This window comes from Eublepharis macularius, chromosome 11, assembly GCF_028583425.1.
Source record: "Eublepharis macularius isolate TG4126 chromosome 11, MPM_Emac_v1.0, whole genome shotgun sequence".
Classification (NCBI taxonomy): domain Eukaryota; kingdom Metazoa; phylum Chordata; class Lepidosauria; order Squamata; family Eublepharidae; genus Eublepharis; species Eublepharis macularius.
The window spans coordinates 64,852,964-64,972,528 of record NC_072800.1 but is presented as its reverse complement, the minus strand read 5'-3'; the positions used below and the strand labels follow the sequence as shown (position 1 = coordinate 64,972,528).

Sequence of the window (119,565 nt, the reverse complement as noted above, 5' to 3'; positions counted from 1 at the left end):
CATTATCCAGTTAACTGCCACAGCCCAGTTGTAGAGAAGACTCTGAAATAAGTGTCTTTGTTTCATTGTGCATTACTATGTATACCAAGCACTTGCAGATGGAAAGGATTGCCAAGCAGAGTGTTTTAATTGGGCACAGTGATAGTTTAGCACAGACTCTAGACAGAAATAATGCAAAGCCTTTTTTAAAACTGAGATTTACTGCAATAACAATGCAACTTTCCTTGAATAAGTTCGCAACAGCAATGCAAAACTTGACAACCTTACATTAGAAACTATGCAACTTTAATTAAGCCTCAACAATGCAAACATTATTCTATCTGTGGAAGCTTAGAAAACAGTTTAGACTTAACGTGTTTTTAGAACCTTCCTAGCGATAAAGTGTACAAGATGGTAATATTCAAATTATGCTAGTTTATATTGATGCATGTACACTGGATCTTACGTAGCCATTCCAGAGAGAATGAGTCATAGTGCCTTTCTATATGGGATGTTGATCATGTACTTTTATAACTTCTAGCTTCTGAAGTAATCAAGAAAAATATTGGAATCCTTGGGATTTTTGTTTTATGTACATTGTAGCTACTATGTTCCCATTTTATGCAGCGAGATTGTTTCCCCCCAAGAACTTCTGTACAAATATAAAAGGAGAAAATTCTGTGACTTGAAAAACATTGTTTTATATTTTATTTTTCCAAACAAATAGTAGAAAGTAAAACAGTACTTGAAAGTTTACAAATATAAATGTACGAACTATATATGCCACTGCTGCTCTCTCTCTCTCTCTCTCTCTCTGTAGCTTGATAAGTTTCTCAGGATTTAAGTCTTCCTTGGTATCTTGAGGGGAGAAGTGGGAGGCTGTTGTATCGACTATGTCATTTCCTCTCTTTGAAATAAAGCCACCTCAAAAGACCAATGACGTGTGTTGACTTAATTAATCTACAAGCATATTCGTACATTTACCTTTTTTAAAATATGGGTGCACACTTTGTTAAACCAGAGAGACCCACCTTCTTCCCCCTGCTAACTTCCTTTAGTACTTTTCAGAAAGTGCTTTTTCTATAATCACAAATTGTCCAAGGTAGCTAACCTGTAGTTTGAAACCAAAAAACCCTCCATGCCCCCCAGAAACAACAGTGTTCCATTCGAAGTAAAAAAAATAAAATTAACTCAAACTTAATTTAATTTGCTCCTAGACAGTTGTGTGAGAATAGTATTAAATACCTCAGGAATTTTCTTTTGTTGCTTGCAATGTTTCACTGAATATTCCTGACTTTCTTAATCTGAACACTATATAGCACACCTATTGCGGTATTACCGGTTCCAGAGAGGTAGTTGCGTTAGTCAGCTGCAGCCAAAATAACACAGTAACTTTGTGGCACCTATTTTGCATAAGCTTTCATGAGTTAGTGTTCACTTTGTCAGGTGTATAAAGTGTTGGCAGAGATACCTAAAGCTACTAACAACAGAATGAGGCAGAGGGGAGGGGAGATGGGGTTTTTTTTAATTCCATGCCTTTAAAACTGGGAACATTCAAACCAGAAGAAGAAGGTTTCAGCAGCCCTGAACATTTAACAATATACAATACAGTACTTCAGAAAAACTTCAGAAGGAGACTCCATTGAAAAGCTGCTGAGTTGGAAGTCATATGCAGACTTCCTACTCCTGGACTTAGGCTCAGCTGGGGCTTGGGAGGGGTAAACTGGCCACAAAAGTAATTGTTTCTCTTCATAAAGTACACTCATCCTACTTTGCCGTTTTTTCAACACTTGGGAGTGGTCCATAACATTCTGAATGAATCATTTAATCTGACCATATCTTGCTTTCATCTGTGTTCTGCAGTGTAATTATCATACCTGCATCCTTGGAAACTGGGCTTTCTAGTATCCGTTTGTAACTCCCTCCCCTCCCCCCCCCACTACTCTGTACAACTTTGGATATAAATGTCTACCAGTTAAAATCATAACTTCAGGCATCTGACAAAAAACCCTTTGTCTAATAAAAGTTTGTTCCAATAAACGTGCTTTAATTATTAGTGTTATTCATAACTCATTAGTTAATATCAGTATTTTATATACTAATAGCCAAGTGACCCTGATCTGAGGGTGCTTAAATCTGAAGATTGGAGCCATGAATGGACAAGACAGTCTATTCTACACATCTGAAAAATGCCCCAGGTTTGCAGAAAATTCTGAAAAAAAATACATTAGTGGGTTAAAACAAAATGGCAAAAGGAATGTCTGTAGCTTTAGCCAGATACCCTCAGTGGCTATTGCTAGGCTACCATAACAGTTTAGCCAGTATCTCAAACTTGGTTTCTGTTAGAAAAAGGCAGGGGGAGGGGGCAGGGCCCTTTCCAGGTTTTTTTTGGCTTTTGAGGGAGGACTAATTGGGGCCAGGCCCAGAAACAATGAGTGGGTGACTTAAGACCACATGACTTGCATGCCTCATCTAGGCCTGGCTGCTTGCTACTGTTCAACAGCAACCCACCCTAAAGACAATGTAATATAGTAGTTAAGAGTTTCAGAGCAGGATGTGGGAGACCCAGATTCAAACCACCACTCTGTGGTGGAAGCTCACTGGGTGACTTTAATCCAGTCACACTCTCAATCTAACCTACCTCTCAGAGTTGTTGTAAGGATCATATGGAGGTGAGGAGAATGATGTAAGCTGCTTTGGGTCCCCATTGTGAAGAAAAGGCAGTATATAAATGAAGTAAATTAATATAGATGAAGATGGGGGGCAGAAAAAAGTACTTTAGTGGGTTTGAAGGCTAGAAAGACATAGGAAATGAGCATATGGAGGCTGCCAGGAGGAAGGAAAGAGGAAATAGCGTGGGGAAGGAGATACAAAGAAAAGTGAAGGACCCTCAGCAATCCTTGCAGGTTCCTCAGCATGCCACTGAGCCATAGGGGAGAGGCTGCTGAGGTGAAGATGGAGGGGGGGGGAGACAAAGGTGGGTGGGAAGGAAGCAGGAGAAGGGGGGAGAGGTTTGGGGGAAAGGAAGGGAAAGGACATGGTGGGGGAGGGGAAATGAGATGCCCCCTGCAAGCCATTGCAGATCCCCACTTGTCAGTAATAGTGGATATTTTTGCTAACTTGTATTTGCAGAGCTTTTGATCTTTTGTTAACTAAATGTCATGGTTGTGGGTTTTCCGGGCTGTATTGCCGTGGTCTTGGCATTGTAGTTCCTGACGTTTCGCCAGCAGCTGTGGCTGGCATCTTCAGAGGTGTAGCACCAAAAGACAGAGATCTCTCAGTGTCACGGTGTGGAAAAGATGTTGGCAGGTCATTTGTATCTACTCGGGAGGGGTGGGGTTGAGCTGAGTCATCCTGTAAGAGTTTCCCAGGGTGTGGAATGCTAATGGCGGGAGGCTTCACTGTATCCTAAGGAGGCTCTTTTGCATATGGAGTCTTTTGGTGCTACACCTCTGAAGATGCCAGCCGCAGCTGCTGGCGAAACGTCAGGAACTACAATGCCAAGACCACGGCAATACAGCCCGGAAAACCCACAACAACCATCGTTCTCCGGCCGTGAAAGCCTTCGACAATACATCGAACTAAATGTCAATTTCACATCTTCTACTAAATGGCAGAGTGTTTGCCTTCTGAGACCCACACAAATATTCTGAGGATTACAAGAGGAGAGGTGGAGTGGAGTGAGGTCGCTGGGTATAATCCTTGAACCATCAAGCTTCTTGAAACAAATGGTCATTAGTGTAGGAATTGTGTAAGCTTGCTGGTGTGTAGAAGCTGACTTGATGCACCTTCTTAAGTTGGGGGACCAAGAAGATTGTGCAAGCCCAGTATAGTTACATAATCTTTAAAACACACTGTTAGCTCCAGATCTTGGAGCTAATCTACCCCATTTGTGTTACTATTGAATGCTACTTAGATTATTTATAGCAGGTAAAAATACTGAAATTGAAACCACCTACTTAAAGAGAATTCAGTTTACTAAAACATCTTAACATTTGTAATGTGCTATTATTGTACAGCAGTCTTAGGAAACAAAAATAAAATACATGAAAATAATTTAATTATAGGTACTTACACATCTTTGTTTTATACATAATAACAAAGGCAAGCTACTTAGGTCTGTCATTCTAAACACACTTCTACATTAGGAAGTTACGTTTGAAGTAAAATTAGTGGAAATGATTGCTAAGTTCCAAGATTTTTTTTCTGGGAGTTTGATGGTGGACACTGATAACCAAAACTTTTAAACAATTTGTACTAGGAATCCATAATACTTTTAACAGTTTCACTCAGAAGTGCAAGTAATTCAAATTTTGGCCATCAGGGATCTTCTGCATGGATATTTTCTATCCGTTTTGGTTCCATGAGTTCTCCATGCATTTTTATTTTTTTGCTTTCAATTTTTGCTTTGAGTTTTTTTGTGTTTTCCTCAAGTTTTCTCAGGTTGTTTTGAGATCACTTTTCCTTTGGTATTTTTCTGGAAGCTAATTTTGAGTCAATTTTTTTCCTTGTGCATAAAATTTCAGTTTTGTTTTACCCATTCCCACCCACCTCCAACCTACTTCTTGTTGATTGGACATTCATCATTATCAAACCACTCCTCTCCCCACCTTCCTTTCCCCCTTTCCTGGTTTTGTTTTGATCTTTTTTAATTATCCGTTTAACAGTGATAAATTGACCTAACATAATGTTGTCTACATTGGACAAACTGGCCAGTCCCTTTAACAGAGAATTAATGGACGTAAGTTTGACATCATAAACCACGACATTCAAAAACCAGGACATTCAGTTGCTAACCTAAAAGTAGCAGTTATTCTGCAGAGGAATTTCAAAGCAAGATTAGAAAGAGAGACTGCTGAATTACAACGGATAACAAAGCTCAAGACAATGCATTCACCTGGATTGAATCAAGACCTAGGCCTCCTGTCTCATTACTGCTCGGTTTAACTATGGATTACTTTATCAAACCAGAATTTGGCTCTCAGATGAACACTAAATTTCTGGTTTGCCTTGACAAATGCTGGTTTCATTGCCTTTGTTCTGACCAGGCCCTACTATAAGCCAGGGAGTGTTTGAGTGCATTGCTGGAAACCAAGCCAGAATGTACATATTCCTTCCTCTCAAAACATTATAGTCAAGACTATCTGTGATTAATAAACCAACTTGAAATCATGGTTTCAGATCCTGGTTTGATATTTCAATGTTAGGGGAATGTTCCTTGTTTAGACGATTACATGGTTTTGTACCACATCTGAACTAAGAATCCTTAGAAGAACCCAACCTATTATTAGTACAAGTTTGTTACTTTAATATGGGGTTGTAGAAGCAGTACCTTTTGTGTTTAGAGATGGCAATTACAAATGCATTGCTAGCAATATATATATATTGTCATTTAATTTACGCATTGGAGGTCCCTGCTTGAACATTAACTAGTGAGTAATAGACTCCTTTCTCGGCCAGTAGTTGCTGATGTGTTCCTTTTTCTATGACTTTTCCATTTTGGATTACTGCTATACTGTCAGCATTTTGAACAGTAGATAACCGATGAGCTATTATAATGCAGGTACGTCCTTGTCTGGCTTTATCCAGGGCCTCTTGGACTACCTATTGGAAAGAGAAGATACTTTGAATTAATGAAAAACTTTATGCCAAGGAACCCCTTTTATTTGCCATATTGAGGTTTTTTTTTTCAGGGAAATGTCCCTACAAGGTGAAAAATCCCTATATGTTATTCTATAGTTGCTCATTCTTATAAATGCCCTACTTCATGATTAAAGCTCTCCACAGAAGATACAAGATACACTCAGTTCAAAGACTGAGTGAAAGATAAGTGTGTGTAAATCCTCCCTAGAAGTTGTTCTCACATGTATTGATATAATATGATCATGGCAGATTTATACAATGGACCTTAATGGATTTATTTACGAAGACATACCTCTGAAACTCCTGGCTGGCTACAGCTATTTCCCAATGAAGCAAATTATGCCAATAATGCCCTGATGATGGGCATCCTGTGCTTTTGATACCCCTCCCGGCAGATAAACCCCAAAGAGTTACCTTTTCACTTTCAGTATCAAGTGCAGAAGTTGCTTCATCTAGTAGAAGTAGTTTAGGATAGCGGATTAGGGCTCGAGCAATGGCGATGCGTTGTTTTTGGCCACCAGAGAGCTGAGTTCCTTTGTCACCCACAGAAGTGTTATATTTCTATGTTCAATAAATATTACTTTAATCAAACCTGATATGTAACAATCCCATTTTATATATTTGACACACATCAAATGGATTTGGTTTTATTAAATATTAATGATTTGCTCATCAGTATTTCTAAAGTATACACATAACTTTTAAAAACCCCTCTCAGCCTTGTCGTTCCCTGAAGCCTCCCTGTACTGTTCAAGGAAAGATGTTATGTGAATACTCCAACTGCTACAACAGCCATCTGTATTCTGCTGGCCATTGCCCAAAATGGGGCAAAATTATAGTTTGCCACTTAATGTATTAAGGTGCCATATCCACTGTACAGTACCCAAAGTACAAAGTTACTACAACTCTTTATCCATGATCACCAGTAGAAGACACCTGTCTAGCACAAGGTAAGGGAAAGTTTTGCAAGAAACTGTGGCAAATGTCATTCAACAGAAAACTTAATAACCCATGAAGAAAAAATGTTACTGACAGATGGAATGTATCCAAAGGAAAGACCTAATGATAGAAGGCATGTTACATAAGGAATGGTTCTGAGAGAGACTGTTAAATCACATTTGCTTAGATAGCTAGAATTTGATCAGAAGCTGGAAAAAACAGGTTGACAAAGGGAAAACAGTTCCCGCATAATGAAAAGTTCCTCAACACTTTCTGTGGGATGCCTAACTATTTAAAATTGCAGTATTATCTCAGGTATACTGAAGTAATGGAATCCACAAATTAAGGCAAGTCCAATATAACCCATGATAGGGAACGACACTATATGGCTAACACAGCCTGGGTTTGTGAGGAATATCAACATAATTACAAAACAGTATTCTGAGAAATAATTTTGGAAATCCACGTCTCAGTAAACTAGCCCAGGGAAGAGAAAAGAATGTTGGGTAAGCATCACTGTCAGAATAATGTCTGAGGTAGTGAATAATGATCTAATGGCTTAACGAGATCAGAGTGGGGAAATCAAACCACACATTTGGGGGGGGGTCTTTTTTTATCCAGCATTTTGTACTGCTAAATTCCTCATTGCAATCAAATACCGAGATATCAAGTATGTTGCCAGTCTGTATAAACAGTGAGCCAACCATCCTCACTGCAATTATGGCTGCTAGGAGAAAAGATTACAGATAGCTACCATCTCTTGACTGTTCAGAATAACTTATCTTCATGCAACTGTGTTCCTGAATACAGTCATGACGAGGGATTTATTGGCACAAAGCAGCTTCTATAAGCTGAGAGCCAGTTTGATGTAGTGGTTAAGAGTGGTGAGACTCTAATCTGGAGAACCAGGTTTGATTCCCCACTCCTCCACTTGAAGCCAGCTAGGTGACCTTGGGTCATTCACAGCTCTCTGGAACTCTCTCAGCCCCACCCACCTCACAGGGTGTTTGTTGTGGGGATAATAACATACTTTGTAAACTGCTCTGATTGGGCGTTAAGTTGTCCTGAAGGGCGGTATATAAATTGAATGTTACTAATATTACTACTGTTATTTTACATCTAATATTACGAAGCAGAAATGTAAGTTATAATAACATGCACAATTTCCATTGCTGTAATTATTAAGGCAAATCACTGAGAAGTATACCTTGTGAAGTATAGTTTTTTTTAAAAGGCATTCATGGTATTTCCATTTCCTGGGTTCTTTTTTAATAGCTCAATGTTACCTTGAGGCACTGTTAGCAGTCCTTCAGAATAACATTTTTGTTTCATTTGTCATGCCGAACATCTCTCCCCCATCCCAAATCCTAACACACACCTAACTGGAACACTGATTTTGGTTAAATTTACTTTCAAGGAACAGAATACAAAGTCCTAAAAGGCTATGTGTGGAGAACACAGAGAAGTCACTTACATCTGGTAGAGATTCAATGAAGGAATGTATATTGGCTGCTTTAGCTACATTTACAATCTCATCAAACGGCACCACTCGGCTGTTATCACCATAGGCAATATTCTCAGCAATGCTGCAGTCAAAAAGGACCGGTTCTTGAGAGACTATTCCAATCTGAGATCTCAGCCACTGAATATTTAACTGTTTTGTATTTTGGTCCCCCAACCGCTAGAAAAGATGAAAGCTAGTTAACATTTCTTGAGCAGGAAAACTTCAAAAATACAGGATCAGCATTTCTATTCTGTACAATGGCCACTGGCAAGACTTTTATTTATTTTATTCATTTACTTTGGATTTCTATTCCGCCCTCCCCATGGAGGGCTCAGAGGGGGGGGATTACAACAGTTTAAAAACATATTAGAATTAATTTATACAGTTAAAACCATAAATAGATTTAAAAGAAAATTTCAAAGAGAAAATCATTCATAAAAAAATTACTAATTACAGTCAGATGGCAGCAATTGATAGGCAGCAAGCACAGCTCTACAAGATAAGGTGCTGGACAGCCGTAGTAGGGAGGGATTCAGATTTTATATTCTTCTCTTTTTTCAGCTGGCAAAGGCCAAGCCCTACCTCAACCATTTGCCTGGTGGAACATCTGTCTTACAGGCCCAGCGAAATAACAAATCCTGCCAAGCCCAGGTCTCAGTAGACAGAGTGTTCCACCAGTATGGAGCCAGGACTGAAAATGCCCTGGCTCTGGTTGAGGTCAGGCGGGCCTCCTTGGGGCCAGGGACCATCAATAGATCTTTCTCTTCTGATTGGAGTGTCCTCTGGGGCACATATGGGGAGAGGCGGTCTCACAGATACGCTGGTCCCAGTTTGCAAAGGGCTTTGTAGGTTAATACCAAAACTTTGACCCTGATCCAGTACTCCACTGGCAGCCAATGCAGTTGGTGCAATATCGGTGTTATATGTGCTATAGTCGGCGCTCCTACAATAACACACGCTGCTGCATTTTGAACCAGCTGCAGTCTCCAGATCAGGCTCAAGGGAAGCCCTGCGTAGAGCGAGTTACAGTAGTCCAACCTAGAGATGACCATTGCCTGGATCACTGTAGTTAAGTCGCTGGTTGAAAGTTACGGGACAAGGCTGCCTGGTCTGCTGTAGATGGAAAAAAGAGGACCTGGCAACTACTGCAACCTGTGCCTCCATTTTCAAGGAGGCATCCAGAATCACCCCCAGACTCCTAACCGACGACACTGGCGTAAGTGGCACCCCATTGAGGGTCAGGAGCCAGAGTCTGGCACAGTCTGCATAACTCAGTAGTCCAGCCCAGACATGAATTCTCCTCCTTAATGAAAATTATCATTGCATGTTAAATGTTTTGAATTTTCTAAACATTTATTTAGGCATTTTTTATACTAGAAAGGATACCCAAGGTACCATAGAAAAACAAAATGCAACAATAAAAATATACTATAAAAGTACAAGACATATTCCAAACACTGATTTCTTCAGTTAATTTGAAAAGCACTGTGTGATAGAAACGGCAATTCTTTGAATGGATTGTAAACAACAGAACATATAAATATGGTCATCAACTCCTGGTTGGGAAATTCCTGGAGATTTGGGGATGGAAACTGGGCAGGGACCTCAGCAGAGCATAATGCAATAAAGTCACCCTCAAAGCAGCCATTTTCTCCATGGGAACTAATCTCTGCGGTCTGGAGATCAGCTGTAATTCTGGGAGCTCGCCTCAGCCCACCTGGGGGTTGGCAACCCTACACATAAGCTTTAAAAATAATATGAAGAAAGAATTCTTAAGTGTACTTTGCTCTTTGGAATGCTGCAGTGCTGGTCATTAACTTAAAGCTGAATAATGCAACTGAATCAACATGAAAAATGCTTCATTACCAAATCTAGTGTGCTTGTTTCCATTCTGTTCAAAGAATTCTCCAGTACTGAAAGGCACTTCAGAGCAAGGTTGCTCAGAGCACTGTGACAAAGTGTTGGATCCTGGGGGGTGGGGCAGATTTCTGTTTTTTATTGTTGCTCCCACTGCCGAACTCTAACTCCAGCATGTTGTTCCTAGTGGCCCTAGTGTTCCCAATTTAATAAAATCACAAGTCTAAAAAAAAACCCCAATTGCTCATCAGTAACTAGTAATCAAGTTGGGAGAATTGCTACAGACATTATACAGTACAATGTTCCATCATTCTTGTTAAAAAAAAATACAAACGTACCACTTCTCCACTGAGAGGGTCATAGAACCTTTCAAGCAATTGGACCAGGGTGCTCTTCCCACAGCCACTGCTTCCCACAAGAGCCAACGTCTGTCCCTTTTTGACGGCAACACTCAGTCCTTGGAGCACTGAGACGTCTGGCCGTGTTGGATAATTAAAGGCCACCTCCTTGAAGACGATATTGCTGCTAAATGTTTCCTAAAATTAAAGCAACGGCCATGAATTTTGGAAAGTGGTTGAGCAACTGCAAACAAACATGTAGCACACGTTTACTATTAAAATTCAGAATGGTATGGCACTGAATGATGTTAACTTGCTTGGTATCTGCAATTTTTCTGGGTTAAATTAGATAGTGCAATTCTAATTCTGCATCTGTACTAGGAATCTGGACTACAAATATGACCAATGGAGATGGAGGGCTGGTTCGAGTGGGATCTTCTCCCATGTTGAATAGTCTGTACTGATTTCTCCTAATTTCTTAAGGATGCATCCAAACAGCACATCCTTGATGTTAAGTCAGAAACAAGAGAAGCTGGACAAACCAGACACTTTTATTTCTGCAGACTCAAAGGGCTGCAAATTGCATACCCCATACTGGTACTGCAGCACCACCACTGGCACTAGGAAGGACTAGGATTCAGATGGTACAAAGTCACAGGCATATGCAGACTGTATAGACTGACTCTGCATCTGTCCTCAAAACTGTGCTTCAGATCACAGGATGTGTAGCCCATTAAGGTCAAGGTCCTCAACAGGACCACAGATAAAGTTCAAGATTCTAGTCCTCACTCAGCAATGAATTTTCCTGGGTGGCGGTGGACCAATCATTCTTGTGCAACTTAGCCTACCTCACAGGGTTGCTGAAAGGATAAAATGGAGGAGTCAATAATGTAGACCAGTCAGAGATCGCTGGAGAAAAGGAGGCCTCAGTGCAACATCAAAAAAGTGGAATATTTTAATAGGTTAGGAAATAACTTCCAGTAATCAACTTACAGGTTTTAATCCTTCCTCGCTGTAATTGTCTATTGAAGGTACTCTTTCAAACAACATGAACATGTGAGCTGCTGATACTTTGGCTTTGGCATAATCCGGTGTAAATGAAGCAGTCTGTCCTAGTGCCATGGCACCAAAGACAATGCAGGAGAATACCCTGGAAATGCAAACAGAGGTACTTTTCACAGTGAGACTTTAAAGCGTTTCATCAGCACCTTTTCTGCTTCCCATTGTTTGCAGGACTTTCACACTTGCAAGGTAGTCATGGGATACAGAACTGATGTTTGTCCACAGCATCTGCAATCCCCCCCCCCCGCGGACATACCGTGATGTTATTTTGAAGCCACTGCCAAGTCATGTCTGGCTCGATTAATGTCAGTGTGAACTCTCTACTCCCCTTTGGCTTCTCTACTTCCCCCTCTTATTTTCCCCGGTAGCTGATTGGTCTGTGCAGAATGACCACTCCCACCCTCCTCAGCTCTCTGAACTCCTTGTCCACTATTTTTTTAGCAAAGCGAGGTAAGGGTCATAAGGCTGCTTCTCCGTTGGTTTCCTTCCTCCTGGGTATGCACACACTCTCTTATTTTTTTTCTCAAAGCCAGGAACAATTCCTAAGCTTGCTGCTAATTCCCTGCTGGCATTAAAAGCCAGGAACGGGTTAAATGGCTGCTTTCCCCTTCCTCCCTTGGGATATGCACACACACTCTTTTTTTTTCCAACGGAAAGAATGGGTTGTAAAGTTGTAACATTGTAAAGTTACTGCACATTCCTCCTGGCTTTAAAAGCCAGGAAAGAATTAAATGGCTGCTTTGCGAAAAAGAAAAAAACCCAAACATTTTGTACAGTCCTTTGGAAACAAAGCCATAGGGGATGAAGCAGCATTTTAACCCTTTCCTGGCTTGGCTTTTTAAAAAAATAAATGAGAGTGGTATATGTTTCCCCCCTGGAACTCTGTCACCAATTGCCTCTCCAGTAGGAGGGGACAGCCCAATCAGCAAAAGGGGGGAGGGAATGGGTTCCAGCATTGCAACATTACTACGTATGCTCAAAGTTAAAAAAAAAAAAGTGTGGTATGAATTGCAAAGCTCCAAAAGCCCGAAACTGTACCGAGGCTTCAAAGTGGGTCTGAAATGAAGCACAGATGCCAAATCAAAACTGCAGAGGACAGTGTGAAATAAACAGGTGCAATGCCGAAGCCACTGCTATCAGGGCGAATGCTCATAAATGGCAGTTTAAACTGTAAGTGCAAAAAGGGCCAAAAGTAAATAGTTTCTACATCATTTAGTAGGTCATGTCAAATTACATATGCTTTGTTTCAGCAATGTTCCATCTCTTTATTCCTGTACTTGAATTTTTGCTTCTTTTCAAATTTCTGTTATTCATACTCTGTTGTATGTTTATTGAATGCCCAGCTGTTGATCGCATTACACACAGTGTAATTTGCCTTGAGTCTCAGTGGAAAAAGCAGACTATAAATAAATAAATAACATACATAGACTGCTGAAAGCAGGATATTTAGATTCTAATTGCCAGGCTGTCATTGACTTAGTATATGGGTTTGCAAAGCCCATGCAACTTTCTCTAAGGCTCAGTAGTATTTACTGTACAATGGCAATAAAAAATCTGATTAATGCTTGTGTATCTAATTCCATTACAGATATGTTACAGGCTGCAGAATCATGATGACAGTTTACTATTGGCTACTTCAAAAGACATGATACAGGCTACATGAGGCGAGGGAGCCTCTGGACCCAGCAGATGTCCCCGAACGGAAGTGATATTTGTATAGGGCCTATTCATGCTAAATTGAATGCACATGGATACAGACTGTGGCTGATTCCTGGATTGTTTGTAGGATGCTGGTCCCATACATATAGGAGCTTAAGTGGGCAGGTTCTTTGCAAGTGCTCCATTCATATGTGGATGTCAGCTGAACCCAGAAGGGAGACAATTGCATCTTGCAGTGGAAGGCGTGTGACCTCACCCTGACACCATGGGTAGTTTCCGTTCAGAGGAAAGTCATCCAAACCAGCCCAGACATGAACTGATAAAACAACTTCATATGATCTGAATGGTGGATGGACTATTGCTGAATGTTGCATCTTAATACATGCACAAAATGACTTGAATTGTTTTAAAGACAACAGTGGTACTTACAAGAAAACATTTTTAAAATCCATGTACTCATTTCTCACAAGGAAGGCACTGAATCGAAAACACCCTGCATAGGTAAAGTACATCATTGCTTGGGAAAGGCCAAATGTCAGCCCGTGTATGTGGGCTTTCTTCATAGAATTTCTGAAACAAAAATTAAGGAGGGGGGTTTTTTTGCACATAAATATACACATTACTATTGTATTGATTAAAATTCTGGTTCCCAGATAAAACTCTGCTGCAATGAAACCACCCATCCATTACTTGCCCCTCCACAGATCATATGACTGGTACGTCTGAGAGGTGGATAGGTATGGCAGGCTCCTATAAACCAGTCAAGGTACACTCACAGTATCTAATTTTGGGGAACTGAACTCTTTTAAAATCAAACTTCCCCTCAGTTATAAGGTGCAGATGGGGTAGTGAAAGGCTTTGGGTTTGCTGTCGTGAAGTAAGTTTTGTCATGAGAGAAAATGGCTGCTTTGGAGAGTGGAGGCTATCTCCAGGTATTTTCCAACTCACAGCTGGCAACCCTTGGCAGACCTAAACTGACTGCTGCTGCTGCATGTGCTTCTCTCCAACATGCCATCCCCACTTTGAAAGGTGACTGGCTGGTGGAGCAGCACTCCTACAGGCTCAGGTGGAAAACAGCGGGTTGGATATTTTACCTTTCAGAGGCAGGATGGCCTCCTACCTGTCAGGCAAATTCATAACATTGTCACTTTGGCATATGGATAAAATGTCCTAGACATAACGGAATGGGAGCATGGAATTAAACACATGGTTGCCATTTTTTGGTGGCAGCCAGGAGTTTAAGGTAGTATCATGTATTTCCAGTCCAAGATTTTGAGAGTAGCTCTCCTGGTTGGGTCAGACTGAGAACTAAATTAGCATTCTGACTATTTCTTTAAACTATGGTAAAGGAAATGCAATATTGAAGCTGCTTTATGATTTTGGAGACCATTTCTGAAATCCTTACCTCATGCAAAATGGCCCGCTAGATTTCACAAGACTAGTGCCTGAGAATCCAAGGCAATGCTGCTTGGGAAAAGGGCACATTGTGTAGTGGCTAGTAGGGATGTGCGCTTTGGGTTTCCGATTTGGGTTAAATACCCAAATCAGGCCCAATTTGGGTAGATTCGGTATTCCCGAATCGGGGCCAGCATGCTTTGGCTTAACTGGGAGCACTTTGATGGCTGTTTGCATTTGCAAGAAAAGTGCTGCTTGCAGAGATTCCCTCCAATTTCACAGGATGGGAGGGGGAAGAAAGGAGTACAAGGGGGAGGAGGAAGGGGGATCAGGGAAGGGAGGGAGAGTTAGGATTGTCCAATCGTGCAGCAGCATTTTCTTTCCAGCCAATGGGATTCTCTGGAAGGAGAGTGCCTTTTTTGAAATGCTGCAGGGAATTAAATTGGACACCTGCCTTAAGCCAGCCTCCATTCATTTTTGGCCTAGAGAGAGAGACATTGAGTGAGAGAGAGTTCCTGTGCTGGATCCTCTGAGCTCTGTATCCGTGATGGCTTAGGAGTCCCTTGGCTGGCCTTCTGGACTGCGACTGACTGACATCGCTGGACTTCAGGAGACTAGTAGGAGAGTCAGTTTACTGACTCACTGGGTTTTCTCTTTGGGGGAAGAGGGTTGGTTATTTCTCTTGGTGGGTGGTTGGGGGGAAGGGAAGGGTTTTTTATTTTAATTTTTCTTTAATTTGTTTTTCGTGATTGAGCGAGTTCTTGCTGCCTTGAGTGATTGAGTGAGTGAGTGATTGTGTGCGTGAAGGGTGAGTGGCTGCAGTTGCATTTGGGTTTTGGGAGGTGGGCTTGGCTTGCTGGCGTTGACTGCTTTTTCTTTTGTTTGTGAATTTGGTTTAAAATTTTGTTGAGAAAACTGTTACTGAAAATTGATGTTTTTTGTTATCTGTGCTTTGGTTTTCTGTGTCTTTTGAGGGGGCTGCTGTTAAAGTTTCACGTTTACTATTGTGGCCTTTTTTTCTAGTTCTTGTGGGGGGCGCTGTTGAAGGTTTAAAATTATTTGGGGCCTTTTTTCCAGTTCCTAGGGGTGGGGGGGCTGTTAAGGTTTAAAAGTTATATTGTTAAAGTTTAACATTTATTGTTGTGACCTTTTTTTCTAGTTCTTGTGCAGGGGGAAGTTAAAGGTTTAAAGTTATCTTGGGCCTTTTTTCCAGTTCTTGTGGGGCGGGGGGCTGCTAAAGTTTAAAAGTTATTGTTAAAGTTTTACATTCATTGTTGTGTGGCCTTTTTTTAGTTCTTGTGGGGGGGCTGCTGTGTGTGTGGATGGAGGTGTAGGTGGGCTTCATTGGGGGTGCTTGATTGTTGGGGGTTGTGTGGCTGTTTTCTTTGCTTTGCAGTTAGTGTTTGGAGTTGTTGGTTTTTAGACTGGTTGGTGTTTTACAGTTTGGGGTTGTTGTTAACTGTAATTGCTGTTTTGTTGGTTGGTTGGGGGGTTGTGGTATTATAGCAGTGTTTGGGTAGCATACTTCGGGTTTCTGAGAGTACTTAGTTTTAAATAGTGGTTTTGTAAGGTAGGCTAGTGGTCTGTTCAAGTTATATTCATATAAATAGGCTGCCCCTTAACTAGGGTTTCCCTGCCCACCTCTGGCACCCTTGGAGCCAGGTTGGGCATTTTGTTTTTGTAATGGGCTTCCATTTATATCGGGGGTTTAGGGCCAGCTTGATTCCTGAAGAGGGATTTAGCTGTTTGGTGGTGTAGGTTTAGGTTCACAAAAATAAATAGGGCTATTTCAAAAGAGATTTCTGACCATCTCCAGGAACAGGGCCACAAAGAAGATCTAGAACAGGTAGATAGGTTTTGAAACTAAAGCTTTTGGCTAGTTGCTTGGGGGGGGTTAAAAACTTAAGAGCTAGTTAGTGTAGGTTCAAGGAGGGGGACAAAATGAGTGACAGGAAAGCTGAGAGGGGCCCCGGGGGAAATGCTAGGGCTAAGACTAGAGGGGTGGAGGGGAGGGGGAGGGGGAGGAGGAGTGCTGCGGCTATCCCCCCATATGAGCGGAGGAGGCCCTTCCCTGCACTGCTGCTGTTCACCAGCCTGGCTTCTGGTGACAGCAAGAGGGCTCGCAAGGCCCTCTTTCCTGAGGCAGCAGCTGGAGGCCCACCCCCAACCCAGGTGTTTGAGGCAGGAGTTGGGTCTGGGCAGGGGCCTGCTGCTGAGGCTCCCCTTTCTCCAGCTGTTGAGACCCAGCAGCTGGAGGAGGGGCAGCATATGGTGTCTTCTGGGATGGACATGGGGCATGTGACTTTTCCATCCTTCATGCTCACCCCAAGGACACAGGATGTTGGAGAAACTGCAGGAGGAACCTCCCGCTTGGCGGTCCTCTCCTGTTTTCTGAGGCTAGCAGCAGGCCTCTCACGGCTGTGCAGAAGGAGAGGGTGCTGGAGGAAGAGGAAGAGAGTGTGGTGGAAGAGCCCACATCTCTGCACCTTCATCCTTGTCCATCTGTGACTGCCCAGCCGAGGCTTCAGGGTGAGGGTGGGTGCCCAGTGTTAGGCAGGAACAGATGGGAGAACACCAGGCCTGCTACTGCAAGGCTTTGCTCCATGCCGAGGTTCTCAATGTGTTCTCACAGGAGGTGTCTCCTGGGGGCCCCCGTAAGCACCTGCCCTGTGCAGTGTGGCCCCCTACTACCTCTGATATCTGAAATAACTTCCAGAGAATGGAGGACCCCCCCCCCCCGTTTGCCCAGTGCAAGCATTGTAGGCAACGGATCAGTCGCAGGAGGGATGTGAACCATCTCTCCACATCTGGCATGCGGAACCATCTGAAGAGGCAACACTAGGCGGTGCTTCTTTGGGGGGGGGGAGTTCAAGTGGCACCACATGGATGCCAGCAAGCCAGAATGAGGCAGGCTCCTCTGGTGCTTTCCCCCCATGGGTTCCTGTAGGGCAGGGATGCCAAGCCTCTCTGAGAGAGATGTTTGGTACACAGGGCAGTAGTGTGCCCGAAGGGGGGATCCAGAAGGTGAGCAGGTGCGTCATGCAACATATCTTCAATATGATTGCTGTAGATGGTCAGCCGTTCTCCAAAGTTGACGACTTGGGCTTCCAGGGGCTGCTCCATGATGCCTAACCCTGGTACACAATCTCTGCTTGCACAACATTGAGCAGGACCATGGTGCCCTTGTTTTACAGGGCTGCCGGGGACCACATGAAGGCACAGTTGTCCCGCGCTGCTGGGAGAACTGTGCACTTCATGTCCGACATCTAGACCTGCTCTAGTGTGCAGCATGCGTACCTGTCGCTTACTGCTCACTGGTGGCAACCTTCAGGGTGGGGGTGGGTGCCCAGTGTTAGGCAGGAACAGATGGGAGAACACCAGGCCTGCTACTGCAAGGCTTTGCTCCATGCCGAGGTTCTCAATGTGGCGCACATGGCAGAGAACATTGTGGCCACCTTGAAGAGGGAGTTGGACGGATGGTGGCCACATGAGGGCAGTGATGGCGCTGGTGGGCCAGAAGCACATTTACTGTGTGGCCCACAAACTTCACCTCATGGTGAAGTCTGCGCTTGGTTTGGGCTCCCCCAGAGTACCCCAGGACCACGCAATTCATGAGCTCCAGTGTCTCCTGCAGAAATGTTGGAGACTCACAACATTTCTCGCGCAGTGTGAAGTCCACTCACGATCTGCACCAGAAGCAGGCCAGGACAGGCATGCTGGAGCATTGACTGATCTCTGACATTGTCACTCACTGGAACTCCACCTGTGCCATGCTGGAGCGCTTGGTGGAGCAGCAGGCCGCCCTCAAGGCGTGGATCTCAGAGAGCGATGCTTGGAGGCAGGAGGATGAGTTCAGCCGAGAGGATTGGCTCACCATCTCCCAGACAATGGTGGTCCTGAAGCCCTTCAAGGACTTCACTGTGCTGGTCTCATCTGACATGGTGACCCTGGGTCTGGTCATTCCTCTTGTGCACACATTGCAGAGTTCAATGACCTCCTTTGTGGACCCAGACGCAGCACGTGCAGACTTGATTCCAGGAGCGCATGCACTCATGAAAAGGCTGCACTAGGGCATAGCTGTCAAGCTAAAGCCTTTCACAGAGAAGGAGTCGTACAGGTTGGTGACCATGTGCAACCCACTCATTAAGGGTACTTTCACCGAGCGGGATGGGAACCTCACAAGCACCAGAGATGTCCTCGTCTGTGGGTGATGTGTAGGCAGGCCAAGAGGAGCCACCTGTCATCAGAGGTGGGGGGGCCCCAGCCCTGCTGGTCCCTCTCATGCCCCTTCTGAGCAGGCTCCTCCCGTGGCCACCACCGAGATGTCCATGGAGATGGAAATGCTCTGGTGGGCCCTTAGCCCCTCTGGGATCATGAGTCGTGTGAGACAGGATTCAGCGAAGGCAATGGTCAGGGATTACCTTGTGGAGCCCTGCGAGTTGCTGTCCACTGATCCGCTGAGCTACTGGGCTAAGAAAGAGGTGGTCTAGCCAGACTTCTCCCTCGAGGCACAGCAGCTCCTCTCATGCCCTCCAATGAGTGTGGAGAGTGAGCGTGTCTTTTCTTATGCGGGCAACATTGTCAGCTCACATCGCACTCTCCCTCTCCCATGGAGAGTTGAGCAATTGGTCTTCCTGAAGGTCAAAATACGGCTCTTCAATTTCTCAGGAGTGGACTTCCAGAGCAAATGAGGTGAGCCTTCCTTGTGGCCTGCATCCTTTGCGAGTCTAGGACCTGGGGAATAGTGCTCTTCTCATAATTAAAATTGGTTAGAGCACCAGCATAAGGAGGGTGGAACTCAGTGGCAGACGGGATGCACCCTGCAATTTGGCCAGCCCCCCAAACACACACAGAATGCAGCAGCACTGGCCCAGTCCCTGTGGGTACAAATTTGTTCTGATAAATGTGAATAGAGGCCCCAGAAATGTTGACCTCCACTGGAATGGGAAGACAGGGAGAGACAGGTTAGGTTAGGTAAACTGTAAACTGTAGAAGGACATGGAAACCCAGAGAAGCAGCCCAAAACGAAGCTATTTACTGTTGTTAAATGTTGTTAAGCATTTTAAAACTGATGTTGTTAAATGTTGTATAATTCTCTTAAATGTTGTTAACTTCTGTCTTTGCTGTTAAATGTTGATATTGAAAACTGATGTTAAATGTTGTTGAAGGGGGTGGGGGGAGTGGGGAGGAATGGTGTGGGTGGGCACCAGCTGATGATGAAGGCTAGATACCAATGTTGCCTCATAGGCAGTGTTCAGCCTGAAGCTAGTGGAGGTGGGGTGGGGAATCCTTTGCAACTGTGGTCTGTGAATGCCATTGTGTTGTACTTGCGGCTTGGTACTGTCTGATTCTGCTCTGTGGTGTTTCCCCACTGGTTGAACTCAGAGCCTGGCCGCAGAAAATGACAATGGTTCTGCTGGACTAAGTTGCAAGAGTGTCCCCCGGTTGAATTTGGCTTGGGTGGAATGGATGATGTGATGGAAATCCAAGAAATAAATCAAAGAAATACTTTTTAAAAGAAATTTTTTTGGTGTGTGATTCTCGGGTATGATGTAATTTTTGGGGTTCAAACTGGACTGTATGTTGTGATTTGAATATGTAATGTTATGTGATGTACTGCTGTAATGTAATGTTAATAATGCTGTTATGTGGGGAGGGAGGGCAGGAAGTCCCAGAAATAAAATTTTAAAGAAATTATTTTTGTTGTGTGCATGTGATTTTCTGGTGTGAAGTTGGGGGTTATTTTAATCTAGGGCTATAAGTTGTGATTTAATAGTGATGATGCAAATTGTGATATTTACTGCTGTTATTGAGAAATACAATTTTTAACAATTTTGTGTGTGTGTGATTCTCTGGTGTGATGGTGGGGGCTGTTGTAATCTAGGACTGTAAGTTGTGATTTTATAGTGATGGTGTGGATTGTGATGGTTAATGCTGTTTTTTAAAAATTATTTTTGTTGTGTGTGTGATTCTCTGGTGCAAAGATAGGGAAGAATGGAGAGTGGCTGGCCAGCCAGCTCCAGAGGTGATGGAGGATTTGGGGTTATGTGTCTTAGCATCTGCCTTGCTTTCCCAGGGAGGAGCTTGCATCAGGGGTGCATGCCTGTGCTGTGTGGCACCCACCCTGTGCATAAGTGCCCCAGGGAAGAAAAATTTAAAAAGTTCTTGTCATAGGGAAGAATAGAGAATGGCTGGCCAGCCAGCTCTGGGGATGATGGAGGATTTGGGGGTGCATGTCTTTGCTTCTGCTTTGCTTTCCCAGGGATGAGCTTACATCAGGGGTGCATGTGTGTGCTGTGTGGCACCCACCCTGTGCATAAGTGCCCCTGGGAGCAAAGTCTGAAAAGATCTCGTCATAGGGAATAATGGAGAGTGGCTGGCCAGCCAGCTCTGGGGGTGATGGAGGATTTTGGGCTGTGTGTCTTTCTTGCTGTTGGGCTGTTGGGGGGTGGATTGTGAATGGGACCATGGCTGCAGCCATTGGCAGCCACAATCCATGTGTTTCTGCTGTGTGAGAGTTTACCCCACAGTAGAACTATAGTATGGTATGGAAACCACCTTGGGGGGGCATACAATGCCCCCCCCCAAAGAGCAATCTCCCTGAAACTTGGGGCGGTGGTAGTGGAAGGAGAGGTAGGAGCAGGTCCCCTGAAACTAGGGTGCATTTTTCCTGCAAAATGCCACCCCAAGCCACCTAGAAAGCCCCCTTGTTTTTTCTCATAGGGAATAATGGAGAGTGGAGAAGGATGGGGCACCTTCTTTGGGAGGCCATAAAATTGCCCCCATAGTGCAATCTCCATGAAACTTGGGGATGGGTGGGAGGAGAGGTAGGAGTAGGTCCCCTGAAAATTGGGTGCATTTTGCTTGCAAAATGCCACCCCAAGCCACCTAGAAAGCCTCCTTGTTTTTCACCATAGGGAATAATGGAGAGTGGAGGAAGATGGGGTACCTTCTTTGGGGGGCCATAACATGGCCCCCCTATGTTCAATCGTCCTGAAACTTGGAGGGCCATTACAGGAGAGTTAGAAGAAGGTCCCCACCAAGTTTGGTGTGATTCGGAAAGAAAATGCCCCCCCAAGGCTCCCAGAAAGCCGGGAGCATGTTCCCCATTGAAAATAATGGCCAAATCTTTCCAAAGCATACCTGAAGTGACCTGAATTATGATTTCCAACATGGCTTGCTGCTTCGGGAATCGCTTGATTCCAATTCTTTTTCCTGATTCGAGTAAACTGAATTAGGAAAACCAAATCACCCTGGCACTGCACACCCCTTGTGGCTAGAGTAATGGACTAGGAACTGGAAGACCCCGGTTCAATTTCCTGCTCTGCCATGGAAGCTTGCTGAGTAACCTTGAGCTAGACACAGACTCTCAGCCTAACCTACCTCACAGGGTTAATGTAAGAAAAAATGGAGCATGTAAAATGATGTAATGGATCCCCATTGGAGAGAAAGGGGTATAAATGTAATAAACTAAAATTTAAATAAAATAAATCTGAAGGCAAGCCATGAGAAAGAGCAGAGCATAAATCAATTGACTCTCAGGTCATGACTTTTCACTGAGGGCCCAAACTGATGTGTTGCTGGGAGTTCTGCATGCAGCACTACCAAATGTTTGTTCTTTTTCAGTGGCATACATGAGATCCCTATTTGGACAAGTCTGTGATGCGGAAGGGAAGGCTCAGACGTCCCCTCATCACATTGTTCTCCTCACATGAAACAAGCCCACAAACACTGTATGCAAGACTATGCATGCATGTGGAGCAGACCGCAGCCACGGGAGGTGGGGAATGAGCATTTCAACTTGGGAAAATGGCAAGGGAAGGCAGGCTTTAAATACACTCTCCCCAATCCCTGTCTAAATTGGGTTCCTTTTGGCCTGCAGTGTAAGAAGAACCACCACTTGGGAGTGCTACACTTGGAACGTCCAACATTGAGTAATTTGGCCTGAATTAGATGTTAGCTTTAAAAAATCAGTCTTTCTTACCTGTATGGCCCAAGCAAACTCTGTCCATACAGTCTTTCAAATTTTGGCTCCTGTGTGAGGGAAACAACCGTTCGGATATTCCCTATTGCTTCAGTTGCAATCTGTAAAAGGAGGAAATACACAAATAACTTTATAGGACCCCATTATGATTCTGACCTAGCAAACTGGACCTGGGGAGTAACTTATAAGCAACAATTAATTGGCTTTCGCTGTCTAGCACTCCAGTGGCTTAAAACTGTATTTCCAAATACTGGAACCAAAACATAAAGGTTTTCAGGTACGGTCCAGCAATCACACATCAGTTAGTGGCCCTGTTCTTCAAAAATGGTCCTGCAGTGTCGTAAGAGCAGCTGCTCTGTGCCACAGCGGGGAAGAGGAAAGACTTGTGGTAGGGAAAACACAAGCTTCTCCTGTCTTTGCCACCCCTTTCATGAAGTCTTAGTTGTTTCCAGCTCATTATAGTTAAGAGACCAGAAAAGATAGTAAGCAAGAATCCGTCAGATTCTCTTTTAAAATACTCTCCTAGATGTACCCATTACCAACTTTTCTTTGTTTGGAGTGGGCACACAAATGCATCTTTATTTATTTATTTATTTATTCAATTTATATACCGCCCATCCCAGGGGCTCTGGGCGGTGAACAGTTAAAATTGATAAAAACAAAACTAAAATCAATATACAAATAATAAAACAAATTAACAAGGTGCAGTGGTGGGGAGAACCTTCCCCACCCCAAAGGTGGGAGGCCGACATGGCACCGCCCCCTTCAATCACCAAACGCCTGGCGGAACAGCTCTGTCTTACAGGCCCGGCGGAACGATAATATGTCCCGCTGGGCCCGGGCTTCCATTGACAGAGCGTTCCACCAGGCTGGGGCCAGGACTGAAAAAGCCCTGGCCCTGGTTGAAGCGAGGCGGGCTTCCTTAGGGCCGGGGACCACAAGTAAATATTTATTCGCTGATCGGAGCGATCTCCGGGGAACGTACAGGGAGAGGCGGTCCCGAAGATATGCCGGTCCCAACCCACTCAGGGCTTTAAAGGTAAGAACCAACACTTTGAACCTGATTCGGAATTCAACTGGAAGCCAGTGCAGCTGGCGCAGGACAGGTGTGATGTGTGACTGGTAAGGTATACCAGTCAGGACCCGTGCCGCCGCATTCTGGACCAGTTGTAGTTTCCGGATCAGGCCCAGGGGTAGCCCAGCGTAGAGTGAGTTACAGTAATCTAGCCTGGAGGTGACCGTTGCATGGATCACTGTAGCCAGGTCCTGGGGCGTCAGGTAGGGGGCAGGTTGCCTGATCTGACGAAGATGGAAAAATGCAGACTTGGCAACCGCCGTGACCTGGGCCTCCATCGATAGGGAGGCATCCAGGAGCACACCCAGACTTGTCATGCTTGCACATCCCCCACCCCACCCTGCTTCATGCTCAGAGCATGATTAAAAATTCCTGATTTGGAAAGACTTCAAAATCCAATTTGTCATGATGTTCAAATACAGATGTCTGGAAAAACTGGAGTTTGCTACGTGTCTGCAAATTGGGAGTTCTAAATAATCCCAGTTTGTGGGGAAGAAACAAACTTCAATTTTCCGTGACATCTTCATTAAGGAGTAATGACAAACTGAAGACTTCCCACACCAGAAAGCTTTCAATCACACTCTGCACATGAGAGGAAAAGGGGAAAGTACAAGTGTGATGGAAAGCTGTGTTAACACCCATCTAGATAGAGAAGGTCAAGGAAGGCAGATGCCCAGCTAGAGCTGTGAGACAGCACAGCTAATTTGCCATAGTGGGAGAGATTTCCACCCAGCTATCTGCCTGGAAAAAAGGACAGATTGTGAGTTTATCCTATCTGCATTCCTAAAATTGCTTCTGGGGGGTCTTTATTGCTGACAGAGGTTTTGGCATTCAGGTCCCTACCTTAGCCATCAGAATCGGGGACAGTTATCTCTACTCTGAGCTGCGCTGGAGCCTATTAAAGGACACTAAGCTTTTCACTCCTCATTTCTTGATGTTAGAAGAGACTAATTAATTTAACAATGAAGAGAGATTTTCTCCAAAACAATGTTTCTCCTTTGGGGAGAGAGCCTTTTTTCAGGAGACTATAAAACATGCTTGAATAAATCTTTCTTTTTCCAACTTTTTGGAAGATTTATAGATCTGGAAAGTAAAAAGTCTAAATACTGAACTCTTTTTCAAGATGTATTAATGTGGATTTTGACATTTTTAGAGGAAAAATACACTTGGGATTAAAAGTACTGCTCATTAAAAGAAAAAGTGAAGCTGGGAAATTTATTGATTTGACTAACGAAGATAAGAGATGCTTGGACTTTGCGGATGTTTTCTTTGGTTTCTATGGCAACAGGACTAACAGGTCTAAATTAAGAGTGAAAGAAATAGGGTTGCCATAGTGAAAGGGAAAAAAAACTTCCTGGCTAGAGAATCTTAGACGCTTACTGACACTTTCTGGCAATTACAGAAGGACGTATAAGGATGCTAGAACGTATAAGGATGCTTCAAATGTATGTTGGAAATATGCTAAACAAGAAGGGACATTTTATCATATGTGGTGGACATGTAAGAAAGCAAAAAGTTTTAGTTTTGATTGTAACTTTACCTTTGAAGATTATGGAAAATAATAGAATTAGAGGGAATGATGTATGAATTATAGGGTATAAGCGCTGTTGGAGGTCTGACAGGGGGAAGGGAAATGGTGGGTTGGGGATAAATCTGTACTCAGTAGGAGAAAGAAATCGTGAAATGTATATCTTTTTTTATGTTTGTTCTCAACCTATTCAATAAAATGTTTTAAACCAAGAAAGCAAAAAGTTTCTGGTTGCAGATACAATAATTGATCCAGAAGATTTTAAAGTTTAAAATCCAGTTGAAACCAGAGACTTTTTTGTTGGGAATAATGGACAGCCAGTAGGAAAGAATCTTTGTTTTTATATTTGATTATGGCAGTAAGAGTACTCTATGCACAAAAGTGGAAAAATCCAACATTGCTTACAGTGGAGGAATGGTGGATAAAACTGTTGGAGTTTGCAGCAATGGCAAAACTTACTTCATTGATTAGGGAAAAGATGTTAGTTACATTTTTGATTGGATGGAAACGATTTATAGACTTTTTACATGAAATGGATAATAAGGACTCGATGACATCTGGATTTATGTATTAAGAACCATGAACAATAGAAAAAAGAGGGCACTTATGTTTAACTTAGAATAAGTGAGACTCTGAAAATGATCTATATTTGTGGCGGAGAAAATCGGAACTCAATCTGTAGTTTAGTTTAAGGGTTTCTTTTTGTTTTGTTTTGTTTTCCTTTTTTCACTTGTTTATATATTGTTAGTGTGTCTTCTTTTTAAAATGTTTTTATCCTCTATGTTTGTTATCTATAGCTTTTATGTTATTGTTTATAGTTTAAATAAAGAAAAATTCAATCAAAAAAACAAGATAGGGACAAAAGGCAGATATTTGTTGTGACATCTGAATGCAGCCATTGTCAGAGTAAGAGCTGTTGTAGTGAGGAGCCTTCCTTCACTACTCAAATCTGAAGGGTCTTGGATCACATGGGTCCCTTTCAGAGACTAGGACAACTTTGGCCTGGGCTGTCTTGGACCCTGCGGTGCCATAGTTCCTGCGCCATTTGAGAAGGAGTCACTACCAGAATAATGGAGGAAGTGGGTCTGAGTTGCAGCATATGGTTGTCAAGGGAAGAGCTGAAAGATGGAGTTGTGTTGGAAGAGTGGATTATGGGGAGGACTTTGAAAGGGTTTACCTGGGATGTAATTTGGATCACTGTCACCAACAAGAATGAGCAAGGGAACAGGAAAGCATACCTTCAGTGTAGCAGATACTTACCTTTCCTGCACTTTCAAGTTCCTTCTTATCTTTCTTTGCATTACCAGCCAATGTTCTCATTTCAATGAGCCCTGATACAGCAATGATTGGCACAACAGCCAACATCAGAAGTGTCAGCTGCCAGCCATATACCAATGAGATAATAATCCCTGTTCCAAGATTGGCAATGTTTTGGGCAATCAATCCCAGCCTGGCTCCTGTAGCCTGAGGAAAGAGAAAACAAATTAAAATTTCAGGTGTATAGCCATGTTGGTTGCTGTCAAAGAGCAAGATCTGGGTCCAGCAGCACCTTAAAGACCAACTAGATGTCCAGGGTAGAGAGCTTTGACCTTCCAAATCTCATACCTTGGAAATCTAGTTGGTCTTTAAGACGCTATTGGACCCAGATCTTTCTCTACAAATTAAAGTTGTTAATATTACTTGAAATCCTTGGAGAACACTCCTTTGTTAGGTGGGTGGTGAGATGAAGTAGAATGCAAGCTATCTATGGTATTATGCTCATATGATATTTCATGTCTCTTGACAAGGTTGTACACAGATTCTATAAAGCTTGGAAGTTGAGCTCTTGAAGAGAATCAAGTGGCCTTTGGGCAAGGTGAGGCAGAAATTGTTTGCATCCTATTCCATCTACACTTCCCTAGGCCAAAGAACTTTATGGAGCTGGGAGGCACTACAGACGGAGGCATCTGGCAAGACAGTTTGTTTTTCTCCCAATAACTGAAGTCTCCCCCTAAACTTGTCTTTCCAAGTGCCTGCCTCTGCAGTAACCTGTCTGCCTCTCCCATCTTCACAAACTGATCTGGCCTGGGAAAGGCAAGAGAAATAGGATCTTCTGACCTTGCCAACAAACCAACTCATTGTATTTCTTGCTCAGCCTCTGCAATGAAGAAGTGCACTCTGTTACACACGATTGGTGGAGTTGTTGCTTGCTTTAGGAGTATTAGTTGGATTCCAGTAAAGTCTGCTTGTACATTTGTAAACCAATCAAACAAGTGGGAACCTGTGAGGAACTTGTAGAGGAGAGAGAATCCCTTGTTAGTCCCTGCTTCCTCTTCCTGTTTTCTCCCCCTCTATCTCTCATGACTTCATTGGCACCTCCCCCACAACCCCGCCTCCCATGCAACTGCCTCCTCCTCCTTTCCCCATTTTCCTCCTGCTGCTACCAACTCCTCTTTGATCCTGTCTGGTGTCACCTCCTCCTCCTCTTCCTCCTCCTCGATGCTTCCCTTCACCCGGATGCCACTACCTCATTTGTTCCTCCTGCTTTGCTTCCTCTTTTTTGGGGGGGTGGCTGCTGCCCACCACTTACAGCACTTAAAATGGCAGGCAGGTTGTTGGTTTTTTAACTTCCTCAACTATTTTCCATTACTGGCTTTTTCTGCAAACCTGTAAGGTCCCCCAGATTTGTAGAATAATTCCCCCATCCATATATATACCCATTGTGTGGATTATTTTTCCAGATTTTTTGGATCCAAATTCTTATTTAAAAAAAAATTAGTTTTTTTTAATATTAAAAAAATTACCACATACAATATAGCAAATACAAAAATAGGCACATACAATAAAAGTTTAAAAATTCCCTATGTAACATTCTAATAAGTAACATCCTTACATCCTAATAACCAAATTCCCCTGAAGTTGTTCCCAACTTGAAGGTATAACTTCTCGGTCACTTAAATTGCCTATCACAGGAGCCCATGTATCTTCATACACTCGAGGGGAGAAATTTATCTTAGTATCAAAAAAAGAGTTATTTGTAATTCTACCCATAACATAGTTGTACCAAAGTTTCTCTTGCCACAGTGAGATGGGGGTGGGGGGTGGGGAAGGTGATTTCCATCTAGCAGCTATAGCGCTACCAATAAGGAGATCAGATTCTTCTGCTGTTTAAGAGACAGCAGAGAGGGCCAAAGATCTAACAACAAAAATTCTGGGGGAAACGGTACCGTAAAATTTGACACCCTTGCTCCGTCACCTCTTTCCAAAATGTTTGAATAACAGGACAAGACCACCAAGTGTGTAAATAAGAACCTGTTTGATTACAGTTTTTCTAACTGGATTATAGGTTTTTGTTGGATCCAAATTCTGAAGTCTTGTTCAAAATTAGATCTATTGACATTGCAGAGGCACCATACATTTCCAGGGTAGTCCCTCATCCAGAAACAATGAACTCCAAAGGGTTGTCCCTGCAATTTCTTATTGCTTGAGACTGCAGAAAAGCCATAAAAATATTACTGTTCAGAAATCTGGACCTGGATGCAAATTTAAATAGATTATGAAAATAAATTATTTTGCTAAAAGCTGTTTTGTCTAGACCATGCTTAATGTTTCAGAAGTACAACGAAAGATGCTGCAAAAACTAGATGTCAAATTGTTGAGGGTGGAACTACACATTACATTTAGTTTCATTATCGTTTTAAAAAATGTTATCCTTTTCCAAATGCAGCTTCTGGTTCTGTTTCCTTAAGGAGGAAACAGCATGGGAAGAGAGAGGCTTTTTATGCTTTCCCCACTGAAGAACACGACTCTTGAGATGATTTTACCCCTTCTGAAAGGGAGCGGGAAATATAGGTATCCATATATTTTTGCATCTTTTGTACTGGATAACAATCTACACCATAAGTCTAATTGCAAAGACCATGAGAATTTACATCACTTACATCTTTTACTTGTGAAGCATCGTTAGCAAGTCTTGTAGTCAATGCTCCAGTGCTGTTTTTAGGGTCATCAAACCAACTGATGTCCTAGAATGCATATATATTTTGTGATATGAAAAATTACTTTACTCAAAACAGGGGGTAAATTGAAACTAATACAAAAACAAATAACCACAGTAACAAAATGTATCCAACTAAGAAGTTCCTCTGATAAAAGTGCATTCTCATCAATTTCATATCTTCCTCCAGTGCCTCCCTGTGAGTGGTAAACTCCACGGCATGACAACATTTTAGGCAGCTCAGTGAACTATAGCAGGAGAAGAAATGGAAAAGTACCTTTCCATGAAGTCCATGGATGATTGGATACATACTGGTATTTCAAAGCCTCAAGATATGGGCACCCATGATATTAATTTGTGTAGCAGTTGTAGAGCTGTATTCCTGTATGTAACCATGTAATCAACAGAATTTGTTTGCATTAATAGGGAGAGCACACAAGCTCCCATTGTGCTTTTGTGGGTTCTGAAGCCTGAAATATGTAGGAGATGAATCATTCTACTTTAGGCCCACAAAAGAGCTTATAGGCGCTTAGTAGAATTTTCCTTTAAACAGCAAATCTCCAGATACTTTGACTACTACTTTTGAAATTCCTCTTATTTTGCCATATGGTATGATTGGGAGAGATAGATGCTATCTGAAAAACAGAAGTCTTCCTAGATACAAGAAATGAGTGACATGGCTTTAGGCTGTAGTATATTACTGTATTTTATTTATTACATGGTTGACTGAGCAGCTACAGTGGTATACTGGAATTCACCTGTACCACTGGGACAGATGGGGTAAAATCTGAAGAACAAAACAAATATACAAACTTCTTATTCATCAATCATCATCATAAATATATCCAGTTCTCAGCATGGCCCCATCAATGGAGACTATAATGCAGAAACTGGAGCCATGGACAATTAAGACATCTTTTTACAAACCTGAGAAAAGCCCAAGTTTGCAGAAAAATTTGAAATTAAAAACAAAGTAGAGGGACCTCCATAATAGAAGCAGTGCTTGTAGCTTTAAGGAATGAATGCCCTATGTGGCTGTTGATAGGCAACAACAACAATGTAGCCAGCATTCAAGCCTTGGTTTTCATCAGTAAAAAGCTGGGGGAAGGGACAGGTGTCAAGCTGACCAGTAACCATGGGCAATATGATATCATGTGACTTGCATGATTTACTCAGGCCCAGCTGCTTGCTACTGTTCAACAGCAGTCACCCCACGAAAACCAGTTTGTTGTATCAGTTAGAGTTTCAGATAAGGATCCTGGGAAACCCAGGGTCAAATTCCTACTCTGCCATGGAAGCTCATTGGGTGACTCTGGGCTAGGCACATAATCTTAGCTTAACCTACCTCACAGACCTGCTGTGAGGATAAAATGGAGAAGAGTGAGGTAAGCTGCTTTTGTTCCCCATTGGGGAGAATGGTGGGGTATATATGAAGTAAATAAATAATAAACGTAGCTGGAGATGGAGGGCAGATAAAACAATTGGTTGGTGTGAAGATGGAAAGGAGAGAAGAAACAGAGGAAGCTAAGGATATGGGGACTGCCAAGAAGAGAGAAAAATTAAATAATATTAAGAAGAAGGATATAAATTAAAGTGAGGTACCCCCTGCAGGTTCTTGCAGGTACCTCATGATGCAACTGGGCCTAGCCCTGCTGGCACAGTACAATTCAGCCCAGCCTACAGGCTGGCACCGTGCCGCTGGGCCAGACTTTTCCAGGACAGAGGCTGCCAGAGGTGGGAAAGAAGGAAAACTGAAGGAAAGGGGGCGGATAAAGGTAGGTTGGCTGGTGAGTGGGAAGGAGATAAGAAAGCAGGGAAAGGTGAAATATGTTGGTTGCTAGGAGAAGGGAAAAATAAATAATGTAGAGGAGGGCTACAGGGGAAAGTGTGGTGCCCACTGCAAGTTGCTGAAAATGAGATTCCCCACCATGCAACAGGGCATAATGGCCAGCACTACACAACTAGTCTGTAGTTTCCCCAGGTAGAGACTGCCAGGGTGAGGGAAGGAAAACAAGGGGGCAGATAAAAGTAGGATGATCGATGGATGGGAAGGAGAGAAAGAAAGCAGGAAAGGGGGAGAGTGTAAGGACTTTCAGGAAAGGGAAGAGGAAATAGTGGGGCAGGGAAAAATTAGACGCCCCCCCCCTCAAGTTCTTGCAGGTACGCTGTTTATACCTGTCTAAGCATTGCTTTGAATCCCATGTAGCGAATCTTCATTGTAAGGATCTCGCCAGCTCTGCCAAATGTAAAACCCTGAAAGAGAAAGATTTTCTTCACAATGGATGGCAGAAAGGGCTGAACCCTCCTCCCTCTTTCTTGTGCCCACATGAAAAAGCAACAAGGGGCTGAGAAAAGACTCAGAGTACAGCCCCCTTCCCCGTCTGACTAATCTCCATCCATCTGGAGCTGAGTCCTGAAGGAGATGCAGTTGGGCAGAGCTATTAGGCTATGGAATTGTCCAGACCAGTGGTATGTGCTATGTGACACATACTGCTATGTGATGAACGGCCGGTGGACACTGCTTCTTTAATCACTGGAAGGAAATCACAAAATTGTACCATATGGGTCAAGGAAGGCAAAACAACATTTCATACCAATATGACAACCAAACAAAATATTTCCAAGTAAAATAACTATTTTCCTGGAGGCACACAAGCATCACACCAATTTTCTGTGCTCTGTTTTTGTGCAAGGACATGTTCCTAATTATAAATTTGACCCTCAACTAAAACCAGTACTGGTTTCTGTCACAAAAGCTGAGTATCCCAAGACAAACATATGGGTGCTATTTTGGTGTTCTGAAAATGATAAATCTGAGAAAAATATTCTGCACCAAGGGTCCAAAGAACAATCATCTGTCTGTTCTGGATATGCAGCCAACTGTCAATGTCAGAGATCCTAAGTTTCCAGCATTTGTCCTCACGCAGTATATCTGATAGCACAGTAAGATGCTGTAGATAAGGACAATAAATAATTATTGCAGCACTGAATCTCTCTACACAAGATGTCTAACACGTGAAGAATACATGTTGGGAGATGCAATGTTAGCCAGAAAAGGTGGTTTAAAAAGACAGAGCCAGAGGCAGGGTAAAGGCTTTATTATACACTGGAGCTGTGTGAAGGGGCTGTGAAATGCCAGAAGGGAAACTTCAACCCATTATAACCTCTCCAGGTCCAAGCCTGGCTCTGGAAGGCAGCTCCAGCCCATTTCCATTCCTCACCGCCCTCTGGTTGAGATCCCACACAGTTTTGGGCTGGAGAGGTGAAATTGACAGAGCCTTTGGGGAGGCAAAGATGAAATTAACAAATCCTCTGAGGAGCAATCTTCACTGGCTCTGTCTTTTCAAATTACGCTTCCCAGCTAACATTACATCTTCCCAGGGCTTTTTTTCTGGGAAAAGAGGTGGCGGAACTCAGTGGGTTGCCCTCAGAGAAAATGATCCCATGGCTGGTGGCCCCGCCCTCTGATCTCCAGACAGAGGGGAGTTTAGATTGCCCTCCGCGCCTAAACTCCCCTCTGTCTGGCGATCAGGGGGCGGGGCCACCAGCCATGTGACCATTTTCAAGAGGTTCTAGAACTCCGTTCCACCGTGTTCCTGCTGAAAAAAAGCCCTGCATCTTCCTACACTTGACGAACATGCACTGAGGCATCTCGTGTAGCAAGAGTCGCTGAATACACCTAAATGAACACTGCATGCTCATAATTTGTCTATGTCCTATAGATTATAATTTCAACAACAAAGCAATTATAAATTGATGTATGCCAGTTTATAACTTACGTCCAAAGTGCCTGATGAAAATAAAACATGTCTAATATTATTCAGGTATAAAAACACAGCATCTATACAAGGTTAGATCCCAAGGTGCTGTTTAAGTGGGATAATGGCAATTATGTTCATATTTACTCTAAAATTATTGATAATAAAAGTGTTATTTTTTTCTCTTTATTTCCAAACCAAAAATGAAATAAGAGTGCTTTAACTCTTGACTCCAGCCAAGTATCATAAGAGCAAAACAATTAAACCTACCTGAAGAAAAAAAGTGACGAAGGAAATAATCCCAAGAGCTAAGAACAGCAAGGAGTATAGATTGGTCTTGTCTCGGACAATGTTTTCATCTTCTATTGCGAAAACCTATAAAACAGTGCTCTATTTTATTTAATGAAATAAATTGTATCTAAAGCCGTCATTTTCTTTATTATAGTGAAACCTACTCCTTTAAATATAAAGGGTTGGATCCCACTACTTTTTACATATGAAAAAAGAAGGAAGGATCCTCTTGGACCACCCAAAAAGGCTAGGCTAGGAATCATACAACCTGTGCTGACAAAAGCCATGCTGGACAGAAGCAGTACTAAGGAGACATTTGGAGTGAGATTGAGAGTAAAACCTGGCTGAATCGCACCTGAAATGCTAAATATTTTAGGTGATTAAATAACTGAATTACTGCTTTTCAGCTCTTAATAAGCTAAGTACCCAAGAGACTGTCGAAAGGCAAGTGATCAACCACCTTTGCTGAAGCTAAGCTGATATGGGTCTAGCCAGTACCTAGCTGGGAGATAACATGGCCACACTAGATTCCAGTAATCCCCTGGGAGATGTGGCAGTGCTCTGATGCCACTTTAAGGAAGAACTGGAAGTGATATATTTAGTTCTCACATTTACAAAAACTCAATGGTTTTACCATTGCTAGAAGAATACACTATGCCACCTCCAGTTTTTACTGGAAATGATGTCAGTGCACCAGCACAACATTAGTGCGTACTCCGTTTCCACCCCCATTTCCTCCTGTTGGAACCAACAAGAATGCCATGAGCCCTCCTGTTACAGTGGGAGGCCTGGCATTCTTAATGGGAGAACTGCCCTCAATAGGGGATTGGACTCTAACACTCTTAATTCCAAAATACATGTTACATTTACTACATGATCACCATAAGGACTTGCAACCCTACAACTGCAACTTTCCCATGGGAACTCAATTTAGAAGTGCCCTCTGGGGCCATGAATGTGCTATCCCCTGCAGGGTCACAGAAACAGCGTGGGAGGAAGACAGGAGCCATCACCTCCGTGCTACTTCTGAACTGAGTTCTCATAGGAAACTTGCTGCCGATGTCCTGCTGCAAGTCCTCCAGTGATCACATGGTCGATATAATGTTCGGCCTCAGGAATCTACATTTAACTAACATCATGCATCTGGGGTTGCTTGTACTTCTCAGCATTATGCTGTAATTCCTTCTACTGAGCAAAATGATATTTTGAAAGAATGTAACAAAAACTTTCTTCATGATTTCCGAAAAGATGTTTCTTGTTATTGGCCATGGTCCAGAGGGCCACATATAGGTTTAACCCTGCCTGCCAGCATAATTTCATACCTGGATCTGCTAAATCAGGGGAAATGGCATAGGAAAATGACAAAGAAAACCCTTTCCCAACATCCCCAACTGAATTAGCATCATAAAATGGCTGTTTTGAAGCAAGACAAACAAGCCATGAAGGATTTCACCAGTTTTTGATTTTGCACATGAGCATTTCTCTGTATTATGCCGAAGTTTCCTCTATTGAGATCATGAAATACAATAAAAAAGAGTATTAGTAAAAATTGTGGTTGTCATCAAATCTCCTACATCATGTTGAATTTGGCCTTGAACTTTTTAATGCAAAGTTTTTTTTTATTAAGGAACAACCACAGAGTTACTAACATTAGCGACCACTGACAGGTTGCCTGGCCACCAGCAGGAGCTGGGGGGTATGAACATGTGACATAATGAATATCATGACATCACTTCCAGAAAAATTTGGAAGTGATGTCTAGGAGCTCTGGGAATAGTCTGAAACTCTATAGTGAAACTCTTTTCGGTTTTCCCTGGAAGGGATATCATAGCCCACATGGCACTGACATTTAAAAAAATTCTTTCATCACTACTTGGAACAGTGGCAGGCAAGTAAGGTTGCTGGCAAGAGACCATAGCAGGAGGCCTGGAAACCCTAACTACATTATAAAAAGTAGTTTGGGAATAGATATTGAAAACAGCTTTCTATATACTCACCCCTATGATTTCAGAGAATATTACTGAAAACGCAGGCTGCAAACCTCCATTAATGATTGCAGAAAATGTTCCCACCAAAAAGTAAGGCCATTCAGATTTATTCAGATTCATAATCTTCAAAAATGAAACGGAGGGCAAGTTTTCTTCCTAGAATATATGACAGTATTTTTGAGATATGCAGTCAATAATACTTTTTTCTGCCTCCCGTTCATAAAAGCTCAATCTACAATTTTATAATATGAGGATAACCTGCAGTGCTGCTGAACCAGAAAACTCGTAGGTTTCTCTTGTTCTCAGCAAACTTTTAAAATATTCTATAATACACTGATGCAGAAGGAGTTTAAAGTGATTTTAAAGACATTGGATTGGATCCAGACTAAACTGGCAATTTTCACGGAGACCTTATGTGCAGACCTTCTCGCACTTCATGGAAATCAGACGGCTGTAGTGAGGGTTGGGGGAAAGCAAGAAAATTTCATTCAGCCATTGGAAAATTTAGTCTGGATCGAAACCATTGTATGGGGTGTGTGCAATCCAGGTTCAGGAATTGACAAAATAGCTTGATGTATGCCAATCTGGAATAATCTGGCTATTTTGCTGGTTCCCCAAGATGAACTCCGAATCGGATCCAGGCAGCCGGACTCTGCTGGGCTAAATTATCTGACCATGGACAGCCACCACAGGCAGCTGCAGCAGAGCCAAGTAGCTCAGAGATGGAGAGCACAGAGGCATGAATGGAGCCAAGCTCTGCACTGGTGCAAGAAAGCAGCGTGAGGCTGCAGGGGTGGGGGAGGAGGCAGCAGGCAGAGCAGATTCCCATCCCATTCTCCCCCACCCCTGGTTCCAAAAGAGCCCTTCAAGCCTCTGCCACTGCCCTTAGCCACCTTTTATTCTCCATGGCTAGACAACCCTCCCTGTTGTTTGGGAATCTAAGATTTAGTAATAGTAATAGTAACAAAATTTGATTTATATACCACCCTTCAGGACGATTTAACACCCACTCAGAGTGGTTTATAAAATATATTATTATCCCTACAACAAACAAACACCCTGTCTGGTGGGTGGGGCTGAGAGAGCTCTTAGAAGCTGTGACTGACCCAAGGTCACCCAGCTGGCTTCAAGTGGAGGAGTGAGGAATCAAACCCGGTTCTCCATATTAGAGTCCTGCGCTCTTAACCACTATACCAAACTGGCTCTCACACCAAACTGGCTCTCAAATGGGATTCTCAGGTTTGACATTGGTTCCCTTGCTGCAGTCTGATTCTGTTGGCATTTGTTGGTTAAGCTTGCAAAGAAGTTTTAATGTTAAACTAGAGAATCCCAAGCCAGGTTTTTTTTGGGGGGGGGGGACACAATCCATGGAGTTTAAAAGCCTTGGAAAATTTCCCTCATAAAAAACAATGGAGAGTGGCTGGGGCAGCTTGTTCATGGGATCGGGGTCCAATCCTGCAATTTGGGGTGTCTCTAATGGACAGTCTGAAGTAGGTTCCCTACAAATTTGGTGGCATTTGCTTAAAAATGGTCGTCATCCCCCCAGCTCCCTGGATATTTCTCCCCACAGGGAATAACGGCTAGATAAACCCAGTAGAAAAAAACAAGAGTCCAGTATGATACCCTCCCACAAATTTTGTTAGTCTTATAAGTGCTACTGGACTCTTGCTCTTTTCTACTGCTACAGACAGACTAACATCTTGATCTAAATAAATTCAGGTTTCTCAGAGAAGCCAGTCTGGATTTCAGGAATACTAAAATTTTTGGCATCCCTGGAACCCTGATCCAGATCACCCAGGGGTTTATTTTTTTGGTGTACATCCCTACCTTTGTAAAGGGACTGGGCTTTCAACAAGGAGGGACGTAAAGTAGAGAAGTGTTTGGTGGAGAGTGGCTCCACAGTTTACATAGCAGTAGTGTCTGCCAGGGCTTCATCAGTTTCCTACAGCAAGCTCATAAAACTTCAGCTGCAGATGCCCATCCCTAAACATGAGCTCATGAGTGAGTTTCTGCCCAATCCAGGTCCCCAGGCAAACTCAACTGGAGCCATTCTAAGGGACCGCAAGATAGAAAATGTGGCTGTAAAAGTGGAGTACAAAGAGGTCCACAGTTGAAGAGCTTGTGTTGAAGAAAGAATGCAAGAACACGAAAGGAAGAAAAGGGGACCAATCAAAGGCAGAGAGGTACAGAACACAAGCGCAATACCACAAAAATGAAATATGATTTGCAGCACTGCAATGAAAAAGCACATGTCTAGCATCAACAGTTCAATCCTATGGAATTTCACTCCAGCCTAAGTCAATTGACTCCAATGGGCTTAGACTGGAGTAACTCACCATAGGATTGCACTGCAAGACACTTACTGGCTGGACAGTTTGCACTTCCAAGTCTTCCTCCTCTGTTTCTGCCTTTTTGACGCTTCTGCGAGTCGACCGTCTTCTCATACCATTCGATAGGGTGACTTTTGATGAGTCTCCCGACAGGCTCCTGGCAATACTGTGCTTTTCATTTAGCTCTTCTGGCTCGACTTCAGTTCCAACTGACTGAACAAAGCACAGAATGTTGGAAAGAGATTTCAATTTTAAAATATTTTCAAAGGCCAGATGTTTGTGACTGTTGAGAATCACATCTAGATTTAAATGGAACTCAGATTGTACATTCATTTGTATCACTGCTGCCAGTATCATGCCTCTTCTACACAGGCAAAGTTGATAATAGAAAATGTGAATGACTAATCTTTCCTTCCAGCTTATTTTGTTTCGGTGGATAACAATATTTAGACATAGTGACAATAAATCTGCCATTTAAAACACACCTCTTCATTACAGCCTGTCCAGTTAAGAAGACTTTATTGTCAAATAAAATGATCTTAGCAGAGCTCAAAGTAAAATAAGGCCATGGGACATGCTGCAATCACGCAATGCTAGGCTTGCATCAGCAGGAGGTGTGACACCGGCAATTATTCCCTTCTCTTTCTAGAGTTGACTGAGTGGAGCGTGCTCAGTGTATGTAGCATTTCCAAAAGGGCTGGTTGTATCTCAGATCCTAGCAGTTCAGCCTAGCTGAGAAAGGGACCAGTAGCTCCCGAAGAATGAGAAAGGCCTGCAGTGACCTTGCTTTTTCAAATAATGGCAGGATTCAAAAACTTATGACAGAAGAGTTTGCAGTTTCTTAAGTACAGTGGGACATCTCATCTAGTATTCAAGTGCTTGTGAGGCTTTTTTTGCATCAGTAGGGCTGGCCCAGGCAAGCCTGATCTTGTCTGATCTCAGAAGCTAAGCAGGGTCTGGCTCGATTAGCAGTTGGATGGGAGACCTCCAACGAAGACAAGGGTTGCAGAGGCAAGCAATGGCAAACCACCTCTGCCAGTTTGTTGCCTTGAAAACCCCTACCAGGGGTCACCCTAAGTCAGCTCCACCACTACCTGGGCTGAAGCTGGTCTAGGGCTTTTCAGGCCCTAGACCAGCTTCTGGGTGCCTGCCCTCACTGTCCATCACACACTTTGGCCCAGGTGACTTGGGGGGTCACTTAGCTACCAATTCTGATTGTTGCAGCAGAAGAAAGTGGGTGGGAAATTGCGACTCAATCTAGAATGGACTTTCCTACAAATCCCCCCAATCTCTACAGTATAGGAAAGACCATGGGGGGAGGGGTTCCTGGAATACTATCTGCCATTTCCAGGTTCAGGCCAATTCCTCCCTGCCTTCTTCCACCAAACTGCCCAACATTAGCAGCAAAGGGAGTCCAGAGCAGCCAGCCCAGCCAGCTGGCTTGGGAACCAGGGCTATGGCCATGAATGCTGTTGGTGCCCTGTTCCCCCAACCCTCTGACACTCTAGGGCCACTCAGTGGATGGTCTGCCCCTGTTAGATACTAGTGAATTATGTACAAGATATATACAAAAATTCTTATATAGTAGTGATCCAGCCAGTTTTTTCACTCAATTTCACTTAATTCCCCTTCTTACTACAACTCATATCCCACATGGTTTTTGTACACGCAGGTATCTCTGGGCTAAGCCACAAGTGACGCTTGACACTAGTTGGACACTTGTCAGCTTCCCTCAAGTTTTGATGGGAAATGTAGGCATCCTAGTCTTGCAGCTTGGCTCTCCAACTGTTGTCCAATGGACTTTTCAACTGTCACTTGACCAACATTCCACCAAGCTGCCTACATTTCCCATCAAAACTTGAGGGAAGCTGACAAGTGTCTAGCTAGTGTCAAGCATCACTTGTGGCTTAGCTCAGTCTGTCTCCATTTTGTTGGTCAAAGGGGATTCCCCCTCTCCTTTTTTCAACAGTTAAAAAGCTGATTGGATCGAACATATAATTTTTTTTGCTGTTTTATACACTCTTTTGGGCCTCAAAGAAAATTGTAATTTTCTTTATGGTTTAAGGGACTTTGCTATGATTTAATGGCAAACAGAATTTTTAAATATTTTTAAATATATATTTTTAAATATTTTTTATGAATTTTCAAGATAACAATAACATATCAATAACAATAAAGTAACAGTAAGCAGATTCCAAACATTTGAGTTTAAGCATTTTTACTGCTTATACAAAAACATTATTTCTGTGCTAAGTACCATAAGAACATTGGGCATTATTTCTTTCCTCATTGGTGTACTGAAGTATGAAACGAATACAGTTAAAAGTACCTCTATCCATAACATATTTTTGGTAACCATGGATGGGAATTATGTTGTCAAAACAGACAGAACATGCCTACTCTTCCTGCAGATCCCAGAACCATTTTGGATTACACTAGCAACATCTGACTATGTTGATCATGCAACTATAGTTCCAACTAGGTATGCTAGATGGGAGGTAATTTTTTAAAAAATCTCTTAGAGATGAAATTCTGTGTTTTGAAAGCTGAGATACAACAGAAGTTTGTCCTTTAGGACTTCTCTACAACAGCTGAGTATTAGCTATTCATTTACAGCAAGAGTAAAGTTAAATAAGAAAAGTCTGCAACGCAGTGCTAAGCACCCTTAACCCCCTTCTAAATGCATTGAAGTCAATGGGCTTAGAAGGGTGCAACTCAGATGGAAATGCTAAAAAAAAGAATAACTGCATGTTACCTGTCCTGATTACTTTGGATTATTCTTGTTTCAGAGGGTACAATAAATCTTTGTCATTCTTCTGTATACATATTCATAATTTACATATGTATTCCAGTATGGGGAGGGACATAACAGTTGCATGATATAAGAAAAGGTCTGAATTCAAGAGAGGTTATACTTATAACATGATACAGAAAAGAGAACAGAAGGATACCTGCATGTTAACGAGTTTGAAATAAACTCCCTTCTTATTCATAAGTTCATTATGGGTCCCTTGCTCAGTGATGACACCATCTTCGAAAGCAGCAATGCGATCTGCGTTGCGAACTGTAGATAAACGATGGGCGATGATGATAGTGGTGCGACCTTCCCTGGCCTAAAAACACACACATAGATTCAGTGAAATTGTTAATGTTTCATAAACTCTTAGTTAAAGTTCTACGGGGTTAATTTAAAACCATATTTATATTTATAAAACGATCAGGGCTTTTTTTCAGGGGGAATGCGGGGGAACGGAGTTCCGGAACCTCTTGAAAATGGTCACATGGCTGGTGGCCCCGCCCCCTGATCTCCAGACAGAGGGGAGTTGAGGTTGCCTGCGGCGTGGAGGGCTATCTCAACTCCCCTCTGTCTGGAGATCAGGGGGCGGAGCCACCAGCCATGTGACCATTTTCTCCGAGGGCAACCCACTGAGTTCCACCACCTCTTTTCCCAGAAAAAAAGCCCTGAAAACTATCATATCTGTTTAAAACAAAGGGGCTGCATTTTCCAAAGAGGTAGGGAAAAGAGCTATAGCTCAATGGAAGAGCCTCTTCTCTACATGCAGAAGGCCAAAGGTTCAGTTCCCAGTCTTTCCTGTTAAAAGGACCAGGCAGTAAATAATGGGAAAGACCTCTGCCTGAGACCTTGGAGAGCTGCTGCCAATCTGAGTAGACAATACTGGCCTTACTTTATTTATTTAATCGTCCACCATTCTCACTGAAACTCGAGGCAGATTACACAGTATAAGTGAATATGATCAACAACTGAGACATTCAGAAAACAAATACAGGAATACAGAGATGGAGCTTGCTGAAACAAAACAAAACAACCATTGTTCTCCGGCCGTGAAAGCCTTCGACAATATATAAAACATAAGTAGTCTGACATGACATATTAAATGATGTTGAAATTACCCAATAGGAGCATACCTACAACAACTGACAGTACTTGGTAGTGTAGTCAGGACTCAGGAGTCCCCATCCCTTTACCAAAGCATCCCTCTGAACCTTTTCCATACAGTACCACCCTATTGCTTGAGTAAAAAAGCCCTCCTGAATAATCCAGTTTTGCCTAGTTTTCAGAAAGCCAACAGAGTGACAGCTTTCCTGGCTTCTTCAGGCAGGCCATTCCAGAAGGCAGGATCCTTGACAAAGAATGTGTGGGTGCAGGCTGCAGTTGATTTTGCCCATCTGCAGAATGGTATCTGCAGAAGGCCCTGTTCAGAATAGCTGAGGTGGTGGAACATAATCGGAGAGGCAGCCCTGCAGATATGGAGCCAAGGCCATGAAGGGCTTTGTATAAGATGGTCAAAACCTTGTACTGAGCCCAGTAACTGATGTGTAGCCAATGGAGTAGCTGCAGAATGAGAATAATATGCATGCCCCACCTAGCTCCTGACGATAATCAAGCAACAGTGTTCCATACCAGCTGGAATCTCTGGGTTGACTTTGAGGGGAGACCTATGTAGAGTGCATTACAGTAGTCTAGCCTCAATGACACCATAGCATGAATCCAGGTGGCCAGATCAGCCATGTCAAGGTACGGGACCATCTTCCAGGCTAATCTGAATTGTGGGAAGGCCTCTTTTGCAAATGTATTTACTCGCTTCTCTAGCAGCAGTGCTGGATCCAGAATAACTCCCAGGCTCTTAACTGAGTCTGCAAGGGTCATTTGAATCCCATCGAAAGCGGGAAGCACAATATTCTTCAAGATCTCTAGCTTCCCAAATAGCATCATTTCCATCTTGTCTGGATTCAATTTTAATTTGTTTCCTTCCTCAGCCATTTTACCCCAACGTTCAGGCAGTGACTCAGTACCTCTGCTGCATCATAAGAGATTTGAATAGAGAAATATAGAGCCACGTATCAACTGTATATTAATGGTATCTGATTCTATAGCTATGAATGATATCTTCTAAAGGCTCTGCATAGATTGAATGACATGGGGGATAGGATTGCGCCTTGTAGAATCCTGCAAGATAATTCCTGGACTCAACAGCAACTGTTCACCAACAGCAATTGTTTGAGTTATCCTATGAAGAACAATTTAATCCAGTCCAAGACACATTCCATAATACCCACTTCTGCCTCCAAATGCCTCAGAAGGATGGCATGATCCACTGTGTCAAAGGCTGCAGAAGATCCAGAAGGATCAACAAGGAAACATGGACGGATTTCTATATTCAGATGGAGGTCATCAACTAAAGCTAACAGAGCCATTTCTGCCCATAGCCAGGCCTGAAACCAGATTGAAAAAGGTCTAGACCAGAGCATCAGAGTTATCTAAAATGACCCGGAGGCAGTCAGCTATTGCTCTCTTAATTACTTTGCCCAGAACAGGCAGATAACTTGGAACTGTCAGTTGCTGGCAGGTAGATCCCTCAGCCCCTCTCCAGTGAACACACATTGATTCCAGTAGAAAAGCTTTTATTAGGATCTTTACAGTTCAGGTCTGAACTCCATCATGGAGCTTGGTAGAAGTGACAAGGCAAAGCAGATAAGCATTGTTATACTTGATTTTCCCGCTCTCAAACAACTGTCAGGATTTTGGCACGCAACTCCTGTGAGAACCCTTTTTAGGTATGACTAAACAGTGAGTACACAATAATAGGATTTTGGTATATTTTCCCTTAACTATTTCTGCCTTAACTTCTTTTCCCCATTTGGTGAGGTTAGGCATTGGCAGGGTTTTGCTTTGCGCTTGGCTGTGGGTAGTTGCTGTCCCCCCAGTTGAGTGGGCGAAAACATGGTGTCAATCACCTCCCTTTTGCTTTCACGTTGGGGCATGTGTGAGAGAACGTCTGCCAGGACATTTCTTTTGCCAGGGAGGTGTTTCAATGTAAAGTTGAACTTGGAGAAGAGCTCCGCCCACCACAGTTGCTTAGCACCTACTCTGCGGGGGTTGCACAAAGCTTCTAAGATTTTGTGATCAGTCCATACTTCAAATGGCACTTTTGCTCCTTCTAGCCAGTGCCTCCATGTAGACAGTGCTAATTTAATAGCTCCTGCCTCTTTATCCCAGACCGCCCAATGGCGTTCAGTTTCAGACAACTTTTTAGACACAAATGGACAGGGGTGGAGCTTTCCTGCGTTATCTGCTTGTAACAAGACTCCTCCCACGGCTACGTCACTAGTGTCCACTTGCACAATGAACTTACGATTTGCAACTGGGTGCTGCAGAGCTGGTGCAGAAGTGAACGCTTTTTTCAACTGATCAAATGCCTCCTGGAATTCTTGTGTCCAATTTAATTTTGCACTTGGTTTTGCCCCTTGTGGCCCTTTCCCTTTGGTTTTGAGTAAGTCAGTGAATGGTAGGGACATCTGGGTGAATTTTTTTTATAAAGGGGCAGTAGAACTTTGCGAATCCCAGGAAGGATTGCAACTGTCTCCTGGTTTTGGGGGAGGGGGGGTTTCCACCCCAGTACTACTTGGATTTTTTGTGGGTCCATTTTCAACCCTTGCCCTGAGACTCTGTAGCCTAAGAAATCCAGTTCCTCTTTATGGAACTCACATTTGGACAGTTTTACAGGCAAGTGATTGTCTTTTAGGGCTTTTCATACTTTTCTGACCAGTTCGACATGTGTTTTTTTATCCGGAGAATAAATCAATATGTCATCTAGGTAAACAACCACACCTTTATACAGGTGTTTATGCAGTACTTCATTAATCACATTCATAAAAACACCAGGAGCCCCTTGGAGACCGAACAGCATGACCCAGTACTCAAATTACCCCAAAGGGATGTTGAAAGCAGTTTTCCATTCATTCCCCTCCTGAATTCTTACCTGGAAGCAAGTGTCTTTTAAGTTCAGTTTGGAGATTTTCCCCTGGGTGACTACACTTAGCAAATCCTTGACGAGAGGGAGGGGGTAGGCGTTTGATATGGAAACAGCATTTATTCCTCTGTAATCGGTACAGAGTCTCAGCCCCCCATCCTTTTTCTTGCGGAACAAGACTGGAGCGGCATGGGGGGAGCTTGCTGGGCAGATGAATCCTCGCTCCAGGTTCTTGTTCATAAACTCTCTGAGCTCTTTCCACTCTTCTCTGTTCATTGACTACAATTTCCCTTTGGGGAGTTTTTTCCCTGGGATAAGTTTGAGGGTGCAATTCGTTGCATGGTGGGAGGGGGAGCATGTTGGCTTCTTCCTCCTTGAACACTTGTTTTAGATCCCGATATTCTGGGGGGATTTGTTCCATCTGCTCGTGGGTGAGCAGCACTGGTTCTAAAGGGGGGAGCATTTTGGCCCCATTCCGGAGCCCATCAGTGCGCTCGACATTCTCCTTTCTCGAACACTAGCAATCTCGTTTTCCAGTTGATTTAGGGATCGTGATCCAACGGACATCTGATCCCTAGTACTAAAGGGTAGGTAGTGGCTGGGCTTACTATAAAAGTCCTGGATTCCCAGTGATTTCACATGCCCATGGGAGTGGGTTTTGTTTGATAGTTAGTGGGTTCCACTTTCATTTGGGACCCGTCCCATTTGTTCAAACACAATCGGTTTCTCTAGTTCAGTTACATCCAGCCCCAGTCCCATCACTAGAGCAGGAGCTATTAGGTCTTGGCTGCAGCCTGAGTCTATTAACGTTTGCACGTGCATATGTGTCCCCTTCTTTGGGTTTACTAAAGTCACTGGCATAAAAAGTAGGGCCCCTTTGCGTCTCATCTTCAGTGTTGGTTGAGCTGGGACCTGCTGTTGGGACCTTTTTATGGCAGGCCATGAGCGTTTCCCCGTTGTGGGGTGGGTTGCTCTTTCCCCTCTCCAGGGGGTACTTCAGCGGTCTCTTCCACCACCTCTAGGCTGGGTGGTGGAAGTATGGGGAGCCTTTTCCAGTGTTGGTTTTGTGGATGACGTCGCCTCAGCTGGGGGTGTGGGTTCCCCCAGGGGACCTGTTCTGTTGATGCATTCTGCTGCATAATATCCAAGACCATCGCATTGAATACACTGACCCCCTTTCCAGCGCAACTTCCTCTCCCCCATTGGGGTTTGGGAGCTGAGTCCTGGTCGGTCTTTTCCCCCAGTGCTCAGACATGCCGGTTGGGAGCCTCCTCGTTGCTGTGCTTTTAAAAGTTTCACTATGTGGTCACAGTTTTCAACTTCACATACCAGTTGGATCCATCCCAGCAGGGTGCTGGGGTTATCTTGTACTAAGGCTTTTGTGACTAGTTCTGCACGTAGCCCATCCCAGAAGAGTTCTATCTTCATCTCTTCTATCCAGTCATGTATCTTGGTTGCATACCACCTGAACTCTGCTGCATATTCGCGTACAGATCGATGTCCTTGCCGGATCATTTTGAGTTTGGATCTGGCCCTCTCCTCTTCCAGAGGATCTTCAAATTGGTCTCTCAGTGCCTGTATAAATGTGTTTAGAGACCCCAATTTGGGTGCCTTGACCTTGTACCTTCTCTGGGGCCCCATCAAAATTTTCCTCCAGCCTCAGCCCCATTGGATGTACGCCTTGGGGGAGGGGTCCCCCTCCCTGGGGGGTTCCTGGTCCATCCGGCCTGAGGTCTGGGGGGAATCGGCCATCTGGTCAGAAGGAATGGAAATGCTGGAAGGTCCCCTTGGGGTCCCAGTCCTGGGTGATTGGGACTTGGGCCCCTAGGGAATTGTCAGGCCAGGAGAGCTTGTGGTGGTCAGGCCCTCAGTTGTCACATTGGAATTCAAACTGGTGCATAGCAAAGGGCTGGGGCCTCAAGTGTCCTTATGCTCAGATGTACTCCAGTGGTCCTCAGAAACAGTTGTTCCTGTGACGCGGATGCCCCAGGTGCGCCCCTCGAGGTTGTGAGGAGCTGATTCGGAACTGTTAGGGGTGCCATTGCAGCGATAGGTCTGAGGGTTGCCACCATCGGCAACCCTCGTTGAGTTGCCCTTTGGATTTCACGGTTCCATTGAAGAGACACAGGTCTTAACCTCCCAATTGGAGGCACTTGTAATCCAATCTGCTGTGTCGTAGCAGGACCCATTTGTAATTCAGATTGCGGCGTCCTGATCTTCCCAGGAGTGTTCGATAAGGGAACGTTCATGGATGACTCCCCTTGGCATGGGGCAGTGAATGGACTCCCACTGTTTCGAGTTACTGGTGGCTCGGCTTGAAACGGAGTTGTCAAGATTCCTTGTAACCCTCTCATTGGTGGGCCCGCCATCTCCAACTTCTCCTTCAAATGAGGTTGAGCAGTTGCCCCAGTCACCATCCTCATGGTAGGATTTGTTTGGGTCTTGGTAGTAGCTGCTTCGTACACCATCTGTTTCAGGTCATTTAGCAGTTGCCCCATGTCTTGGCGGAATTCATCAAGCTCTGTTCACATAATCCTCAGTTCTTGTGATTCAGGCTCAGCATCCCCCTCTTCTGAGGTCGAGGAGGACAGTGGCATGGATCCACTTTTTGAGTCAGGTTCCAGGGAGGCCTTCCTGCTGGGAACCTCTGGAAGTGAGCTCCCATCTCCATTTGAGCATCTCATCCAGCGAGGCTTCCCTTTTGGTGGATCCGTTAGGGGCCAACTGCTTCTACGTTTCTCCCTGCAACCTCCAACTGGGGAAGTTTCATCCATCCTCCCTACTTAGGGAGGCTTCTCAGGTTCCTTCCCCTCCTCTCAGAGGTCAGAAATCAGAGTATTTATAATGTCCTCATCCTCCAAATTCAGCAAGGAGGGTGATCCAAACAATATTAAAAGTCTCTCTAGCTCCTTTCCTTCCAGGTCTGGCTCAGATGACATGATGTCGATAGTTAGTCCCAGAAGCCGGGTTGTAAGAGAGAAAGAAGGAGGACTTCTACCAAAATGTCAGTTCCTGGCAGGTAGATCCCTCAGCCCCTCTCCAGTGAACACACATTGATTCCAGTAGAAAAGCTTTTATTACGATCTTTACAGTTCAGGTCTGAACTCCATCATGGAGCTTGGTAGAAGTGACAAGGCAAAGCAGATAAGCATTGTTATACTTGATTTTCCCGCTCTCAAACAACTGTCCTGTGAGAACCCTTTTTAGTTATGGCTAAACAGTGAGTACACAATAATAGGTTCCCAGCATCTGAGCAAAGTAGCAGGCGTCTGGAATCTCCAAGGTTGTCTCTAGCTTGGAGATGCATAGTTCTGAGAGATAACATGAGAGGCCCCCTCTCTAGAGGCCTGGAGAAATAACAGATATAATATGGAAAGAACATGGCTAAGGAGAGAATACATCATGTTAGCATCAAACATTCAATATACTGTGGCATCAGTGATATAACAACCAAACAATCATAGCATGGCTGAACACAGACATGACAGGAACATCATATTTGTCTAGGGATGTTTTTTAAGTTGTGGGCAGATGAATACCTCTTGAATTTTGATTAATTTATGATAGACATCAAGGGCTTATCAATGTAGTCTTTACAAGATTTTAGCAGTCAAGATAGGCAAGGATCCACTGCACGAGTAGGTGCGTTCACTGATGTCAGGATCCTGTCAATATCTGTCACTGTAACTGGTATCCAAATCAGAGCATATTCATACTATTTTATCTGCAATGAATTTTGCAAAGGTGTCACAGCTAATTGTCTGTTCTAGAGCCAGTAAAAGTTCAGATACAGGAGTTAGAAGATGTTGAGATACCTTAAACAACTTGATAGACGGATGGCCTGATTCAACATAAGTCAGCTTCATCTACAGTCATGCTTTCTGCTCTGTACATTCTTCAGTTGTAGTAAACTAGGGAAGGGTTCTCTGCACATTTTCAGATGTATTGTCTTCTGTATTATTATTTGATGTTTCACTAAAAACACTTGCACCAAGTTTGCCAGGATACAAAGTAATTCATAATTTTTATCCTATTTAATCTCAACAATACCTTTCATGCCTTATATTTGGTTAACAAGAGCTTATATTTGGTTAACAAGAGCTGTCAGAAAGTGCTATGGTTGCCAAGCTCCACGTGGGGCCTGAAGACCTCCCATAACTACAACTGATCTCCAGATGAAAAAGATCAGTTCCCCTGGGTGGACTCTGGCATCACACCCACTGAGGTCCACTCGTTCTCCAAACTGTGCCTTCCCCGGGCTCCACCCTCAAAATATCCACTTGGCAACCCTAGTAAGTGGCACAGCTGAGCCTGGATCTCCTACATAGTAATCCAGTCATTACACGCTCCCCTGAGCAGGGAGAAGTTTGAGGGGCAGCCCTTACTGGGGCTGGTTCCCTTTGGAGGAGAGAGCACTGGAAATGTATCACCTTTGTGCAGTATTTGCATTCTTTACAAATGTATAAGTACAGCACAGTTGGAGGCAAAGAGGCACTCCTGCAAAGCAGCAGATCCACTACCCCTCACCAAAACTCAGAGAGCGAGAGCGAGAGAGCACATCCTTAAGGTTTTCCAACCAGCTCCTTGCAGTTTGTATGCTTCTGCCTATTTCCACATGAGTTATTTGCCCTCAGTTTGATGCTGTTAGGAAATGGGTTCTTTTCCTGCTTCCCCATAGCACTATGGTGCATTTGTATATCACCCAGAGTTTCCCCATCTTTTCTCTAATCTTTCCCAAATCTGCCCTGATATGAAATTTTTGGAAAGATCCCAACACAACCTGGATGGCTGCTATTGTTTGGATTGGATACTTGAAACAGAGAACAACTCCACCATTATTAGAACAGAACATTTGAATCAAACCCTATTTCTGTTTTTGAAAGCTATTTACATATATTATTCCTATTGTTTTTAGTTATGAGCTTACAGGAGACAGACCTTGTCCAGGGCTGCCTGCACCACTGCTTCACTTTCAGTATCCAAAGCTGATGTCGCTTCATCCAGCAATAGGATCTTGGGATTACGTACAAGGGCTCGGGCAATGGCAATCCTCTGCTTCTGCCCTCCACTTAGCTGGGCCCCTCGTTCTCCAACCACAGTTTCAAATTTCTGCAAGACATAATACATTTTCTTTACTAATACATATTGTTGTTCCCGCAAGTAAACAGATTAGGTTGAGAGAGAATGGATGGTCCCAGGTCTCTCCGGGAGCTTCATGGCAGAGTATGGGTTTGAACCTTGTTCTTCTCGGTTGTAGTCTGACCCTTTGCTCTCTACACCACAATGACTTCTAGTGAAAATAAACTAGGCAATTGCAGCAGGAAAAAAACATTTGAACAAAGCTTCAGGCTTACAGGAAATGTATTTTCTTTGATGGAGGTAGCCTTAGTTTAGAAAAAAATGAGATACATGAAAAATGAGATGGGAAAAATCCTTGTGGCAAACTCACATATTCTCAATGTATGATATTCCCGTAAGTGCTGCCTCTTCTGACTCTACAGCACAAAGAGGTAAAACCAAATGTGAGGCCTTCACTAAATGTTACCAATATACTCCTGTGTTGAAGCCTTAACTGCTGCTTCAGGATGGATGTAGCTTTGAATACCGAAGCAGGGGAGGGAGGGAGAAGCTGTTCCACTTCCAATCTATCCTCTCTAAACCATTTCCCTGCCTCCTGTGGGTTCCAGATGCATATCTCTGAGACTGAACTTGAACCTGGAACCCCTTAAAGAAAGGGAAAAGGAGGGTGTTAAGCTGGAAAAATATCTGGCAGGAGAAGGAATTCTCCTCTACACTTCTCGCTCCCATTGCTTCTTTGCTCAGAACTACAGCTTTCCCCTGATCTGAGGTTAAATACACATTTAATGTATTGTTATTAAATCTTAAAAGGCAGGATTTAAAGAACCCAAATACGTATTATCTGTGGTAACCCATATTTTGTTTTCTGGCCATCTGTTATCACACTGAGCTTTCTCATATCTATGAAAAACACTGCTGCCAAAGCATCCATGCCTCTCATGGGTCAGAGAGTATAACATCATTCCTTTCAGAGCCAAGCTACAAGTGACGCCTTACCCAGGTTGGACACTTGTCAGCTTCCCTCAAGTTTTGATGGGAAATGTAGGCGTCCTGGTTTTACAGCTTGGCTCTCCATTACAGCTGCAAGACCAGGACGCTTACATTTCCCATCAAAACTTGAGGGAAGCTGACAAGTGTCCAACCTGGGTAAGGGGTCACTTGTAGCTTGGTTCTCAACCTGCTTAGTACAAATTCTTTCAAAGCCTTTCATGGCCTTGTCTGCCCCTTATTTCTCCATGTTTATATCCTAATACCTGCCCCATAGCTTTTTTCCTGGGGTTCCTGACTGTATCATTTTAGCATTTAGGCTTCAAAAATCCCTCACAAACATTGTTAATTCCCCCCCTAAACTATAGGAAATGGTCATTTTTTCTTGACATTCTCAAATGAAGCTTTAAAAAAATCAAGTAAAATATTGATATATTTCATTCAGGTCAGTTTTAATTTACCATTTGGAACATTAGAAAAAGAAAATTCAAGAAGATGATGAAAATTTGTTTTTCTTACATCAGGCAATTTCATGATGAAGTCATAGGCATTGGCTTCTTTGACTGCTTTTTCAATCTCTTCCATGGTGACATCTTCACGTCCGTATCGTATGTTTTCTGCAATTGTGGTAGCAAACAAAACAGGCTCCTGGTTCACTACACCTATAATCTCCCTGAGATACCTTAAATTCAGAGTCTTAATATCTTGCTCATCAATGGTAATCTAAAATGAAACAAAAACCAAACAGCAGAGTTTCAATTAATGTTTGAAAAACACAAAGGTAAAGTGGAATAGGGAACTGGTAACTAGACTTTGGCACAAACAGAAAAAAAACCCAAACATGGTGTTTGTTGTTTGTTGCCATCCACGAACAACGAACAACGACGAACATAATCCTGTCACAAACATGTTCGTTGTTCGTTGTTCGTGGGGGGCCAGCAGGCTCTCCTCCAGCCATCAAGATCCTTACCACACCACTCCCAGAAACCCTACCTGAGCAGGCAGCAAGAAATGTACCAATAATAAATAATAGCTTGGCCCCAGAGCCTGACAGCAGCCCTGGAACCTGAAGGGGTAGATCCCTACTGCACCACTCGCAGAAACCTTACCTGAGCAGGCAGCAGGAAAGGTACCAGTAATAAATCATAGCTTGGCCCAGAGCCTGGCAGCAGCCCTGGAACTTGGAGGTAGATCCCTATCCCACCACACACAAAGAAAATCCAAGCTCCAATGCACTCTCCCTGTCTCTCTCTCAAAATGCCAACAGCAACTGTCTCTCCCTCACTGTCTGCAAAACCAGAGCTGGGAGCCCCCCTCCCCCCTGCTCTTTGCTTCCTTGTAACAAATTTGGAGCTCCACACTTGAAAGGAAGACCTGCCTATCAAGCTAAATTGGGCTTAGACTGGGGTTTCCAGGGCAACAGCAGGAGTTCAAACAGAGTTCAGGCAGTCCCTGCCTCTGGTTGCCAAGGGAATTGATTGCAGGTGCCAGATTGTCTGGCTTGACAAACAGCAATGAACAACAATGAACGAGGCTTGCAACAACCACCTGTTCATTTAGAATGGGGCCTCACGAACAGCTTGTTCGCGAACAGCTGATTGGGCTGTTCATGGCTTTTTTTAGTTCGTATTGCTGTTCGTGCCCATCTCTACTGGTAACTAAAAGTTAAAGGGGGGTCATGAGCATATAACATAATTGATAAAAATGTTACCATAGCATGAATCCAGGTGGCCAGACTGGCCATGTCAAGGTAAGAAGCCATCTTCCAGGCTAGAGTGAGGTTATAAAAACATTTTTTTGTGGCTGCCTTTTGTATTTCTAGTAGTAGCATTGGATCCAGCATAACCCCTAGGCTCTTAACTGAATCTGCAAGGGTCAAACAAACTCCATCGAAAGTGGGGAGTACAATGTCCTTTAAGATCTCTGCCTTCCCAACAAGCATCACATCTGTCTTCTCTGGGTTCAATTTCAATTTGTTCGTTTTCAGCCATTTCACCACAGCTGTCAGACAGCGATCCAAGATTTCTACTACATCCTGTGGGGACTTGGATAGCGAGATATAGAGTTGGGGGTCATCTGAAAGTGCTGACATCCAGCTCCACAGCTGCGAATGAGTTCTCCTTGAGGCTTTACATTTAGATTGAATAAGCCTGCCTGAGGAGGTCAGATGAGCCCCCACTCTACTAGCTTTCCACAAATGATGCAAAACCGAATTACTCAAAAAGGCTTTTGTATTGTGAGGAGAGGTCTCAGATGCTCCACTAATGAGTTAGGGACCACAGACTTCACCCATAGGCTTCACTATTATGTTGCCTTATGTACTATCTGTTGCCTTAAATATGTGATCCTATGTTAGCCCTAGAATTGCTTATGTTCCATTTCAGCATTTCTTCAACTCTGTATTGGATTCTTGCTAATGTTATGTCTTCATAAACTTGCGTTTATTTACCCTACAGCATTGTTTATGAAATTGTCCTTGATACTGACTGTACTACTCTCACTCTATGTAATCTGCCTTGAGTCTCAATGAGAAAGGTGGACCATAAATGATATAAACAAACAAACAAATAAGAAAGGAGGAAAATCTAGGTAGAATTGGCAGGGAGAGACAGAAAGAGAGTTTAGAGAATAAAATCCTGGACAGATGTTGCTGTGATGGACTGGACATTGGTCCACTCATTCTGTTGAAATTAATATTTCACTCCACTTATATCTGCTTTCATTTGCACCAAGGATCTTTCCAAATCCACTATCCATTTCCAAATATAAATTTGATTTAGATTTGGAAAATAATTCAGCAGTTTAATTATACATTACAAAAAATGAGAGTTCTACCTTATCTTAGTAGCAGTGTGTCTGCTCCACCTGCCTTCTGTATTTATTATTTCTAGTATCTGCCTTCTCTAAACATGATTTTTCACAGGTATTTAATAGAATGATTAGATAACCTTTTGACAAATCTAAAGTGAAGAGATTCCTTGGCCATTTCCACACGTCCTTAAAGGGATGGCCCAATCTCCTTCACTCCACATGTTTCTGATTTCAAAGCAGTAGCAGGCTGTTTGGCTTCTGTGTTTTTTTTTTTTGGCACCTTATATGAGAATGCAATTTTCCACATTTTCCTGAATCCTCAAAAAGTTGCTGAAAAAAACAGAAGCCAAACAGCCTGCTACTGCTTTGAAATCAGCCGTGTGGAGTGAAGGAGATTGGGCCATCCCTTTAAGGACGTGTGGAAATGGCCCTTGTGTCAGTGAGAGACTCCTGCATTTGAAAATGTTGATGTGAGGAGGGGGGGAAAGACCATTTTGGAACCTGTTTCTCCTTTTATAAAAGCTCAAATAGATCCAATTTATCTTAATCTGTATCTTCATTAAAAGATAATACTGTACTTAAAAAGAATCATATGGCTATTGCTTTAATAGTATCATAAGTAATCAGCTGATATTCATGGACCCCCTTCATGTTTTTTAAAAAAATCGGAAATAGCTTTTTTGAAGTGGAAAAGTTACCTTCTGAGCATAGAGTAAGCGTCACTGGGTGCATGTGGTGGAATGGGAGGTAGTTGTGAATTTCCTGCATTGTGCAGGGGGTTGGACTAGATGACCCTGGAGGACCCTTCCAACCCTATGATTCTATGAAAAGAAAGACATCCCTGATTGCCAAAGACAATCTTTGTTTGTGGCTCTTTATTCCCAGGGAGGTGTGCATTCTCTTCCTACTATCTTACAGGGAGAGATTGTGGGGGAAACACCCAGATAACATGTTTGCTTTTGTCAGGTTGTCAGTTTTACCAGCCTCCAAAGCCTGCTGGGGAGGTAAGCCTGAACCATCTCTTATGCTGAGAAATGCCTGGACATGGTGCAAGTGTTCAGTTAGCTACAAATTGTGTTTTCCTTCTGTCTTCTGTATCTCACCAGATTTTCCTTATTTGTGTGTGCATATAGTAAACTGCAACAGCACAGATCTACAAGAACCTTGAGGAAGAAAGATATGAATGACTGAAAGAAGCCTACCTAGGCAGAAAGGAATGAGAAGCAGGATGTCCCTTACTTATTCAGAAATGAGGAAAATTCATTGAGCAATTTTTGAAAGTGCTGTATAGTAGACTAGACTGTTGCACTGAAGTGCATCAGAAAAAACTGAGAGCAAGCAAGTGGGCAGGAATTCATTAAGAAGGAGGGTTTGTACCACCAACCCCTTCCTATTCTCCTGCCAGTCTCATTTGAGGGCTTGGAGAATGAATAAATATCTGTGGACCTTTACATGTGTTTCATTAAGGCCAATTTACAACACTCTGGAGCATTTCCAAAAGGGGAGAAAAAGGTCTCAATAGTATCTACACTGAGTATTTCATGTTTTACACCTCTATTTTTAATAATTTCCCCATAGCCTCCATAGCCCCCATATACACCAGTCATAGCAATGTTAAACACACACAAAAAACCTCTTTCATGAGTGTGCAGATTGGAGCAAGTTGCTTACCGTGCCTTCCATAGGATCATAAAATCTCTGTATCAGTTGAACAGTTGTACTTTTTCCACAACCACTGCTGCCTACCAGAGCTACTGTCTGGCCACTATTAACCTTCAGATTTAAGTGTTTTAATATCTGGGGAGAAAAGAGAAAAGCATACTTAAGCAACTGTAAAACGTATTTTCAGTAGACTGCTTTGCAAATGTGTTATGCCTTTATAATTTAGAAATGTGAATTGAACATGGATGTAGGTAGTAGACAATGACAGATATAACAGTCAAATCACAATGTATTTGTGACATGAACCAGCCTCAGAGCAGAACCACAAGTGACAAAAGGCACAGATTGGACACTTGTCAGCTTCCCTCAAGTTTTGATGGGAAATGTAGGCAGCTTGGCGGAATGTTGGACAAGTGACAGTTGAAAAGTCCATTGGGCAGCAGTCAGAGAGCGAAGCTGCGAGACCAGGATGCCTACATTTCCCATCAAAACTTGAAGGAAGCAGACAAGTGTCCAATCTGTGCCTTTTGTCACTTGTGGTTCTGCTCTCAGATTCTCAGGCTTGTGTGTTCTTTCCACCCCATCCTACCCTTTCATGTGGAGCTGTAATTTAAGAGTTCCTAGGGTAGGAAATCTTCAATCTAATGTGTTGTTTTATCTGAATTTGGGCACCTTAACAAACTAAGGCTCATTTCTTTCCCAGTTACTAGGATAGTAAATGTTAGATGAATTCCAGCTAAAATGTCAGATTCTACATCCTGGGAAACAACCACAATTTCTTAAGATGACCATATTAAGACATTACAACAAACTAAAGTTAAGCTGAAGATTTCTCAAAAAAGTACAGTTGCCAGCTTCAACTGCGCCCTGCCATGCATTAAGCCTCTATGAAAGGGACAGGGCATTTTTCTCCAAGCCTGTTCGCAACCTTGCAAACAAGGAAGCACTCAGATATGGCTCCACGTGAAGAGAGATGAGGAAGAGAGCAATCAAGCCCGAGGATTTCAGGCTCATCCACCTCAAAAGCGAAATTGCCTTTTGTTCATGATATCGGAGGCAGCCCGTATGACAAGGTGAACCTCTTTCAACAGCAGTATTACGTACAAAATTCAATTACTGTTTCCAGTTTTAATTTTACTAAGTGATTCCAATGTGTTAAAATTATGATCATGATGTCAGTTCAAAGTAAAGTTTGTTACAATGAAACTCATTAAATGGAAACTCATTTACAACAATCATATTGGCAAAAAAAACCCCCACTAAACACAAAACCAACAACATTCCTTGAATTGCTCTGAAACGGTACGGTTAGACTGCAACAAAGCAGGAAGCCCATACTTGTTAATTTTTTTATAATACCTTGACATCTGGCCTTGATGGATAATTGAAACAAACGTTGTGGAAATTCAGGTTCCCTTTAATGTGGTCTGGTTTATAGCCAGTTTCTGAAAAACTGTCAATTTGAGGTTCCTATATAAAAGGGAAAACAACACATAAATCCCACTTGGCCAGTTCATTTGAAAGCAGAGTAAAATCTCACCTACAAAATTCCACTGAAAGGATTTTTCAGTTTCAGAGATGCAGCACTCCACACTTTCATAATCACAGCAACAGCACTTCCAGGTCTCATTCCACACACACGCGCGCGCACATATCTCTGTGGGATATATTACAATTCCACAGGCTTTGCAAGACGGAAATCTTCTGCCTATGGCTATGGTTGAATTCTGATGATGCCCTCTCTGGGGGTTAGTGCCCCCAACTGTGCAGCCCTGAGTTTGACCAGCTCCATCTTCTGCTGCCTGCATTTTATGGTTTAATCACAGCCTCTGGTGTATATACTGGTGCCTTATTTATGTAGTCTTTTATTGGTTTTTATCTGTTTAATATGTAATTTTAAATGTTTGTATTTATATGCCTGTTGTAAGCCGCCCTAAGCCTGCGTGTGGGAAGGATATAAATCTTATAATAAACATAAACATTACTAGAAACTCCATCAGTTTGAGCAGGAATGGAACTGCCCATTTCCTGTCCCTTCAACTTTTCTGAAAATAATAAAGATTTCCTTACTTACTGGTGTGCAAAGATCTGGCACACATACCTATGTACCTTTCTCTGTGTACAGAAGACAAGATGCAGCCAGAAAGAGGTAGGGAATTGAGCTGCCCTCTCGCCTCCATACAATAATGAAGGAAACAAAGCAGAAGAAAGCAAATGCCAGGTATGTTTGCGACATCAACTTCTACCCCCTCAGCTTCCACTCATTGCCCTTCCACAAAGCTAAAGTTGGTGGCTAGTTCTCATAGTCTGAACTCATTTGTTCCTTATTCTCCATTCCAACCACAAATATTGATGATAAACAATTCTACACCCCAAAATAATTTTGGATCACCTGAATCATACATTCCCAGCATCTGGAAACTTTGCCCTCCAAGATGACATACACTGGTGCCACCTTTCTGCTCAAAGTGCTCCCAGTGAAGTCCTCCCAGGAATCCCACTGATTTGTATTCCTTGGAAATGGAAACAAATGGGATCCTTGGGGCATACCTATGCATTGAACCAGGCACCAGTTTACCCGTGCAACTCTAAACATAATTACACTCTAAGTTTTACAGTTACGGCACCTTGCAAGGCACCATCTCCACAGTCTGAAAAATAGATGATTTTGGGTTGTCTGACCCTTATTTGTGGGTATTGAGCAGTTAAATACTATCAATAATTGTGGCTGGGCTGAAGAAAAGTCACCAGGAACGGCCAACAGGGAACTAGGAAGTATGAACCAACTTTAGCCACCCATTCTCTCCTCTCCTCCACACACACTCAAACAGACACACAAAATCTCACCCACTAGCATCCTCCTTCTTCCTCCACGTGTTTCTTTCAACCTGATGTTACCCTCAAAAGTGTACCGTCCATAAAGTAAACTGATCGTTTCAAAGCAGAGGACAGACCAAGCTTCTTATTTTGCCTCTTAGCTAGCTGGTATTGACTCTTACCATGTACAGCTTGTGCATTACACAGCTACTGACAGCAAATTACACTGAAGGCATTAACAATAAACATAATGAATGGGATCCAGAATACTACTTTAACGTGGGCATGCTCAGTAGGATTTGTGACTTTCTTTTACTTTGAACTGCCTTATAAGAAACTGCTCGTGAAAAACCTCTTAGTTTCAAACATGGCTTACCATGCTCCACGGCATGGACGTGGGGGGCTACCATCTGAGAAAGAAGTCCAGTGTTTCCTGGGGTACTGCCAAACCGGTCGTGATGTTCTTTGGATTTCAACCAATAGCGATGATAACTTATTATGGTTCTCAGACCATGTGGCTCTCTCTCGTTTCAAGTCATTGCTCTCAAATGGATACTTACATTATCTATAATGTTAAACACTGCATAAGCAGCTCCTCTCGCAATAGCAAATGCCTCCATGTTTGGTGTAGCCTGGCCAACACTAAATGCTCCAATTAGCACAGAAAAAAAGACCTAAGATGGAAATTTTCAAGACAAAAAGAACACAGTTATGAATGTTAGTGAAGACTGAGGTTCTGTATCAGACAATTGCAATAGGGCTTAATTTCAATAAGCAAAAATGGATCTACCAAAGCAGAGAACAAAATCTCAGATGAAAGAAAAAACACTTTATATAATCATAAAATAATGTTCGTATTCAGATGATGAGTTCAAGGCATCTATTACAATGGTGGCAATATACAGGATAGAGCACAAATCATGTGGATTTTAAGCCACTATTATAACATATCTAATCTAATTCTTTCCTGAGACATCCCAGTTTGTAATCTAAAAGGGTGCTAACCAAAAGTAGTAGTTTAATTTAAGAGGGTGAATGTTATTCTTGAAAATATCTTATTTAATTTAATTTCCTTCCTTCTGAGAAGGAGCAATACGACTTACCTGACTGCAGAGTGATTTCCCTCTTATTTTTCTGATTTATTTCAAAAAGACCCTAGATAGCCCAGCCAAGCCTGATCTTGCCATATCTTGGAAGCTAAACAGGGTAGGCCTTGGTTAATAATTGGATAGGAGACCACCAAAGAAGATCAGGGTTGCTAAGCAGAGGCAGGCAATGGACAACCACCTCTGGATGTCTCTTGCCTTGAAAATCCCATCAGGGGTCAGCTGTCAGCTGTGATTTGATGGCACTTTCTGCCACTATTTTGAAAAGGGAAAGGAAAGGAGCAAAAAATCACATGAAAAAGTAGGAAAGAAAAGGTAGGTGCTAGTGACCCTAGAATGTGCATTAAGTTCCAATACTTAAGAAAATGATGAGGAAAGATTATCTTTCCAAAGCCACATTTTGTATTATTTTCAGTTAAAAGGCCACACTGTACTTGGCAGTTGGGCACTGCTGGGCAATTCTGTGTTATTAAACCTTGAAAGAAGCTTGGTCCAATAAACACACAATTGAAGCCTCTGGCAGTTCATGGGCCCGAAAGCTGTGACAATCACCATTCCTAGGACCCTCCCTCCTGACCTATTGAATCTGATATAGGCTTGTACAACAGCTCCTAACATTAGGTCAATGAAAATGAGGAGGAACCTATAATTGCCCTTTGCAACTGTCTTAAGCCACAAATGACTTTCCTATTAAGCCAACAGAAAACCCTCCTACTTCTTGAGACTAGCAATGCAATCCTACGTAGAGTTACAGCAGAGTGAATGGGCTTAGAAGGGTGTGATTCTGTTTAGGATTGCACTATTAGAGAAATTTTCTGTGCATTAATATTTTCTTAAATTAGAATGTCAGTATTGGCAGGAAAAATTCTAAAACCACTGTCCAACCATTTTTGGAAATCATATCCTTTCTTGCTATGCCGGTATTCAGGCAGGAGTTCTGTGGAGCCTCCCCAAAGCACAACATACAACTGCTTTTCTGCCCTGCTTAAAAAAACTTTAGTTAATGTGGACATTGGCACAAAGATCCAATTAACACAATGCGAGGCTGAACAATAGAAGGAAACCAGGGCATGCGTCAGGAGGCAAGCTGGGACATACTTGGCAATAGCTGGACCAGTTGGCTGAAGAAGTGAGTTCAGACAAGGTGAGAAAAACTGAGGACAAGCAGACCAGGTAGTTACAGATGCAGAAAGAATCAGGAAGGGACAAGGCAGGTCAAAAAGTACACCCTCAAAGAGAAATCAAGTCAAAGCACCCGAGGCACATGTGCCTGTTTTGGAGTAGCAGATGTTGGGAGCCAATAAGCATGACATAGCAAGATACAAGAAGATCCATCCCCCAGGGGCACAATCTCCCAGGAAGGTCTCCTGTGCATGCCCCACTTTGGTGCCCCACTTCGGTGAATGGCGACTGCTTGAAAACACAGTAGTGCCCTTTCCCAGCACCTGTTCATTCCAATGAAGCTTGTGGAGCAGAACTATCTGAAGACTGTAATCCCATTCACTTAGTAGAAGAAGATGCCAACTGGATTTTTTAAAAAGAGAGCTGCTGTAGCATAGTGGTTAAGTGGGAGAGTTGTGAATCAGCACTCTGCTGGTTCAAACTCCACTACTACCACAAGCTCAGCAGGTGGCCTTGGGTAAGCCCTTCCTCTCAGCCCCAGCTGTATTGTGGGGAGAATAATAACACTGACTTTGTTCACTGCTCTGAGTGGGGCACTAATCTATTTAAAAGAATCATATATAAGTGCAGTCATTATTCTTAAACCACTCAGAGGCTAGCTGCGCTAAAGAGGAACTAGATTGCTAGTAGTATTTTTTTAAACCTTTACACAGAGTACGCTGACACACTTTAGCCAAAGAGAGCAGGCAAGATGATATGATCTCAGGAAGGACAATGCTGCTCAAGATTGAAGAATAATTCCTGATGGCATGATACTTGACAGATCAATTTAAGGTCTACCTAGATGTGATAGAGGTGAACCTACATATATGTATTGTCTCATACCACCACCCGTGAAAAAGCAGGGTGAGGACGGGCAATTTGTAACTAAAGCAGAACTTCTGGGGAAAAGGAGTGACACCCATCTCATCTCATGCTCTCCATTAGTTTAAGATTGTGCTGCCCAAACTGGAATGGTTGGCAGACCATGAGGGGCTTCTGGAGAGGAGCCACCCTCCTCTGTTGCTTCCAGCATGCCCCCTCACCATGGACAAGGGGCTTGCCCTATGCTCCAGTTTTGCCTCCCAGCTGCAATGCCCTTTCTTCTGGCTCATTTTCAGAACTGAATATGGAGAATTTAAAGCATCAGAGTGTAAATTAGAAGAACAAGGGGGCAGGGTTTTGCTCCTTTTCCATACATGCTCCACACACACGATTTATACATTGTGAACAGGAAGACACATGAATAAATGCATATAGATAAGTTTCTATAGTAACGTAAAACATGAACTCTCATGACTTTCTGCAGCTGGCACAAGTTGAGACAATTCAGATCTATAAATATGACAACTCATATGAAGAAAAGTGTCCATGGTTTTGAAATTCTTTTTTCTCAACACAGAATTTGGTCATCTTTGTTGTACAAGAAAACTACACAGCTCTTCACTAATACTTACTGTAAGGACTTTCCCAATGGTATAGTCTTCTTTATTTAGTATCAAAGATGTTCCATACCAGAAAGCCAAGGCATAAGCTGCATATATTAATAAGAAGGCAAATCCCATGGAAATGTTGGCTGTAACAGCCTTCTTGATTCCAATATTTTTAGCATCTTCTAAATTTTTATGATACCTGAAAGAAGAACAGCACATTGATCAAATATAATTAGCACTGGAAATCCAAATGCATTTTCTCCTAATTTGTATTCCGTTTTTGCTAATATTTTTTACTTATTTCTTACGTATCTTACTTTTATCTTTTAGTGTTCACATCGTTTTAACATATCTCTTCCACCCATTGTGTTATTGCTGGTAACAAATGATTTTTCCAGTTTTACAAAATTAGTCTTTTTGCTACAAGAGCAATTCTTAGCATCCCCTTGGTCCGTCTTGAGTGAAACCCCCAATTATCAGTACATATCCTAGAAGAAAGAGGAGGAATGTCTCGGAACCAAACCCATCTTTCTACTTCGTGTCAGAATGAACATATTATGCAACATTCCCATATGATACAGATTACATTTGCCATGTCTTTTACAACTGCCTGAGCCTAATGGGCTTAGACCAAGGATCTCCTAACCTGAGGTTTCTTTCCCTGTTTGGCACAGTCACCAACAAGCCTCCCTTTGGGTTTATCTTTCCATCCCCCATCTTGATATGGGGCCAGATTTTTCAGCATATCACAAGAATCCAAGAAACAGGGTTTCTGACCATAAGGGCTATTTTAGTGGGGGCTTTGCAGAAAGCAGGCCACATGCACTCTGGCAGCATGTATGGTGCAGAAAACATTATGTGTTTTCTGCACCATACATGGTGACAGCAGTAATACAAGGAATTTAGAAACCTAGATTCTAGCCTGCCCATTGTTTGTGTGGACAAAAATCACTTACCAGAGAACTGTTTTTCAAGGATCAACAAGGAACAAAATGCTACTGTTCTTCTGCCTTGCTAACCTTTTTGGCATAGCCATGTGGATAGGTCCATAGGGTGTTAAATTTGAGAGGGGTTGTATATAGACTACTGAATCATCTAGACGCATGCAGTATATCTGTAACACTTCCTAACCTCTGGATTTCTTTTTTCTGTCCTCCAAAAGCTACAACTGTCCTAATTGCTGCCAGAACCTCCTCTGCTACTGCTCCAGCTTTTGCATATGCAGCAAGCTCCTTGCCAGTGAATGCAGAAAGGACCTATAGGAAAAAGAGTATTTCAGTCCCATTAGTCAAATGTTGTATAGAGCAAACGCTCCTCCTAGAAAAGTACACATGGCATAGTACTACTTGCCACAACCAAAGACTCTTGCTTAACTGTCAGGACCCAACTATTTTAAACAATTTTACAAATATTATACTATACCAGTTATTATACCAACTGGTATTATCTTACTTACTAATGAACCAGTAATCACCAATAAATAGATTATGGATGGACCATACTCAGTTTACCAATGCCACCCTTATTTATTTATTTAAAACCTTTATTGACTGCCTTTCCACCTTTCAGGAACTCACAGTGGCACCCTTCCATCTCACCACCCCCAGAAATGTCCCCCCCCAGTCTGTATCTGAATCTCCACGTGCTATGGACTCAGTGTTGTTGAGCAGCTCTCAGGCCATACATTGCCTATACTAGCAAAACACAGAACGAAAACCTAATTTTTGAGGCAGTTGCAATGGTATTTTCATAACAAAAAAAATATTGGTTGTGTATTTTACATTTCAGCAAAAAAATATATTACCTTTGCCCAAATTGCAGCAGACAATCCCAGAACAGGACTGACTGCCAGTATTACAAGAGTTAGTTTCCATCCTTTAATGAACCCAACTATAAATCCTGCTAAAAATGTAGAAATTCCCTGGATTAGGATTGAAATTTTGTCTCCAATGCCTTCATTGATTTTGGAAACATCACTGGAAAAAAAAGCAAATTTAACATGTATTGGTTAGTGCGGTATTTAGGGGAGGGAGAAATACAAATCCATATACACCATCCAAAGATACTTAGAGCAGAACCACAAGTGACAAAAGGCACAGATTGGACACTTGTCTGCTTCCCTCAAGTTTTGATGGGAAATGTAGGCAACTTGGTGGAATGTTGGACAAGTGACAGTTGAAAAGTCCATTGGACAGCAGTCAGAGAGCGAAGCTGCGAGACCAGGATGCCTACATTTCCCATCAAAACTTGAGGGAAGCTGACAAGTGTCCAATCTGTGCCTTTTGTCACTTGTGGTTCTGCTCTTAGATGTTCCAGTTGTATTGCTATAATTTACATTTACATTTACATCTCATATAAATGTTTACATATTTATATAGATATTACTGGAAATGAGGATACCATGATTACTTGTTTTGCTGAAGCAAGCAGATTTTTTAAAAAAATTATCTTTGTACTCATTCCCTAATATAAAAAAGTCCTGATACAAAAAAATAAGGTACTCACTCAGTGCAAGGAAATTTGGCAAACGGACCTCTCATCTTTGCAATCAAGCCCTATCCCCTCCTTTACTGAGAGCAGCACTTTACTACCGTCCCTAATTTTATGACAAAACACACAATACTGGGAGCTTACTTGAAAGCTCCCCAGCCCCTAAAATTTCATTAATATACAAGAAGCTCTGCTTTAAGAAAAATAAACCAAGCTCTCAACCAAAATTAAAATGAATAACTTTTGAAGAAAACATGAAAGCCAAGCATAAACTATATACTCACTCTATAAGTCGAGTATTTAGTTCTCCAGAATCATTCATATCAAACCACCCGATTTCCTGACGCATAATGGCATGGAAAAAACGTTGCCTAATTCTTTTGGTCTGTCGGCTTGCTGCCAGTGTCCAAAACGCAATATGCAGGTAGGCAGCAACAAGAACACCAGCCCCTATTCCTGAATAGTCGTATGCATAACTACAAATGCAAAATTAAAGAGGCAAAGTGAAGTGTAGTGTGTTCATTTGTAGCATCAGAGAGACTAATTGACTTTAGGAGTACTTTGTTCTGTCTGCAAGCTTATAATCACAAAAACAGACAGTACATTTAATATATACATAATAAAGCAGTTATCACATTGTAATAGTATATGATACAGCACACAAGAAGTTGCAATCAAAAAACAAAAACAGGGACCTGATAACAGAGTACAAACCCACACACATACTTACTAGGGATTGAAAGCCTGTGAAATCAGAGAGTTTTGCTTTTGAGTAAACAGGAGCAGTTGGCAAAAGTACTCACAAGTACGTATCATTCCATTGTCTGAAAACCCTTCACCACTTGTTTTCTTCAATGGAAAGGCTACTTCAACAATATGAAGGATAACACAAAACTTTCAGGTGTGAACCAAGAGACGTGGAGCAGAGGGGATTTAATGCTGTGTTATCTGCCCACCTGTCCAATTATCATTAGTTTCTCCCCTCTTTGCTCTTGTCAGATTTATGTCTGCTTTGTGGATTTATTTTCTTGTAAAAGTTTCTTTAAACTGAAAGTTTTAAACTGAAAGTTCCTAAGGCAGTTCATACAAAAAAAATACAATGCCATATTCAAAAGACCAATAGTTCTATATTATACTTCCCCTAAAACTTTAAAGAGTGGGTGCCTATCTGACAAATTCAAGAAGGCTATTCCACAGTGTGGGGGCTGCTACCGAAAAAGCTTGAGTTTGAGCAGCATTAGATTTAATGAGCCTGTGAAAAGGGATAGATAAAAAGCCCTGATAGGAAGACTGGATTTGCCACACAGATTCATATTGATAGAGATGCTCCTTCAAAGATAGCCATGGGTGTGAAGAAAAAGAATCCTCCCACCTAGGAGAAGTCATAAAAAAACCCAACTCCTTAAATAATGGGAGTATCAATCACAGGGGAAAGATGGGGACACAATGGTCTGGGAGGAATGGCATTGAGATTCTCAGGTCTCCTGCTGGAGGGGGCTACATAACCACCTACCCCCTCATATGTGGTCACAGTGATAACACCAGTTGTAACCCCTCTCCCCCCTTGTTTATGCTATGTTGGGAAGAGTAGAAGAGGCTGCCATCTGGAGTTTGACTGTACATATCGATGACTTTGATTTTAATGTTTTTAATATATTTAAATGTTTTATCTTTGTATTATTATACTGTTGTAACCCGCCCTGAGCCCACTTGCGGGGGAGGGTGGGCTATAAATTAAATAAATGATTACAACAATAATAATAAATGAGCAAACCCATTGTTGAAGAAAATGGGCAGTGTGTAAGTACCTTATGATGAAGGTGCAAGAGAACAAATGGATCCTGTTATGTAATTTATGTTTTCAAGGATAAGATTTTCATAGAATCATAGGGTTGGAATGGATCTTGAGGGTCATCTAGTCCAACCCCCTGCACAATGCAGGAAATTCACAACTACATCCCTCCCCCCCTCCACACACTTACTCCATGCCCAGAAGATGGCAAAACACCATCAGGATCCCTAGCCAAACTGGCCTGGGGAAAATTGCTTCCTGATCCATAAGTGGTGATTGGCATGACCCTGGGCATGTAAGAAAGGGCCACAAGAACTAAATGTTGATGTAACCCTTCCTGCCCTCCCACTCATGATCTGCCTAGGTTCACAGAATAAGCATTGCTGTCAGGTGGCCATCTAGCCTCTGCTTAAAAACCTCCAAAGAAGGAGAGCCCACCACCTCCCGAGGAAGCCTGTTCCACAGAGAGACCATTCTAACTGTCAGGAAGTTCTTCCTAATGTTTAGATGAAAACTCTTGTAGTTTAATTTCAACTCATTTATTCTGGTCTGACCTTCTGAGACAGTGGAAAACAACTCTGCACCATTCACTCACTATATGACAGCCCTTCAAGTATTTGAAAATGGTTATTATTAGGGGTGTGCACTTCGGGTTTCCAATTCAAGAAAAATACCCAAATTGGACTCGATTCACAAAGATTCGGGATTTCCGAAATGGCCCCAGCATACCTGGGCCGTTTCAGAAACCCCAAATCAAAGATTCCCAAAGCTATTTGTGTAGCTTTCGGAAGCTTCGGGCCAAGGGGCTGAAATGTCCCTCTCCATGCTGCTGCGCAGCAGGAGGGAGAGGGACATTTAAACGCTGCCAATCAGCTGTTTGTCAGAGGTTTCCCAACAAGCAGCTGAGTGCAGCCTACCAGGGTTTAAATTTCCCTCTCCATGCTGCTGCACAGTGGCATGAAGAGGGACATTTAAATCCCCAACTCAGCCACTTGTCAGGGGTTTCCATGACAAGCGGCTGAGTGCAGCTGCTGGGGAGTGTTCTTCCCTAACTCTCCCCGCCTTCCTCCAGCCAGCTGGAAAGAGGCAGAGTTTGAAGGGAAGAAGGTTCCCCATGCCATTTGCAAGCAGTGCGGGGAGAGTTCTTCCCTAACTCTCCCCGCCTTCCTCCAGCCAGCTGGAAAGGGGCAGAGTTGGAAGGGAAGAAGGTTCCCCCGCCGTTTGCAAACAGCACAGGGAACGTTCTTCCCTTCAAAGTCTCCCCCCTTCCTCCAGCCAGCTGGAAAGTGCCCTTCCACACTTCACCTGCGACCCAGATGGAGTTTAAAGGGCCAGCCACGAACCCTGCCAAGCAGCTGATCTGCTTGGTGGGGTTTGAACTTTCCCCCCTCCTTGTGGCTTATTTCACCCGATGGGAGGGAAAGGAGGGGGTTCCCTCTTCCCCCTCCCATCATTTGAAATAAGCGGGGGGGGGGGTAGTTTGTCGGTGTGCTCTGAATCTTTACGGAGCACACCTAAGCGGGTCAAACTAGAGATTCGCAGCTTCAGCAAGCTACTTCAGGAATTCCTTATTACTGACTCTTTTTTTTCTACTCTTTTTTTGCACACCCCTAGTTACTATATCACCTCTCAGTCGTCTCCTCTCCAAGATAATTTTAGATGATACATACCATTAAGTTTTATACTATGTATATAGCAGCAACTGGCAAGTGCATGTTGCAGTCATAATCTTCTATACCTCTTTATCTTTCAACTTCCTTTTTGAATGCCTGTGGACTTTTTTTAAACCACAGGAAACTGACCTCATTACATTTACAATGATTAACTGATTTCATAGCCAAGCTGGGGCATGCCTTTTATTCAAGGTGCGTATTCCTCTGTCATGTGCAAGTACGCTCTAACTCTTCAAAAGGGACAAAGGACAAACTATTCATCACATTTCTGTGTAACAGATATTGATCCTGCCCTTTCCGCAAGAAATTCATGGCATCGTGCCCAGTTCTGTTCTCACCATTCTGTTTTTTCGACGACTCCGTGAGGTAGATTGGGCTGAGGGAGATTGACTGGGCCAAGGTCACCCAATGTGCTTCAGAGTACAGTGAGGATTTGAAGAGGAGTCTTCCTGGTCTTAATCTGGCACTCTAAACCACTATACAGTACTGGCTGTCAGTTGTACAGATTTAGTGACCAAATGACCAAAGTCTGGGGGAACCCAGAGAAGAAGAGAAAAGTAAGAGTTAAGAAGGCACATGAAATGAACATGAGTAGAAAGAGGAAAAAGAAGACAGAATAATAGGTGAAGCAGGGGTAGGGTGGGGATGAGACAGGCGAGGCCAACTCACATAATGGACACTTCGTCCTTTAACATGGTTTAACATTCCCATATTTATATAGTTGGTTATAGGTTAATCTTGCCACTCAGAAACATATCCCAAGGCAGCAGTTCTACCTCAGAGTCATAGTATATAGAAATGATGATCACACGGTTCCCCAGGATCAGGCAGGAATGGTTTATTCTGTGCCAGCCTAGCTCTTTCATGGACAACACTGGCACAAAACTGGATAGACCCCATTCAGTTTAATGGAATGACATGGCATTTCCATGTTACGGCCCCTGTGAGCAGCTGCCATCCACCATGCATTTCCAGCTAGCTAGACTAATGTGCTAGTATTGAGAATAACAGAAGTATGCTCATAAATTTTAAAGTATTTATTGCAGGGCACTTTGCCAGTGCAGTTTATGCTCTACCCTTTGCTAGGTAGTCTTTGCCTTCCATATAGAATACTAGCTTGATACCCGTGGTTCGCTACAGTATTTAACTACTTTAAATCCAGTTATAATACTTATGGGCAACCCTATAAACTTTTAGGGGAAGGCTGGGAGGTGCATTTTACCTCAGGACACATTAAATGATTCCCAGTAGCAACTGCATACTGTTTAGAATGTGTAGGTGTCGGGGGGGGGGGTGAGGACCAATCAGGCCGCATATGCAAATGACCTCTGTGTTCCAACTGTCTCTGTGGGGGGATGAGGTGTGGAATGTTATGAGCCCCAATCAGCCCACATATGCAAATGTCCTTGAAAGGCTGGCCCAATCAGGGAAGAGTGGCCAAGCTGGGCGGGCACCTGCCAGCCACACAGGGAAGCTGTATCCCTTTGGGAAAACACATTTTACCCCTTTTGACCCCCTTAGGGACAAATTTCTTAAAATCCCTTCCTAGTGGGTGTTTACATCATGAAAGGAATGTTCTCCCTACATTTCATGTTTCTATGTCCAGGGGTTTGGGCTGGGCATTGATGAGTCAGTCAGGACACTTGTCTTTATATAGATAGATAACTACTTCCTCCCTAGAAGGGAAAGAAGAACAGAACTTTGGGACAGCCTCTTTGCAGTCTAACTAGATCTCTCAGCATTACTTCTTTGAGGGATATGCTTGCAGATCAGGTTTTTCTCACCAAATATAGCAATATTTCAAATCACCTCATATTATCTCTGTGGAACCAGACAATTAAAAGGGTCCAAAGTGCCATGGATTACCATCCCTTAACACAAACATCTAGACTAAACCCTGTAAATAATAACCCAGTGATGCCAGTGAGAAAGTAGATTTATCTCATACCTAGTATCCTCATCAAAGAACTATGACATTCTGCATATTAATGGAAGCAACCAGCCCCAAACTCACTGGGGGTGGAGTTTGTGGGGGCTGCAGGCATGGGCATGGGCAGATTGGCTTCCCCTGCTTGGCCGGCTCCTTCAGTGAGGCTCCCGAAGCTGAAGGGCGGGACTTAGTTCCCAACCTGAGAAGAGAAGTTTCCACCCTCCCTCTATAAAGGAGGGAATTGGCCGGAGCATGACACAGTTGTACTCTGAACAGCAATCCCCTCCCAACTACTGCTTAATTTCATAGTTTATCAGCAGTTTATGTTTGAAAGTCCTCTCAGGTGGTATTCAGCATTTCCATAGAAGGTTTAGCTTGTTATGGTAAACTTTGTAATTCTCGTCACAACTTTGGGATGATAGGGTGTTTCAATGTGTTCAGTTCAGTTTCACCATAATATTAAATTGTTACTATGGCTGGCGGTTTGGCATTGGGCATGGGTCCCCTTGTGGGGGAAACAGGGCCTGCATGCACAGTTTCCCCATAGATGGGAAACCCCATAAGGGATCTTGGACAAGGCATGGGCAGTGGCTAGCCCAGCTCAGGAACTGCCAGAGACTGCCTGCTTCCAGGTGACAGGAGAACCATGTAGGGCTACCACCCATTGTGGATCCCACTAACTGTCATCCCACAGTTCTCCTTTCAGCAGGTGGGCTGAAGGGGTGAGAGGTCATCGGCTGACAGGTGGGTCAGCTGATGCTGAGATCTGCACCCTAAGCAGAGCCAGTGCTCCTATCACTGTAACCAATAAAGTTGTAGACTCTTTTCTCTACGCAATGTCTCTTGTGCGTTTTTTGCCTGCATGAGTGCCCTCAGCCTTTGAACTGGCCCCGCAAATATGCCCCCCTTTAAAAAAACCCAAACCTGCAAACTCCATTTCTGCAGTTTTTTCCACCCATCAAAGCTTTCTTCTCTGTGACCAACTACAGCTTACCCTACCCACATGGGCCTGGCTTTGCATAACCAAAGAAACAAAAAAGATCAAGATGTCATAAAAAATCCAGGTACCTGGTCATCTTTTCTTCAAGGATCTCAAGTGGATTCTTAGAAAAATTATCTAAAGAAAAGTTTTCTAAAGAGAAAAAAGGGAGGGAATGAATTAAATCCAATGAGAAAATATATAACCAATAATTAACTTTTGCATGGAGTTGGTGCAATTTCTATCTCATCCTGCAGCCCATCAGTGGTCTGTTACCAGAGTCCTACTTGCATGTTAATTTACTATTTGTAGCTTAACAATCTGTAACAATTCAATGATGTTTCTTACTTGTATTCAGAACGATCTCATAATGGTCCTCATTTTGGCCACTACCTTCCTTTCTCATCATTGGAACCTATTATTTCCTCCTGAATTTGCATCCACGCATCCATCCATTTAAAAAACAATTCCTCTGTTTAAAAAAAAATCAGCTGAAAATATAGTTGCACTTACCTGTAACTGATATTCATCAAGTGGTTATCTGTGCAGTCACAAATGGGATCTTCACTTGCACAGAAAATATTAGAAGTCTTGGAGGCACTCTTCTTTACACTAATGTTTTTTCTTGTCTTTGGATCACATGATGGGAAGGAGTTAGACCTCATTCCTCAGCTATTTCTCCCAGCCACTAAGGCGGCAACTACCCTTCAGAGCTCAGAGTAGGGTAAGGAATGTGACCACAATATCAATTACTGGCAAGTGCTTCTTTTCTAGTGTTGACATGGATGGAGCTTACGGACATTGTCTCTGCTGAAACCAGACCAGGTACTTCCGATGTAATTGAAGGTTCCCTGCCAATTAGATGGTTGCCCTTGAAAAAGTTTTGACTACAAAACAAATTCAGCTAGCGATTTGTCGGGCAAACTATGAGCAACTCCTCCAGGAGTGTGACCACCCCAAGGATTGCAGGCATTCTGCCTATGGAGTATTGTAGAAGGAGTTGTTTGCAGCAAAGAACAGGAATATTTTTCGGTCTATATTACAGACTCTCTTGATGTGGAACAGTTATTGGCTTCTGCATACAGAATGTACGTTTGATGTTTGAGAGCCTGTTGGCCATTGAATTGTTACTGAATTGTACTCTGGTTGTTATTTATTGATGGTAGATCCTGTTGGCCATTGAATTGTTACTCAATTGTACTCTGGTTGTTATTTATTGATGGTAAATTGAAATATTTATTGGCTGATTAGAGTATATGTATAGATTTGTATGATGGTGTATTGATTCTATTGTATATATTTATTAGAAGTTATTTCTTCACTGTTAGCACTTTATTAAATAGTTTGTAACTTCTGTATTGAGTAGTAATAGTATATAGGGATAACATTTTTTGTCTATGGATGGAGTTTTGTCTGATAAATGCTTTGACAACAGAATTGGCTGTAAGGTGTGAAGAAAGGAAGAAGTCACCTTCCTGTCTAGCTTTGTACATATGCTCAATTATTTTTGGTAAGGGATGGAATGTAATTGGTGGTTCTTACCTTTTAGCCAAAGGCCTACAAACATTATCAATAACTTCTCCATAATAGAGAAATTACAGAATCTATAGATTGTAAAAACAAAATGTCCGGGGTTTGAGCCTCAGCCCCTGGCCTTGCCAGGAGGATGCCAGGGGAGGCAGCCGGGAGACAGCTGCCCTGCCGTCCCAGCCGGCAACCAGGGCCAGAACCTGCCTACACCAGGGGGAAGGGGCAGAAGGCCAAAGCCTCAGAGGGCTGGAGGGGCAGGGAGAGACCAGCTAGTCCCACCCTCCAGGGGGAGGATAGGGGGCTAAACAGACCAGGGGGAAAGGGCAAAGGCCGGGGGAATAGGGACCCAGCAGTGGCCCAAACAGAGCCCTTACCAGCCAAGGAGGAGAAGCAATCACAACAGCCCAGAACCACACCCCAGCTAGAGGGCAGTAACCTGGCTCAGGAGATGCTAAGAGCCAAGCCCCTCCAGGTGGAGCTGCTGGAGGCACTCTGTGGGAAGAGCTGGGCAGCCAGCCAAGGGGCCACAGCTGGGCCTGCCTTCAGCAATCTGCTCAGCCAGAGAGGCATGGCAGCCAGCCTACAAGACACAGCTGTTGCTGACCCAGGGAGCCCAGCCAGCTACCCCAGCTGCTGTAGCTTGAGACAGCCCAGGCTAATGCTGGGAGGCCAAGGAGGGGTGTGGCCTGGCAGGCAGGGCCTGCAAGGAGGGCGGGGCAGTGAAAGGAAGCCCTATAAAGGTTGGCTGGGAAGAGCTCTGGGGTGGTGGGTGTGAGTAAGGAGTGATGGTGTGGAGGTGGAGTGGAGCGTGAATGGAGGCTTGGAGGAGAGTTCTTGGAGGAGGTGATGGTGGAGGTTGCAGAGGGTAAACAGATCAGGTTGAGCAGACCAGTGAGTGGACTGAGAGGGAGTCTGGGTGAGGTATACCGCCCCTCCTTCCACAGAGCAGGGTCCTGCAGCATCCCTGGCACCCCTCTGACGTCAGGGCCGGCCCAGCCGGCGCCCCACCCAGTGGCAGCGATGGCTAGCGCTGACACAAAAATACAGGATCTAAACATTGCAGAACTGAATAGATTATTTCACTGTCTCAGAAATTAAATATATGCAGAAGCTGTTTGCTGTAGCAGAGTATTAAATCTTTGCTAGATGCTACTGGGTTCACATCTCTCAAGGCATAGGGTTTTCCCAGAAGGGTTAATTTCAATGGTCTGTACCAGATAGTACATTGACTTTTCCATGTTCTTTTCTATGTGTTTTATAGCCACCAGCAGTGACTCTAGTGTTTCTGTGATTTTCAGCTGGATTTTTTGACAGTGCATATTCCCATTTTTTTTTTTAACCCACTGTCTATCTGGCATTTTTCTGTGGGGATCATTCTGTTCAGGTTTTTCTGTTGCCTTCTCTTCTGCCCCCCCCTTCCATCCCAGTTCTCCATGACTGGCCAGCTCTGATTTCATTGCCACGCTCCTTTTTCCTTTCCTCCTCCCTTTTCTCTCCTTTCTGTTTTTTTTTTAATTTAAATGTGGCATTGTTGCATTGCGACATCACTGGAGTGGCTGAACCTTTCTTTGCAGCAATGCAGCCTTGAATAAACTGGAGATTTAAAGAAGTGTGTGTGTGGGGGGGGGGGGACTTTCTGATTTCTTTTTCTGGTTTAGGGCTTCTTTTCCTTCATTATTTTAATTTTTTTTTTAAAAAAATGTGTCATTGTTGCATTGCTGGAGTGGCTCAAACTTTTCACAATACAACCATGGAGAAGTTTAAAATTGGAGATTTTTAAAAGTTTGTGTGAGAGGAGAACTTTTGGTTTCCTTTCCTGATTTAGGGCTTCCTTCTCACTACTAGCAAAGGCACAGAGTGGGAAATCCTTGGAGATAAAAGTGTAACTTAGTTCCCAGTGTTTGCGTCATGTTTTAACGTTTGAATTCTCTGGAGATGAGGCTATCCCAAAGGAATTCCTGTGCACCGCCACGCCTTCCCCTCCTTTGAAACATGGTTTTTGGAACACTTTCTAAAGTATTGCATTATTGCTACATTGCATGACTCTGTTTCACACTATGCAGTTTACTTTCCTTTTTTTTAAAAAAGGCTACACTTAGATTTTAGTTGCATTACATGGTTTTTATCATGCACGCGTTCAACTATGCTATCTAGCCAAAAACATGCACACAAACAGAAATGTGCCTGCTGAAATTATTTGAATTGAATAGATCATTTCACTGTCTCAGAAATTAGATATACGCAGAAGCCGTTTAAGAAATTAGATATATGCAGAACCAGTAGCCAATTGCCAATGCCGCATTGATGCATCGATGCAGCACATGGGCCACAAATAAATAAGAGTGCACCGTGACGCCACTGATGATGGCATTGGTGATGACTGCAGTGCCAAAACCTGGATATCGGAGGAGTGTGGAGAGAAGAACCCGAAGGCACAACTAAAAAAAAAAAGCCGATGGTGCGGAACAACCTCAACCAGGCCAAATTAAAATGTTTCAAGACAACATTGTGGATATCGGTGTTAGGTTTGGTGTGTGGAAAAGCCCATGGTTTGGAGATGATTCATATGGAATTTCTGATTTGAAATTAAAGTGGGAAGAAGGTTCCAGTGGTGTGTTGGAATTGGTACTGTGGGCCACAACAGCACCAGGAATGGCAAGGAATGGCAAGATCATTGTTTATGAAGTTTAAAATTCTACATTCCATATTCCTCAGTTTCCATTATGACTTCTTTCCATTTATATAACTAACAATCAGTTTTAGAGGCTTTATTTAGATACGCAAATAGATATAGATAGCAAAGTCTTAAAAATGATCTTCAGGAACCAAACATTGCTATGTAGAAGGCTGAGAAAGTAAAAGGGGAAGAGTGGGTATGTTGAGACCTAAAGATCTCCTGGAATTATAGATGATCTCCAGTCTACAGTGATCAGTTCCCCTGGAGAAAATGGTAGCTTTGGAAAACTGAATGTATGGGGTAATACTCTGCTGAGGTCCCTCCCCTCCTCAAACCCCATCCTCTTCAGGCTCCACCCTCAAATTTCTGGGAATTTCTCCATCCAGCACTGGCAAACCTATGGATATCTCTTCTGGTAGCTTCATTGTGATGTTCTGATGGTGCCTAGATGCTGTAGGTGGGCATATATGATATTCTAGATCCCTGCAGCTAAGAAAAGGAGCGCAGAGCCCGGCATCCTTCAGAGATAATTTTAGAAGGTGAGGAATTTACTTCAAAGAAACAAAGAGGAAGAGTGAAGCTCTCAAATGCCTGTTCTCCACAGTGACAAAGACAAATGTGAAAGATGAAGCATGACCTTTCTTCTTTATGAGACTCAAAGGTGGGGAAAACTGTAAGAGGGGACAGGGACCAGCTATAAGCTCTAGAATTTTCTGCAGTTGGCCTGTGCAAGCATCATTCCTATGTGTGATTCTACAGAGACCACAGTGATTAGCTTTATATATGTATTCGTTCTTCCCAGATATCCTGAGGATTTCATATGCTGATTCATCAAATTTGTAATTTCTGATATTGTACAATTCTAGCAACTTTTCAATAACAGATGTATACCAAAGGTCCCTCCAACTCCTTCTTGTTCTGAAATCGAGAGAGTCTAATTAAAAGGTCATCTAGGATAAAGAGATGTGCAGTCCTCATCACATGAAATTCTTCATAATTAGGTAGATAAACAAAGATAGTGTGAGTAGATATATTGTACTCTTCTGGTGCCAAGAATGGCAAGATCATTGTTTATGAAGTTTATAATTCTACATTCTATATTCCTCAGTTTCCATTATGACTTCTTTCCATTTATATAACTAACAATAAATTTTAGAGGCTTTATTTAGATACGCAAATAGATATACTGAGAAATAAAGAGACTGTGCCGTTCTAAGAAGAGTTATACCTTTTGAAGCCCATTGACTTCAACAGACTTAGAAGAATATAACACTATTTAGGATTGTGCCGAAAGAGACAAAGTAATTTCCCCTAGGTGCCACCCCTTCTTTAAAGCAGTACAAAATTCAATTTTGTTCTTATGAAACGAAGGCTTTGTTAAGAGATTGCTACTCTTAACTTCTGGTAAGAAATTTTAAAATAATTAGAACAAGTTCCAACCTAAGCAGAGTGATACCCTTCTAAGCTCATCAACACCAATGGATTTAGAAAGGTGTAACTAAGTTTAGGACTACACTATTAAAGAGCAGCTATTTCCATTGGATTACATACAGTGTTTTAAGAAAAAGTTCCTGGAAAATAAAGCAAATAATAATTCAAAGGATTCTACGTCTTAACAAAAAAAGCAGATAGCTGTTTGAAGGGCTTTTTAATGTATATGGAACAGGATAATAAGAATGTCTACAACTTGGGGCTTCAGACTGAATTACCTTTTAAAAATGAGCACAGCTCTTTGATTTTAAAGAAGTATGTTATTATTATCCCCACAAGAATCATCCTGTGAGATGGGCTGTTTCCAGATAGCTTACCTGAAGCTGCTCCATGCCGCAATGTTGTGGATTGTGCCGGGGAAAATGCGAAATATCTTGTTTTCTCGTGCGAGTTTTGCACGACGTCGCACAAAACTCGCACGAGAAAACGCGATATTTCGCATTTTCCCCGGCATGATCCACAACATTGTGGCATGGAGTGGCTTCAGGTAAGCCATCTGGAAACGGCCATGGGTGGGGCTGAGAGAGCTCTGGAAGAGCTGTGACTGACCCAAGGTCACCCAGCTGGCTTCAAGTGGAGGAGTGGGGAATCAAACCTGGCTCTCCAGATTAGAGTCCTGCTGCTCCTAACCACTACACCAAACTGGCTCATGTTCAATGTAGCAGTAGTGGACGCTGACACTGGCAGAGTGACAATAATAGTGTCATTTCCACTAACTCTGGATAGTACTGTGCAGAAGAAGGCAATGGTAAACCACTTCTGATCATCTCTTACTTTGAAAACTCTATGTTAAGACAATCCAAAATGAAAGAAGATACAGGCCGTTTTCACACTATCTATAAATAGCGCGAGACTCACGGAAGGCTGCCGGCTTCCTCGTGCGATTTTTAACACCATCCGATTACAAAACGCCATAAATCACTGTTTGTGGCGTTTTGTAAACAGATGGCGTCAAAAATCAGGCGAGAAAGCCGGCAGCCTTCCGTGAGTCTCGCGCTATTTATAGACAGTGTGAAAACGGCCATAGTGCTGGAAGACAGAACATCCAGGCACTCAATTGGCTCCTGGGGAAGAGCTGAGGACGAGTATGAATCATGCTATTCTTAAGGATAGGACTGGATTAAAGCTGAAAAGATGTCCAGCTGCTGATGTGAACAGACGCAAAAGGAACATCCAAAGCTGTGTGACACACATAATAAGAACATGGAATATGAGAAATATGAAGCCAGGTAAGCTAGAAATTTCAAAACAAGAAATGGAACATATAAACATTACAATCCTGGGTGTAAGTGAACTAATGTGGACCGACTCAGGACATTTTCAGGCACAAAACCACAAAGTGTTTTACTGCGGAAATGAAAAACTCAAAAGAAATGTTGTTGCTGTAATAGCGAGCATAAGCAGTGAAGAGCTACAACGTGAAGTCTTGCTGATTAATATCAATCAGACTTCATGGAAGGCCTGTTAATATAACCATCATTAAAGTTTATGCCCTAACTACAGATGCTGAAGAGGAAGAAATTAAAAAGCTTTAAGCAAGTGTACAAGAAGAATTTTTTTTTTAAAGAAATTATTATTGGGTGAGTAAAAAATAATATTACAAATTTTCAATTGAAACCCTCATTTCCATATTCTCCCCCCTTCCCCCCCTTAATCTAAGACTTCCAACAGTTTTCCAACCCGCTGTCTAAACCTACTACTTATATCTCCTTTTCTATTCTTAACTGTCTTAATATGCTACTAAGATAGATAGTATATATTGAATTAAGCAAAACCTAATATCAAACTATCAATTACATTATATTTCTAACTTATCTCCTCTCTTCTCTTGTAAAGATCAGTATCTCTTCCTTTCTGTAAGCTTAATAGTTATCTAACAACCATAATTCTCCCTTTACGTCCCACTTCTTTTCCAAACACTGTTTTAACTTCCCCCAGTCATTAAAAAATTCTTCTGGATTCTGTTCTCTCAACTTTCTCGTCATTTTGTCCATTTCTGCCATGTACAGCAATTTTTGTATCCAATTTTCAATAGATGGTACTTCTTGCGTCTTCCATTGCTGATCATATAAAATTCTTGCCGCTGTTGTCATATAGAATAATAAAGTTCTTTGTTGCCTGGGAATCTCTTCTAATTTCAGATTTAACAACAGCAGTTCTGGGTTCTTATTTATTGGAATTTGTAAAATTTCAGTCATAGCTTCTATAATATCTCCCCAGAACTGCTTTGCTACCTCACAGGTCCACCACATATGATATAATGAACCTTCATGGTTTTTACATTTCCAACACTTGTCTGACATTTTGTTGTTCCCATATGCTATTTTCTTCGGCGTTAGGTACCATCTATATATCATCTTATAGACATTTTCTTTGATATTGGTACAAGTCGATATCTTCAATGTATTTTTCCACAAGTATTCCCATGCCTCCATTGTTATGTCTCTGTTGCAACTTATAGCCCATTTCACCATCTGGACTTTAACAGTTTTGTCTTCTGTATACCATTTTAACAAAATCTTGTAAACTTTAGAAATCATTTTCTTGCCTTCTTGTAGTATACTTTCTTCCAATTCAGAATTTTTCCATTTAAATCCTGATTTTGAACGATCCATGTCATATAGGCCTTTAATCTGTCTGTATTGGAACCATCCATAGTGGGAAGATAGTTCATCTCCTGTTTTAAGCTTAATCATATTTTGCTCCATTTTCAACACCTCCTTATATGGCAAACATTCCTCTCTGTTGTAAATTGTTCTCGGGTCAATAACTTCCAGTGGCACCACCCACGTCGGGATACCTTCGTCTAAATATTTTTTATATTTTTGCCAGACCATGTATAGGCTTCATCTAATGTAATGATGCAGAAACATAGAGTCCGCTTTGATTTTATCATACCATAAGTACGCATGCCAACCAAAGAGTTTCTTATATCCTTCAAGTGTTAAGAGTTTAGGATTTTCTAACAACACCCATTCCCTGAGCCACACCAGACATATTGCTTCATGGTATAGTCTTATATTTGGTAATTGTAGTCCCCCTCTTTCTTTGGCATCACATAGAACTTTCATCTTCACTCGGGGCTTCTTCCCTGCCCATACAAAGTCCAATATCTTCCTTTGCCACTTGTCAAATTGTTTATTGTCTCTTATTATTGGTATTGTTTGCAGTAAAAACATAATCCGTGGTAATACATTCATTTTAATTACTGCTATTCTTCCCAGCCACGACAAATTCAACTTATTCCATTTGATTAAATCTCTGTCTATTTGTTGCCATAGCTTTTCATAATTGTTCTTGAATAAATCAATATTTTTAGCAGTAAGTTCTATTCCTAAATATTTTACTTTATGTGTTACCTCGCAGTTGGTAATTTCCATTAACTCTTGTTGTCTTTGTTTCACCATATTCTTGCACAATAACTTGGATTTTCTTTTATTAACATAGAATCCAGCCAAATCACCAAATTCCTTTATCTTATCCAACAATCTTGGCATGTTTTGAATTGAGTCCTCTACAATAACCATTACATCATCTGCAAAGGCTCTAACTTTAAATGTAAATCCCTTAATCTTCATACCTCTTATGGCATCGTCCTCTCGTATCTGCATCAATAAAATTTCCAATATCATGACAAACAACAGTGGAGACAATGGGCAACCTTGCCTTGTGCCCTTCCGTATTTCCAATTTCTTGGCTAATTCGTCATTTACTACAATTGCTTACATTGGTCTTTATATACAGTTCTTACCGCTTGCATGAACTCTTTCCCCATCTGTAACTTCTCCATTGTGGCAAACATAAAATTCCAATTTAAATTGTCAAAAGCCTTCTCTGCATCCACAAAAAAGAAACCGACTTCTTTTTCACAATGTCTGTCATAATACTCTATGGCATTTATTACAGTCCTTAAATTGTCTTTAATCTGTCTATTTGGTAAAAATCCTGCTTGTTCTTCTGCAGTGAATTCAACCAGCCATTCTTTAAGCCTCTCCGCCAATATTTTCGCAAAAATCTTATAATCATTATTTAACAGTGATATAGGTCGATAGTTTTTGACATTACATAAATCCTGCTCTTCTTTTGGAATCAATGATATGTTAGCCTCATTCCAGGTTTCAGGAATCTTTTGTCCCTTTAAGATCCCATTCATCACTTTTTTCAGGAAAGGCACCACTTCTTTTGCCATTACTTTATAAAATTTAGCCATTATTCCATCAGGTCCTGGTGCCTTCCCCAATTTAGTCGATTGTATTGCATCCATAATTTCAGTTTCTGTTATTTCAGCATTTAATTTTCCCTTCCACTTCTCAGATATCTTTGGTAAGTTGATTTTGCTCAAATATTGATCAATACTGTCCACATCTACTGCTTTGCTCTGATATAATTTGGCGTAAAATTTATAAAATGCTCTGCTTATGGCTGATTGGTCCACTAGCATCTTGTCTTCTTCCATAATCTTAGTTATCACTCTTTTTTCTCTCCTTTTCTTCAATTGCCAGGCTAGATATTTTCCCGGCTTGTTGGCTCCTTCAAATGTCTTTTGCTTTAATTTCTTCAATTCCTATTCCATTTCTTTGTTCTCCATTGCTCTTAATTGTTCTTGTAAAATCTTTATCTCCTGGTGTAATTTCTTTTTCCCCGGTCTTTTCTTTAATTGGGTCTCTTTGGTTTTTATCTTTTCCTGAATTTCTTTCCTTCTTTTTTCTTTTATTTTCTTGTCTCTTGCATTTAAGTCCATTAAAACACCTCTCATGACAGCTTTGTACGTATCCCATACTTTATGCATTAGTACATATTTATCTAAATTATATTGTATAACAAATCTGGTTTCTTTCTGTAATAGATCTAGATTGCCCTCATGTTGCAGTAAGTCTTCGTTAATTCTCCATCTGAATTTTTTAGTGCATTTCCCAAATCTCCACATAACTGGATTGTGATCTGAGCCTACTTTAGGCATAATTTCAGCATCTTTATTCCATATTACCAAATCCTTAGAAGCCCAGATCATGTCAATTCTCAAAAGCGATGAGTGTCTTGCTGAATAATAGGTATATTGCTTAGCTTTGGGATTACTTCTTCTCCAAACATCCTCCAAATTTTCCTGGTTTTGTATTTCAAAAAAAGATTTTGGCAATAGTCCCTTTTTCTTTTGAGCTCCCTTCGTCTTTTTATCCTCATGTAGATTCACCACTCCATTAAAATCACCTGTCAAAATTATTTGTGAATGAGTCACTCCATCTAATTGTTTCTGTAGTTCTTTAAAAAAATTGTCTTTGGCTCCATTTGGTGCGTAGATCCCTACTATTAATGTCTTTTGGGAGTTCCAAATAATTTCCACCGCAACATATCTGGCTTCTGAGTCACTAACAGTGCAATCCTATGGAGAGTTACTCCAGTCTAAGCCCATTGAAGTCAATGGGCTTAGACTGGAGTAACTCTCCATAGGATTGCACTGTAAATATCATTTTGGGTTGCAGCTCCTCCTTAATTTATAGCACAACTCCCCTTTTTTCTGTTTTGTTGCAGCGACAAATTTTTTTCCTAATTTATTGTTTTTTAAGTACTTTAAATCTTGTTTTTTAACATGAATCTCTTGTAAGCAAATTATATTACAATGTTGCTTGGATAGCCAATGAAAAATAGTTTTGCGTTTGGAAGGTGAATTAAGTCCGTTTACATTCCATGAAATTACTTTACACTCCATAATCAAATTCTAGGTCTTTTAGGAAAGTCTTTCTCATTGTCCAACAGGAACATCTCCATCTCATGTCGCAATCTAATGGTTCTCCTAATTGTTTGAAATTCAAAACTCAGGCCCTCTGGAATCTCCCATCTGTATCTTATATTTAACTCCTTCAAGATCTGAATCAGATCTCTGTATTTTTTCCTTTCCATCAAAACTTTTTTAGGTAACTCCTTCATTATTCTCACCTTTTTTCCTTCAATTACCAGTGGATTTTGGAATTGCTTGCTCAAAATATCTTCTTTCATTTTTTTTAGTAATAAATTGCACAATCATATCTCTGGGCAAGTTTTTTTGGGCTGCATATCTTGAATTAATTCTGTACGCCACATCCACGTAACTTGCAATCTCTTCCATGGTTTTATTCAGAAATCCTGCTAATGTTTCCAATATCTGTTCTTCGGCAGACTTCCCCTCCTCCTCCAGGACGGCTCGAAATCTAAGTTGTTTCCCCATATATTTGCACTCCATCACCACCACTCTTTCATTCAAGCCTGTGGTTTCTGCTTTAAATGAAGTAGTTAATTTCTCCGTCTTTTCTTCAACCTCATTAACTTTTTGCTGCATCATCTGTAGCTCTTTCTTGACCTCGTCGATACTCTTTGTCAACTCCGCCACTTCAGATTTGATTGTCTCCTTCAGATCTTTCATCATCTCTTGTATTGTGTCTTTTATTTCTTTATTGCCTTCTACCACTTTCTTATCAAGATTATCAAATGCCGATTGCCAGTCCTTTTTCGACATTGTGGGGCTTGATTTACTCCGCTCCCATGAGTCCGCTCTCTTCCGCAGTTCCATGGCGTAAATACTTTACTTGCAAATTTAAAAATCTTGTTTTGCAGGTATTTTATCCAAAAGTTAGCACTTTAACTGTCCAAAATGGCGGGCGTCTTTTCTCTATGGTTTTAAGCCAAAGTTTTGCCCTTACCCTTCTCAAAGATGGCACACTTCCAGTTGCAATGAGGCCTTGCCCTTACCCTCTTCCAAGATGGCGCACTTCCTCTTCCTTCTCTCCCTTCACGGCCGCTCTAGACTCTCAGCTCGGTGTTTCTGACGCACTTCCTGTTCCTCTCCCTTCGTCACACAGCTACTTTCTCTCACGATGTTTCTCCTTTCCCACAGTTTGCTATCTCTTTAAACCTCAGGTATGTAAATAATAATCCTTTTTTCACGTCTAATTTTTTTATAAAGGCTTCTTTTCGTACCGTTCTTTTACTGGAGTGAACTTAATTAGTCCTTTTAAACTTTCCACTCCAATTTTCTGCTTAAATTTAAGTCTTCTGATCACATTTTAAATTCGTAGGAGAGATATCAATCTTTACCTTGCCGGGTCTTTTCTGGGTTGTAATCACTGTTTCAGATGCTCAAATTAGTCCAAATTAGTAACTGAAGCTTCGGTACGGTGATCCTATGCCAACTCAATTACTCCAAAGCTGTTGCAGAGATTTCTGCCACCCTTCTTAGAGTGGGACCTCAAGGCTGGGAGGGAGTCCCTTGTGCAGAACCCTCCCTCAGCCGAGATCAACATGCTCTTGGGGTCTCAAGCGTTCTTGCCTGCTCTCCGCCTGAGAGCAGGGGGCCGCGAGCAATCTGGCACCCCACCAGCCCTGACAAACAGCAACTTGGACAGCTCAGCTCCCTGAGCTGCTTCAGACCACCATGATCCCAAACCGGAAGCTCCCAAGAAATTGATCATCCATCTAAACAAGATATGCTGATAATCAAAAATACAGAAGTAGGAGACAATGCAGAATTAAACATTGTTGGAAAATTTGGACTAGGATCACAAACTGAAGCAGGAAAGTGACTCATAGAATTTTGTGAAGCCAACAACCTGTTTATTGCTAACACATACTTCAGGCAACCAAAAAGATGATTGTATATGTGGAAATCACCAGGTAACTGATTCAGGAACCAAATAGATAACATAATTGGAATTAGAAAATGGAGAAGGTCTATTCTCTGTGCTAAAACCAGACTAGGAGCTGATTGTATACAAATCATGAGTTGCTAATATGAAAAATTAGAATAAAGCTGAAGAGAAACACTAACAGCACAATCCAAAGGAGAGTTACTCATACTAAGCCCATTGGTTTCAATGAGCTTAGACTGGAGTAACTCTACTTAGGATTGCACCAGAAAAGAATCATAGTGCCGAAATACAACCAAAATCATATTCCTGAAGAATTTAAAGATCATGTAAAGAACAGATTTGCAGTGCTAAGTTTAATTGATCATGAACCAGAAGAACTACCAGCTGAAACCAGAGATATTATCAAGGAAGAATGTGCAAAGACTAATCCTGCAGCTAAAAAAAGGAGAAGCCTAAATGGATGATTGAGGAAACTCTTTAAAATTGCTAAAGACAGATAAGAAGCAAAAGCAAAAGATGACAGAAATAGAGTCAGTATTCTAAATACAACTTTTCAGCACCTTGCATGCAGAGACAAAGAAATCCATTATAATACTGAGTGCATAGAAATAGAAAAGAACAATAAAAGAGGAAAAACAAGAATCTGTTTTACAAAATCTGGGAAATCAAAGGAGAATTCAAGCCACGGCTCGGGCTGCTGAAAGAGCAACACAGGGAATACAGTATCTGATCAGGACAAAATAAAGGAAAGATGGAAACAATACACTGAAGAACTATACAAAAGCGATGGAAGGATGACAGATACCTTCAAAGAAGAATCTTTATAGATTACAGCAAAGCTTTTGACTATGCGGATCATGAAAAGCTATGGATAGTGCTAAAAGAAATGGGTGTACTACAACATCTGATGGTTTTGATGCACAACCTGTACTTTGAACAAGAGACTACTGTTAGGACAGAATATGGGGGGAAAGAGTGGTTTCCAATTGGCAAAGGCATCAAACAAGGATGCATATTATCTCCCTGCCCGGTCAACCTCCATGCAAAATATATCACAAGAAAAACTGGATTAGATTTAGAAGGAGGTGAAGGGAAAATTGGTGGACAGAACATTAACAATTTGAGCTATGCAGATGACACCACGTTGCAGGCAGAAAATAATGAAAACTTGACTACTGATCAGGGCTGGATCGAGGGGGGGCAGGAGGGTAGCCTGCCCCCAACGCCGCCAAAGAGGGGGCACCGGGTGCAGCTGCCAGCCACTGGGAGCGCACCATGGCATGCTGTGCGGGAGCCTGGGTGCAGGGTTGGGAAGCCCTCGCCTGCACCACCAATTGGGCGGCTGGCTTGCTGCATGCGCAGGACCTCCCGGCTCTGCACTCAGCCACCTGCACAACAAGCCAGCCACCCCAGTGCATGCCCATGGCGCTGCCGCCACCACCGCCAGCTCTGCGGCACGCCATGTGCTGGGGCGGGTGGCTTGCTGTGCGGGTGGCACGGGGCAGGCGAACTGCGTGGAGGGCCTCCTAGCCCTACGCTCAGCCACTAAGCCACCCGCCCCAGCGTACACCCACACTGCCACCACCAGCTCCACAGCACAACGGGTGCTGGGGCAGCTGGCTTGCCATGCGGGCAGCAGGCCTCTCACCCTGCGTGATGACATCATGGGCAACCCTAGATCCACCCTGCTACTGATGATGGTTAAAGGAGAAAGCGTCAAAGCAGGATTACAGCTGAATCATAATAAGATTGAGACTTGGAAGAGCAGCTGTGAGGGAACTAGAAAAGATCCTTAAAGACAATCCTAACTATGGTAGTCCCCATTACTATGTATGGGGACGGCCAAAAAGACAAATAATTGGCTGCTAGATCACATCAAGCCTGAATTCTCCCTAGAAGCTAAAGTGACAAAACTGAGGCAATTGTACTGTGGTCACATCATGAGAAGATAAGACTCTCTAGAAAAGTCAATAATGCCAGGAAAAGTGGAAGGCGGTAGGAAAAGAGGAAGACCTAAAACAGGATGGCTTGACTAAATAAAAGAAGCTATGACCTCCAGTTTGCAAGATCTGAGCAAGTCTGTTAATGATAGGACATTTTGGAGGTCTTTCATTCATAAGGTCACCATGGATCAGAGAGGACTTGATGGCATATAGCACACAAGGTCAATGAAAAAATAACCTGAATATACACCGTTATCTGGTAAAGAATCCATCTATAATATGAAGGCGAGACATAAAAGCAAAAAGGAAGCTATTGCTGAGGCTAGGAACTAAACAAGATGGGATGGGGAGGAGGCTTGGAAAGAAGGAAGCAGGATGGTAAACTAAATCTGCTGGGTAATAATGATGGTAGGGCTATGCCTACCTGGAATATGACTTTTCTTTAGATGAATGTATTTGGAAAAGACAGAGCTAATCCTCGCTGAGGGAGTTCTACCAGGTGTGATGGAAATTATTAAAAAACAGGAGTCACAGCTGCAATGGCCAAAGCTTGAGTCTGAATTCTGACATAAATTACCTTCCTTTAAATATCTCCATTATCTTTATTGTTGATGTTACCTTTAATTAATCTTTTCTCCAATTTTCCTCTTATGCAACATTCCTACAGGAAAGACATGAGCATTTATGTGGAAGCTTTTGTCAAAGTAAGATTGGAAAGGGACAGGATGTTTTGGGGTTTTTTTTGCATTCTTTTACTCAATGCTGCCTATGCCCTTGCACCTTTTGATTGTTTTCATAGGAGTGATTTATCCAGTGGATATATGCTTTCGTTCTTGTGGTATATGGAACATCGTTCACAGGACACCTCTTACCTGGAGGAACTCCTGAAGCAACAAAGGTATCTGTCATATTTCCAAAGATAATCATCATGGCGGGAAGGGCAGCTCCATGAGCGGCTGCAAAGAAAGCACCTAGTATCATCAATAATTTATCCAGCGAATCCGAGTAACGAAACTGGGGAGACAAAAATCCATACATAAAGAGACATTTCTCCACAACAGTACATTTAACAATGGCCATTTTACAATCATTTCAATCATTCACAATCCTATGGGTGAATTTTTTCTGACATTAAAATATTAAAAGAAAAATCTGCTATTTTTTCTATTCCATTACACTGATATTGTTATACCACATTAAGTACATATTGCGGCCACTGTCAGAGCTGGGCCCAGGACTCACCAGGGTGAGCATCGCAGGCTGCAGCCGGCTGGGCCGTGGCCAATGCTCCATGACAGCCAAAAAGCATCCATGAGGCAGGCAGGTCAAGACTAGAGTACCTTCTTCCTTTGTGCTCACAATCAGTATAATGCAAAATCCAGGCTTTCCCTTTGCAATGGTTGGAATCATTTCCTCACTTTCCCTCTGCCTGCCCCAGGCTGTGCTGCACTGCCTTTTAAACTCCTACCTGTGTGTGCGCAGCACCCTGCACCAGGCTAGGGCAGCTCTCCTCCTTGCTGCAGTTGCTGCCTCCTTAACCTGCCCAAGGAGTAAACCTCCATTTCCCTGGGTAATCTCCAGGCAAAGACCCTCCCATTCCTGGCCATGCCTGCTACATCAAGTGGTCCTGGTCCCCAATTATCTCCAAGGTGGGGGTAGTCTTCATGTCCAAATGCAGCTCCAATTTCACCTCAGCCTAGTTAATTGTTACCAGCTCTTGCGGCAAGGATGCTCCAGTTCCTGATCCCATAGAGACAGCATTCCCCAGCCAGAAACATCCCCATTTTTTAACAAGAAGATCTGGCCATCCTGGAGCCACTGAATATCAACTCAGTCACATTGTACTGATAAAAGTAGCTCCAATTTAAAGATTACCAATTTGTGCCTTAGTAGCTCTCCAGCTTAGTTTTCATTTGGTTACAAAAAGCCTGTGAACCACACCCTATCAAAGAGGCCTTTAAAACCCTCTCCCCCCAATTGTAACAATTTTTAAGCTCTTATTTTCTGTTTGTGCAATTAACATTTCTTAGTGCTATAACTGAAAAGATGCTTGCAACATGGGTTCCATGGCACACAGGGAATTTATTGCATGTGTATTTCAAGGGTGGGGGGAGTGCTTTTTGGCAACCTTGGTACTGGTAGAGACCAAGTGGAACATGCTGAGAGCCAGTTTGGTGTAGTGGCTAAGAAGAGTGGCAGGACTCTCATTTGGAGAGCCAGGTTTAATTCCCAACTCCTCCTCTTGAAGCCATCTGGGAAACTTCCGGTCAGTCACAGCTCTCTCAGAGTTCTCTCAGCTCCACCCACCTCATAGGTTGATTGTCATGAGGATAATAATAACACACTTTGTAAACTGCTCTGAGCGTGTCATTAAATTGTCCTGAAGAGTGGTATATAAATTGAATGTTGTTGTTGTCATTGTTATTGTTATTATTTCTGAAATATTTCTGCAGGTGGTGGCAGTCTCTGATCTCCAGTGCCTGAACTGAAGAACTGTCAGTACTTGTGGTTTAAGTAATAGTCAGTATTAATGTTATGCATTCAAATGTGAAAAGCAGACCTTGCAAAACTGCATGAAATGTAGTTTGAAAAGCTTATTCTACTCATAAAATGGCTATATATTTAGATTTCTGGGTTGTGGAATTTTAGTTGTTGGTTTGTATCTCTTAATAAATCAAATTGAGATCAGAGGTGGAGGGAATAAAAAGTCAAGACTTGCGTTATTATAATGAATTAAGGAGCATAGACTCATACACACTGTCAAGATAATGACACACTCATTCAGATTTTGCAGTATCTTTGTTTTTAGCAGTGGTTTCTCATCATTACAAAAGTGCTACATAAGCAGCAACCTGTCATGTTTGTATCTTTATTTTTATACAGTATTTAAATGTTTAACACAATGGCCCAATGCAGCATTATGTCTGCACTGGGCCTATATTTGTGTGTTTTGATTAAAGTTCAATATGTAGATGACTTACCACTGAAAACGGGCTGACCATACTGAGCTTTTCTTTCTTTTTCTTTGTTTTACTGCTGAAAAACACATGAATAGATTTTATTCAGATTTTGAATGAGAACATTTAAAACTAAACAATAAAAACTCCCTTACATTTAAGTGAGAAATAATGCATAATGAAGATAAATTGCAGGTTGTGTTTGATGTATTTTGGTAATTATTTCTAAGAACTGTATTTTATTTTTTAAATGTTAAGGCTGCAATGCATCTTTTAAAAGATTCCTCCCACCAAACTCTTAAAAATGATGCCTTTATAGAGCAGATTTAAAAGCCTTGTTCAGAATTTACAGCTCACTCTATAAATTGGAATGAGGATGGCACATAAATTGGAATGAAGATGAGCCTCAATCCCACCATTGCCCTTCTGCCTGCAAATGAGAGGAGAAGAGGGTTCCCAATTCTAGGCTGAGAAATTCCTAGAGATTTGGGGTGGAACCTAGGAAGGGTGGATTTTGAGAAGGGACCTCAGCCAGTATAACACCATAGAGTATAGACCTCAGCCAGTATAATGCCATAGAGTATAGACCTCAGCCAGTATAACGCCATAGAGTATAGACCTCAGCCAGTATAATGCCATAGAGTATAGACCTCAGCCAGTATAACGCCATGGCTCCAAAGAAGCCACTTTTTCCAGGGGAACTGACTCTGTAATCTGGAGGTCAGTTGGCAACCCTGGAGGGAACTAAACTTGGATAAAAGAAAAACTCAGCTATGCCCAGCCCTAAAAGTATTCTTTCCCCTCCCCATTTACATCTAGGAAACATCCCTTCATTGCCACAAAAGAGCCTGCCCAATTCTACTCATGGTTTCTCTCTTCCCTTTTTTTCATTGCTATTCATCATCTTTCTCCTCTTTCTGGTGCCCAGATCTTTCAACTTATTTTGTAGATGTTTCTCTCTACATAATTCTGAGCTGCAAGCATATGTATTTTGCTGTTTCCTTAAAATTCTATGCATTTATTTTTTATTCATTTAGAAAATTGCATGCCTCCTCTCCAGGGAACATGCTCATTGTGGCTTACAAAATAAAGCATTATAAAAACATAAAACATCAAAAGTTATTAATTAAAGTCAAGCATTTTTTTAAAAAAAAACATCCCAAGCATTAAAACATAGATAATGGGAAAGCTTAAAATAACAGTCATGATCATGATTGCATGCTCTGCAGACAGCAATTTTGTTTTCTCCCCGATCCAGTTTTTAGCTTTCATTGTTTTCATCATTTCCTCTGAAAATTAATAATTTGCAATGCAAAACTGGAATGGGTGTGTAATGTAAAACAGCATATGTATGTAACAATTAAATACTAATAGGCAGAAGAGTTTTATTAGGATAACAGTCACAATTGAGAGGCCTGACGTGGAATTATCTAAGAGCACATTTCATTCATTCTATCATAGAAATAAAATTGATTAGCTATGGCACTGTGCACTTCCTGTATTGCTGTATGAGTAACACTGGGAGTGGTACACGACATCCAAGACATCTTCACTGTCATGAGAATCAGGGCGATTAGAGTGTTAGACTAGGATGGAGAGGTCCATGTTCATTTCCCCTCTTAGTCATGAAGCTCATTTGTAGACCTTGGACCAGTTGGTGTTCCTCAGCCTAACCAGCTTCATAGGGGTTTTGAGAGGGTAACATGAAGGAGTGGAGAATTATTTACGCAACACAGGATAGACTAAAAATGTAATAGGTAGATCATGATGCATTTATTTAGTGTTAAGGTCATGGGTTATGTCTTTTTGTCTATTTGTGGGAAAACAGGAACTTACAACACATTCAGAATGAAGGTATGGTATACATTCAGAGACAATGGCAATTTCTTTGAACTTTATTTTGTGTGTGAGTATATACGATTTAGTCTAAAATACATAATATTATCCTCTTTGCATGGATTCTCTTATTTATGTATTCATTTATACCACACCTTTTTATCCAATGGGGACCCAAAGCAACTTATATCATCTTCCTCTCCTCAATTTTAGCCTCACAACAACCCTGAGAGTGTGTGATGGCCCAGGGTCACTAGTGAACTTCCATGGCAGAGTGGGGAATTGAACCTGGGTCACCCAGATCCATCACTCTAGCCACTACATCATAGTAACTCTCCCAATAGCAATTGGACTGGAGTCCTTAGCAATCCTGACACAACTGACCAGTCACAGAGTGGCATGCTAAGGACACTCCCCTATCAACCATATACCGAAGCAGCCAACCAGTGTCTTCCAGACCCCAGTCTGACATTCTAACCAGTTTGCCACATAGGATAACTGTACCTTTGATTTCATGCCTCCTACAAAATTAAATAAAAGTGCCAAGAGATTAGAAAACAGAATGCATCCTAAAAATCAATACTGATTGCAAAGAAAGTATTCTTTCACACCAAATGAGAATAAAGTTCTCCAAATTTCAGTATCTTATGAAGTAACATGCAATCTAATACCAATTATTGCCTTCCTTGTTTCTCTCAAGCCATTTCTGTTTGTGTCCTTACTAACACATATATAAAGACTTGCATCATCTGGTTATTATATTATACCGTATATCTACAAGGTAAATGAACAGAAGGATCCCTTTTTATGTATAAATCAGTGCAAATATTTATTAAAGTAAAACCAATAATGCCTCTCTCATTTTAGGGCCCAGGTGCCCCAAATATCTGCCATTCATTCCAATTAGAATCCATATATAATTCCAGACTTGTCTGTATTATGTGAGGGAATACTGTCAAAGTTGGGATTACTATCTTTCATACACACACAGACCCACCCAAGAGGCTTAGAAAGTTTAGGACAGAGAGAAATTAAATAGGTACAGCTTTTCCATGGCATACCGAGGAGAAGCTGCAACTGTTCAAGTCATGGCTATCACAGTTACAATGTTCATTTTTAAAAAATGAGAGGCTAAACTGATCATGATGAAGAAAAGAAAAATAAGCATCTCTCTCTCAAGAATTTCTCAAAGCAACACAAAAAAATACCATAACAACAACATATCCAGAAGGCTGGATAGCCCCAAACACTTGTCAAAAATGGTGAGGACCTTAGCAATGATATTGACAACACAAGGGAAGGTGGCATGAATGTGAAGAGATCAAGAAATTGGTACATATTATTACATATTTCTCGTATAAATTAATGAGAAGAGACATTGCAAGATGTCTAGGTTTAATCCAATGTTAAAGTTTCTCCTATACCCCAAGCAAGAAATCCATATAATCCTTATATTTTGATAATGAATAATGATAATGATAATAAAAAATGAAGGAAAAAATACCTTTTACTTTCAGACTCAGAAACATTATCTGTTACAGCCAATTCCCCAGCCTTTCCATTCATGTGTGTATCTGCATTGCTTTCGATTGCCATTTCAATCTAACAAGAAAATTGATTTAGGAAAATTAAATTATAGACCAACATGAGTCATAAAGAAACATACTGTTATTAGCCCAAGGATACTAAAAACCAAGAAGAGAATGCTGATTTTAAAACAGTGACCTGCCAGTAATTCTTGTGGATTAAAAAAACAAGCAATATGAGACAATCTTCACAAGGTACTGTTGGATATCTAGTAAAGTATTGTAGTGTGTGTTTATTTTCTAAGTCTCTCTTAAATCTATGTATAAATGTTTACAATCTTTCTGGAGTTATCATTAAATTAGTTTTGCAAGTAATACAAGTTATTTTTATTCTCAATAAAATAGGCCGTAAAGCACTTCAGCTTGTTGGACTTACACCAAACCCTGTACAAATATTCAATATCCTACAAGGCACATATAAACACAATTCAAACGATTCCCATGATAAGATAATGCAACAATTAGAGTTGCCATCTCCCAGGTAGGGCCTGGAGTTCTCCCGGAATGCGGCTGATCTCCAGACTACAGAAATCCGTTATCCTGGAGGAAATGGCAGCTTTAGAGGGTAGACTCTATGGAATCGCCTCCCCACTGAGCTCCCCAAACTCTGCCTTCATCCCCAGGTCTCAAGGAACTTCCCAAGCTGCGTTGGCAGCTCTAGGAACTAGTAAATTTTAAAAGTCATCTAAAATATCAGTAATTAGTATTACTCTGGACTGTACGACATGATATCCCTATTGGGCTCCTGCCCCAAACATTCAAGAATGATCAAAGCTGGAATTGGCAACCCTAACAATGCATTTAAATGTACAGTATAGCTAATGGGAAAATGATAAAAAGCACTGCCTTACCGGGAGAGGAGAATGATTCTCTTGTCTCTTATTCTCTGAAATGTTTAATAGTAGTGGAGTGCAGTGTTAATGGGGTTGGTGAGCGCCTGCAGATAGAGCTGGAGATCGGTCGCCAATGTAGCCAACGTAGCAGATATTTAACAGGAACAGCATTGCCCTTGAACCTTGCCTAGGCTCCTGTGGGATATATTCATGCCTACTGAACTCCACCTCCGGTGAAGCTAATATTTAACAAAGCCAGATCTATCATTTATGATAACCCCACCCTAAGAAAAAGTCCCTGCGATTGTATGAAGCCAGCTGAGGTCAGGATTTGCTTCTCAAAATAATGGTGCCTTTTCCCTTTTTGTTATTTTTAAACAGTCTTATATATTACAAAGACTATAATAACAAATAAAATACTCTTTTGAAAAGCAGGTATAAAGGATAGCACAGGAGATAAGGGGACAGGAAAGAATCTAAATTGGGGAGGGGGGAAGAATGCATTAAGGAGTCAAAACATGTTGCAATAATATTAATAAAAGATATGCTTCTTCGCTTTTTTGTTATTCTTAAGTCTTTCAAAAACTCCTCCAAATTATTTGAATAGCCTTTACCATGGAAGTGGACCATATTATTTCCATACACTCACAACAAACTGCTTTTATCCATTGCTCATCTGGAAAGTGCTTTAGATTTCCAATTAATAATCCCTCTTTCTAATGGAACCAGATTTATATCTCCTATCCAATTTATTTTTCCCTTATCAGGTGCTTATATAGCTCAAAATGCTCAAAATAAATAAAGAAACAATATAACCAGAAATGCTGCAAATTCTCTTCTTGATATGAGAATAAATTAGTTCTTGTTCAGAACTTAAGACAAATCTTTTATGTTGAAAGGAAGCTTTGGTCCATGGTGAAGAATTAAGCTCACCTGGGATCCACACGTACCTGCATAATGCTAAACTGTCAGAATGCCAGTGTCCTTCTGGCGCGATTTCTGACATTATCATGCCACGAGAGTGGCATCGTGGCATGATGATGTCAGAAATCGTGCTAGGAAGACGCTGGTATCCCGACAGTTTCGCGCTATGCCGGTACATGTGGATTCAGCCCTGTTATGAATGACCGTTCATTGGAAGTGTGATAAAATTCCTGGCTTTACCTGAGTCTACAAGAACAGAAGAGATGTCAAACACCCAGCAAGCCACCATTAGCTGGAGGGCTGCACAGTGTGGGCTTGCATTAGATAATACCTGTTGAGTTGATGACTTAATGGCTTAGTCATGGCAGTAAAATCAATTTTGTACTTTTCAGTAAGTATTTGTACACTTCGTAAAGACACAAAAATTGCCCGGCCAGGTCAGACTAAAGTTAATTAGTGCAGCACTCCAACTTCAACCACAGCCAGCCAGATGCTTCTGGGCATAGCATGGTATAAAGAAGATGTTCTACTCTGTGATTCCAGCATCCAGTGTTCAGGGTATGCTGCTATTGCACATAGAAGCTCTATTTACTTCTCATGGCTAATATCTAATAGCCAAGCAAGGCTCCCATTTCTGGACAACATAAAGGGCTGCCAACTCCAGGCTGGGAACTTTCTGGATATTTTGTGGGTGGGGTGTGGGGAAAGGAGGGGCTTCAGCTGGGTGTAATGCCATAGAGTCTAGCTTCCAAGGAAGTTCCCCCAGAAAAAATGGCCACGTTGGAGGGCAGACTCTGTGGCATTACACCCCACCCTCCCTAGACTCCACCCAGAAATCTCCAGAAATTTCCCAACCCGGAGTTGGCAACCCTAGTTGCCATAGCAAGCTCAGCGGCTTCTCAAAAACATTACGGCAACCAATAAGGCAAAGCTGTTGTCAGCTCCAACTTGCTTTCCCTGTTCACCTGCTTTCCCTCCTACTTAGCTGCACTGAGCAGGACTGGAAAAGTGAATGGGTAGCAACCTTCCACTTCCAGGAGGGGCCAGGAGATCTCCCGGATCTATAACTCATATTCAGTCTACAAAGATCAGTTCCTCTGGAGAAAATGGCTGCTTTAGATGGCAGACTGTAGGCATTACACCCCACTGAGACAGAAGAGTGGAGCCAGAGCAAGTGGGGAGGGGATGGTACTGGTACTGGATTTCTCCCCCCACACACAAGTCCACCATTACATGTCATGGTCATAAACTCTATACATGTCATTAAGAAGGAATTTTTTTCTTTAGTAAAAATTAACAGGTATATGATGTACAACTCATTATTATATGGTTTTTATAGCTCAATTTAATTTATACCCATAGTTATGTCTTTATATGTTATCAAACTGCCAGGCGTTTGATAAGGTAATGAACTTTCACATGTCTGAGAGAGGAAACTGAACAATCTTATACAATCTCTTTTATGGGACCTGATTGAACAACTTTAGTGATCTCATTGAAAGGTGGAGAGTATAATTATTGTCTGTATTAAATAATACAAAGGGGAAGGCATCAGGTTTCTCCTCCACAGTCGCTTTTCTGTCACAATTGTCCTCCATGGCTATAAGATTTTTACAGCTTTAGACCAAAAGAGTTTTGCTTGGTGTCTCTCAGAGAAAACAAATCCCTCATAAGGGGAGTCCCTCATAAACGGTTTATTAGCATTGATGATTGCCCACCACTTTTGAGGCTTAATTAATTGTTGGGCAGGTGGTAGAGGGGACTTGCTAACATTCATGTACTATTCTGCATCTATGTAATTCTATTCCCCCATTCTCTCCACCATGGAGAGGTGATCAGAAGAGAGTTGCTGGAAACACGCTGTGAGAGGAAGGAGGCTGAGTTCTAGCCGGGCCATGAGTGCATAGCTGGCCTGGCTGCATCCACTGCAGCAGCTGTGGTCTGCCTGGGGGATCTGCTGGCTCTCATGAAGAAGGGTCCAGCACTCATTGAGGGGCCATTTTGGCAGCTCATGGTTTTGGCGCATGGCTCACCTGCAGCACCCCTCCCATCCCCCTGGCTGCAGAGGCAGCCAAGTACACACCATGGGGTTGCCCCCGGTGATGCAGTGGGGCAGCTGGGAGGCCATCCCATTGGTGAGTGCAGCTCACCCCCAGGTGTGTTGCAGCCTGCTCCTTGTACACTGGGGAGTTATGCGCACCCCCCTTGCTCCTATGGCTTGCTCTGCCCCCCCTCTGTTAAGTCCTTCTTCTGCATCAGAGCAGCTGCCTCATCGCTCCCTCACAGAAGGATGCACCTTCAAGGGTGTGTGTGACTTTTATTCTACTTTATATAAATCAAAGAATCCAACACCATCTGGTATTGAGGACTTCCTAAGCTCTCTTACAACCTTGAAACAAATTACTCCAGAGCATAAAGCTTCCCTAGATCTACCGATCTCCTCTCAGGAAATCACTGAAGTCATCAAAAATCTCAAACTAAATAAAACTCCCGGCAGAGATGGCTTCCCTGCCGAATTTTATAAAAAGTTTATACACATTCTGACAGAACCCCTTCGCCAAACTTGCAATGCAATCCTTTTAAAAGGCAACTTCCCAAAAACATGGTATGAAGCTACAATTATTGTAATCCCTAAGCCAGGGAAGGATGCCACCCTCCCATCTTCTTACCGTCCCATATCATTACTAAATCAGGACGCAAAGATATTTACAGCAGTACTGGCTAATCGTCTGAATAAAATCATAAGTCATTACATACAATCTGATCAAACTGGCTTCATACCAAACAGGAGTATTACAGATAATGTAAGAAAAACTCTAAACATTATCAATCACTGTAAAACCAATCAAATAGAGTCGATCCTGCTCTCATTAGATGCTGAAAAAGCCTTTGACAGCTTAGAAACAAATTATTTAATAAGATTGCTCTCTAGGATGGGATTTGGCCATTCTTTTATTCAGATTATCAAACTATTATATGCTTCTCCTAAGGCCCAAATAAAACTCAATGGATTGAAATCAAAAGACTTTGAGCTCACAAGAGGAACCAGACAGGGATGCCCGCTTTCCCCATTATTATTTGCCTTATCCATAGAACCTCTGGCTGAGGCTATACGGCAAAACAACGCCATTAGTGGCATCACTATTGGAAAACGCGTTTATAAAATTTCCCTGTTTGCGGACGACATGGTCCTTTACCTTGCACATCCATGCACCTCATTACCAGCCCTGGAAAAAACCCTGCATGATTTTGGTTACATTTCAGGTCTTAAAATTAATAAAACCAAATCAGAAATTTACCCTATTCACCTAACTCCAATCATTAGGTCAGAGATGGCTTCTAACTTTACATATCAATGGACCCATAAGCAATGGACTTATTTAGGCATTAAGATACCAGTTGATTTACTGGATATAAAAGAAGCTAACTTTAAACCGTTACAAAAAAAGATAAAAGACAGAATTAAAGAGTGGGCGGAAATGAAGTTGTCGTGGGCAGAAAAGATTAATCTGGTAAAATCTATGATTCTCCCACAATTTTTATTTAATTTCCGCATGCTACCAATTAAACTTACAGATCAAGATTTCCAACATTGGCAAAAAATTATAAACAGTTTTATATGGGATGGCAAACGCCCTAGGATAAACTATTTAACCATGAAACGGTCTGCTAAGAAAGGTGGATTATCAGTCCCAGACTTAAAACAATACTACATAGCTGCCCAACTAGCAAACATCGTAATACTATTAAATACTGTAGAAGGTTCAGGTTGGCCACAAATTGAATCATCACACATCTACCCACACGACTTACAGGATGTGATATGGGCTGAACCTAAGAATAGACCACCTCAAATTCATACTAACCCCTTTCTAAGAACCACCTTAGACATATGGGACAAGTTAAGGCAACATCTTGCTCCAACCATCTCGCCATTATCATCTTTTATAGATCAGAATTGGTTCCCACCTGGCATGGACTTAAATTCTTTTAAATTATGGAAAGTAATTAAACAAAACAGGATTATTGATATAACCAAACATGGGATTATCCTGAACAAGGCTCAAATAGAAAAGGATACAAATGCTACGATCCCATGGTTTCAATACCTCCAAATCAGACACCTACTAGAAAGTCAGCCACTTGTAACCTCATTAAAGCGTGAACTAACTGACTTTGAATATTTACTTAAATTAACACAATCTCATAGGAAAGGTTTAATAGCTAAAATATATGCTATTTTAAACTCAAGGAATGATCAGCTCACATTGAAATACCAAGCAAACTGGAGCAGAGACTGTAATACAATCTTATCTGATGCTCAGTGGTCTTCCATCTGGTCAGGAAACTGCTTGCAATCTAAAGTAGTGAGCATCAGAATGACATCCTTTAAAATAATGGCGAGGTGGTACCTGTCTCCCACTCTTCTCCACCACATTAATCATGAAACGAATCCACTATGCTGGAAACAGTGTGGACAAAATGGAGACTATATTCATCTATGGTGGTCTTGTCCTAAAATTCAGTTGTTCTGGGATCGAATCATACAAAAAATTAAAACAATAACAAACTATGCAATTCCCAAGTGCCCTGAAGTAATCCTGCTAGGACTCTGGGAGGATCAGACGGTCCCATCTACTAGGAAAAATCTGATATTTTTATTGATTGCTGCGGCAAAATTGCTTTTAGCCTCAACCTGGAGACAGGAAAAAACTCCAAGTGTATCACAATGGCTCAGAAAACTATGGGACATTTTCATAATGGAAAAAATAGCGGATCACCTTAAAGGCTTAGATAATCCTCAATATCAATCGTGCTTTCTTGTACAATGGCTACCATTTTTAACCTATTGTCATAATACCAATCAGTTACCTAACGTAGATTTACATACACTTAGCTTCTTTGCTATAATGTGACTTCTTATACTCAGTGTATTGTTTTCAATGTTAATATTGGCTGTTTGTTAAAACATCAAGGTTTTCATCTCTTCCATGTATTGCCCATTATGCTGTTGTTTAATTTGGTTATTTGTAGTTTTGGAAAAAGTTATATAAAAATGCAAAATAAAAAGTTAAAAAAAAAAAAGGGTGTGTGTGCGCCTTGCCGGCCATTCTGCCAGGCAGCTCCCCCACCCATACTTGGGGAACCTCCCGGGATGTGTGCCTCCTCAGGGCTGTGGCATGCATGTTTGTTGGGGTCTTTCCACCCTGAGCGCCTGCTCTCTACGGGAGCAACATTGGCTGGTGGCACCAGGGTCCACCGCAGGGGCAGAAGATCAACAGCCCAACTAGCCCCAGGTGGAGTGCAGAGTCCTGCCCCCACGGCAGCAGGGATCCCACCTGGATGGCTTCCCCCAGGCTGGGTTCCTTAATGTAGGTGCTGTGACCATGGGGGCATGTGGTCCCTGGCTTCCTGCTCACTGCCGAGGAGGTGGTAATGGTGGTATCGACAAGCATGGGGGATCATGGTCTGCGCATTGGCGGCATCTTTGCTTGCCACTCGAGGACCTGTCATGTGGGCTGTGCTGCAATTGGAGGATGCTGGCAGGGTTGTCAGGGGAATGGTGGAACATACGTTTCCTGCTGCATCCTTGCTTCTCATTACAGGGCTCAGTCACCTGCATAGCTTTCCCATGAAGATCCTTATGGAGTGGAGGAGTGGCGCTGCAGGTACATGAGTGCGCAGGCACTGGCGGCATGGCAGGCCTCAGAATTGTGCTGAAAATCTATCATTTCCTAATATTTTTCTGCTTAGTCAAAGTATTCTTGGTGATTATTGAGTAACACTGTTATCGCAGTGTTATTTCAAAAAACAAAAAATGAACTTCAGCACACTCAGTTCACCTCTAAGAGTATTATGGCACTAAATCTGTATGTGGTACATTGAACTTTGACCAGGATGGCAATAAATATCATATTCAGCTGCCTAGTTTCTTTTATATAACAGGCTTTTGTAAATGACAAATCAAACATTTATGAAGCCTGGTACATATACAGTGTTAACCAACTTGTGCCCAGAGCACACAAGGGTGTGCTCTGAAAAGGATCTGTAACATGTTACTCTTGGACATTAAAGGCAAGCAGAGAGGAAATCTCCATCACTATTTTGAAAATGCTTGTACCTGGAGGCCTGCCAACGCTGCCATTACTGCATGTTTGGTGAGAGGTAGTGTAAAACTAGTACCTTGTTCTGCATATTATTCTTATTTATTAATTTGGTTATAGTCCGCCTTTCTCATTGAAACCCAAGGTGGATTACAACAGTGTGAGTGAAAATACAATATATTCAACAGCAAAGACATTCACTGAGCAAAGTTCAATAATGAACAACAGTTAGGACATGCAGGGGAACAGATACAATATGGTATGGTAGGAGAAAATTTTTAAAGAAGCATAAAGCCGAGCTAGGGTTGTCAGATCCTCTGACTTCCCCAGCGGGAGATCAGGAGCCTGGCACCTACCTTGCAGCATCCCTGTTTTTGTTTTCATGCACATGCTCCTGGGCTTGTGCGATGATGTCACTTCCAGGAAGTGACATCATTGCATGTGTCAAAGGGCAGCCTGGGAGCATGCCCGCACTCACCAGGGGGCCAAACTGGCCTGCTGCGGGGCGCAATTTAGCCTGAACTGGGCCTGCTGCAGGTGCAATTTGGCCTTAATCGGGCCACTGTGGGTGCAGACACATGTTGTGCCACCCAGGGGGCTGCCCTGGGAAGTGCACCCACTCACCAGCCAAGTAAGTGGGGGGGGGGAAGGGTGGGAGCAGGGAATCCTCCACCCTGGGTGGGGGAATGGCACCCCTAGGCTGAGCACAGAGATTAAATCTATCTGAAACAAAACATAACTAATTTCCATGGCATGTGTAGCAGCATGAGAACTTGCTAGTAGGCGCATATGTACATCAGCAGATGGCACCAACAGTGTAACTCTTAGTCCCCGTCCCTACCAAGGCATCTCTCTGAGCTATTTCTTATGACACAGTCCAGTAATCTGGGTAAAAACTCTCATGAATAATTTAGTTTTGCACAGTTAACAGAAAGCCAGGAGATTGGGAACTTTCCTGACCTCCTCAGGCAGGCCATTCCACAAGGTAGGGGCTTATACAGAGAAAGCCTGTGTGCGGGCAGCTGTTAATTTTGCTCAACTGCAGGATGGTATCTGCAGAAGGCCCTGTCCAGTTGAGTGAAACTGCTGTGGCAGAACAAAAGGGGAGAGGCAGTTGTACAGATATGAAAGGTTGAAGCCATGAAGGGTTTTGAATATGATAGTCATGACCTTGAATTGTGTCTGGTAACTTATGGGAAGCCAATGGAGACACAGCAGAATGGGAGTGATGTGCATGCTCCCTCTAGCTCCTGAGAGTATATGAGCTGCAGCATTCTGCACCAACTTAAGCCTCCAAGTTGAATTTGAAGGGAGACCAATGTAGAGTGCATTACAGTGGTCTAGTCTTGATGTTACTGTGCCATGAATCCAGATGGTCAGATTAGCTATGTCAATGTATGGGGCCATCTTCTAGGCTAGTCTGAGTTGTTGTGAGAAGGTCTTTTTTGCAGCTGACTTTACTTGCTTCTCTAACAGGTAACACCAAAATAGGCTTCCCCTGGATAGACAAGAGTCAAGAAATACAAAAAAACCGAAGGGGAAAAAGACTTCTACAATACATTGTAGACGTCTGCTTTTCCAACCAGTATCACTTCCATTTCATTTGGGTTCAGTTTCAATTTGTTTGCTTTCAGCCAATTGATGACCATGGTAAAGCAGCAACTCAGTACATCTACTGCATCACCCGGGAATTTAGATATCAAGATATAGAGCTGGGTATAATTTGCATATTGATGGCATTCAATTCCATAGCTACAAATGAGTTCTCCTAAAGGCTTTACACAGAGGTTTAATAACATGGGGGATAAGATTGCGCTGTGGGGAACCCCACAAAATAATTCCCACTCTGATGAGACTTAGTTACCAGTAGTGACCCTCTAAGTTCATCCCATGAGGAACAATTTGAACCAGTCTAAGGCAATCCCCTGATACTATCTTCTACCTCCAAATGCTTCAGCAGGATGGTGTGGTCTACAGGATTGAAGACTGCAGAAAGATTCAGGAGGAGCAACAATGAAGCATGGTCAATGTCTACATTCAGGCAGAGCTCATCAACTAGAGCCACCAGAGCTGTCTATGTCCCAAAGCCTGGCCTAAAACCAGACTTAAAGGGGGCCAAAGCCCCAGAGTTGTCCAAGAAGGCCTGGAGTTGTTCAGCTACTGCTCCCTCAACCACTTTGCCCAGAAAGGGTAGATTAAATACTGCATGATAATTAGCGACATTATTTTTGCCTAAGGATGTTGAGATATCTTAAACAGTTGGGATGACAGCCTCTTTGAGAGCAGTGGGCAGATGTGCCTCTTTGAGAGGTTGAAGGAAGGTGCCTTGAGTTAGTGACTAATTTATCACAGACATCAAGGACTCGCTTATGTGGTCTTTGCAAGATTTTAGTAGCCAGAATGGGCAAGGACCCAGAGTACAAGTCGTGGTCTTCACAGATGCTAGAATTCTGTTAGTATCCATCACAACACCCTGGATCAAAATGGTTCAGTATGAACAGGACAGAGTGTTAAGCATTTCTTCTGGCTTGCCTATATTACAGGTGGCATCCAGATCAGAATGTATTTGAGTTATTTTATCAGCAAAAAAAAAATTGCAAAGGTGTTGCAGCTAATTGTCTATTCTTTAACCAGCAAAGGCTCAGATTTAGGAGTCAAAAGATGTTGAGATAACTTAAACAGTTGAGATGGACATGAATTAGCTGATGCAATGGTTGCAATGAGAAGTAATGTTTCTTTGCTGCTATAACATCTGCTTCATAAGTCTTTTAACAGGCTCTGTAGCATGCTCTCCTGCCAGTGTCTTTTCAGGCTTCTTCCAGTCTTCTTTAGATCACCAGTTCTGTGGTGAACCATGAGGCTGGTTTCTGCTGGGGGGGGGCAGGGTATTGTGAGGAGCAATCTTGTCAATAGCTTCAATGAGCAGCCTTAATAGAGCCTTACTTTGGAATTCTAAAATCCCCCAATGCATTTTGTAATCCAGAAGGAACCATGAGCCTTCATGGGTGGATCATTTTAGCTGCCCTCCCCCCGCCATTTTGTGGGATGAGGGCCATATTCACCCTGGGCATCACGAGATAATAGTCAGTCCATGGTTCAGACTGAATCCTGGACTGAATACTGCTAGTGAGATTTCATATTTCTGAATGCTTCCCACATACAAAGCCTTGTGCGTGTAATAAGCTAGAACTTCTAAGACAGAAATTTAGTGTAAGCTTTCTCTGTGTTAGCGTTGCCAACCTCCAGGTGGTGGCTAAAGATCTCCCAGAATTACAAATTGATCTCCAAGCCACAGGAATAAGTTCCTCTGGAAAAAATGGCTGCTTTGGAGGGTGAACTCTATAGCATTATATCCATTGAGGTGCCACCCACCCACCCTTGCCATCTCCAGGCTCCATCCCCAAAATCTCCATGAATTTTCCAGCCAGAAGCTGGCAACCTTATGCTGTGTATTGGTAATTTACAACATGCTGGGAGACTTCTGTGTTGTGGAACATTTAGATATAGAACTGTCTACTGGCAGTGGTACAGTCCAGATTACACTCACATCAATCTACCACCTCATTCTGGGTGAAACATAGCACAAAAAGAGACTGAAAGTTTCTTTGTTTTGACCCATGCTCTGTAGAAGTCTGTTCTAAGAAGCACACCATCTTCTGATTTTGCTGTCCTAGGCCCTTTTCTTTTATTCCCCATTCCCAAGGGTCTCATCCCTGTCTAATATTAGATACACTGAGCCAGACAGTCAAAAGACCTTCTGCGGTAGGCAGAAAGATGCAGAATAACTGCCAAACAATCCAGTTGTCCTAGCGTTTTCCACATTAGTCCCTCCTTTCCTTCACATTTCATCTTTTATGATATTCTTTTCCTCAGGCCTCTTTCTCCTCTCCAATCAAATTCTTGCTTTCCACCTCAATCAGTTGTTTTATATGCCTCTTCTCCAGTCTACCACAGTCATTGGTTTTAGCACCAGCTCTTCTTTTATGGGCTTGTCCTCATTTTCTGACCTAAAGATAAACCCAAGGGAAAGAAAACTTCACCTGTCACATTTCTATACATTCGGCTGATATTAAAGGAAAAGCACAATAAAAAAGTAAGATGATTTCCTTACTCTGGTCACCTTGCCTTTTTGACTGTCTGTCTCTAGCTTCCATTTCAATTTCTTGAGTGCTCCAGAGCAGGGCCGATTCCAGACGGCCCTCTGCATCCCGAAACGTCGTGTGTTGTTGCGCGTCATCGCGCGGAAAACGTGAAATATTGCATTTTCTTGCGCGAGTTTTGCGTGACCTTGCGCAAAACTCGCGCAAGAAAATGCGATATTTCGTGTTTTCCGCACGACGACGCACAACATTTCAGGATGTGGAGGGCCGTCTGGAATCGGCCCAGGATTTATCTTGCTGACACCCCTCCCACTCCTGTCAACACATGGGCTTTCAGACTTATATAATTTCTGAGATGGTCTCCAGGGCTTTTTTTCAGCAGGAATGCGGGGGAACGGACTTCCGGAACCTCTTGAAAATGGTCACATGGCTGGTGGCCCCGCTCCCTGATCTCCAGACAGAGGGGAGATCTAAACTCCCCTCTGTCTGGAGATCAGGGGGCGGGGCCACCAGCCATGTGACCATTTTCTCTGAGGGCAACCCACTGAGTTCCACCACCTCTTTCCCCAGAAAAAATGCCCTGGTCTGTACTCTTCCAATAGTTTCATGGAAGGAAAGTGTGTTGTCTCTCCTATCATATACTGCACAAACAGAAAAGCCTTATCTGTAGAATTTTTTCTATGCTCCATCTGTCAGACCTGTACCCTATTGGCTCTCTTATCTAGAGTCGTCTAGCTTCCCTCACGGTCTTATTTGCTCCTGCCATCAGCTAACAGGGCCTCCTTCCGCTGGCAATATACAAAACTTTCCGGAAGCCTCTCTTTGACTTCCTTCAAGTTCAAACTCAGGTGTTCACCATCATCTGTGGTGCCCCTCAAGGTGTTATTTCTGCCAAGGGGACTCTACCCTCCTAAACCTGTCTCCATCGCTCTCTCTCTCTCCCTTCCTGTGAACAGCATACCAACTCTTGTACTAACAGGGTTTTTTTAGTAACCATCCTCTCATCAGCTTTTCGTTCCCTAAACTCAAAATCTCTTCTGCCCTCTTTTTCTCAGATCCCTGTTGGACGCTTCACATGTCCCCTTCCCTCAGGTTCCTTTCTCTCTGTACATTTTTAGCTGTGCCTCCTCTTTCTCCAGCCATCCTGGCTTTAATTTCTCTACATGCCTTTAAACTTCTCTTCATCCTTTCTATATATTGGCCACCTGGGTTCTCCCATCTCTAAGTTTTTTGTGATGGACCTTTACAACAGCTGACAAAGATGGAGTGATATGACAATTTAATATCTTACCATTTCCCTCAAACTAGGGATTGTTTGCGAATGTTCAGGACCTCACATGAGCTGAAGCAATAAGAGCTAGAGGCTGCATCACTACCACTGCTGCACGTCTTTAATGAAATTCCTGTATTGCAATTCATTGCAATACAGGGCTTTCCCATACACTCAATTAAATCTTTACTTTCTTAGCAGTTGAACCCCAAGCATCGGAATCAATTTGGCTAAGGTTTTTCTGCATGTCTGCTCTCCCTTTGCATTTTTTTCCATTGTGGAGTAAGTTCATTTCATTCTGCACTTGCCTTAAATAATCAGGATTTTCAAGTGAGTATGCTCAGTGCTGATGTCATAGCATCCCCCTTCTTTTATTTTTTGCTCATGCTTATATTGATGGACATAAGGGTTGCATTTTTTAAAAAAGATTGAAAATGAACACATGAGGGGAGTCTTTGCATGGGGAAGCCTAAAAAGGGTACAGCTCCACCACCTCCCATACTTAAGTTCTCATACCTAAGTTCTCCCCATCGAAACTGGAAAGTCCTGCCCAGGCTGACCCACAGCAGGGAGGCAGAGGCTGGCACCAGTGGGGCAAACTGACCTCTCTTGGGACAGAGCCCTGAGCAGCAATGGCTATTCACTTTCAAATCACGCCGCCTTTTCTGGTGCCAGAAATGGCTCCCCCTGCCCTTCCCCAGGGCCGCTAGGGTTTTTGCAATTTTTTTAAAAAAATCATCAATTTCATATCAATAGATTGATGTAAGGTGCTAAAATGTGCAGCAGGTTCTCTGAATTCTCAGCTTTTAAGCCTCTAGCCCCTTCCATTGCTGAGATATAAAGAAAAGGGCATATCTATGCAATGGAAGGGGCTAGACACTTTTGAAAATGAAAGCTGGGAATTCAGAGAACCCTTTGCACATATTATTACAATCTATGTATAAAAATAAATTGTCAATTAAAAAAGATCAAAACAAAACCAAGAAGGAGGGAAAGGAAGGTGGTGGAGGAGTGGTTTGACAATGATGAATCTTCAGTCATCAAAAATGGGTTGGAGGTGGGTGGGAAACATTATATACAAGGGAAAAATCAACTCAAAATTGGCTTCCAGAAAAAGATCAGGGTGAAAAACTCCAGGGGAAAACAAAAGAACTCAAAGCAAAAACTAAAGGCAAAAAAGGCATGTGGAACCCAGGGAATAAATCGAAGCAGTATGGGGCCAGAATCAACGGAGGGGGGTGGATTTTGGAACACAAGATACATGAGTGAGAGTAAAGTGCCATTAAGTCAAAGCTAGCTTATGGCAACCTTGTAAATTTTTCAAGGCAAGAGTTATTCAGAGGTGGTTTGCCTTTGACTGCCTGTGCATTACAGTCCTGAACTTTCTTGATGCTTTCCCATCCAAGTACTAACCAGGCTGGATCCTGTTTAATTTTCTGAGATCAGGCTAGCCTAGGTCATCCATAAGTTTTTCTATTTATATTCTGGAGCATCAGTATTTTGATTCTTATAAAGCAATCTCTCTCTCTCTCTCTCTCAACACCTGTTTTTCAAGGTGGATTTTTGCCATTTGTACCCTGTGCAAGTGATTTGAATGTAACTAGTGTACTGTGTCAGAAATTACACACACTGAGATTAAAATGGAAACAGGAACAGAAGATACTTTTAACAAGCTATTAATTTTATCACTGCATTGGAAATTGTTCAATAAAATCCAAATTAGGAATGAAGATGTAAATACTCAAATTCACGTTATTATTCCACATTAAACTGAAAATAGTACCTCATGTGAGATGACTAAAATATGGTTTAGGATACTGTCATCCAGTGGTAAAGCCACAGCATGATTGACTTGTAAGTTGTAACCATAGTTGCACTAAGCACATTTCTCATATACCATCCAAGGATGGAAAATGAACATCTCCTCTACGGCAAGATCCATCTGATGCTCATACAACTCAAAAGAGGAAGGGAGGGAACAACTTTCCTCAGGAAAGCATGAAAAGCAAATGTACAAGTCAATGTATTGTCGAAGGCTTTCACGGCCGGAGAATGATGGTTGTTGTGGGTTTTCCGGGCTGTATTGCCGTGACCACAATGCCAAGACCACGGCAATACAGCCCGGAAAACCTACAACAACCATCAAATGTACAAGTCATTCAAACACCCCGTTGTGATAATAACATCAAGCTATCCTCTTAAAACATGGATCCTGTTTTTTGAAGGGATCCACTGAACTCCATGGGACTGAACCTGTTTAAATTCAAGTAGTTCAGTTAAACTAGGTGTTTATGCATTTTTTATACAACACAGCCATTTTCTCAACTCTGTTCCACCATATAATCAAATACAGGACATTCCGTTCCAGGCAGGATGTCTGGCAATTCTTTGTACAGCTATCAAAATCTACTTCCTGCAACTAAGAAATCCTATGATATCTAAAGCTTTGAACTCCTAGCTAAAGAAGTGAACCATTGTTATCTAGAAACACTGTGCACACCAGCCTGTGTAACCTGCTGGGATTAGGAAGTCTTCTGTATATTTAAATGCAACTTGTGGAATACATGCTGAGGTCTGTTATGGGAATTAATAGCAAACATGACTGCAGTCACTGGAAAGAACTTAGCATAAAATAATTTCGAGATCATGGCTGATTGCAAAATCTCTGGAAGCTAGTAATGTAGGGTTGCCAGCTCCAAGCTGGGAAATTCCTGGAGATCTGGGAGGTGAAACCTGGAGAAACCTGGAGAAAGTGGGGTTTGAGAAGGGAAAGAATCTTGGCAAGGCATAATTCCAGAGAATCTACCCCCCAAAGTAGCCATTTTCTCCAAGTGAACTGATATCTGTGTCCTGGAGACCAGTTGTAATTCCGGGAGATCTCCAGCCAGTACCTGGAGGCTGGCAACCCTATACTAATGTGATGAAGTTTGAAAAGATATAATTGCAATTTGTTGATGAATTGGGGTGCAAAGGAAAAGATGCAGGCCTCAGACTCTGACTCTGGTTTTATTTGTTTGTTTTATTTATGTTTGCACCCCACTTTTCAACCATGATTGGTTCCCAAAGTGACTTACAACCATAAAAAATTGTACTTAAAGGTAAAATATATTATTAATTCTGCACATTTATATGCAGCCGCTCCAGATACCCGATCAGTGTGTAAGAAAACAAGGCATGAAACAATGCATAATACAAATGAAAACAATATATCAATAAAACATTTAAAAGGTTCAATAAAATGGATCCCCTAGCAGTAAAACTATCCAAGCTTACATATATAACAATAGCAGTCAATCAATTTTACAGCATCTTAGCAGTACAGAACAATCTGAAGCATAAAAGCATGTAAAAGGCAGGTAATACAACGTAAGATAACAAAAGTATAACAATTAAACTGCAGTTAAAATTGGCATGAACAGAAATGTTTTAGCCCGGCACTAACAACACAGGTACCAAGCAGGGAAATCTACAGTTAAGGACACAACCAACATAAAAGCCCAGTCTTTGGTCACCACTTCTTTCACCTCTGCAGTAGAAGGCACAGTGTGCAGAGCTTAAGATGAAGAACTCAGCTGGCAAGCTGGAAAGTACAGGAGAAGACAATTGTTAGATTCCTCACTCCCAAGCAATTTACAGCTACAATATTGAACACCAGCACTTTCAATGGTGCTCTGTAATGAATAGGTAACCAAGTGCTGAGTTTTCAGGATAATTCCCATATCTAGCTTCTGGCAGAAATCTGGCCACTGCAATTTGGACCAATTGAAGTTTGCAGACAGCTTTAAGAGGAAGCATAACACACACTGCAGTAATGCATCACCATGGCCAGATCACATTTTTTCAAGGTGTACATCTACCAGTTAAGCTGATAAAATGCTACGTGTCGCGAGAAAGGTCTGAACCTCTAGCTATAAATCAGGATCCAGCAATACCTCAAACTATGAACATATTCTTTCAGGGGAATTTGTGAATAAATTCAAATTCAACAATTTCACATTGGAATCTCCTTTTAAAGTTTCTCTGTTTGAAGACAGCCACTTTTAGGTCAGCAATGGGATGTCCTGAAAGGTTAAAATGTTCTCCCACTCATTTTTTAATGTTGTGATTTTTAATGTCAGATTTATGTCCATTTATTCTTATCTGGACAAGCTGATTCCTCATTCCCTGGGCAGTATTGTCATTGACCACCAGGAGCTCCAACGTCAGTTTATTAGCTCAGATCCATCTAATTATTTTCTTCAAGAATTTGTTCAGGACTTCCACTGACCCCCCCACTCCCCCCCCACTCAGCTGTTGACCTAGGAGTCATCTGCATATTGGCAGGATCTCCCTCCAAATTCCCAAGAAAATCAACCCCAACAGTTTCATGAAGATGTTAAATAGCATGGAGGACAGTATAGAGTTCTGTTGTGCTCCAGCCATGAATGTGACAGAACTGAGCAGCAGAACTTCAGGCCACCATCTGCAAATGGTTGGCCAGGTAGGAGTGGAATCACTGAATCATGGCGCCTTATTCTTTCATTTCAGCCAGACTCTCCTGAAAGGTACCACAACTGATGGTATGAAAAGTCTAGGGATGTCTTCTTTAGAACTACTCCTTTCAAGGCAAACATTCTCTTTCTCAAGGAAGCATTTAAGACTATTTAGAATTATAGAATCATAGAGTTGGAAGGGGCCATACAGACCATCTAGTCCAACCCCCTGCCCAGTGCAGGATCAGCCTAAAGCATCTCTGACAAGTATTCATCCATCCTCTTCTTGAAAACTGCCAGTGAGGGGGAGCTCACCACCTCCCTAGGCAGCTGATTCCACTTTTGAACTACTCTGACCGTGAAAAAGTTTTTCCTAATATCCAGCCGGTACCTTTCTGCATGTAATTTAAGCCCATTGCTTCGGGTTCTACCCTCTGCTGCCAACTGGAACAGCTCCTTGCTCTCCTCCAAATGACAGTGTAACCCCCGTGAGATTAATTGGTTTAGCCTAGTGGGGTGGAGTCAGAAGCTAGAGGCAGGCTGCTGAGGAGGATGCTGTTTGCTGGGGAGCTTAATAAATTATAAGCTCTTATCACCTTGAATAAGGGCTATAATTCCCAACAAGAAGACAGAAGCCTGGAGTACAGTTGCTTCAGATGGATGAGAGAGGACTCATCACTTCTTGAATGTTGAACTGTTTGCCTTTTCAAGGACATTGTTGATTTGGAGGGTTTTTTATGGTTGCACTTAAGAGTTTATTGTTTTTTTAAAAAAGTTGTATTTTATTAATTGATAAAAAGTTTAAAGAAAAAAAAGTTATTTCTTAAAATTTTGTGTAAGTTGCTTCCTAAGCCCCATAGAACCCATGAAAAGAGAAGTTACAACAGCCTTTCAAATATTTAAAGAGAGCAATCATGCCCCCCCTCAACCTCCTCTTCTCCAAACTAAACATTCCCAAGGCCCTCAGCCTTACCTCGTAGGGCTCAGTCTCCAGACCCCTGATCATTCTCATCGCTCTCCTCTGCACCCTCTCGATTTTGGCCACATCCTTTTTGAAGTGAGGCCTCCAGAACTGCACACAATACTCCAGGTGTGGCCTGACCAAGGCAGTATAGGGAGGGGTTATGACCTCCTACGATTTCGACGCTATGACCCCTTTGATACAATCCAAGATTGAATTAGCCTTTTTTGCCACCGCATCACACTGACTGCTCATATTTAGTTTACAGTCCACTCTTACCCCAAGATCCCTTTCACATATACTACTGCCCAGAAGTCTATCCCCCATCCAGTATTTGTGCTTCCCATTTTTGTGGCCCAGATGTAATACTGTGCACTTGTCTTTGTTGAATTGCATCCTATTCACAGCTGCCCACTTCTCCAGAGTATTCAGGTCTGGTTGAATTTTAATTCTATCTTCTTGGGTGTTTGCTACTCCTCCTATTTAACTATTTAACTATTATTGAGCCTGGACATGGTAGGCCATGCACTTCTCACCAACTAAAAGTCATTCATACAACTAGGGGCAGATTGCACTCTGGTAACATTTTAAGATTAAACTGATTAAACATGGAGTCAATGTTGTGGTGAATGAGAGTAATATTATTTGCAAAATTCCTTATGAATGAGTCACAGTGAATCTGTATTTCTGGGCCACATCCTTACGGTCCTGAGATACAAGCCCTCTCACAACTCAGAAAAGCTCCACCAGCATCTCTTAAGAGAAGACCCAGTTGTTAAGAATATCGCATCTAATGATTACTTTATGTTCCTCACTTGTTTTTGAAATTACTGTTAATATATTTTTTTTATCCTCTGCTTGTAACCTTTTGGTTGGAACACCTTTATAATGAAACAGACCTCAATATTATATATGAATGATGCCAAACCAAAGAAAGAAAGAAAGAAAGAAAGAAAGAAAGAAAGAAAGAAAGAAAGAAAGAAAGAAAGAAAGAAAGAAAGAAAGAAAGAAAGAAAGAAAGAAAGAAAGAAAGAAAGAAAGAAAGAAAGAAAGAAAGAAAGAAAGAAAGAAAGAAAGAAAGAAAGAAAGAAAGAAAGAAAGAAAGAAAGAAAAAGAAAGAAAGAAGCTCCACCAGATGGTGCAGGTGCAGTGGTAGCATAAAAGTGAGCCTGACTCACCACCATCGTTGCCATAGAGTAGGGAGAAAATACGCAGTCACATTCAGTTTAAGTATTCCTCCACACGCTTTTAAATTTAATTTAAATTTAATTTAAATTAATGTATTGAATTTCTAGCTTGCCCCCCTGCAAGTGGGCTCAGGGCAGGTAACAACATAATATTACAATGGCATAAAATATAGTATAAAATCAATAATACAATACAGAATATATAAATTAAAACCAGATCCAAGCAGCTATATATGATGTTAATAGACCTCTTCAGGAATTCATTAGGGGTGAGAGGTGTTGCCAGCCACCCCCTTCTGATCTATGGACTCTGTTACTAGTGCCTGTCTCCTGAATTAGGGATTCTGCCATTTGTGCCTGTCTCCTGCCTTTCTGAGTTATGGACTCTGTTACCAGTGCCTGTCCTTCGCCTCCCTGGATTATGGACTCTTTCTCTCTTGCCCTAAGACCCGTTGCCATGGTCCTGGCAGCTAGCAACAACGCACAAGCCATAAGGATTCTCTGTGAGATGGACTAGGCGCCCCCTGGCCCACTCCCACAGGGAAGCCGCCGCAGGATGAACCTGGGTCCGCCATCCTACCCAGAGCAACACGCTAGCGAGCCCACAGACGCGAGCTATCAGCGAACCAGAGGAGAGCCATGTTCCCAGGCAACAGGCAGTTACTACGGACAGTTTTCCTGAGTCCACGATCTTGCTACGTTCCGAGGTCAAGTCTTGCCTTGATATGCAGATCACGTGCGAAGGCCCCAGAACGAGAGCAATGTGCTGACTGTCCAGGAGGAATAATGGACGCATATCAATACACCCATCGAGCATCAACATTCTGGGCCGATCCCATCAAGAGCAATCCAGCTTCCGGACAAATTCAATCAACCCACCCGGCACGCCTTCCTTTCCTTTTGTCCCGTCCCCAAGGGTGTCACAATCACACAATTGGACTCTAAAGTGACCCATCAAATTCCTAGCATTAACCCATCATATCTTTTGTTAAAACATCCTGAGAACCATCCCGAGGCAGCCCCGAAGGGCCCCGCCTCAGGACATAATCCGGCTATTTAAGTAGGCTCTGCCTGACACGAGGTGTGCTGTGCCTACCCTTCCCCGATCCAGATAGACCCCCTGCTTGTATAGTGCGGGCATTATACATCGCCTCCCCCCCATCCTTGCTGCTGGAATCTCTGCTTCTCGCCATGATCAGGTAACGTATTGCCCCCCGCTCTGTCTCTCTCGGGCATCAATATCAAGCGGGAACCTGCTAATGTGAATGTTTCTTTAACCCTTTGTTTCTGAGTTCTTGTATGTTTGGCATATGTAAGTGTTATATTAGGCTTATGCAACACCTTTAGTCAACATTATTTGAATGTTGGCCTCCTCTTTCTTGTTTGAGTAATCCAGAAGACTGACTCTGGTATACATTGGCTAAGGATCTGCGCTAGCTCTGACCGAACTGTCTGCTAATTTCCCCTCAAAAGGCAGTTCTGGTAACAGAGGACAGGTTATAGCTGTCTTAACTGAACAGTGGAGCAAGGCCACAGTAGAGAGGCCAACCAAGTAGACCACCCAGACCTCAACCACTATCATAGACCTGGCAGAACATCTCTGTTTTACAGACCTGGCAGAACTGTAACAAGTCCTATAGGGCCCTAGTCTACCTTCCATATGTTTCCTGAATGGCCAGGATTGGGTCCAAAGCAGCCAGAATAGGTGATGTCAGGGGGTGCGGCATATGCAAATTAGCTATACTAATGACACATTTCTGGTGATGGCAAGAGGTGTGGCATATGCTAATAAGTTATGCTAATTGGTTATGCTAATGAGTTCATCCAGCTCTTTTTCTACAAAATGACCCCTGAATAAAGTTATTATGTTACTAGCTCTATGTAAGTTCTGTGGGGTACAAACTGATTTATAATAGAATACTTTATCTTGTGCTATCAGTGTACCTGATAATTAAAATCTTTCATAAGTGCACAAGTCTTTGCAATTAATTTGCAACATTACTAGATGCAAGAACTGAATGATGTAAATACCTTCAGCATTCTGATATTTTTCAGTAAAGATATGCTTTTTGGCTGACTTTTCTTACATTTTTTCAAAAAGCTATGCTTTTAGGATGCAGAGAACTGCTGACCAGCTGAATCAATTGATCCATTTTCAATGTGCTGCTGTCAAGGGATATGAGGGCATGTTGTTCTTAACCGGATAGGAGCATTTTATTTAAGATACGCCCCACTGAAGAAAAGAAAAGCTACCCAATTGAGAATCAGCTTGGCAAGGACATTACCTTGTTAAATGAGGCCACCTTGTGGCAATGTAAAATGCAGAGCCATGGAGGTGAAGTATACTGTTTCTTTAACTACAACTAATTAAGGTAAATGCTTTCTGAATTGAAACAGATGTGCAATCTGATGCTCTACAGAGTTAGGTGTCCACTGATTTCAAAGGTCTTGTAGCTTGTGCTCAGTTACACAGAGCTGACCATCTAATTTTAACAGAACTGGCTTTCAAGTAAATGTGTTTAAGGCTACAACTTAAAAAGAAAAAAGTCAGTTAAATTACCATGAATTCATGATATATTAATCCTTCTATCGGCACAGACTGGCAGTAGATGGCTAGTGAGTAGTTCACATATTAATATAGTTATTAAGTTCTGGGACTTGGCCTGTAGTGAGTTCAGCCAGACAGTGATTTCAGTTCATAAGAACATCTTTATTGCCAAATACAACTAGCTCACGCTTCTGAAGGAGCCAGATATATGCACCCAAAATACACCCCCTTTCAGTAACCCACCAATAATCACACATGGAACTAGGATCCTTCATTTGCATGCACTGAATACAACACATCGTATTTACCAAAGCAGCAATTGGCCCACATCCTGGAGGATCCCACTGAACTCAAAGTAATTCATTTTTGATTAATTATGCCCCTGGGCAAAATCCAAAGAATGTGTATTTGAAGGTGAGTTCCTTTGTGTTTATTGGGATATTTCCTAACGTCGTACAACTGCATCACTGGTTGACGTATGATTGTTAGATTGAAAATGGACCTTTTAATGCAGCAAATTACATACACAATTTATTTGTATGGATGTTTATTCAGAAACAAGTCCTGCTGAACTTGTTAAGACGTAAGTGCTCTCAAGTTATAGCTGACCTAAGGCAACCACTGCTGGGGTTTTCAAGGCAAGAGACTAACAGAGGGTTTGGCATTGCCTGGCTCTGCATAGCAACCCTCGTCTTTGTTGAAGATCTCCCATCCAATTACTAACCAAGGCCAACTATGCTTTGCTTCTGAGATCTGATAAGTTCAGGCTTGCCTGTGCTATCCAGGTTAGGGTAAACATTAGTGGATTTACTAAAAAATAAGTGTGGAAATAAATCACTTATAGAAAAAAGGGAGATCTATATGACATCTCTTACATCGAAAATGGAGGTTTTTCTGTGTTTGTTTAGCTTTTCTAGATTTGTACTTTCTTACTATTTAAACAAAAATTCTCCTATCCTGCTAAAATATTAAAGAAAAATGCTGCAGCCATGTGCAAATATATGGAACTATGGAACTTCTGAGTGAACGTGAATAATATTAATAGCAATTGGACTTAAGTTAGTTGCAAGTAATGTTATTTATTTATAAATCATTGCAATCTACTTTTTTTAGTAAAACAGCCACCAAGGCAGCAAATTTTTAAACAATACTTGAAATATAACATACCAAAACAACATACAACATTCAAAGCAACCTCCAGAAGACAAACCAGGAGAGAATAACAGGGACATCTTCAAAGGAAGCTAAAAATGAAAAACTACAGAACCTAAATACCATCTGAAAAGGCCATCTAATAACCAAGAGGTTTATAGCAGCCAAGCAAGCCTTTCCTCAATGAGGAGTTCCTAAATCTAGCTTGAGCACTTGCCAATTTGGATCACATCTTGCTTGTCTATTGTGAGCGGGGAGCAGATTGTTTGGAAGGCAATTTGACTTGCTTTCAAGCAGCTCAGATCTGTTCACTAGGTTTCTTTCTGCACATGTTGATTACATACAGTGTATATTTATTGGTTTTCTTTATTGATTTATTTATACTGTGCAGTTTTTTCTATTGTTGTACAGGTCCCTTTGCAGATAAAACCTCAGGGCCGGATCTAGGGTTCCTGGTGTCCAGGACAACCCAAGCCTGGCTACCCATGCACGCGTTCTATGCGTGCATGCGCTCCCAGCGCTGCATGATGATGTCAATTCATGATATCATCACGCAGGGCGGGCATGCCACCAGCAGAATGGGCGTGCCACTGAGGGGGCAGCTGGCTTGCCGCGCACTCCCTGTCCTGCGGGGCAGGCAAATGGCGTGGGCGGCCTCCCTGCCCTCCGTGCCACTTGCTTGCCCAGCAGGACACGGAGCACGCAGCAAGGTGAAAATGGGTATTGGAGTGGATCCTGCCCTTTTCTTACCACTTCACTGAGCAGACTTTGTTTGTTTGTTCTTTCATTAAAATATTTATTCCCCACCTTTCCTTTTGGATCAAGTTTGAAGCCTTCCTCAAATCTAAGCAGCCTTCCTAAAATTTGTGAATCATATGTTGGAGGAAAGTTGTTACCAGAACTGCTCTTTTATTATAATGGGGAATTAGATGTAGCAGTCTGTAACTTAATATTAAGCGCGGATCATAACCTATGTATACGGAGGTCCCGATCCCAGACACTCTAGTGAAAAAGAGGCAGACAACGACTAAGTTCCAAACACGTGTATTTAGTGTGGCGTAAGCCTAGCTTGCACAATCATACAAGGAACACACAAGATCTAAGAAACATAGAGTGGGAAATGCAGAAACGTTCGCATTAGCGGGTTCCCAACGATGATAAGGGAAATACTCACAATCCTGGAGCGAAGCAGAGACACAGCAGCGAGGGTGGCCCAATGCCAGCACTGGGACCACAGACGGACAGCAAGGAGGTCTGGATAGGGAATGGCCTGAGCACCGAGTGGTCTGGGAGACCAGTTTAAATACCCCAAAACGTACCCTGGGGCTGGTGCTGTACTTGGTGGTTCTCACAGTTTAAAACAAAGGGTCTAATGGGCTACTGAATGGCTTGGATGGGCCACTTTAGTAATCAGATTGTGATAAGTGACACCTCAGGAAGAGGGGACAAAAGAGGGAGGGGGAAATCCGAGTGGGCTGAAAGGATGTTCCAGCGGACAGGGCTTGTCCTGATGTCATTAGCTCAGGAATGCGGAGGTTTCTTTGAGATGCATTCTCTAAGTGCTTGGGATGGTCGGCACTTAGTTCTTCTCCGGGGCGGCTCCTAAGATATGCAGAGCGGGGCGAGGGGCTCTCGCTGCGGACGTGGTGTGCCCGCTTCGCCAAAATGGCTTCTCAAAGCAGTCTTCTTCCCAGGGTCTTCTGGCTGCCTGAAAACATGGATGCCGGCTGGGCATAGCTGGGGCTGGTTAGCAGGCTGCCCGGTAGCGAGGGCAAGCTCAGCGACCGGCTCGCGGGAGGCTCCAGGCGGGAACTGACCAGGGAGCGCCTAGCCAGGCTCGCTGGAGGTTTCCCCGGCAGGCGCCCGGCTGCTAGCAGCGGCTTGGGCCCATGTGAGGCAGGCTTCCATGGAGGCAGGGGGAACAGCACACAAAACACAGTCCAAAGCAGGGAACAGGCACGGTCCGTGGCAGATGGCAATGCAGGCACGGGGCACACTTGTAACAGAGTCCAAACACACACTGGGAATTCCAGATACAGGTCAGGGCAGGGCTGCCCAGAAAGAGAGTCCTTTGTGCAGTTATCCAAACATGGAGTCAGTAACTACACAGTCTATAGCAGCAGCAAGGCAATTGACACGCAGGCAGGAAACTGACACGTGTACCAGAACACACACGTGCAAAGCAGTAGCAGTAAAACAGCAACGCAGGAAACTTTAGCACAGTTCATGGCAGGCTTTAAAGCAGGGGAGGGGGCCTACTTGGCAACAAAGTCTACTTAAATTGAAGGAAGGCTGCTTGGAGGGTTGGACCACCCAATGGTTTGTATACAGATAAATTCCACTAGAGTGGAATGTTAGTCTGTTGCAGCAGAAATAACAAAGACTTGTAGTACCCTAGGTATTAAACTATTATAGCGTAAGTTTTTATGTGCCAGAGTTGGTTAGATGCATGAAGAGTTATCCTCATCTTTCAGGCAGGCAGAATGGAAGGAATGTTACATGTTTCTGTCAACAAAGGATAACACTTCTTGCATCTCATAAAATGTGCTTGTGCTCAAATAATTCTTTAAAGTGACACAAGATTATTTGTTATAATAGATAACTTACGCTTGCTCATGGTTTGTGACAAGCTGCTTTTTAAATGCTAACAATAACTAATTTACTGTGTAATCCTAAACAGAGTTACACCCTTCTAAATCCATTGAAAGGAAAGGGTATAATTGTGCTGATGTACTGTTGAACACAAACATCAACGATCGTATTAAGTTTCAAAACATGGATTTCCCCCCTCTCTGTGTGTACAGATGCAAGCAAGAGTTTTTATTTAATGACCATAAGTCAGGAAGAAATAGTTCATAGTTACTGGCCGGGACAGTGCTTTTCCGTTAGATAGACAGTAAATGTCCGTGTGATTTGTTGGTCAGGTATGTGTGTGCGTATTTGGGAACTGAATATAAATGTACAAGTTCTCAACACAATTTCTTACAGCACCATAAGGCATTAGCTTAGTAATGGTGGCCATGCATTGAGAACTTGTACATTTATGGTGGATCCTATAACTGCCCCCAAGGAGGTCATTTGACGAAACATCAGGTTCCTTGCTGGCCCTGAATGTCAGGTGGGTGGGTAGCGTCTTCTAGACGACCCGACTTTGTTGTCACCACCCAAGAAAGAAAAAACAAGAGATGAGACTAATAAGAAAAAAGGACTCAAACCAATTTCATTGTGGAGACTTACCTTTTGGATGTCTTCTTGGCGTCTGAGTCTTCTGCACCTGTTGGACTATGAAAACCATAGCATTTACTTAAGAGTTGTGTTTACTGTATAGTGGTTTGGAACAGTTTATTGTTGAGTTATTGTTGATGTATGTCAGCTATACTGTTGTGCATTGATGTTTACAGAGTTTCTTGCATTTAGTGAAAAGCCACTTTATAAATTAGTAAATTGCACAGTAATTAGTTTCACTATACAGACTTATTTCCTCCACGCATTGTTCCCCACCTACTTTGTTAACCTTCTGGTGGGGCCTGGAGATTTCTTGGAATTACAAGTGATCTTAATACCTTGAGCAATGCGTGAAATATGATCTCTGACCTGTTCCAGTTGTCCAATCTGTTCTACATGCATTTTGAGTGTTTGCTCAAGGAATCTTTAATCGTCCATGAGACTGCTCTCCACATTTTGCCATTTGGAAAAATGAGTCAAGGTGTTCTAGAATGTCTTCTAAATGTTTAATTTCTTCAAAATATGCTGCGTTCTTGTATATTACATGACAGATGTAGTCACTGCTTTTTTGGAGGGGGGGAAGAAGTGGTGGAACTCAGTGGGTTGCCCTGGGAGAAAATTGTCACTTGGCTGGTGGCCCCACCCCCTGATCTCCAGACAGAGGGGAGTTTAGATTGCCCTCCATGCTGCTCAGCTGTGTAGAGAGCAATCTAAACTCCCCTCTGTCTGAAGATCAGGGGGCGGGGCCACCAGCCATGTGACCATTTTCAAGAGGTTCCGGAACTCCATTCCACTGCCTTCCTGCTGAAAAAAAGCCAAAAAGCCCTGGATGTAGTTATACTTTGAGGGTAGGATTCCCTAGCTTATTTGCACTTCTGGTTGTTATAGCAGCCCAGCTTGCCTGAAGCTCATTCAGTGCCAAATTGGTACCATCTTTTGCTCGGTGGTGGGCAGCATTGCGTTGCAGACGGACAGAGGGTATTTCCTGGACTCCATTTTTTTTTATTGCCGGGCTCTGGCCCCTTTAAACTCTGCCCTCAGAAACATTATCCAGGTACGAAAATGGAGACTTAGGCATCACTGGCAATGTGTGTGCGTTAGAGAAGTTATTAGGATTAATGACTCAGGAACACAGAAGCGGGAGGTTATGA

General features: G+C 42.3%; 2 protein-coding genes across 7 annotated transcripts in view; one reads left to right on the top strand and one right to left on the bottom strand.

The window, feature by feature from the left end:
• Positions 1 to 912, top strand: part of CROT (carnitine O-octanoyltransferase) — a 23,500-nt gene extending 22,588 nt beyond the window's left edge. For all 4 annotated transcript variants that reach the window (XM_054991220.1, XM_054991219.1, XM_054991217.1 and 1 more), the window contains one exon: positions 1 to 912. This exon is cut by the window's left edge and continues 87 nt beyond it. In XM_054991220.1, coding sequence (XP_054847195.1) covers positions 1 to 34 — 34 coding nt within the window. In that variant the 3' untranslated portion in view covers positions 35 to 912.
• A 3,023-nt stretch (positions 913 to 3,935) lies between these two features.
• LOC129337963 (phosphatidylcholine translocator ABCB4-like) lies at positions 3,936 to 92,628 on the bottom strand. 3 transcript variants are annotated; one of them, XM_054991990.1, is made up of 28 exons: positions 92,490 to 92,628; positions 91,557 to 91,654; positions 88,241 to 88,295; positions 86,132 to 86,273; positions 70,089 to 70,152; positions 63,910 to 64,101; positions 62,940 to 63,111; positions 62,267 to 62,391; positions 61,160 to 61,334; positions 57,996 to 58,109; positions 55,978 to 56,088; positions 54,628 to 54,753; positions 50,665 to 50,868; positions 49,018 to 49,188; positions 40,258 to 40,419; positions 37,340 to 37,519; positions 34,986 to 35,132; positions 32,968 to 33,072; positions 31,115 to 31,192; positions 28,884 to 28,967; positions 26,224 to 26,427; positions 22,361 to 22,461; positions 13,411 to 13,551; positions 11,254 to 11,410; positions 10,261 to 10,458; positions 8,036 to 8,242; positions 6,037 to 6,183; positions 3,936 to 5,583 (listed from the first exon to the last, which is right to left on the bottom strand). In XM_054991990.1, the coding sequence occupies exons 2-28, from the start codon at positions 91,646 to 91,648 to the stop codon at positions 5,377 to 5,379; spliced, it is 3,861 nt and encodes a 1,286-aa protein (XP_054847965.1). In that variant the 5' UTR covers positions 91,649 to 91,654; positions 92,490 to 92,628; the 3' UTR covers positions 3,936 to 5,376. The 3 variants fall into 3 exon arrangements, with proteins under 3 accessions (XP_054847965.1, XP_054847966.1, XP_054847967.1); XM_054991991.1 differs by lacking the exons at positions 57,996 to 58,109; positions 61,160 to 61,334; positions 62,267 to 62,391; ... (5 more) ...; positions 91,557 to 91,654; positions 92,490 to 92,628 and adding an exon at positions 57,812 to 57,819; XM_054991992.1 differs by lacking the exons at positions 3,936 to 5,583; positions 6,037 to 6,183; positions 8,036 to 8,242; ... (7 more) ...; positions 32,968 to 33,072; positions 34,986 to 35,132 and having other exon boundaries at positions 37,339 to 37,519; positions 49,007 to 49,188.
• Positions 92,629 to 119,565: the final 26,937 nt, after the last annotated feature.

Excerpts from the sequence above, each read along its gene's own strand:
- LOC129337963 (XM_054991990.1), bottom strand. The coding sequence starts at position 91,648 with ATGGCAATCGAAAGCAATGCAGATACACACATGAATGGAAAGGCTGGG. Across the intron at positions 88,296-91,556 it reads TCTGAGTCTGAAAGTAAAAG|CAGTAAAACAAAGAAAAAGA; the intron begins GTATTTTTTCCT and ends TGTGTTTTTCAG. Across the intron at positions 62,392-62,939 it reads CTGCTGCAATTTGGGCAAAG|GTCCTTTCTGCATTCACTGG; the intron begins GTAATATATTTT and ends TTTTTCCTATAG.